This window comes from Podarcis pityusensis (assembly GCF_964106645.2).
Source record: "Podarcis pityusensis genome assembly, chromosome: 11".
Taxonomy (NCBI): domain Eukaryota; kingdom Metazoa; phylum Chordata; class Lepidosauria; order Squamata; family Lacertidae; genus Podarcis; species Podarcis pityusensis.
This window is the reverse complement of record NC_138036.1, coordinates 19036262-19177772: the sequence shown is the minus strand read 5'-3', so window position 1 is coordinate 19177772 and position 141511 is coordinate 19036262. Positions and strand designations below refer to the sequence as shown.

The following is a 141511-nucleotide window of genomic DNA, read 5'->3' as shown; positions in this document are numbered from 1 at the left end:
ACCCCCCTTGGAAGTAGGAGAAAAGGGGGGGGGGACTCTGTTTAACCCCAGCAGGAGAGGGAGTGAAGAAGGATAAGTTTCCACCGTCTCTAACCTGGGAACGGGGTGTCAGAGACAGAAACTGTTGGAGAGGTTCATTGACTGTGAACGTAATACTTTGACAGATAGCTAATGAAGAGAAACAAGTTGATTCTAATGTTTCCTTTTGCATTTTAAAGAAACAAAATACCTGAAAAACATCTGAAATATCTGAAAAATGAAAGTAACTTTCCTTTGTCTTAAAAAAAAAAAATGGATACAAGTAGATTGTCTCCTCTAGAGGGAGCTTGCTAAATTGTTGCTGCAGCATATTTGAGACCCAACAACTGTGAGATTAAGACTGTGGGAACAGTCTTTTCTGACCTTGAACAAAGATGAGCTGGGAGAAAGACTGGGTGCTTGCTTTATGCAAGACAAATGCTTTGCTGGAACAGATGCATGAGAAGATGGACTTGATGAATGAGAAAATGGATTTGACTGTTGTGGTTAATAACATTGATACAGAAATCATCCAAGAACCAACCTATCAATCTGTACTGACTGGGCAAGTGCAGATGACAATGGAGGAGGATGCGGCTGCACCTCAAATAGTACAAATGGAGAGACCCGAGGCCCTACAGAAGCATAAGTTACTGAAGATTGAAGTTGGAGTGGGCCAAGGGGAGTCTGGAGACGAGGAGGCTCCTAGCTTTGGAGAGACCTTGAAATTTGATTTTAAATACATTTTGGATTATATCAAGGACTGTGGGGAGTGGGACTGTGGGGAATGGGCGAGCTGGATGAAGGGTGATGGAGACAATTTTGGGTTGGAATCCCCCAGAGACCTACTCCTCAATGAGAAAGGAAAGAAACTAAGACAGAGACCAACAAAAGACAAGGAAAAGGGCAAGCACAAACAAGATGAAGAAGAATTGCAGAAGGGACATGGAAGAGATTTAAGGGCCTCGGACATAAGGCTTCCAGGTTGATGGACTAGATGGAACGGACAATAAGGACTGACATGACCCGAGACCAGGAAGAAGAGACGCTGGATGATGATTGGAAGAGAATTTATAATGGAATTTTTTTATTTTAGAATCAGCTAATGAATATTAGGGAAAATGTGGGAATGAAACTATACGACTCTAGCAGAAATGATATCAGGAGCTATGTATATTTGAAAACTAAGATTTAAGTTTTAAGGTACTTAGGGGTAAGATAAGGTTAAATAAATTAAGGTAATCTGAATAACAGAATATGGGGAAAGATGGTAAGGATTTGTTGAGTTAATTATTAGGTTAAATTGTTAAGATAAATTTTATAACAAAAATTGAGAAAGATGGAAAGAATTTGCTGAAATAATTACTAAACTAGAACACAAAAACGGAGGTGTGAGGAGGTCAATGAAACAAGCAAATGGAAATTATGGATATGCAATTTGGGATTTGTTTTTTTTTCTTCTTCTTTTTTACTTTCTTTTGCTGTATTGTCGTATTGGTTTTTATACTTTGTGCTTTTCTCTCTTTTTATTGTTTTCTTTTTTTGTATTGCAGTGTTGTTTTTTGTTTTTTGTTTTTTATTTTTCTTGTAATTCTGAAATTTTCAATAAATATTATTTTTTTAAAAAAGAAAAAAAAAAGAAAAAAGACATTCTAATCGCTATACCACAGTGGGGTGAACCTGGGTGTGCCCGTGCGAAGGGCATTTTAATAATTACAGGATATCCACATATGCCACCCAGAGTTTGTTGGGAGTCCAGGTAGGGTAAAATCTAATAAATAAATATGGCTCTCAGGTGGTCACTCATCCAGACACCTCACAAGTTCAGTTGGCTCAGGGATGGGGAATCTGTAGCCTCCCATCAGCCTCAGAAACCAAGGCAGTAAACAGGGAGGTAGGGCTTACAGTCCCGGAACAACTGGAGGGATGCAGATTCCCCAGTCCTGACATAGCCTCAGCATAAAATTCATGCCTTGCTTTTCCTTGAGTTTCCTGCCCTTTGATCCCTTCTGTCTTCAGCTGCAGTACGAGCAAACCTGCTTGGCATCGTCTGATACAGACAATTCTGCCACAATCTGAAAGGCTTGACTTAGACAACCTTGCCACCTCTGCAATTCTAGGTTTCTATGAAACAGTTGCTTTAGCTCTGATTCCCCCTCTTTTGATGTCTTATCCCTGGTCACAATGTTTTCTTGGTTTTGTCTGTGGAGACACATAGGTATGAATGGACTAATCTTATGTTTTGACTTTGACTCAGTTTCTCCTTCCCCCAACCTTGAGTTCAGTTGTTCACATTTCCACAGCAATTTGCTTTTCTTTCTTTTTTAAATCCTCATGAAAATTCACCACCATTTTGGTGCTAATGTCTTGTAATATTCACATGTATGCATGCGATTTTGCCTAATATACATGATTTCTCAAAGCAGTTTCCTGTATTACACAAGCCATTGTTGTTTTCACCTCTGCATTCAGGCTACATGGCCCTAACAAGACTTTCTTGAGTTCTATACAATAATTTAGACTCTTTCACCACTGTAACTAAGCCAAGTTTTACTGCCTGTGCAACATTTCCCAGACGTTGTATGGCAAAGCACATGAATCTGACCTTTGGAGAGTTTGTAAGTAAACCATTTTAACTTAACAAATGTGTGGTCTTTTTATATGCTAGTGGGAGAGGGAAACTTTGGAAGGAATTCACAAGGGCATATTTTAAAGGTCTAACAGCCTATATATTCACACTTTACTTTGCTGCATGTTTTGTGTTGTTAAATCTCTGCTGGGGTTCTCTCATCAAAGAGTACTGTCAGAGACATGGCCAGCAGAGAGGACTCTCCAGATGGGGAGGAAGAGGCTGAGGAAAACAAGAACTTGGTTCATTCACACCGTGAAAATGAGATAAGCCCTTCTCACGCTGGATGGCTGCCTATAGGTTTTTGCAGCTGCCCAGAGATGAAGAAGCAGGATGCAATTGGCAGTAAGGGGTTGGCTTCAACTCCAGAAGAGGAGGAATTGGCTGCACCTGAGTCTCCAAGAAGTAGGAGGCAGAGCAAGCGATTAGAACAAAGGAGGACCAGCAGGAAGCCGGGGCGGGCTTGACGTATATCTGGCCTTGGAAGGGGCTGGAAGCCATTTGAGTCAACTGACTCTGACGGTGAGGTATGAGTTGTGGGAAGCTCGGAATGCTGAAAGTCTGTTGTTGATAAATGAACTTCAACTAGTTGAACTGCCGGCGTGTCGTGTCTGGTGTGGAAGAAGTGCTAAACCTGACAAGTACTCACCCCCAACTTGATCTTGGCATCTAATAACTTTTATTTATATACCTTCCCCCCCCCCGCCCCCTTGCCCACCAACAAGTGCCACCACACTAAAGATCCAGTTTCTCCTCATAACATAGGGTTGTCATACGTCCGGAATTTCTTGGACATAGCTGGAATAGTGCAGTCGGAAGCAGCGTCCAGGTGGAAATTGCTGAAATGTCAAAGTGCAAGTAGATAAATAAGTACCACTCCAGCGGGAAGGTAAATGGTGTTTCCGTGCGCTTCTCTGGTTTTGGTGTTCCGTTAGTCATGCTGGCCACATGACCTGGAAAAACTGTCTGCAGACAAACACCAGCTCCCTTAAACTGTAAAACGAGATGAGTGCCGCAACCACAGAGTCATCTGCAATTGGACTTAACTGTCAGGGGTCCTTTACCTTTACCTTTTTAACCCTATGATAAGATGGTATCTGCAGGGGGACCTCATCTGCACAGGTCAGTGACTGACTAGTTATATAAAAAGTGAGCCAGCCAGTATTAAAAAGAGGGCCAGTCCATGCCAACCATTATCATACAGTTATGGCTGCTTCTGAAGGCAGAGGAAGAGAAGAAGCATACACATACTGCAAAATATAAGCAACTTTTATTGCAAGGCCAATGGCAAGATGGTTTCTGTAGGAGGCCCACATCTGCAGAGCACAGTGACTGGCTGTATATACAACGGTTGAGATGATCTTTCAGGTATCCTGCTCCCAACCTATATAGGGCTTTAGACACCAAATCCGGCACCTTGAGCTAACGGGCATTCTGTGCAATTCTTCCACATGGAAAGGGGACATACTGGCAGTGATAAGCCGAAGCAGGTTACTGCAATATGTGCATGTATCACAGGATTAAAAATCCTGATATTTTTCTGGAACACCAACAAGAACTTTTTCAAACCACGTGTTTTCCTTTGGCAGGGACACGGTCTTGATTACCAGTGACTTGGACAAGCATGGCCAAAGGTTCTGTTTGCTCTTTTTTTTTTTTAAGTGAGTGATTTATTAAACCAATTGGATCAGACAAAAACCAAAGAAAACTGTCTGGGAATAGAACAGTGATGACTCATCCAAAGGTAAATGTGACCAGACGTGAACCAGCTAGCTCTTTTTTCTCCCTAGCTAACGCGTCATAAGTTAAGCTGACATTTAAAGGATCGCAAAGGCTGATATGGAATAGGATGAAAAGAATTAAAAGTCTAGGCTGCTTCTGCCACGTCAAAGTGCCAAGGGTTTGTTTAAAGGAAGAGTTTGCTTAGTACACTAAAATGCAACATTCTGGTCAACGTGTATTTTCTTGTGCCTAATCATCATTTCTCTGGGGCCAGTCCAGAATCACAGGTCTGGCCCTGCCATTGGGTAGATTGGGGCAGCCTCATCTGGAAGATGCTGGGAAATTTAGAAGGGACATTACAAAAAACATGTAGTGCAAAGATTAGCATGCAAGAATATCTACAGCATTAGAGAGTTATTCATATGTATATGGTGGACCAGGTGTCACCCATTTTTTTCTGGGCTTTTTGGAATTTTGAGAAGGTGTAGCAAACACCAGTCTCAAAATGAAGTGGACTGCCTTGGAAGGTGGTAGATTCCTTCACTGGAGGTTTTTAAATATAGATTGGATGGTCCTCTATTTAAGATTTTGGAGGCTCTCAGACAAGGCATCCTCAACACAGAGACACAGCGAATGTGAATAAATGTAATCAGTCTCAATCACAGAGTTGATTAAAATGTTGACATTTGCTGTACCAAAAGATTATATTACTTGTAATGTCAATCACATTCTTGATTCCACTGAACTGAAGGCTCATTAGGGAAGTTTTTAATGACAGATGTTTTAATGTATTTTTAATACTTTGTTGGAAGCTGCCCAGAGTGGCTGGGGAAACCCAGCCAGATGGGCGGGGTATAAATAAATTATGATGATGATGATCAGTGGGATTAATCCTACATTTAAGTTAATGTTTTTTAAGAATGGAATCCTCCTTTTATACACACTCAAACACCCAGAGTGGAGCAAAGCATCTATTTCTGAAATAGGAAACATTTTCTAAAAGATCCCATGTCCCACAATATACCTACAAAGACAGACTTTTTATTCCAGATTTACTACATGCATGATGTTGGTCCACAGTGTAATCCAATTCTTTAAAAAGCACACAGAAGGTGCCTTAAGCTCAGGCTATTTGTCTATCCAGCCCAGTGTTGTCTGCTTAGCCTTTCCCAATCTAGGTTCCTCCAGATGTTATGCATACAGATGTGCTGTCTGAGGCTGATGGGAGTTGTAGTCCCAGACTGGCCTTCACCAGGTCTGTAAGAAGTTTCACTTTACAGCCCCCTTTCAAAAGGCACACTGTCTCTGTGTTGAGCTTTTTTTGATTAGCAGATGCTATTCAACTTGCTGCAAGATCTGCTACGTAAAACTCACTTCTGAAACATTTCATTATATCAAAATTGCACATGTGCCACAAGATAGCATTCATCTAGGTTTCTTACGATGATGAGATGAGCGCACAACCCTAGAGTCTGTCAAGACTGGCCCGTACGGGCAGGGGTACCTTTATCTTTACCTGGGACGCGGGTGGCGCCTAGGACTTGCCGATCGCATGGTCGGCGGTTCGAGTCCCCGCGGTGAGGTGAGCTCCCGTCGTTCGGTCCCAGCTCCTGCCCACCTAGCAGTTCGAAAGCACCCTTAAGTGCAAGTAGATAAATAGGGACCGCTTTATAGCGGGAAGGTAAACGGTGTTTCCGTGTGCTGCTCTGGTGCCGGTTCGCCGGAGCAGCTTCGTCACGCTGGCCACGTGACCCAGAAGTGTCTGCGGACAGCGCTGGCCCCCAGCCTCTTAAGTGAGATGGGCGCACAACCCTAGAGTCGGACACGACTGGCCCGCACGGGCAGGGGTACCTTTACCTTTACCTTTATACGACCATGAATATTGGTGCTGATTTGCTTCTGGGATGTTAATGTGTTTTCCATCCCACACATTTCTTTTCTAATATTTCCCCTGGCCTCTTGCTACCTAGGTGGCTGGGGCAAAAATATTATTATTATTATTAGGACACAGCTTGGCTGGGCACACACCATTTCCCCTGTATTGTTCACACAGTACATTTGTTGCTGTGGCTGATACTTCTTGCACTTGATTATATGTAACTCTCAGGCCCAGATGAGACTATTTGTTATTTCTTTTCAGTGACAGTGTGAATTGTGAGAGCTATCTATATACAGTGGGATGGGTGTTTCTCTCTCTGAAACATGAAGTACACTTGGCAAGTATTTTCTTTTCTTTCATGTTTGATGCTGTTAAATCAAATAAGGGGGGACTGGAGGTTTTATGGTCATATCTGCAGGCGGTTGAACTAGATTACCTTTGGGGATCCCTTCTAACTCTACAATTCTATGGTTCTATGATATTTGGGGGAGGGGAGGTAATCCTGGCATTTATTTTGCTCTTGGGAGCTCAGTTAGTTTCAGAATCGAGGATAAACTTCCAGAGTTAATGCAAAATGAGCACTCATGCTTTACATCATGGGTGCCCTTTGCGGGATGGCGCTACAGTTCCCAGGGAGCTTACTGGCAAACAGGGGCTGGCTTGCCTCTCAGTGTTAATTTTTGGAGGTTCACGCCCAGCTTCAGTAATCAAGTTTCTTGCTGTGACGTGGGGCCAGCCCCATTTATAAATAGGGGGTGGAGCAGGCAATAGCCAGGCAGTCGGCTCTGGAGATTCACACTCCCTATCCTTCCTTTGTTTAATGTTTCTTGTTTGCAGGTTACCTTTTTCTTCCTGTTTAGCTGGCGCTGCTGCAGTCTTTGACTGGTTGCTGTTGAAGGACTGGGAAGAAATTTTCCTGCATTGGCTGGTTTTGTCTTCCCCATAGCAATTCGTCACAACTTTGGCGGTTATGGCCTTGGGTGGAATCCTTTAGTCTTTTCTTCCCTATATCGGGGGGGGGAGGGCGTGAAGTGGTGATCAACCCCCTTCGCCAGCGATTCCAGGGTCCCCCTCTTAAAGGGGTTATATTTTGGGTGTCACTGGCCATACACCAAAAGGTCGTCAGTGAACTACCCTGCGTGCAGGGATATGGGCTGGGCTGCTTGCTATACTTACGTCTCGCAGAGTACCCCCATGTCCCATTTACCCTGATGAGCCCCAGTTCCCCCAGCTGAGAGGCTGGGAGGGATACACGCCCAAGGCCTAAGCCAAGGTCTTCCTACATTTGGAAGTTAATAAAGTTGTGGCCTAATTTTAATTCCATATACTGTATGTTGTCAGAGTCTTTATTCCTTACTTACGATCCCTGGGGGCTGCGGCTGTCGCCGTATCATCACACAATACTTTTGTTAAATGAGCCACCATAGCTGCTAGAGGGTTATGAAATTTTGAGTGCTGGCCTTTTTAGACTCATCTACACATGTACTGTCTGAAACCAAAATGGCACATTGGTTGCTAGATGTGAAATATTTCAGCATTATTTTCAGCTCTCCCGCCCCACTATAGTATGTTGGATAGACAGCAGGGCTTAAACTTCAGCCTCAAGCATTTGAAATGCATAGGAGCTAAAATCAACACCAAAACACCTGCCTGTTATATGTAGGAGGTTTATTACACATCAGTGAAGATGTTTAGTGCAGTCTACACTAGGGCAATGGATTGCAGGAAGCATGTAACCTGCTGGCATTCTAACTTACCAACACATTTTACAACATAAATAAGCTTGGGAAAACCCCTTGCGAGGCAACATTCATTTAGTTGTGCAGATTTTGTCTGGACAGAATTGCAACACTTTCCTCTGAACCAAATTCAACCCTTTAAGTTCTGCCTGGTCCTAGTCTGCTTTACAATATATGCATGTTTACTTGAAAGCTAATCACACCAGGCAACATAGAATGAAATCCAAGACATGTCTACTTAAAAGTCAGCCCCATTGTTTTCAGTGGATAGAAATGCATGGGATTGCAACCCCAGACCTTCCAAGTGTCCCTATTTTCCAGGGACAAACCTGGACTGACAGAAGCTGTCCTGGTTTCTGATTTGATCCTGGAATGTTCCACTTTTCCTTGTTGTTGTTTAGTTGTTTAGTCGTGTCCGACTCTTCGTGACCCCATGGACCAGAGCACGCCTGGCACTCCTGTCTTCTACTGCCTCCCGCAGGTTGGTCAAACTCATGCTGGTAGCTTCGAGAACACTGTCCAACCATCTCGTCCTCTGCCATCCCCTTCTCCTTGTACCCTCAATCTTTCCCAACATCAGGGTCTTTTCCAGGAAGTCTTCTCTTCTCATGAGGTGGCCATTCTTAGGACATCCCTATTTTCATCAGAGAAATGTTGGAGGGTGTGGAGTTATGCAACACCCCCCCCCCGAACCAAGGAGATAAGTAACTATACAACCATTAGAAAATATCTGAAGGCCCTTGAAAGGCCATCTAACTCCAAGTAACAGACATCACCACAGTTTTGGAGGGGGCAGGAATAGGTACATGTAATTCCATGCAACGATTAGTGGCATTTGGTAGGCAAACTAGTAAAACATTTATCTAGTCAGTTGTCACTATAGCAATACAAAAATATTACTTTTGGATAGTTGCGTTCAATTTGGATTAAGCACACTAATAACAAAAGGAATTGGATTCCCCCCCGCCATCAATACTCCCGAGCAATTACATCTCTGCTTTTATTGAACATCAATCTTCTCTTTCTCATGCTGAGCAAAGGTAAACAAACCACTTCATTTTATTTTGTTCTTCCCAGTTAAATGGAAATGTGTTTACTTCCAAAAGGCTGAATTTAAGTAATTTGTGACTCCGGAACATTTTATTCCGAGTGTGATGGTGTCAAGCAGTCTCGGCATTCTAGATATTCCCCCCCCCCAAAAAAAAAACACCCACACACCACTGAGTAAATAAATCATATATATAGACTAGTCCAATCCCAGCATTTCTCTCTCTCTCTCTCTCTCTCTCTCTCTCTCTCTCTCTCTCTCTCTCTTCCTCCTTCCTCCAAGAGGTGAACAAATACACTTTCTTACATATCAAAGACAAATGTTGCATAGTTAAAGTTCAGGATTATTTCACTGTGGAGGAGCAAAGGTCATAGCAAGCCTCGAAAGAATTAAACAAAAGGGAATTAACACAGCACTAGTTTACAAGAAAGTTTAAACAAGAGGAATACACAGAAGGTTATCGTGCCCCAAAGCCCACTCCACCACAATTGAAAAAGGATGAAAAACGCAGCAGCAGCAGCAAATCTAAATGAAAGCATCATTTAGCATGATTCTTTGTATGTGTGTGCCATGTCCTAGAGGTCATGTGAGCTTCAGCCCCCACAATAAAGTATTTGAGGGGGTTGCCCCCCCCCCGCAAAGTTGATGGGTGTTTCTATTCAAATGTTGTGCGTGCAGTGCATCATGTGATTGAATATGTGGGGCAGGACTTACCTAGGCCCTCCCCAACAATTTATTTAAGTTGGCACCCCGGTCTGCTTGCAAGGAAGATGCTCTACCGCTGAGCTATGTCCCTGCCAACCATTTTACGTAGGTCTCTCTGTGCTGAGGAAATACTTTGCCTTCTGAATTTGTGCTGTTGAAGGCACAGGAGCTGTGCCAAAGAAAAATCTCAAACTGCTGCTTACCTTCCCCTCAATTTAAGAAACAGGTGGCAGATGGTGTGTGTGGCCACTTAAGACTGGGGACAAAATAGACCCTGAATCTCCATGTTTTCAGAAGCTCCGAAAAGAAGCTAACCACAATTTATGTTAATGACAAGATTAGCAACTGCATGAGTCCTAAAAAACAAAATACCAGGTGTGCAGGGGGCGAGGGGGCACTGCAGTGCAGAGGGATGGTTTTAGTCTTCTCTCAGCAGCCAGAATCTTGGTAAGAAACAAAAAACACCCCTCCTTAACATGAGGGAAACAAACTCCCATTGTTGCTAAAGGGAGGGTTTTTACTTGATGGTAATTGCCACGTTGGGGTGGTGGTGGCAGGGGCGTACGAAGGGGGAGTGGAGGGGGTGGGTCACCTTGTGTACCACTCGGGGGGTGACAAGTTGGCCCACTGTCTCCCCCCAGCTGTAGAGTGGTTGAGGGCACGCACGCAGTCAGTACGGGCCCTGCTCACGCAATGTCCATACGGGCTGCCGTGCGTGCGCCACCAGGCCGTTCGCCCTGCCCCTTGGCGTCCCGCCCCGAGTGCCGGAGAGGGTTCCTCCACCACTGGGTGGTGGTAGTTAATGTTATGTATTGAAGGGCTCACCCTGGCCGCCAGGGGTATTGTGTATATAGTTTTCACTCAGGTCCACGTCAGTTAATTTAGGCGGGAAACCCTGGGGTGCTGTTGTCACAATGTTGGCAGTCAGCTGCCTATAAAAGCAGGCCGGCTTAGCTGTTCAGTTCAGTTCAGTTCCAGCTTACTATAAAGAACCACTTGGAGAAATCTCTGTGTCGTCTGCTTTGTCAACCCACTACTTAATAGTTACCACGTTTGCAGTTGGGAAAGGGAGGCTTAAACCAGTGTTCTTTCCTTGCTGTTATTGATTAGGGTGATGGCTCTGTTGCCCTTCCCTCCAGCCAGGGGGCTATCAATCAGCCCAGGAATATGGGGAAGAGGCAGAGGAAAGAAGCATATGTTCTATTATTGGGGAGGCTTATGGTCCGTGGCCATGCAGGTGTTGTTGAGCTCCAACTACCATCATCTCAAGCCAGCATGGCCAATGGTTGGGAATGTCCAACCACATTTGGAGGGCTCGCCTATATGCTGATCACACTTGCAGGTTAAACAGTATAGCACAGGAATAGGCAAACTGGGCCCTCCAGATGTTTTGGGACTACAACTCCCATCATCCCTAGCTAATGGGACCAGTGGTCAGGGATGATGGGAGTTGTAGTCCCAAAACATCTGGAAGGCCGAGTTTGCCTATGCCTGGTATAGCAGATCCCTCCATGGAAGCCAGCAATGGGTGGCTCAAATGCAAAGATCTGAAGGGATTACTGGTCCTGCAATTTCATTTTCAATTTCCGCTGTTGATGAGGCATGCCAAGGACTATGGGTATGAAATCTGAGACAATGGCTAGACAATGCCTTCCTGGTTTCTAGATTTTGTTGTGCAGAGAAGGTTTTTATACGGACACATTTTCAGCAGCGGGAGACCCTTGACTGCTGTCTGAAAAGAAACTGCTAAGGCACTTCAGGAACAAAGAAGTACTGGGGGGGAAATCCAAACGCTTTTGGTTGCCTGAGAATTGTACCTTGAGCTTATTCATTTAGACAAGGCTGTGGCTTAGATTTAATTTTGTATGAGAGGTTCGAGAACACTGTTTGTTGGTAGCAAATAAACTCTTCAAGGTCTTGACTATGTAATCAGTACAGTTACTGAAGCATTTTACACAACTGTTGATCCCCAAATGCCTTCATGTCGCCGATTTCCATTATAATTAAATAATAGTAAGGTTGCTTTTTATTTTAAGGTGTTCCTATCCATTTATATTTTATTTTTTATAATAATACTGGCTTCTATTCACTTGGGTGGTTGTGCTTTGTTTGAATGCCTCACGAATTCTTTATCTTTGTCTTTCCTTTCAAAAGTACATGTATTAACCTTGCTCTAGAGATAACTGCGCAGAACAGATTTTTACTGCTAGATCTCTACATCTTTCCCAGCTCCTCACACCAGATCCTGCTGTCGCATTGGGAGTTTGGGTTTCCCAGACTCTGAATAGATCATAACCCCATGTTAGTGTTTCAACCTCACCCACTTTTGACAATAGCCCCACCCACCATTGGGAAAGAGCCTGTCCCCACAATAAATTACCCTAAGGAAGGATTTCAATAGGTGCTGAAAAGACAAAGGAGACAGTGTCTATCCAGTATTTAAGGGTAGGGGATTCCAAAGGGTAGGTGCCACAAGACTAAATATTCAGTCCCTATTTTGTGTGGAAAAGTCCTCTTGGTAAGATGGTTTCTGCAGGAGGTCCTCACCTGCAGGACAGGTGTGTATAATAGGTAAGGTATCTTTCAGGTATCCCGTTCCAAAGATGTATAGGGCTTTATACACCCAAACTAGCACCTGGTACCTAAATGGCAGTCAGTGCAATTTTTTTTCAACAGCTGGATATCATGTTGGTACTATCCTACCCCAATGTGCCACCACATTTTGCACAAGTTGCAGCTTCCAGACCAATCTCTATGTGAAATATACTCGGAGTCGAGAGTGGATTTCATGCTCTTTATTCAGCTCATAGTGGTGAGGAGGAATGAAAGTTTCCCCAAAATATCTGCTTTATATACATTATTTACACAATGGGCTGCACGTGATTGGCTAATTCCGGGATTCTCCTGTAGGCCAATCAGGTTGTGGATTCACTTCCACCTGGAGCTGGATTGGGTGGCTCCTGCGGACCAATCATACTGCTGCATTGTTCTAGGACCAATCAGACTGCTGCACTCTGAATCCTATTTTTCTAGGACCAATCAGACTGCTGCATTTTGGATCCTATTCAACTCAGTACATAACACTATGGCAGACTGCATTGCAGCAATCCAGCCTGGAAGTTCCCAGCACAGCAGCAGTCAGGATATCCTGGTTCAGAAAGAGCTGTAGCTGTTGAACCAGCTGATGCTGGTAGAAGGCACTCCACTCCTAGTTCCTGAGGTTGCCTGGGCATTTATCAACAAAGATGGATCCCAGATCACCCCCTGCAACTACAAACCTTTGGATGGGTGCATGGGTGCAGACTTGGGAACCATCCACCCACAGTGCCCCATTTGCCGGGACTGAGTTTGTTGACCCTCATCCATCCCATCATGGAGTCCAGGCACTAGCCCAGGGCTTGCGCAACCTCTCCTGGTTCAGACATTACAGAGAAACAGTGCTGGATATATCATCAGTGCACTGATGACACCTCACTACATCTCCTAATGACTACTCCCAGAAACTTCAGATAGCTGTTAAACAGCACTGGGGACAAGATGGAACCCTGAGACACCTCACAGGTTAGCACAGCCAGAGGGCTGAAAGACAAGAGCCCAATGCTATTCTCTGAAACCAACCTTGGAGACAGGCTTAGAGGAACTGTAGAACAGTACCTCCAATACCCATCCCACTACAGTGGTACCCCGGGTTATGTACTTAATTCATTCCGGAGGTCCGTTCTTAACCTGAAACTGTTCTTAACCTGAAGCACCACTTTAGCTAATGGGGCCTCCCGCTGCCGCCGCGCCGCCGCAGCACAATTTCTGTTCTCATCCTGAAGCAAAGTTCTTAACCCGAGGAACTATTTCTGGGTTAGCGGAGTCTGTAACCTGAAGCGTATGTAATCCGAGGTACCACTGTAATTTGTGTATATAGATATAATTACATTTTCTGTTTTACAGTTTAAAGTACTCGTTTATACATTCTTAAGATATCAGTGACTTCCCTTCATTCCATGGTTCATTTTACATATCATAAATCCCTGCATACTTTACAGAAACTATACCATTCAGTATTCCATTATTACATCCATCATAACTTGTTTACACTGTTGAATATATCTTAATGCTGCCAGCATTTTCAGCTGTACACAGTTATTTCCCTTACATTCAATAACCGTTTTCCAATCTACTCTAAACGTACGTTCTTCTTGTTCTCTTATTCTGTATGTCAAACCATCCCACTAATTGGCTCAGAAGGATACCATGGTCATTAAGTGTCCACAGACAGATCAATAAGAATAACAGAATTGCACTTCTACTGACAAAAGCATTTCTCATGAACGTACAACCCATTCAGAGGAATGGTGTGTGTGTGTGTGTGTGTGTATACAGTGTGTGTGTACACACACACACACACACACACACACTAAAAAAGGACATCTAAAAGGGCCCTGTGTCTCACACTCATTCTCTAACACTCCAGTATTCAAACACACACACCCTCCACTCTTAGCTTCTCCCTCCCCTGCTCTCCAGTGACTCCATTTCCCTCCCCCAAGTCTCTGATATAACTCACATTTTCCAGAACTTTTGATTTTACTTCTGTGAAGCAGGAAGGAGCCATGCTGTAAGGGGACCCAGCGACACACAAGTAATGTGTTAAAAGCCCCAACAGCTTGTGCATAGCTGTGACTACGAGCGCCCACATACCTATAGCACTGTGTGTAAATCTGCTTATTTCCTGGTTCGCTGCAGGCTTCAGAGAAATATCAGCTTGTTTACTTCATACTAGTCCCTGCTATATATTAGGTTTCTATATATGTCTGTGCACGTGCACGCACACATACATTCCCTGGAAACTGTCACTTCCTGAAATGAGATGAGAGAATCACACCAACCATCAACCATAATTATGGAAACCAAATAATTTGTTTCCAGTGCAATTTACCATTTGCATTTGGTATGACTTTGTGTAGAGGCTGGTGCATGCCAGGTACGTTATGTGAGTGCTCTTACTGTCATTATGCGCCTGGGTAATGATTTCCATGAACACAATTACCCAGTAGCTCGCTCAGGAATAGATGTGTTTTTTAAATTTAATGTCATCTTTCCTCTGCTATCTCATATAGGCAATACGTTGTTTAACCAGAAGAATTCAAGGGCAAGGGCGGCACAAAATCTGGTGCCCTCCCAACAAATATTTCTTATTGTCACAATAATTCCTTTTGGTACAGTTGAGTTTTCAATGGCTCTTCCTAGTAAGTACCCAAATAAATATAAGTTTTAAAAATTATTATTATAATTTTGCGCCCCCTCAGCTTAGCGCCCTGTGTAGGGGAATTGCCTGCGGCACCCTAAATCCAGTGTTGCTGAAGGGCCTACTTACTCCTCAAAACATAAATCTGATTTACTGGTTCTGTAATAAATTATTTGGTCTAAATCTTGTAGCCTCACATGCCAATTACAGGAGGTGGTGTTAAAATTTAGTATTGTGTTTATGCTGATACAGGACCCTCTTCACATGCACGCCTAGTAAACTTCTGTGTGTGTGAATTGGGAAACTGAGAGGAAGCTTATTAGTCTGCCACATGTTTTTTTTATATACTTAGGCCACATTCGCACCATACATTTAAACAGTGCTTTTTCTGGGGGTACACAGGGGTATGCATACCCCTAAACATTTTGTGAATCTAAGTTTGGCCTCATTGAGGGGTAGTATTTCAGTATGAGTAGGAAAATGAGAGTACCCCTAAACACTGTTTTAGAAGAAAAAAGCACTGTGTTTAAAGCACTACGAAACCAATTTAAATTAGTCATGGCTTCCCCCAAAGAATTCTGGGAGCTGTAGTTTCTTAAGGGCACTGAGAGTTGTTAGGAATTCGCTGTTCCCCTGGCAGAGCTACAATTCCCAGAGTTCCCTGTGAAGGAGAATCAGCTGTTAAACCACTCTGTGAATTGTTAACTCTGTGGTTGTCTGTATAGGAGCATCGCTGTGTGATAATGTACTAAGGCAGTCTGAGAATTCAGGGTGCCCACTGCTAAGCTAACTTACTAATGGGCTTCCTGTTTCCGGTGCGCCAGGAATGGAGCCGCTTCCAACACCGAGAGAGAGAGAGAGAGACAGACAGAGATAATCAGATAATGATGGGGGATTTCATTTTCTGGATTCCTCTTCGGTTGGAAGAGGAACCAGGCTATCATCTGCGGTGTTATGTACTGAGTTGGATAGGATCCAAACTGCAGCAGTCTGATTGGTCCTAGAACAATAGGATCAAAAATGCAGCAGTCTGATTAGTCCTAGAACAATAGGATTCAGAATGCAGCTGTCTGATTGGTCCTAGAACAATGCAGCAGTATGATTGGTTGGGAAGAACCACCCAATCCTGCTCCAGATAGAAGTGAATCCACAACCTGATTGGCTTACAGTAGAATTCCGGAATTAGCCAATCATGTGCAGCCCATTGTGTAAATAATGTATATAAAGCAGATACTGTGAGGGGACTTTCATTCATTCCTCCTCACCACTATGAGCTGAATAAAGAGCATGAAATCACTTTGCGACTCTGAGTATATTTCACTGGCGACGAAGGTGGGATCCCGCTGAGCTGACTGCCACACACAGCACCGCAGCACCGCCACCTGCCGCACCGCTGCCTCGCACCGTGTATCCAGGCTTCAGCTCCGGGACACAAGGAACTCAGAATGGCAGCCAACAGCAGCTTCTCGCCATTCAACCCAGCATCTGGAGACTGGGAAGCGTACGCCTCCCGTTTCACCTTCCTCCTAGAAGCCAAAGGGGTCACCGACGAAGAAGACGCCAAGAAGAGGGCGATATTCTTCAGCGTCTGCGGAGAGGAGACGTTTGAAATCGCCCGGGCTCTCCTTGCGCCTGAAGACGTCGCTACTGTTCCATACAAAACAATAATGGAACAGCTGAAGGGGCACTTTTCGCCGCAGCCCTCAGTGGTGGCTCGTCGAAATGCCTTCCACGCAAAGTGGCAAGCCCCTGGGGAACCATAACTGGGTTTGTGACCCCTCTCCGTCAAGCCGCCCGGTTCTGCAACTTCTCAGAGCTGGAGAACATGCTTCGTGACCGCCTCGTCGGTGACCTGAAGGATGAGAAGCTGCAACGACGCCTCTACACTAAGAAGGACCTAACGTTCCAGGTCGCTCTGGAGGAGGCCCTGGCAACGGAAGCTGCCGAGAGGTCGACGCAAGAGGCACGGCCGAGCCTGCCATCCCAACCGAGGGTCCACCACGAAGACCTCACAGACGACTCAGGATCCGACAGGGAGGAGGTGCACCGAGTACAGCAGCGCACTCAAGCAGCGCACAGACCACAGCTGCCTCGACGAGAAGGAGGGAACTGCGCAAGCTGCGGGGAGAGTCACGAGAGGAGGACCTGCCGTTTCTGCAACGCAGAGTGCAGGCACTGCAGAAAATCAGGACACATCGCCCGGGTGTGTTGGGCTCGGCCCACCCGACACCAGGCATCAGATGACCAATCCAAGAGCCCCAGGTCCCGGGGCCCAACGCACCAAGGCAACTCGACGGAGCTCACGGACTGCCAGGTATACCAATTGCCCCACCCCAACGTAGAGAAAATTTATGGAGAGGTACAGATAGAGGGGGCCCCATGCCGCATGGAGCTTGACACGGGTTCAACTCTATCCATAATCTCGGCAAGGACCTTAAGGAAACTGTGTCCTACTGGGGGTCCCAAACTCAGGCCGGCCCCATTCACCCTACGGGACTTCCAGAAACGTAAGGTCCCCACAATGGGGGTGGGAACCTTCAGGGTGCAATACCGAGGGCGGACGCGGCAACTGGACTTGCTTGTGGTCAAGGGCCCCTACATTAGCTTACTGGGATTGGCATGGTTTGGACCACTGGGGCTAGCTGTCACCGGGGTGAACCACACTAGCTTACAAGTGGAAGTGGAGCCATATGCAAGGAATTTCCAGGGGTTTTCGATGGGAAATTGGGACAGTATACGGGCCCCCCCCATTGCGCTACAGCTTGACCCCGCAGTACGACCGGTCAGGCTCAAGGCCCGCCGGGTCCCTTTCGCCTTGAAACCCCGTATAGACGAGGAATTGGACCGACTCGTGGAGCAAGGAGTGCTGGAGCCGGTGCCTAATGCCCCCTGGGAAACCCCAATCGTCACACCCGTCAAGCCTAATGGTTCGGTCCGCATCTGCACAGACTACAAATGTACCATAAACAAGGCCCTCACGGCCCACGCATACCCAGTGCCAGTGGTCAGCCATGTCCTTGCCACCCTGGCTGGGTCGAAATTTTTTGGCAAGCTGGACTTGGCCCAAGCATATCAACAGCTGCCAGTAGATGAGGCCACAGCAGAGGCACAGACGATTGTGACGCACAGAGGAGCGTTCAGGGTAAAGCGGCTGCAATTCGGTGTCAGCGTGGCACCAGGCATATTCCAGAATCTAATGGACTCTCTCCTTAAAGGGATTCCTGGCGTCACCCCCTTCTTCGATGATGTGTTGATTGCCGGGCCCACACCAGAGGAGTTTGAGGACCGCCTCCGCACCGTTCTGCACCGTTTCCAGACGGCGGGTCTCAAGGTGAAGCGGGAAAAATGTCTACTAGGACTGCCTCAGGTGGACTTTCTGGGATTTATGGTGGACGCAGAAGGGGTCCACCCGACTGGGGACAAGGTACGGGCCATTTGTGATGCCCCAGCGCCCAAGAGCAAGACTGAACTTCAGGCCTTCTTGGGACTATTGAACTTTTACCATTCCTTCCTTCCCCACAAGGCGGCGGTAGTGGAGCCCCTACACAGACTCCTGGACAAGCGGGCCCCTTGGGTGTGGGGCCAGTGCCAGGAGGCCGCATTCCAGGCAGTCAAGGACTTGCTTGTCTCAAACTCGGTCTTGGCACACTTTGACGAGAGGCTGCCGGTGGTGCTAGCATGCGACGCCTCACCCTATGGCATTGGCGCTGTCCTGGGGCACCAACTCCCGGATGGAAGAGAGGTACCGGTGGCGTACTTTTCCCAGACACTCAACGCAACCGAGCGGAACTACTCGCAAATCGACAAGGAGGGTCTGGCAATCGTGAAGGGAGTAAAAAAATTCCATGATTTCTTGTACGGGCGGCCCTTCACCATGGTAACTGACCACAAGCCGTTGCTTGGCTTGTTTGCCCCCGAAAAGCAGACCCCCCAAGTGCTGTCTCCTCGCGTCCTCAGGTGGTCAATTTTCCTTGCCAGCTACCAGTATGAACTGATTCACCGACCTGGGAAGGCGATGGGCCATGCGGACGCCCTCAGCAGGCTACCACTACCGGAAACAGGCCCTGACCCAGCACCTGCACAAGAGGTTATGAGCCTGGAGCTGCTTCCTGACCGCCCCATTCAGGCACAAGAAGTTGCACACCATTCCAAGAAAGATAGGGTCATCTCCCGGGTCCTGGACTGGGTGTGGAGGGGATGGCCCAGCAGCAGCCCCGGGCCAGAATTCGCCGGCTACACAACCCGCAAACATGAACTGTCGGCCCACAAGGGGTGCCTGTTATGGGGAAGCAGAGTCGTTGTTCCCCAGCCCCTCCGCAAAAGGGTCCTCACAGCCCTACACGAGACACATCCAGGGGTAGTAAGAATGAAGGCCCTTGCCAGGAGTTATGTGTGGTGGCCGGGGATCGATGGTGAGATAGAGGTCAAACACTGCCAGCCCTGCCAAGAATCCCGCCCAGATCCCCCAAGGGCCCCAGTCCAGTCCTGGGAGTCTGCCCGAGCACCATGGTCACGCCTGCATGTGGATTTCGCTGGCCCCTTTCAGGGGAAAACATTCTTCATAGTGGTGGACTCCTACACCAAATGGCTGGAAGTCGCACTGGTACCGTCCACTTCCACGTCTGCAGCCATCCGGGTACTACGCAGGCTGTTTGCAACCCACGGGCTCCCTGACACTCTCGTCTCAGACAACGGGACTGCATTTACCGTATTTTTCGCTCTATAACACGCACCTGACCATAACACGCACATCGTTTTTAGAGGAGGAAAACAAGGGAAAAAATATTCTGAATGAAACAGTGGACGTATCATTTTTGTGCTTCATGCTGTGGCCACAGACATGTGATCTGATGGTGAATTTGGGGTGACCCAATGCAAAAATCCTGAGAATCCCTGTGGATCCATGCTTTGTAACCACGTTTTTGCACCATTGCAGCCCCAGGCAACAGTGGGTGCGTGATTTTGGGGGGGCAGGCTGTAGCCATGGACATGCTATGTGCTCTGATGGTGAATTTTGGCTGACCCAATGCAAAGATCCTGAGGATCCATGTGGATCCATGCTTTGTAACCACGTTTTTGCACCATTGCAGCCCCAGGCAACAGTGGGTGCGTGATTTTGGGGGGGCAGGCTGTAGCCATGGACATGCTGTGTGCTCTGATGGTGAATTTGGGGTGACCCAATGCAAAGATCCTGAGGATCCATGTGGATCCATGCTTTGTAACCACATTTTAAGTGGGGAGGGAAGGAAAAACACAGAAGGCTAAGAATGCAGGAGAGGGCTATAACGTGAGGAAAGGAAGGCAAAAGTTCCCCCCCACCCACCCACACAAGCCAGCCAGCGCGCTCTCTCTCGCTCTCTCTCTCTCTCTCTCTCTCTCTCTCTCCCATCTGCATGTTTTCCGGCTGCCTGATATTTATTTTTTTTAATTGCCTTGACAGAAGAAAGCATTTTAACTGCATTAAGAACTATTTAGCAGCGAAACCTAAGCTTTGCCATCCCTTAAGAGGTACAGACACTGTAATCTTCCAGATCGCATGAATTTACAGGCAAAACACTGTTTAAGGATTTCATCCTTTTAAATTGAAGAAAGCATATTTGAATGCTGTGTGTCCCCAAAAACAAAAAGCAGGAAGTCAAATCAGAATTTTAAGCTGAACCTGTAATCTCTCTTCCCTTCACAAACATTGTTCCCTCCGAAGCACAGAGAGGAAAGCAGACACTCTGCTTTCCCCTCTGCTTGCCTGGAGGGGAGGGGCTTTCCCTGCTCTTTGTTCCGTTTCAGCAAACACAGCAACGAAACAGAGCGGGTGGGCAGTAAGACCCTGAGGCAGAATGCAGGAAAGCAACCACTTCCTCTTTTCCCCTCTGCTTGCCTGGAGGGGAGGGGCTTTCCCTGCTCTTTGTTCCGTTTCAGCAAACACAGCAACGAAACAGAGCGGGTGGGCAGTAAGACCCTGAGGCAGAATGCAGGAAAGCAGCTGCTTCCTCTTTTCCCCTCTGCTTGCCTGGAGGGGAGGGGCTTTCCCTGCTCTTTGTTCCGTTTCAGCAATCGTGAAGCCCGATTTGATTTTTGTCTGATTTTTCGGCTCCAGGGACCACACATTCGCTCCATAACACGCACAGACATTTCCCCTTCCTTTTCAGGAGAAAAAATCTGCGTGTTATAGAGCGAAAAATACGGTACGTCAGGAGAATTCCAAACCTTCACAGCGCAGAACGCCATCCACCACATCCGTTCGGCGCCGTTCCACCCTGCCACCAATGGCCAAGCAGAACGCATGGTGCGGACCACCAAGGACACCCTTCGCCGCATGACGCAAGGGACTGGGAGTACCGCCTTGCCACATTCCTTCTAGCACAGCACAGCACCCCCAGCTCAACGACTGGCCGGAGCCCCGCTGAACTACTAATGGGTCAGCGCCTTGCAATCAGATTGGACCGCCTTCACCCTGATAGAGCTCAGGATGAGGTAGTGGTGGGGGAAGGCAGGAACCCCCGGACCTTCGAGGCCCAGGACCCAGTGTACGCAAAGAATTTTGGGGCAGGCCCAGCATGGGTACCTGCCACAGTCACCAGGGTCACTGGCCCCGTGTCGTACGAGGTGCTAACGGATGGGGGGCAATGCTGGCGCCGCCACTGCGACCAGATACGGCGACGATTCCCGGGAGAAAACCAGGAGGAGGACAGGTCAGAGGAGTCCCAAGGGAACAGCGGGGCAGTGAGGCCCATAGAGCAGGAGGGGCCAGCAAGAGAGGCAGAATCAGTAAATACAGAGAGGACCCGCGAGGCCGAAAGGACACCGGAACCAGAACCACGACTGAGCAAGCCGGTTGCACCAGACCAAACAGCCCCATCACAGCCAGCATCCTTGGAACACGAGCCAGAACCTGGAGCCCGGACCAGGGAACACCCCAGGCCGCAACGCACACGTAGGCCGCCGGCATACCTTGAGGACTATGAATGCGACCTCCTGGGCAGGACTGGAACTTAGAGGGGAGGGGTGTTATGTACTGAGTTGGATAGGATCCAAACTGCAGCAGTCTGATTGGTCCTAGAACAATAGGATCAAAAATGCAGCAGTCTGATTAGTCCTAGAACAATAGGATTCAGAATGCAGCTGTCTGATTGGTCCTAGAACAATGCAGCAGTATGATTGGTTGGCAGGAACCACCCAATCCTGCTCCAGATAGAAGTGAATCCACAACCTGATTGGCTTACAGTAGAATTCCGGAATTAGCCAATCATGTGCAGCCCATTGTGTAAATAATGTATATAAAGCAGATACTGTGAGGGGACTTTCATTCATTCCTCCTCACCACTATGAGCTGAATAAAGAGCATGAAATCACTTTGCGACTCTGAGTATATTTCATGCAGTTTGCCTGGCGATCTGGCACTCGCTTCCCATTGAATGTGAGGTTCAGGCAAAGGCACTGGGTGCATGGAGCAGTCCGGCTGCCACGACCCCTGCCCCAATCCCATTCCTGGAAGCACAGGTTATCCTGTTAATTGTATTTTAACTGGAGTAAACTACAGGTGCGTGCCAGGGATGACGAGGTCAGAAACTGCAAAAACAACCCAGCTACAAGGATGTGAATGGTTTGGACTGAGAGCGGATTTCATTCAGTGAAAGAGATGATGAGGGGAGGGGAGCCCACGGTTTGCTTACTTAAGGTTTTTCTCTATATTTATGATATGGCAACCCCCCCCCCCCCGAATGTAAGTTTTATTTTAAAATATCTGCACAAGTGAGGATAGAAGAAATTGGAACATAATATAGAATTTAACAAAATTGGAACTTCGTGTTTGAGAGAAAGGAACTGAGAGGGAAGGGGGGGAGAAATGCTTTGCTTTTAAAATATAGAGCAAAATCCTCCCTATCCCCAAAGGAATGTGTTTGAGATAAGGATAAATGGCCATAAATCAGCGGCAGGGAGGAAAGGAGTCGACTAGCTGGGAGAATAGAAGTTTTTGGATTAACTATCTGCAGTCTGGATTCAGACTGTTCTTCCTAGGCTGGAAAAATGGCAAAGACGGCTTGTTTACTGGAAGCTGAATCACGCGACAAAGTGATGCTGTGACTTTTGGAAACTGTGAGATAGCAGCTTCTCCTGAGACATGACAGGAACCATCAACAGTCTCAGGAATAAAGGATACACCATATATGGATGGGAAAACACCATGGGGAAAATTGCCACACACAGGAAAAAATAAGGATTACAGCTAAAGTTCATCACTTGAAACTTTATAAATTACCTATTATGCCAACACGAATTGAAATCACAAAATTGTAGCTGTTATATAAGGGACCATTATATCAGAATAGAATGTAATGGAAATTATTAAAATTTTGGAACGCAGAAAAAATGTAGAAGAATGAACTCATCAACTCTAGCATGCAAGGGGGCCAGTTTAATTAAACTGTATAATTTTGACATTTGAATAATTGGCATTAATAATTGTATTAATTGGATAGAATTGGTATTGTTACAATGAGGATGTTATTGGAATATTGGAAAATCAATAAAAAATATATGTATTGTTTAAAAAGTTAACTTACTAATGTATTGGGCCTGAGGGATGCATGAAACCACTTACAAAAATCTGAAAGCACCCTGAGGAGAGCCAGCAGACTTTTAAATATATATATATATTCTTAAAGATTTCCTGTTTTACAGAAGTATGTGCAATGTCTCTTTTTTCAGTTACATTTTCCACAGATCAGTTTCATTTGTTGAGACATTAGTGTTACATTAGGAAGAAAAGGGGGAAAGAGGTGGAGGGGGGAATGGTGAGGGGGTGGGGTCGGATAGCAATGCTTCTATTCTTCTGCTTAGTGTATGTGTGGGGTTTTGTGTCAGGGTCACTTGCACGGGTTCTCTTTAATATTCGCTTGCGTTCCTTTGGTGGTAAGAGAGGTTGGGGTTGGCCTAGGGCAGTGATGGCCAAACTTGGCCCTCTAGCTGTTTTGGGACTACAGTTCCCATTATCCCTGACCACTGGTCCTGTTAGCTAGGGATGATGGGAGTTGTAGGGCTGGAGGCCAAGTTTGACCATCACTGCCCTAAGGTGTGGTTGGTTGTCTTTGATTGGCTGTAGTGAAATTTGTTTTCATGTGTGAATGGTGTGTGTGTGTTTGGATCAGGTTAGCCAGATTGATTCAAATGCTGTTGGTGGGTCCTTGTTGTCTTGTTGGGCTACATATTGAATTGAAATACTTTATTGTCACTTGTACAACTTGTATACAGTGAGATTACACGAGCACCCCCCCCCTCAGCTCTCTTAGTCTTAATTCCCCTCATTTACTGACACACACTCCAAACCCAAAAGTCAGTTGCCCTGTTGTTATCTTTTCATTCAGCAGCCTAACAGCCCCTGGATAAAAGCTGTTCTTTACCCTGTTGGTGCGACTAATCATGCTTCTATATCTTCTGCCCGAGGGCAGGAGATCAAGAAAGTGCCGGCCAGGGTGTGAATCATCCCTGAGAATTTTCCTCACTCTCCTGAGGCAACGTTCTTCCCCGATGTCATCCAGCGGATTCACGGGATAGCCCATAATATCTTGTGCTGTATTCACCACCCTCTGTAGGCACTTCCTATCAGTTGATGTCAAACCAGCGTATCACACCGTGATGCAGTATGAAAGGACACTTTCTATTGTGGACCAGTAGAAGGAGATCATCAAATGTTGATTGACATCGTTCTTTCGCAATACTCTGAGGAGATGGAGTGTCTGTTGGGCTTTCTTAACCACCTGGGTTGTATTGATTTTCCAAGTGCGTGTGTTATAAAGGGGAACCATACTGGGTGAAGGGCATCTTCTTCTATTTGCCCCCATGTCAGTTTCAGTTTGTTGGTTAGTTTTTCTAATAAAGCTGTTTCCCATACTATTTGATACCATTGGTCTATGCTTACTCCTGACAGGTCTCTCTAGTATCTGGCTATGATGCTTCTGGCTGCTGAGAGTACATATTCCAAACCCTTCCAATCTGGATTCCCCCAGCCCAACTTTGCAAATGAGCCAGCAGACTTTTAAACAGGAACATTGCCAAGCTGCTATTCTCCCATAGGAAAATTCATCTTTGGGTTTGTTCCTCTAAATGGCTTCAATTTAGTTTGATGTTACCACTTGTCAAGTAATACGCAAGCCCTACCTTCCACAGTTTCCAAAGTTAAAAGCACTTGTTTTGGTTCAGTTACCTCATATGCTAATTCAACTTTCAGCAAAAAAGCCCACAGGAATAAACATTGGCAGTTTGAAGCTGCTTCACAGACTTGCTAATGGCGCTTATTTAGAATATCGCTGTTAAGTTTGTTTGGTATGCTGATCCTTTGGGAGACTAAATCGCAAGCAGAGGAAATCATCTGCTAGCAAAACAGCACATTGGAACGTCTACTATTATTACAGCCTCTCGGGTAGGTTTGGTCTATGAGAGGGATAGTCATTCCCAGTGATGCCAAATCTGGAAATAACAGATTCTGGTCCCTAGGCAGAGACTTGGATGGAATGCCTATGGGTTATGCGGCAAAGTCTACCCTGAACAGATCTTGCAATGCTTTCAGAGAAGGATTTATTGTGGGGTGGGTGCTCAGACAAGCATTTCATCATTTTTTGGGGAGCATCCACACAGGTTAATGCAGTTTTATCCTTCTGGGGTAGGGTGGTGGTGGGAGGAATCCTGTAAGCTTTTCGTAAAACAGTAGACTGTTGCCAATGCCCCATTTTGAGATTTGAACGACACCTTACAATATGAAGCTCCCTTAGACAGGAGGCAGAGTCAAGACCTGACATTTTTTGGTCGGTCCAGAGGATGAGTCTATTGTACAAAAAGTCAGTCAAAAGGGATCTAAAATCAGACTTTTGGTTTTTACAGAACAAGCCTGCTCAACTTTCTCTACTCTGCCCCTATTCCAAGTGCACTTTCTGTTTCTTCTTGGTTGCCGTTTCCTCAATCTTTCTTCTTTGTAGGGAACTCCACGTTACATTCAGTGAGGGAACAATCTGAATACCGGTACCTATGTACACAGCTGAGCAGTACGTACAGTCGTGCCTTGGTTTTCGAACAGCTATTCCAGTTTGCAAACTATTTTTGGAAGCCGAATGTCCAACGGGGCTTCCGCTTCCTGCCACCAACCAGAAGCCACACTTTGGTTTCCAAATGTTTTGGAAGTCGAACTCATAGTTATGCACAAGGTCAATGAGTCTACAGTATCCCTATACGCACACACAACAGCTGAGCTACACTAGGGCTGCCAAACGCCCCAGATGTATACAGGATTCGACCCTCGAATTCTCAGCAATTGGCAAAACATCTGGGAAAACCCGGACGAATGGCAACTCATTCCAAAATTGTTGTTTTTGCAGAAAAAGTGCTTTAAAACCCCCCTCCCAAAAAGCTCAACAACTCTTTCACACATTCACACCCGAATGCAAAATGCAGGTAGATAAAAAGGAGCTAGATTTTGTTCTAAATTCTGTTCTTCACTCCAGTGTAACATAGGTGACACCTGGTGGCTGGGAAGGAGGTGCAATAGTTTGAACACTTGCTTGCAGGTAAAGCCTGAACTGCATAGTAGACATACTTCTGAGTAAACATAGATTACTCTGTTGTATAGTGGAGTTTCGTTTGGAAGCCCCTAAAATATCAGGAGCCAACTCCGCAACAACTTAGGAGCAGGGCTTTCCGTGTGGCAGCGCTGGTTCCAGGGGACAGCATCCCTGCTGAGACACAGTAAAAAACGTAAAGGGACCCCTGACCATTAGGTCCAGTCGTGACCGACTCTGGGGTTGCGGCGCTCATCTCACTTTATTGGCCAAGGGAGCCGGCGTACAGCTTCCGGGTCATGTGGCCAGCATGACTAAGCCGCTTCTGGTGAACCAGAGCAGCACACGGAAACGCTGTTTACTTTCCCGCCGGAGCGGTAGCTATTTATCTACTTGCACTTTGATGTGCTTTTGAACTGCTAGGTTGGCAGGAGCAGGAACCGAGCAACGGGGTTGCGGGGATTCGAACTGCCAACCTTCTGATCGGCAAGTCCTAGGCTCTGTGGTTTAACCCACAGTGCCACCCACAGTTTGTACTTTTGAGACACAATTGAAGACATATTTGTTTCGACAGGTTTTTCCAGCTGGCCCGAAAGGTGTTCATTCTGTATAGTTTAAAAACCTAGCTTTATTTATCTTTTTGGTACATTGCTTTTTTTACATAAGTCATCTTAGCCTTGAGGGGAAGGCGATTCATACATTTTTATTTATTTAACAAAACATAATAATATAATTTGACTGTAGCAAAACCTTCAGGCAGTTTAAAAGAAATATTAGAATAATCAATTTAAAATCATTTAAAGACAATTAGCAGTAAATTAAAACACGTCTGTATCTACAACTGTTACAACTCCCCCCCCCCCTTCCCGTGTCCTGCTTTGTCTATTGCCCTCCACTAGTGAGGTCTACATTTATTTTTTTACGTTTATACCCCATCTTTCCGCTAAGATGCTCAAGGTGGTGTCCATGCCTCCGCCAATCTCACTACAGTCTTACACGGTTAAGGTGAGAGACAGCCACTGGCCCAAGTGAGCCTCATGTCCAAGGTGGGATTCGAACTCTCATCTCCCAGGTCCTAGTCCATCAGCCACTATTCCACACTGGCTCCAACTTCTGCAGGAAGACTTCCTACTTCAGGGGAATGGGCAATGCAAGGCGGTGGTGGAACTTAGCTATATATATGTATTAAGCTATAGATTATACTGTAAGCATGTGCTCAAAAGGAAGCGGCTGGTGAATTTGGGACCTTTTAGTTAGTAAGAAAGGCAAGTAAGAGTGGGCACACACGGCGTGGAGGAAGAAAATGGATGGAGAAAGGTTGTTCTTCCTCTTTCATAATACCAGAACTTCGGGATTGCCAATGCAGGCACATTTAGGGCAAAAGAAAGCCCTTATTGATGCAATGCATAGTTAAAACTATGGAATACTACAAGAGGTAGTAATGGCCAGCATGCCTTTGAAAAAAGGTTAAGACCAAGGTTTCCCAAACTCGAGTCTCCCACGGTTTGGGGACTACAATTCCCATCATCCCCAACCACTCGTCCTGCTGGCTAGGGATGATGGGTGTTGTAGTCTAAAAAAACAGCTGGAGACCTAAGTTTGGGAAACCCTGATTTATACAAATTCATGGAGGATAAGGTTATTGAACACTGCTAGCCACGATGGCGATGTTCTCCTGCCACTGCTGGAGGCAGTATTAACTACAGCTAACGTTTGGAGGTCCATTTTGAGTTCTTCTCCTTTGTTTTCCTGTATCCGGTGCCATGCCCCCCTTGTTCTGGTTTTCATTTAACAACTGACAACTTATCACAGTAAACACACATCACTGTGAGAAACAGTAGACGCACATGAAGAACTTTATCCACCCAAAGACATGGTGAAATTCTCCTTGCCCCAAGTGGGCATGCAGTAATGCATATGCGATTGAATGTGTTTGTAAAAAGAAAACCTTTTCTACAGTCGACCAAACTCAATGACCTTCAAAATACCCCCCCCCCTGTATAAGCGAACATTTAGTAGGGCATTCAACCTCATAGCTTCATATGGCCAAGGAAAAAACCTCCATAGTATTTTTTTCTTCCTGCAATGTTCCAACAAAAGGAGTAACTAGAAAGTGCTGTGATATCGTTTTATTTGTTCTCATTCACCAATGCCCCCCTTTTTTTCCTCCTGATAAAACAATATTTGTAGTTTCCAGTAGAACTGGGTTCAGAAAGACATTGCATTGTATTTCAAGTTATTGTGTTTGGTTCATTCCAGAAGAGGTAAGGTTTGATTGGTTGTTCCCAATGAATTTGACCAGAGCAAGTTTCTTTGTTAAGATGTTTTAAGTGGTTTCCTGAGACATACGGTAAGAGAGAGAGAGAGAGAGAGACAGAGAGACAGAGAGACACAAAGAAAGTTTTTGTATGGGTTTTAGATTGACCCCTGAAGGAAATCATTTTTGGAAACATGTTGGGCATTAACAACAAACTTGGGTGGGGGCACATGGCCAACTCCAGGGCTGAACTGATACTACCCTTGCTGGTACCTTTCCCGGGAAAACCAGAGGCTCACTATGTCAGGTTCCTACTGGAAGACCGGACAAATGCTAGAACGTTAGCAGTGGCAAAGTTTTTATCGGTGGTTGCAAGAATAAATGAGCCCTATATTCTAAACAAAATGCTTGTTTAACCTGGAGGTAGGCTGTATGAATTGTGTATTGATTTGTAATGATTTGTTGGGTCTCTGGACCGTAATAAAGATTGAATGATTGATTGACATGGCCAACGTTTCTCTTATGTGCACTTGATAAAATGGTCATTCATATTCTCCACTCCAAGAAATGTCCATCAGTTACCCGTCTATTATACCGTTGCAGAGATTCCACTAAATGTGTGCATTATGGTCCAGAATTACCTGATTAAAAGCTTGACATTCCAACCTGCATTGGATAGTGTCAGCACCATAAACAGCCTAACACAACTAGAATCCAGCAAGCCTGGCATCACCACATGGCATCTTTGGGCAGCTGCCAGTCCCGTCCCCCCAGTTACTTTTTAAATAAATAAATCTGGTGATCAGGATTGAGTGCCTACCATCGTAATTCACTGATGCTGACCCAGAGCAATGTTACATTGAAGTCATTGTGGGAAATTTAAATGGCAGTAGCCTGGCACCTCTCAGAGATTTACTACTGGATAAACTTGCCAATGGGGAGGGGCACTAGCATAAGAGGAGTGCCACCACTATGCCAATGCCTCCCCCAAGATACAATCCCTCCCTTTTCCGTTTTATCCAGTCTGCATTTTAAATAGCAACAGGTTTAGGACAATGTTGGTTCATGTTATGCACAAAAATCTCTTCTCAGCTCATGTCAAATTAAGGAGAAATTGTGCCCACCTCAAGTCTTGCTTGTAAATAAGGCATTTGTTTTCTTTTTCTTTTAAATCACACTGGCATTTGTAAGCATGCCTGATTTACTGGGCATTTTTACATTCGGTTTGTTCCAGTAGCCACTGAATTCCATCTACCAGTCCATCCAATGTGGAAACTTCAGTATCCTGAACCTGTAAAAGCCAAGAAAGAAGCAAATGTCAGTATCTTACACAAAGCTAAGGTGCTTGAGGTTTCAGCTTGATCGGCATGGAGCTGAAAGAAGAGTTTGGATTTGATATCCCGCTTTATCACTACCCGAAGGAGTTTCAAAGCGGCTAACATTCTCCTTTCCCTTCCTCCCCCACAACAAACACTCTGTGAGGTGAGTGGGGCTGAGAGACTTCAGAGAAGTGTGACTAGCCCAAGGTCACCCAGCAGCTGCATGTGGAGGAGCGGGGAAGCGAACCCGGTTCCCCAGATTACAAGTCCACCGCTCTTAACCACTACACCATTGCCTCTGTGAGCGAACTTCCTGTTGAATGAACTGTTTTACACTATTTATCTGGCAGGCATTGACTCCACCAGTCTCCAGCTAAAGCCTGCATTCCCTTCGCAATGCACAACTCGCGATGCACCTTAAGGCTGCCAATCGGCAGCTGCATCTCTGCCTGTCCCACACCTGGTATCACATATGACATGTGGGCAGGTGAGAACAGTGCAGGGAAAATACCCTTGTGGGCTAAATCTGGCCTACAGGCTGCTATAGACATACAGTCGTACCTTGGAAATCGAATCCGTTCCAGAAGACCGTTCAACTTTTAAAACGTTCAGAAAACAAAGCATGGCTTCTGATTGGCTGCAGGAAGCTCCTGCAGCCAAGTAGATGCTGCGGAAGCCCTGTTGGACATTTGGGTTCCAAAAGAACATTTGCAAACCAGAACACTCACTTCCGGGTTTGCGGCGTTCAGGAGCCAAAACGTCCGAGTTCCAGGGTGTTCAGAATCCAAGATACGACTGTACAGTGGTACCTCAGGTTAAGAACTTAATTCGTTCTGGAGGTCCATTCTTAACCTGAGGTACCTGAGGCAGAATCCGTCAGTGGGCGTTTCTTGAACCTTTTCCAGCATAAAAGTTGTTTGACGCCAAGTCTCCTCCTACTCTCCCTGCACGGAAGCCTTCTGCGCAGGGAGGGTGTGGGCAGAGGAGGACCCGTACTCTCTCCGCTGGTCTCCGGCGAGGAGTCTTGGAGCCTCCTCTCCGATCCCCCCACCTGCCCCCCTTCTCCACTGGTGTTACGCTGATTTCCTTCCCCAGCAGATGGGCTGCCTCTTTCCCCACTGGGACCCTCTCCTGCATCCCTCTGGAGCCTTCCCTCCGCCTCTATCTCCGATGGCAGTTCCCTGACACAGATCTACTCAGAAGTCAGTCACATTGGGTTTAACAGGGATTACTCCCATATAACTGAGAATAGATTGGTAGCCTCAATTTACACCAAGTGGAGTAATAGTGCTTCCAGAACCTATTGTCAATCTGTTTCATAATTCCAAAAGTGGAATGCAGGCTGGGGCAGACACTTAAACAAAACAAACAAGAGCAAAATAATAATAATAAATGCTACCATCCATGGCCGCGGGCCAAGCAGGTTCAGCTGCAGCTGATGCGCCATGTAAACACAAGGAATCCTTTCTATCTCAGCACAGGAAACGCAGGACAGGACAAGCAGAGGTCTATCTGTAGGGCCAAGGACTGGGTCAAGCATTGCTGCCAGCCAGTCAAATTCAAGTTGACGGTTGTTTCCTGCAAAAAGAGAGTGAGGAAGATAAAGGCTTTGCCACCCTCTGCCAGCTGTACCCTAAAAGCTATGTTGGCATCATTCAGAAGCCCTTACGTTTATTTAGTTTGTAAAGGTTTTCATTGGCATAAAGCATATACACACAACTAACTATACAGAATACAACAGATCCCCCAACAGATTGGGTGGTATAACATAATTATTCCTTTTTGACCCACACAGAGCAAAGCTCCTTACTTTTATCAACCTCGGCATCTGCAGCATAGATGAACCCATCGATTTGTCTGCACATGTTTTTAACGGGCTCGATCAGATTGTAATGCGTTTTCCCATCAATACTGGACTCCGTAGAGAACATCTTGTTGACAGGATCAGTGTCCTCTTCCTTCGCTCTGAGTCTTTCCTTGCTGGAAAGAGAGGAGAGAAAGCAGTTTCTTCAGATACTATGCACGAAGGAAGGAAGGAAGGGAGGAACTACGCAGAACTGAAGTTGCTAAGGACTAGTGCCTTAAGAAAGAACAGTGTAGTCTTTTGTACACATCTAGGCCAGGCAGTTCAAGCAGACAAACAATTCACAGGTCTACTCTGGCTCTTGGGAATCCAAGTTTCCACATTCCTGCTGAGTGAACAGAGCAAATGAGGCCATGTCCCAGATTGTGGCCAAAGGTTTCGTTGGAATAAACTTGCACAGAATAAGCACTTCTTGAAATGGGCTTGCTCTCCTCTTGAGACAATCCAGTTAGTGTTTGAAAATTCCTGTGTGAATCTACACTATGATAGAATCTAGAATTTTCTTCTTTTGGGACAATCCTATCCCTGTTGGAATACCGTTACTCGAGAAGAAAAAAGCAAGCAAGCGAAAAACAGCACCTTGGATAACAACTTACCTAGTTTTTGTATACAATGTCAGAATGGTGAATTTCTGGCCATTCAAACGAAATGTGACCCCTGATCCTATCCCTGTTTGAAACAAAGAAAGAAGAAATGAAAGGCAAAGAATTTGAGAGCTGGTAGGTTTTCAGAAGATCATATATCAATAATAATAATAATAATAATAATAATAATAATAATAATTTTATTATTTGAATCCTGTCCATCTGACTGGGTTGCACTCTGGTCAGGCAGCTTCCAATAAGTATAAAAGCATAATAAAACATCAAACATTAAAAATGGCCCCATACAGGGCTGCCTTCAGATGTATTCTAAAAGTTGTATGGTTATTTCCTTGACATCTGAAGGGAGGGCATTCCACTACCAAGAATGTCCTCTGCCCGGTTCCCTCAGAGACAGCATGAGCTTTAAATTCCCCCGATATAATAGATTGACACTGATATTAGGCAAACTGAAGCAGCTGCTGTTTTAAGTGTCACGGACAACAGTGTGGGTTTTTTTGTTTTGTTTTTAAATTGTGCAATAAATTATTTAGGCTCTGCTTCAGAGAGGGACAGAAGGGCTTATGTGAATTTTCCAATTCAGGTGCCGAAATAACTTGAGCAACCTTGGCTTTGGGCATGTGGACAAATAGGCCAACTTGATCCTCTACTGCTTGGTCCTGTCAAATCCAGTTAAGTCCAGTCGTGGCCGGCTCTGGGGTTGCGGCGCTCATCTTGCTTTACTGGCCGAGGGAGCCGGCGTACAGCTTCTGGGTCATGTGGCCAGCATGACTAAGCCGCTTCTGGCGAACCAGAGCAGCGCATGGAAACACCGTTTACCTTCCCACTGGAGCAGTACCTATTTATCTACTTGCACTTTGACGTGCTTTCGAACTGCTAGGTTGGCAGGAGCAGGGACCGAGCAACAGGAGCTCACCCCGTTGCGGGGATTCAAACTGCCAACCTTCTGATCGGCAAGTCCTAGACTCTGTGGTTTAACCCACAGTGCCACCCGCATCCCCTTGTCAAATCTTAGTCCTCCATTAATTCACAGAACCACCAACCTGGCCAGCATGCTTTAGGAGAGACAATGGGTCAGTGGCAAGGCACAATACTTGGCATCTTCTGTCAGACCCGCCCAAGACATGATGCTCCCTGAGACAGCAAGACAACCCACTGGGCCATCAGCTGAATCTTACTTCTTCAAAGGCTAGCTTGGGGCCTACAGGGGGCAGGCTGCATAACACACACACAAACATCCAATCACTACCTCCCCACCAGCATTTGCCACCTGAAGCCTCTGCCTCTCTCTGCCTAACGGGTAGGGCTGGTCTCACTCTGCCTCCAGCTGAACCACGTTCTGTAGCAGGGTCAGAAAACATCCCACACAGTATAAGAAGGCTTCAGATGTTCACCATGGCCATTTTCGTTTGCTTGTTTAAAAGAAAAGAAAATGGCATTACCGTGCATTTGTCTAGAAGGTCTACCGGCCAGCGGCAAAATATGTGGGCTCGCCATCATTCTGTGCACCAAAGATTCGTCCAGGTTTTCCAAGCCCGGCCCAAACATTGCAAAGCGAGGCTCTGCCTGCGTGATCAGCGACTGCAGAAAGGAAGTGACGGATCCGTAATAGGGCCGGCTGGCTTTCGGACATCTTTTACGCCTGGAGTAACACTTCTTGTACCTGTGTAAAAATTAAAAAGCAACAACCCACCCCATAATAATGAAAACTGAGTGCCAAATCTTAGGAGGAGTAAGGCAAGACTCAGCATGAGTTGAAGGGCCCCACACAAGAAAATGCTCAGTGCTGAGAACTCAGAGAGCCCAACAGATTTTAATGATATACAAATGGGCAAGTATATAATTGATGCCAAGAGTTAAAGAATGTTTACAAAAAGAGGAGTAATTTTAGAATCAGGCTTTAGAATGAAATTGTACCTTTAAATTACTTATTACTGAAGAGTGGTCCATTAATTTATGCTATCATAAATCCTTTTCCTTTTTTTGTTATATATATATATATATATATATATATACATATATATATATATATAAAATATGGAGGCATTCAGCACAATCCTTCATATGCCTATAAAGATGTACATTACCTATATGGAATTTTAGAGGATACTTACGCAGCCATGTAGTCACATGAGGCACTATTATGAAGTTCAAAAATGGATTTATTAAATATGTTTGCATCAGGGACTGACTCCCAATCAATAGAACGACAGGAAGGAAGATCGCGGATGAGAAAATAACGCCATAGCAAGGGATCCTGGATTGTTAGACTCCAGTAGTGGTTGGTGCTTCCCAAATTACTCAGATCTTTGGGTGTGAGGAAGGACATAATGTATAACTTCACATCTATCTGGAAAATAAAATTTAAATATGTCAGTGTTTGTAAAAAGCAAAAAAAAGAAGGAAAGGGTTCTGACCTCCCTTTGTCTCCTCAGCCTGGTCCTCAGACCCTTGTCGGCATAAAAGAGTCCAGAAGAATATCCTTGCAGAGTTTTATTCTTAAAAGTCCTTGTGCAAAACACGACTGAATAAAAATACACACCAGCACCAACCAACCCAAACACCAGCCTCAGCACAAACTAACATTTCTCACTTATATATACAACTTGGTGCAGACCGCTGAGTCATGCTGACCTAGCTTTATTCGCATTAAAGAAACAGCGGCCATTTTAGCCGGGACAAAATATTTATGCATAAATCATTTAGGAAACATAAAAACTTAACAGCAGCCCCTGACAAAATTTCCTCTTCACGTATATAAGAATGCATATATTTTTTAAAAAGATTTACTACAAAATATATGCTAACGGTATCGGAACCAGGCAGATCTACACCATGCATATAGAAGCCACGAATTCCCTGAAAGAATCTTGGGAATGGTAGTTTTCCCCTTTTGTTGCTGTTGTTTAGTCATTTAGTCGTGTCCGACTCTTCGTGACCCCATGGACCAGAGCACGCCAGGCATTCCTGTCTTCAACTGCCTCCCGCAGTTTGGTCTGACTCATGTTTGTAGCTTCGAGAACACTGTCCAACCATCTCGTCCTCTGTCGTCCCCTTCTCCTTGTGCCCTCCATCTTTCCCAACACCAGGGTCTTTTCCAGGGAGTCTTCTCTTCTCATGAGGTGGCCAAAGTACTGGAGCCTCAGCTTCAGGATCTGTCCTTCCAGTGACCACTCAGGGCTGATTTCTTTAAGAATGGATGCATTTGATCTTCTTGCAGTCCATGGGACTCTCAAGAGTCTCCTCCAGCACCATAATTCAAAAGCATCAATTCTTCGGCGATCAGCCTTCTTTATGGTCCAGCTCTCACTTCCATACATCACTACTGGGAAAACCATGGCTTTAACTATACGGACCTTTGTTGGCAAGGTGATGTCTCTGCTTTTTAAGATGCTGTCTAGCTTTGCCATCGCCTTTCTCCCAAGGAGCAGGCGTCTTTTAATTTCGTGACTGCTGTCACCATCTGCAGTGATCATGGAGCCCAAGAAAGTAAAATCTCTCACTGCCTCCATTTCTTCCCCTTCTATTTGCCAGGAGGTGATGGGCCCAGTGGCCATGATCTCTCCTCTTTCACCCTCATTAAAAGGTTCTTTAATTCCTCTTCACTTTCTGCCATTTTCCCCTTACAGAGCTATAACTCCCAGCACCCTGAACAAACCAGAGTTCCCAGGATTCTTTGGGGGAAGTCATATGCTTTAAATTTATGGTGTGAATATGCCCAGCAATGGACCTCCTAGTAAAAATAATAATGGCATAATAATATATACAAATAATCCCCTGATCTACCTAATACAGTGGTACCTCAGGTTACATACGCTTCAGGTTACAGACTCCGCTAACCCAGAAATAGTGCTTCAGGTTAAGAACTTTGCTTCAGGATGAGAACAGAAATCGTGCTCCGGCGGCGCGGCGACAGCAGGAGGCCCCATTAGCTAAAGTGATGCTTCAGGTTAAGAACAGTTTCAGGTTAAGAACGGACCTCCGGAACGAATTAAGTACTTAACCCGAGGTACCACTGTAATGTCTCATAACAGCCAGACATCTTTAATCACTGGATCCAGCAAGTATTAGAATTTAAGCAAGGCTAGGGGTGCTAAACAGGGTGCCAGACATTTAATCCTTGGGTCCAGCAAGCGTGAAAAACACATCAAGCCAAGTAATCGCGTGGGTGATGGACCATTAAGAGAGCAAAGGAAAGGGGTCTCTATGCAAGATGCCAAATGGGTGGGGCCCCTCCTCCAGCTCTCAGATAAGAACAAAATCCTGAGTTTGAGAGCTCCTTTCGCTGTGATTCGACCTAGAGGAAAAAGCTGCAGTCTGGAAAGGCAGAAGAAAACCCACAGAAGATTTTTGCTGCAATCCAAGACTGTGGTTATGGGGAAAACAATACCTTTTTGTTCTGCGAACCCCTCCATCGTAGACTCAGGTTGTATATATGTGTAAATAAACCAGATATCATAAGGACCCCGCAACCTCAGCTGTGCTTCATTCCCAAAAGGAAACACAGACCCTGGTTGAAAAGGCACTGGGACCCCCGGAGTCTCACAGCCCTCAAAGACTGGAATGGCACGCAGCAAAATATTGTTACAAAAGTTGGGTGCCATTCCCACTCTCTGCATGATTCCAGGGGGTTCCAGGCACTCACCCAGGGTCTGTGTTCCTTTGGAGAATTGAAGTCATAACCGAGACTGTCGTAGCTTTGAGAAATATGCTTTATTCACCTGTTTACACCTTCAAGTGCGCCTGGAGGGAGCCCAGATCTTACAGCATGGTCATTTCAAGAGGGGCTTGTTCCCCAAGCCATGGAGTCCAAAGCATTTATCCTAATTCTGCTGTTCCTAACAACTAAGCCTCCTTTATTCAGTTGCATTCTAATGGCCAGCTCTTTTGGTGCTTTGAAGTACTAACGGTTAATCTCTCTCCCTCCAGGTGTCACCTAACAAAGGGGTTCCCCTTACTTCATCAGCACCTGTAGATTGACTGGGATTAAAGACTGGTACACACTTAGGACATTTACCCAGGTTTACTCTGGGTACGCGGGTGGTGCTGTGGGTTAAACCACAGAGCCTAAGACTTGCCGATCAGAAGGTTGGCGGTTCGAATCCCTGCGATGGGGTGAGCTCTCGTTGCTCGGTCCCTGCTCCTGCCAACCTAGCAGTTCAAAAGCATGTCAAAGTGCAAGTAGATAAATAGGTACCACTCCAGTGGGAAGGTAAATGGCGTTTCCATGCGGTGCTCTGGTTTGCCAGAAGTGGCTTAGTCATGCTGGCCACATGACCCAGAAGCTGTATGCTGACTCCCTCGGCCAATAAAGAGAGATGAGGGTCGCAACCCCAGAGTCGGTCACGACTGGACCTAATGGTCAGGGGTCCCTTTACCTTTACCTCTTCACATGTTAATTGCTGATGCTCATAAGTCCACAGATTCCAATACTCTTGGATCTTGATGACATTCTCAAGATCCAGTCTTTACACATAAACACCTCAACCTCCTTGCATAACTCCCTTTCTAATACATAGAGATTGTCTTATAACATATCCCAGTTATAACACAGAAATTTTACTTAAATCCTAATATTCACTAAACCTAAACATTTTGCACCACAGATCTTTATAATATTAAAATAAAATAAAAATTGGAAAGTGCAAGTCCCTGACGTCAAAGGGGCGGGGCCGTGAAGGGACCAATGGGAAGCCGAGCGAACAGGAAGCTCCAACGGGGAACTTTTGGCAACACTGCTGGAAGCGGCGGCCGTTCGCCTCGCTGGGATGCGCCAGGCGGGCTCAGGGCGGCGGCGCGCTTACCGGCAGGGTCTCCAAGGCGCTGGGTATCGTCCTCTGCTTTTCCTCCTCATCTTCACCAGCGCGATCGTCGCTCTTCGGGAGCCTCTCCGGCTGCTGCTGCCCCCACTTGCCGCGCAGGACGCGCAGGCTGCTTCGCAGGAGCGTCTCCAAGCTTTGCCACTCCCCGCCGCCCTGCGCCATCGCTCCGGGGCGCACCGGCAACCCTCCCCGTCTCTTACTTAGCTGCTTCTTACTTAGCTGCGATTCAGCATCCCCGGCACTGCAGCAGCTGGAATCCTGCGCTCCTTGGCGTCGGAGCCCGGATCCCACCAGGTCTCAGGGGGAGGAAAGCGGCGTCCGCGCAAAGGCGAAGCGCGCGGTGGCTCCCTGCGGCCGCTGCTTGCGCGCAAGTAAAGTCTGGCGAAGAAGAAGCCGCGCCCCTCACCGGGATTCCGCCTCCGGTTTGTTCCGGAGGCGTGGGAGGCACTCGGGCCACCTCCCCTCCAGTCCTGCTGGCAACTGCGCGCTGCTGCTCCGGATTCGTGGCCAGCGCCACATAGTCCTGAGTTAGCGCGCGAGCATCGCAAGAAGCCAAACCCCCACGATTCGCAGCCGCGTGGAAGTTCCAGAAGTCGTGGTGCAATAAAAATACGCTCCAAAGTACGCATGAATAGTGGTCAAGGGTGATGGGAGTTGTAGTCAGTAACATCCACTGGTTGGCTACAGTGGACATGGAACAAGCTTGTTTTCTGCTGTTCTAAAGGGTAGGACACGAACCAATGGCTTAAAGTTGCAAGAAAGGAGTTAAGGTAGCTCAATCGGCAGAGCATGAGACTCAGGCTCAGGAATGTGGTTTCAAGCTCCACGTTGGGCAGAAAATTCATTGCAGGGGGTTGGACTGGTTCACCCTTGTCCTCCCTTCAAACTCTACAGTATTCTATGACATGGCAGGAGTCACCAACACTTCCACAAATCCATTCCATTCATTATCTCCCATCTGTTTCAAACACATTAACCCATCCCATCCTCCCAGCTTTTTCCCCTTCCATTTTTTGCCTCCCCCCATCAGCTCTGTTCCTCAGCCCCACCACCCTATGCAGCTCTCCATCTTAAAAAAGAACCAGCAGACTTGGCTTTGAACATTGTTTCAAAATGATACAGAAGTGGTATCTGACCTAATTATGACTACAAAAATTACAATTGCAAAAAAAAAACCTGGAAAAAGAGCTTGCCTCCTATTGTTTTTTAATGGCTCAAAAAGGTCTTGTCTGTTGTGACAATGGCTAAATTAACCTACTATAGGAGAATGCAAACTGACCCACTAAAATTATGGAGAAAAGAGTGTTCCTGATATACTGGAATAATACGGTAAGTGCAATGACAATGTACCTTACGTTGTTTTCAATTTATTGAAATGTTATTAGTTGGGTTTTCTTTTGCAATGATACATTTTTATTTATACAAACTTAAAAAATAAATAAAAAGAAGCTTCCATTGCACACCAACTTTTTAAAAAAGCCTAAATGTTGCAAGTGGAGGACAGTGATTTTCGAGGAGGAGCTGTCCGCCCTGCTGTCATCCCAAATAGTCCCTCCCGTGCCAATTAGGCCCTTTAAAAACCTGATGTAGGATGCAAGCATATATTTATCGTTAGCCCTGCCCTGCAGCATGCAACAGTTCCAAGGTGGGAATTAAACCATGCTAATGAATAAGCATTAAATGGGAAGGTTATTCTGTTCTCTTCCACCTAATCCACGTAGAAGAGGGAAGTATGAACAGGCAGCAAAATGCAAAAAGGGTTGTCAAAGCACAAAACATCGCCAGAGCAGCCCAGCAAGGACTGAGCGCATTCAGTGGCCACATGGTGCCGAGTGGCTGGGAGAATGAAATATTGTAGAAAAGGCAGACACCCAGAAACAGAGCACTTTACTGAGACATCGCTTCTCTGCTGGGGAGCAGAAATTCAGCAACATCAAAGTAACTCCAGACGTGGTAGCAACCCTAGAACTCCTGCAAACATGGAAATGACATCTAATTTTTATTTTGCATCCTTGCGTGCTGCTTATCTCTGTGCATGGGGCTGATGCCAAACTGGGTTTCCTCCAAAGTTTTAGGTATCTTCCATGGGTAAAATAATTATTATTTATAACAACAGCAATCATAATATATAATGTAACTGCAGCTACTTGGTAATCATTTTTAGTTATTTCTACGCAATTTCGCATGTGTTTTATGTACCAAGCAAAGCTAAATTATATGGATTTTAACCAGAACATCTTTCTTTGGTGCTGCTAACACAGCAGTTTGACTTCACTCCCCGCCCCAGCACACTCCATTGTCTCTAGATGGATGCCAACAACTTAGGTTTACCTGAAACTCTAACCTGGAGACCTATTCTGTGTCGGCAACTGGAGTAGCTTCTGAAGGATTACTGTAAAGTAACCTGTAAGGCAGTTTCGCAAACTGTACAGAAATTAAGTCAAGATATGCTCTGAAATGTTGTGTATTTGTTGAAAGGCACAAATTAGACCTTCAGGTTCGCAAGGAGCTATACAAGGTTGCCCCAGTTTTCTGGGAAGGCACACCATCCGCTTAAATCAGGGACAAGGAACTGCTAGCGTCTCTGCCAACCCCAGCCCACAGCACCTTTCTACCTGGCGTCGGGTGCCTCCACCTAGGCCCCAACACCCTCCTCTGCAACTCCCCCCATCTGCTCTGCTGCAAGCCAGCCCCCTGCTTCCCAGTCCCTCCCTCATTCCGCTCAGCAAAAGCGGTGGCTGCTGGGAGAAGGAGAGTTGGGAAGCTCTAGTTGCCATTCTTTGTGGTCAGTCCTCCAAGCTCCCTCGTGTTTTCTTGACTCAATTCTCTCCAGCAAAAGTGGAAGCTGCTGCAAGGAGAATGAGTCAGACAAGACAAGACACTGGGAATAGGTAGGGGAAGCATCCTTGGCACCTAACCCAATAAACATTCCTGTCGCTTCAGAACTTCCAAGGCCAACCGTGGTTAAGTGAAGATTTGGAGGAAGGGGGAAAAGTAATTTGTGGGGAGATAAAAAAAAGCAGTGCTCTAACCACCCGTGTCATGTGGTCCCCAATGGATTATTTGCAAGGGAATGTAGCCTCTAAAAGGAAAAATAATGTGTTCCCCCCATTTCTCAGTGGCCTTAAGTCAATTAGGCAGAAAACTGCTTAAAATAGTCCAGTATGAGCTTTGCATTTTTGGTATCCCAGTCATGCAGTCTCAATGGTCCTTCGCACACAGTTATGTATTTCAGGAGCACTTTCTCTCCCGTCTCTCGATGGTCCAGAACTTCGCTCTGTGAGCTTCCGGGTTGCTCCCTGCTCGCTCCTGCCTCTACGCTTCGACTTCGTTCCTTAACTTCTCTGCAGTACTTCAGTCCCCAGTAGCACATTTCTCCGCAGTACATCATAGCCAGCAGGTGGGTGTCGCTAAATATGCCTGCCAAAGGTAGGGGAGAGAAGCAGCTGAAGGCGAGCAGCGTTTCTGAATAGGCACAACTTCTATCTAATAGCTACATTTTGCAAATGACAAGGTTGCAATTTGTGAGCGACAAACATACAAGAGAAATCCCTAAAATTGCACCTGTTCCTCTTCACAAATTCTGTAAGGTAAAGGGACCCCTGACCATTAGGTCCAGTCACGGACAACTCTGGGGTTGCGTGCTCATCTCGCTTTATTGGCCGAGGGAGCCGGCGTACAGCTTCCGGGTCATGTGGCCAGCATGACTAAGCTGCTTCTGGCGAACCAGAGCAGCGCATGGAAATGCCATTTACCTTCCCGCTGGAGCTGTACCTATTTATCTACTTGCACTTTGACGTGCTTTTGAACTGCTAGGTTGGCAGGAGCTGGGACCGAGCAATGGGAGCTCACCCCATTGCGGGGATTCGAACAGCCAACCTTCTGATCGGCAAGCCCTAGGCTCTGTGGTTTAACCCACAGCGCCACCCGCGTCCCTACAAGTTCTGTAGTGTGCAGCATAAAGTTCCCAAGATACTGGTCACAGGTGGTTTATTCCAATTGGGATACCAATGTAGTTCTTGTGGAAAGGGGAGTGTGCAAGCCAGTGGCCCATGCATGGAACAGTAAACCATAGTTTAGCATTGTGCCTGACCTGGGCTCAAGTGTGGGTGTAAGAGGTCCATTGACAAAAATCTCACAATTTACTCAAGGGTGATACTTTTTTAGACTGTGAAAATAAAAACAAAAATAAGCTTATTGTCGCATCAACTGTGTTCTTTTACTTTGCTGTTAGGATCATTTAATGTAGAAGATAAGGCAGTTAGTAATGTATGTCCTTTACTTGTTCCTGTTTGGTTTCTCAATCAGTTGAGAATGCTTTCTTCCTACTTAACCAACCACCTCCTAAGGTAGGCAAAAAATAATCAAAATTATAGATGGGGCCTCTGGAGGGAAAGATAGTGGGTGGCTTAAAATAGCTTATATCCAAGATTCTCTTTGATTGGTGGTTCTTTTAAACAACTCCTCTAAAAGAAAAGTATACCAAAAAAGCACCATACGGAATATTTACCTTCATGTATTAATCTAGCCGTGTCTGTGTCTTGAAACACGAAGTCTTCAATGGGATGATCAGAACATCTGAACTCAAGCATCTTCACCAAGTACTGGATTCCTTCATTAAGAAACTGAAGGAGAATATATAAGCACTGCATTTTATGTATTAATCTTAAACTTCATTTCCTCCTTCTGAAAGAATGTTCCCCCTCTTCTAGTCACAAAGCTGAAAAAACAGTACTACCGTATTTTTCGCTCTATAACACGCACCTGACCATAACACGCACATCGTTTTTAGAGGAGGAAAACAAGGGGAAAAAATTCTGAATGAAACAGTGGATGTATCATTTTTGTGCCTCATGCTGTGGCCACAGACATGTGATCTGATGGTGAGTTTGGGGTAGCCCAATGCAAAAATTCTGAGAATCCCTGTGCATCTGTGCTTTGTAACCACGTTTTTGCACCATTGTGGCCCCAGGCAACAGTGGGTGCGTGATTTTTTTGGTGCAGGCTGTAGCCATGGACATGTAATGTGATCTGATGGTGAATTTGGGGTGACCCAATGCAAAGATCCTGAGGATCCATGTGGATCCGTGCTTTGTAACCATATTTTAAGTGGGGAGGGAAGGAAAAACACAGAAGGGACAAGGAGCACAAGAGGGGTGTGCAGAGAAGCAGCTGGCTAAGAATGCAGGAGATGGGTTTAACGGGAGGGAGGAAAGGAAGGCAAAAGTTTTCCCCCCCACACCCACCCAAGCCAGCCCTCTCTCTCTCTCTCCCCCCCCCACCTGCATGTTTTCCGGCTGCCTGCGAGTCCCTAAAATGCTTCCCTGGACGCAGCAGCACCGGAGCACGGAGAGGAATTAGAAGGAAGGACGCGATTCTTTCCTTTCCCCTCTGCTTGCCTGGAGGGGAGGGGATTTGCCTGCTCTTTGTTCCGTTTGAGCAAACAGGAACCGAAACAGAAAAGGGTGGGCAGTAAGACCCTGAGGCAGAATGCAGGAAAGCAACAGCTTCCTCTCTCACGGAGCTCCCTCCTCCCTGACGCGCACGATTGGATTTTTGCTGGATTTTTGCCCCTGCGCTCCGGCCAGTCGGCTCCAGGGACCACACATTCGCTCAATAACACGCAGAGACATTTCCCCTTACTTTTTAGGAGAAAAAATATGCGTGTTATAGAGAGAAAAGTATGGTAAATATGACAAACAGGACTCAGTCATGGCATGAGAGCAGTCGGGTGCAAAAGAACCGCTTAATTTACACAACTCCTAAAGAAGGCAAACACAAGCTGTTGCTTTAATACTGAGCCAGGCGATTGGACTTTACAGCTCAGTATTATCTACACTGATTGGCAGTAGCTGTCTGGTGTCTCAGGGCTGGGCAAGACTCCTGTCAATGGCAAAGATTGAACCTGGACCTTCTGAATGCAAAATACGGGGTCTACCACTGTGGTACAGTCCTTTACCTACAGTCAGGTAACCTTTCAAACCTCTCTCGTATACTAAGGAAAAGAGACAAACATTAAATTGTAAATTAAATCTGGACGAAGATTGGCAGGATCTATGCAATCCTAAACATGCTGGGCTTTATTTACCAAGTTTGCATGACGTCAGCTAACAGAGCAATCCTAACCCTGGCTGGGCAGCAACAAAGCATGATGGAGTGTTGTAGCCACGGCTGTATCTGCAGTCCTGCTGCTCTGCTGGGCAGGACTGAAGGCAAAACCTTGCTCTCTCCGCCGTTGTCTCAAAACAGATGGGTGCCAACAACAACTTTTTAAGCAGAAAGGGATTTACCTTTTTGAACAAATCGGTCTTATTCATCAACCTCTCCTTCCTTCCTTTCACCGTGTGGCAAAACATGTAGAGTAAGGCTCCTCTCCTCCAGTAAAGACATTCCAGCAGTTCTACACCAAGCACTGCGAGTGGCTGGAAATGAATAAATAAATCAGATATCCACACTGATTAAGATGCCTAAACCTTGAATAAAAAGGGCAAACATAGCATATTTGGAAATGAGTTGGTGGAATGAGTTTTGAGGTTTTTTTAAAAATAGTGTTTCATATCTTTTAATGTGAATGTCTCCCAACGGCATGAAACAAATCAGATTTGTACGCTGTAGCCACACTCTGAGGGATTCAGATTCACAAGACACAGGAAACCCAACTGTTTGTAGAACTACATATATTGAACAGAGCTGACTGGGTGCACAACTAAAACTTCCACACGCAAAGCCTGTCTCAATTTATTTCCCCTCTGGGCTTCCCTCATTGTATTATCTCCATTATATTCAATTACAGTGTTAACTTGGGTTACGAACACCTCGGGTTACAAACACTTTGGGTTACAGACTCCGCTAACCCGGAAGTAGTACCTTGGGTTAAGAACTTTACCTCAAGATAAGAACAGAAATTGCACGGCGGCAGTGGGAGACTCCATTAGCTAAAGTGCCTAAGGTTAAGAACGGTTTCAGGTTACAAACAGACCTCCGGAACAAATTAAGTTCGTAACCAGAGGTACCACTGTACTGCCTTAAAAGGAGCTGTGCACATTTCACTCATGCTATTGGAAACAGGTAACACACCAAACTATTTTTTTAAAAAAATTGTTCTTTTTGCAAAGTATAACAGTCATTCCCTGACTTAACCACAAATAATAGTTTCATAAATAACATTTAAAGAGAAGCAGTTGCTTGAGGTTACACGCTTTCCACTAATATTCAGGTATTACTTTTGCATCGGCCTTCCTGCATCAGTTTCCCTAGGTCAAGGATGAGAAATCTGTGCCTGTCCAGATGCAGCAGAACTACAGCTCCCATTATCTCTACCCATTGGCCACACCAGCTAGGGCTGAAGGGAATTATAATCAAACCACATCTGGAGGAATACCAGTTCCCCATCCCTTCAACTCCTGCTGCCACCCTATTCAGCAGATGGGAGGTTATGCCAGAACTCAAGGGCATATCAGTGTGAAGTGACATCTGTCTCCACGGATATTTGATACCCAGCTCCTGAATTTAGTTTTCATTTAAAGAGAGAAAAGGTCATTCGCCTTTTATTGTGGTGAAATAAAACAAAACAGGCAGGCAGGGTCCTATCAGAATGGGTGCAATCCAATGTATCCTTGAGCAAATCTTACTAACTACAATGAAACTTACTTTTGCATGAAATATGCATAAGATTTGTGTCACACTGCATTCCAGTAATCTAGCTAATGAGTAGAAATGCACTGAGGTAAAATTATAAGCAACAGGTGATTATTTTAAATAATTAATTTCATTTTCTTTTATTAAAATTCAATCTTAAGGCAACTCAATGGGTGGTATTTAACTATGTTTTACTCAGAGTAGAGCCACTGAAATTCATGAACATAACCAGGTGAGTCTCATTAATTTCAGCAGGAAATTACTCAGAATAAAACTTAGCTAAATAGCACCTAAAAACTTTAAATTAGGTTATGTTGCCTTTATTTAGATGCAAGCCACTGTATTGCATTATCCTCTCAAATCTTAGGGAACCCACCACCAACACAAAAATTATGGCTTGAGGCCTGACAACAGTGAATTTCCCTAAATAAAAGTTCAATATAACCATTGGATGGCAAGTCAGTACTTATCGCTGATAATACCACTGAATGCTATGGGCTGAAAAATTCAAAACAAAGAAAATGAGAATACAATCTGAGCAGAGACACTGAAGGCAACAGGGCTTAGAGGTTGTTTTTGTGTGTTACATGAAATTTAAAGAAATACAGGCGAATGAGACTTAACACTTAGTACTCACTTCTTGAGATGTACCGCTTTCATTGATCAAGATCTCTGGCTCTGAAAGTGTGTTGATTAGTTCCTCAACTTTCTGCAAAGAGGACTCCTCTGGAAAGTCTTCATCGACAAGCTGGTTCTCCTCAAAATATGTGATATCCAGGACGGCCTTTAAAAAGGTGGAAAAATATCAGCACCACAATCTGCAACCTGTTTCGTCCTCCCTAGTTGACAGTCCACCTTGTCCAAGTAAGCTCTGAGTAGTGCTATATTACTAGTAGGTCACGAAGAGTCGGACATGACTAAATGACTAAACAAAGTACTATGTTAAGGCAACTTTCTAAGAAGGGGATTGAAAGCAAGTTCCTTCTACATTTCCCGCTCTCCCCTGACCAGGCTGTAAGGATTTCTAAACCATAAGTTTACAAACCACAGTGGAAAGGATGGATTTGCTAATACCAGCGTTGGGCTGGATTTAACCTGTACAAGTATTTTCACTGCTGTATCCTGGAATCCCTTTCCGAAGATCAGGATAGCATGTTAGAATATACAAATGGGGGGGGGGGGGAGACACGCATCACTGATCATTGCAAGACCACATTTACCTTCAACACTTCCAGGTCACCAATACCTTCTCTGTAACCTCAGAATTTGAAAATTAAGCATCCTGTGGTGGATATTAGCATAATAGGTCTGCTAGTCTCTGCCTTGACAAATATACTGATGCAATGAATCAGCTCAGCACCTCAGTTTTAAGGCTGTTCTGGAAGGGGTCGACTTCAGTGGTATAAGACATGTTTTACAAACAGAAGGTTCCAGCTTCAGTCTTTGACATTTCCAGTTAAAAAGGGATTAGGTTCCAGGTGGTAAGAAAGACCTTGTAATCTTGCTGCCAATCGGAGTGGGCAAAGCTTGACTTTTATCAATAAAAGCCTGATAAGGCAGTTTCCTATGTGCCTGCTCTACACTGGCAAGAATTTGTGCTAGCAAGTATTGCTGTGTTTATCAACCACTGTCTTAAGTCATCTCACTTATATCTGGGGCAAGCAGTCTGAGCAAATCTAAGAACAGTGAAGGTCAGAAGTTATCATGTTATGGCTATATAGCCGTATCCAGTGCTTTTTTTTTTCCTTTAAAATTTTTTTTAGGGGTACTAAAACTCTCTTTTAACTCAAGAAAATCACCGTTTTATAGTTCAAATCGGGAAAAATAAATACAGTAAATGGACAAAAATACAAAGATTCACAAAATGTTTAGGGGTATGCGTCCCCCCCCCCCCCCCCGGAAAAAAGCAGTGACCGTATCAAGCCCTCCTAATTTCTTTAAAATAAAATTAAAAAACGAAACAGAAACTAGAATACATAACTACTCTACATTTTAAGCCACAGAAAGATCAAGGCAGAAAACTGCATTTAAGCCAATTTAATAAGTCAATGGAATCACAAACGTAAGCTTATCTTAATCACCATTAAGCTAGTTTTTTATTTGTGTCACTGAAATTTGACAACAGCACCTCAGTTTATACATACAAAATAGGGTAAATAAATCAATAAAAATAATATTTATACCACACCCATAAACTAGTTCATGGACTGCCCTGTCTGTTCCTTTAAACATACAACTCTAAGATGTATTCACAGTGCTATTAATCTTAACCCCATTCCAGTTTAACCACAAACAAAGCATTTATTTCATATTGACTTTCACTGGGAAATTCTCTTATTCGCCAGTACGAACCATATTACAGTTCACATATTATGAATCCTATTGTCCAAGCGTGCTTAAAATTGCAGCCTAAAAAGCTGAAAATTCATCACTGCACAGTACCTGTGTATAAAGTTGCAGGAGTTTGGAAAGTGTGCCATTTTCTCCAGGCTGGTTACAAAGGTCCGTCAAGTTTTCCAGTGTAGCAGAAGCTTGCATTAAGAAGGGATCTGTTGATGAAAAGAGACAAAGACCTCATCAAAAACACAATCCATATAAGACAGTATTTCCCCCACAAACATCATTGAGATATTACAGTATTCAGAACCTGTAAAACATTAGCGCCTCATGCAAAAGCTTCTGCACGACCCAATCCTGCACCACAGGGGTGCAAAAGTTTCCATGCAACCCAGAGTCCCCAATGTGGGGTTCGAAGCAACAGTCTCATACTGAGCTACAAAGGTGCCACAAAAAACTTGCCTGACTAGAACAACAATCCATTAGATTTTTCAACCCTTTCTGGATCCATGACCCCCAAGAAATTAGAAGGGGCTCAAGTGTGATACAGAACCCCACCCCCACCCCCCAAAACCCTTACAACATAGATAATGAATGAGAAACCCTTTACAAATCCAGGAGAAGGCAGCTGCTCTCAGCGGCAGAGCACCTCCTTTGCATGCCAAGGCCTCAGGTTCATCCAGGTAGGGCTGGCAAGGTGCCTTTGACTGAATCCATCAGAGAGTTGCTACCAGCCAGTGTTTGCAACAACAAACCATATGCACCCATGGTGTGGATCAGGCAGTTTCCTACGTCCTTAGGTTTGCAATCCTATGCAGACCTAGACATCTAAGCTGGGGAGAAGGCCTTGCTTCTGGTTGCACATCCATGGACATATACAGGGCTGGATTTAGGTTTGATAAGGCCGTAAGCTACCGAAGGTAGCGGGGCCCTTTATATGTCCAGCTGTCCTTTGTCAAAAACAGATTGGCGCCGTTTTTTGTGTTGAATATATACTATATGGTAATTTATGGATCTAATAGGTATCTAAAGCCATTTGCACGTCGCCATGCAACGAGTCCAACAAAGGTCCGAATAGTAAAACCTATGGTTTTCCCAGTAGTGATGTATGGAAGTGAGAGCTGGACCATAAAAAAGGCTGATCGCCAAAGAATGGATGCTTTTGAATTATGGTGCTGGAGGAGACTCTTGAGAGTCCCACGGACCGCAAGAAGATCAAACCTATCCATTCTGAAGGAAATCAGCCCTGAGTGCTCACTGGAAGGCCAGATCCTGAAGCTGAGGCTCCAATACTTTGGCCACCTCATGAGAAGAGAAGACTCCCTGGAAAAGACCCTGATGTTGGGAAAGATGGAGGGCACAAGGAGAAGGGGACGACAGAGGACGAGGTGGTTGGATAGTGTTCTCGAAGCTACCAGCATGAGTTTGACCGAACTGTGGGAGGCAGTGGAAGACAGAAGGGCCTGGCGTGCTCTGGTCCATGGGGTCAAGAAGAGTCAGACACAACTAAACGACTAAACAACAACAATGGAACCAGTCCATGCAGAATGTAAGGCACCCTATATATAGAAATGAGCAAACCAGTGATATTTTAGGGAGCAGGCTAGCAGGTGGCACCCATTACTTACATCACAGGAGCCTACACAACACAAAACATTGTTGCTGTATGTAGGTTTTATTCTATTTGTGTGTTTTTTCTTATATTTTGGAAATGTACATCCATTTCCCCCCCTTTATTTGCAGGCCCCCAAGAGAGTGGGGCCCTAAGCTATAGCTTGTTTAGCTTATACGTAAATCCGGCACTGGGCACATACCCCACAAATGCTGCCGGTGGCGAAAAAACCCAAGAAATGGGAGGTTTTTAATTAAGAAAAAACATACCCTAAAACCAAGGACCGCCCAATTAAGCTTAAAGGGGAGAATGGGAGGTTCAATGCAAACAGGAAGCGCTTCTCCCCGCAGCGGGTTTCGCAGTTTTAACCACCCCGCTCTTACCATCGGAGGCTTCTTCGCTTTGGCTCGAGCGCTGCAGCCTTCCTTTGAGCGCCGCAAGCCGCAGCCGCAGCTCGGCAGCGAAACCTGCCCCGGCCATCCGGAACGCGCGGAGCTCGCCTCCCGGGTCCAGACTGGCAGCTGCTACGCAGACCACGCCTCTTTCTTTCTTTTCCTCGTCACGTGATATGCTCCAGCCCAGAGGAGGGGAGGATCGCGCCGCGGAGGCTTTGTAGCCACGAGAGATAGGAAAAGTATAGAGGGGGGCAACTTGCCTGGATTCCTAGGTTTTAAAACCGCTGAGGCCACTTCCGGGTTTTGGGACACGCACATCCCCAGCCATCGATACTGCAGATCTTGGTTCAGATTTAATTCACAGTGGAGCATTTGTCTCTTTTTCTTTACAAAATCGGTTTGAAAGGTGACCTGACTGTAGGTCTAAAGGACTATAACCGCCTTTTTTGGGGGTGGGTGGGGGGAATTGTTGTAAAGTCAGCAGCTCATTTGCACCCATCCTGTTTGTTTTTTGAGCTTTGAGTTTGGAAGTAAAAACAAACAAACTTGAACGCTCTTTCAAAATGGGGAAATGACGTTCACAGCCTAAATATATAAAATGAGCAGCACTTTATTCCCGCCCACCCCCTTCGGTTTCTTGAAGATGCTTGAGTTCAGTCAGATGTACTCACCACCCCATTGAGGACTTCTTGTTACAGACACAGACAAGGCTAGATTAATGATGATGATAAATATTTCATTTTCTTTCAGAGGAGTTGTTTAGAAGAACCATAAACCAAAGCTATCTTGGATATAAACTAGCTTAAACCACCCATTATCTATGCCTCCAAAGGCCCCATCTATAATTTCGATTTATTATTTTTTGCCTACCTTATGCGGTGGTGGTTAAGTAGGAAGGAAGCATTCTCGACGGATTAAGAAACCGAATAGGAACAAGTAAAGGACGGGTATTTCTACCTGTGTCTTACCATCTTCCAGATTAAATGACCATCACAGGAACGCAAGAGTTGATAGGGCAATAATCATCAAAAGTAAAAACACAACCGTTAAAATTTCTAGGGGATTTTATTTGTATTTTGCAATTGGGGGGTGGGAACCGTATTTTTATTACACCACGACTTCTCGAACTTCCACGCGGCCGCAATTGCATCGCCCATCGTGTGGATTCTGCAATGCGCGCGCTAACCCAACACTACGCGGCGCTTGGCCACGAATCTAGAGGCGGAGTCACGGGGGAGGCGGGGCGCGCCCCGCCATTGCGCAGTATGTCCCAAGGGAGCCACCGTAGGGCAAGGGAAGAGCAGCCCCGCCCCTCCCGCCGCTTTGAATTGACTTTGAATTCAAAGCCGCGCACGGAACGCTGCCCCTCCCTTCGCTCAGCAACCGTCACTTTCCTGTCGTTAGCGGGCGGGATTTACCCTCGTCGCCCTTTCGGCCGCCCTCTGCCCCGTCCTGTCAGGGCGAGGGAATGGAGGCCCGGCGGGGCCTGTCCCAGGCCAGCCCCGACGCTGAGGGAGACAAAGCTAGGGCGAGCGGGCAAGAGATGTCGCCGCCGCCGCCACAGCAGCAGCCACCCCGCCGGCTCCCGCTGCCTCTGCTCTCCTCCTGCTCCGGGTGTCTGATCTGATCTGTGCCGGCGGCAGAACATTATATTTGCCGGAGGGGACATTCGCGCCGGCTGCAAGGAGACTGGCGTCCCCATAAACTGCAAGGCTGCCGACGGAGGAGATGGGAGGCCCACGGCATTGCCAGCTTTGTCGTCGCCCTGGGTTACAATACCCTAAAGAAACCCACTGCCTTCACCCGCGTTTCGGGTTTCGAGGCCTATATCCTGGAAACCAGATGGCTAACTCTCCACGATGACCTGACCTGCCTTTTGCGGGACCCTCCTCCTTCTTTTCCCTGTTCAGGGAAGTTTTTAATGTGTGACATTTTAATGTATTTTTAATCTTTGTTAGAAGCCGCCCAGAGTGACTGGGGAAACCCAGCCAGATGGGCGGGGTACAAATAATAAATTATTATTATTATTTGCTAGGATCCCTCTTAGTCCCAGAATAAAGCAGCTGAGAAAGAAGAAGAAATGGCGCCACCCCAAGCTGCAGCAGCGATGCCCTGCGTGCCCAAGGCTTGTGAGAGTTCGTTGCCAACAGCAGCCATACAAAACCAAACCAAACAACTGGATGCTTTGCCGAATTCTAAAAATCCGCCTGGACACCATTTTTAACACTGAAAAAGAGGATGTGACCTTGGGGGCCAGTCACTGTCTCTCAGCCTTACCTACCTCACAGGGTTGTTGTGGGGATACGATGGGGGAGAGGAGAAGTAGATTTGCTGTCTTAACTCTTTGGAGGAAGTGATGAAGATAAATGGGGTGGATGGGTAGGTAGGTGGGTAGGAAGACAGGTAGATTCCCCTTTCAAATAACTCAGTGACACTCTCAGGATACAGTCATGGCGGCTCATGGGACCCTCAGAATCAGCCAGCTCAGCAGCGTATTGTACTAAGTCCCAAAGTGCACTTGGAGCAGCCATGAACTCAGCTAGGTGGCAGTTGACTCCAAAGCCAACTGAAGGCATTCTGGAATTTCCCTGTCCATGCATGGCCCCCATTGTGAGTTCACCAGCCCAAGGTTCTCCAGAACTCCCATTGGCTGATCTTCTGGAGTAGACGAAGATTTTCTGGGCCCCTAAGGCAGTGGCATAGAGAGCCCTAGTGGCTGGCATCTGCCTGCCACCTCCCCCTCAGCTGGCCTCCAGCAGAAGGGTGCCTGGGAGGGATGCAGCAGCTCAGGTGCCCTGCAGGCCCTGCGCTGGCTGCAAAAGCAGCGTGGGGGGCAGCGCCCGAGCCACTGTGTCCCTCCCAGGCGCCCTCCAACTCACAATGGGGCAGGGTGCCTTGATGTACCACCACCCCACCCCCCAAGAAAAAAATGCCCAGGGAAATGCCCCCCCCCCATTCTAGGCCCCTAGGTAGGTAGGAAGACAAGTAGGTTCTTTTTACCTTCTAAAGAATTTCATGTTTCCGCCTTCCAGCCCCTGGCTGCACCAGTCCTTCATTTCATTCAGGTAATGGAGGGCAAAAAAACCCCAAAAGGCAGGTGGCACAGATGCTACTTAGCACAGCAATTATGATGGAGAAAGGTGCCACCCTGATGCCTTCCTCAGAGATACTGCGTGGTTCACAGACCTCAGGATTGTGTGCTGCTGGAGCTGTGTCCCTCCCATGTTGCCTGCAAAGAAGCGTGGGGCTTGCGCCCAAGCTGCTGCATCCCTCCCAGGCACCCTCCACCCAGAGGGCAGCTGAGGGGGAGGCGGCAGGCGGATGCCAGCCTCACACTGCTTTTTCAGGCAGCGCAGGACCTGCAAGGCACCCAAGCCACCTGCAGGGCACAGCTAGCCTCAGTGACACTCTGGATGGGGCATGCTGGCGAGTCTGGGAATATCCCCCCCCCCAGTTTAGGATATTCCACCATTCTTTAGAAGAGTTTCTTTTAGCAATGTTTCTTTTCTTTTAGGAATTTGTTCAATACAAGTACTGTATATGTCAAACAAAGCTTTAATAATAAAGAAAATTGTAACATAACATACTGTCTGAGAGAAACTAAAACAGCATCATGAGGCAAGAATGACAGTTGGCCTGTCCATTTGAACTTAACCGAACACCCGAAAGGAGGGGCCGATTCCAGAGCACAACACATAAGCCCTGCCCACCTGATGCCAGACATCCTAATAAATGTCACAAATGTTACAATCTCTTCACTGTGCCTAATTTGAATTAATAAAATTTAGCACATAACTTCTCATAACTTTCAACAAAGGCTTTGCTAAAATATCAGCTGTCATTTCCATTGTTGGACGATACTGCATTTCAATAAACCCATTCTGGCTCAAATCTCTTATTGTATAACATTTTAGGTCTATGTGCTTAGTACGTGTATTTACCTTCTCTGACCGCACCAATTTCAGACAACCCTGATTGTCTTCCATAACCTTAATGAGCTTTGAATCTGGCATTCTGAGATCCCCTAAATTAAAAAATGGGTAGGCAAACTAAGGCCTGGGAATCGGATCCGGCCCACGGACGGTCCGGGAATCAGCATGTTTTTACATGAGTAGAATATGTCCTTTTATTTAAAATTCATCTCTGGGTTATTTGTGGGGCAAAAGAATTCATTCATTTTCCTCCCAAAAATATAGTCCGGCCCCCCACAGGCTCTGAAGGACAGTGGATCGGTCCCTGCTCTAAGCCATTGTGCTTCTTCACACGTTTCTGAAGCAGAAAAATACTCTGCTGTCATATGACTTCCACACAAACAAATGGGAACAAATGCACAGTAAAACAGTCTAACCTTTGCATAACCTTGGGCCAGCAAATTTGGATGAATGCTCAATAAACAGCTCATCTAGAGGCGACCTTTGTTGCTTTTTCATTCTGCACTGGATTACTTATGCATGAATGTAGCACATGAAATGCAGACTATGTGAGGTGGCTTGAAAGTAACTGCCAAATAAGGTGTTCTGTATACCTGAACGGATACTCAAAGTTATAAGAAACTTAGATGAATGCTATCTTGTGGCACATGTGCAATTTTGATATAATGAAGTGTTTCAGAAGTGAGTTTTAAGTAGATCTTGCAGCAGGTTGAATAGCATCTTCTAATCAGAAAAAGCTCAACACAGAGATGCAGCAATGTGAATAAATGTAACCAGTCTCAATCACAGAGTTGACTAAAATGTTGACATTTGCTGTACCAAAAGATTATATTACATTTTTTAAAGGATTCCACGTCCCACAATGTGCCTACAAAGCCATACTTTTTACTCCAGATTTACTACATGCATGATGTTAGTCCACAGTGTAATCCAATTCTTTAAAAAGCACACAGGAAGTTGCCTTATAAGCAGCTCAGGCTATTTGTCTACTTAGCCTACCACAATCTGCCCAGTGTTACCGGTATCTGCTTAGCCTTCCCCAGTCTAGGTTCCTCCAGATGCTACGCACACAGATGTGCTGTCTGAGGCTGATGGGAGTTGTAGTCCCAGGCTGGCCTTCACTTGGGTCCACTTTATAGCCCCTCTTTCAAAAGTCTGTTGGTTTGCTTTTGGGATTAGAGGTAGACATGCTATTAATTTGAGCTGACCCCCTGACCCCATTTTACAACCAGTGCTAGTAACATTCACATTGCAGAACGGGACATCCTGGTATATCTGCTCTTGCAAATTAAATGAATGAGAATGAATTTCAGCCAGTAAACACAAATCTGACAAACTGAAAGCTGATGCCACAATTTATTGACTAATAGTATTTAAGGTGTTTGGTTTTTTTTTATTGAGGCTGAAGTTTTAAACGTATTACTAGAGAGTAAGGCCATTTGAACATACAAGGGACTTGCATCAAAGTAAACCTTAAGAGGCGCATACCTTATGAGATGGTTGTTAAGTAGGAAGGAAGCATTCTCAACTGATTAAGAAACCACAGAGGAACAAGTAAAAAGACGCGTATGTCTAGCTGGGTCTTATCATCTTAAACGTTATATGATCCTAACAGAAAAGCAAAGGAATATAGTTGATATGACAATAATCATTAAAAATTAGAAATATAATAACTAAAATTTCTAGAAGGTTTTATGTGTACTGTATTTTGGAGCGTATGTGGGGACCATATTTTTATTGCATCACGACTTCTGGAACTTCCACGCGGCCGCGAATGCTTAATCAATCGCGGGGGTTTGGCTATTGCGATGCTCGCGCTCTAACCCAGGACTAGAATCCGGAGCAGCAGCGCGCAGTTGCCAGCGGGACTGCGGGGGAGGCGTCCCGAATGCCTCCCACGCCTCCGGAACAAACCGGAGGCGGAATCCCGGTGGGGCGCGCGGCTTCTTCTTGGCTAGACTGCCCCTTCTTACTTGCGCGCAAGCAGCTTCGCCGTTGCGCGGACGCCGCTTTCCTCCTACTGAGTGAGACCCACCTCCTGGTGGGATCCAGGCTCCGACGCCAAGGAGCGCAGGATTCCAGCTGCTGCAGTGCCGGGGGTGTTGAATCGCAGCTAAGTAAGAAGCAGCTAAGTAAGAGACGGGGAAGGTTGCCGGTGCGCCCCGGAGTGATGGCGCATGGTGGTGGGGAGTGGCAGCGCTTGGAAACGCTCCTGCGAAGCAGCCTGCGCGTCATGTGTGAGCAGCAGCAGCAGCAGCCGGGGAAGCTCCCGGAGGGCGACGATCGCGCTGGGGAAGAGGAGGAGACGACGATGCCCAGCGCCTTGGAGACCCTGCCGGTAAGCGCGCCGCCGCCCTGAGCCCGCCTGGCGGCATCCCAGCGAGGCGAACGGCCGCCGCTTCCAGCAGTGTTGCCAAAAGTTCCCCGTTGGAGCTTCCTGTTCGCTCGGCTTCCCATTGGTCCCTTCACGGCCCCGCCCCTTTGACGCCAGGCAGTTGCACTCTTTATTTTATTTTATTTTAATATATTGCTGTGCGTCACCCCCATTCCAGGGGTTCCAGGCACTTACCCAGGGTCCGTGTTTCCTTTTGGCAATGAGGCACAGTTGAAACTCTGGTGTCTTTATGACATATAATTTATTAACTCATATATACAACCTGAGCATATGATGGAAGGGTTCACAGCATTAACACCCCAAAAGGGTCTTGTTTCTCCCATAGCTGCGGCCTTGGATTCCAGCAGAAATCAGGCATACCGTATTTTTCACTCTATAAGACGCACCAGACCACAAGACGCACCTAGTTTTTGGAGGAGGAAAACAAGGAAAAAAATATGCTGAATCTCAGAAGCCAGAACAGCAAGAGGGATCACTGCGCAGTGAAAGCAGCAATCCCTCTTGCTGTTCTGGCTTCTGTGATAGTTGTGCAGCCTGCATTCGCTCCATAAGACGCACACACATTTCCCCTTACTTTTTAGGAGGGAAAAAGTGAGTCTTATAGAGCAAAAAATACGGTACTTTTTTCTGCCTTTTCATTTGACAGCTGTTCCCTCTGGGTCACATCACAGCAGAAGGTGCTCTAAGACTCAGACTTTTGTCCTTCTAACTATCTGAGAGCTGAAGGAGGGGCACAGAGCCCTCTCTCCTTTCTCCTTTCTCCTTCTTAATGTCCCATCACCCAGGCGATTTCCTGGCTTGATGAGCTTTTAACCCTTGCTGGATTCAGGGATTAGAAGTCTGGCATATAGTTTTAACACCGCAAGCCTTGATTAAATTCTAGCACTTGCTGGATCCAGAGATTGAAGAGGTCTAGCACCCACAAACTCATAACACTAAGTTTATTAATTTTTAAAAATACCAACTGAAAAAAGTCAAGAAGATGCACAAATTGATTGCATGAAAACAAATATATATATGTGACTCCTTCAGGCTGTTTGGGACAAGGCTCCAGGCCATTGCTGGAGCATTTCATAGAAGCATAGAATGGTAAATTTGGAAGGGACTCCCTGAGGTCATTCTCATATATATATATATATATATATATATATATATGAATGAATGATAGGGGCTGTTGTTATGTTTTTATGCTTCCTAAATGATTCATTTATAAATATTTAAACTTTTCCCCCCCAGATAGATTTGAAGTTATACATTATGTCCTTCCTCACACCCAAAGATCTGAGTAATTTGGGAAGCACCAATCGCTACTGGAGTCTAACAATCCAGGATCCCTTACTATGGCGTTATTTTCTCATCCGCGATCTTCCTTCCTGTCGTTCTATTGATTGGGAGTCAGTCCCTGATGCAAACATATTTAATAAATCCTTTTCTGAGCTTCATAATAGTGCCTCATGTGACTACATGGCTGCGTAAGTATCCTCTAAAATTCCATATAGGCAACGTACATCTTTATAGACATATAAAGTTTTGTGCTGTATGTCTCCTAATCTCCTTTTTAAACAAAAACATAACAGGATTTGAAATAGCATAAATTGATGAACAGCTATAAACATTCAGTAATACTGAAACCTGATTCTACAATTACTCTTTTTGTAAACATTATATAACATTTGGCATCAATAATACACTTGCCACTAATATATCATTAAATTTTATGCCATCCCAGATTTACTTTGTGTGTTAGCAGATTGCCTTCGACAGTTAGTGTATGCTATCCTAGAATCATATTACAGTGGTACGTCGGGTTACAGATGCTTCAGGTTACAGACTCTGCTATCCCAGAAATAGTACCTCGGGTTAAGAACTTAACTTCAGGATGAGAACAGAAATCGGGTGGCAGCAGCGCGGCGGGAGGTCCCATTAGCTAAAGTGGTACTTCAGGTTAAGAACAGTTTCAGGTTAAGAACAGACCTCCAGAACAAATTAAGTTCTTAACCCGAGGTACCACTGTACCTCCGTTGTTTACAATACAGCTTTTGCTTAAGGGTTCTTTGTTGGTTCCCTCTTGACCATAGATGGCGATGTTTTCATGGAATAAGGATCCACACTCAGAGAACTGAGTTTGCTATTAGCATATATTCAAAGTGTTGTTTTTAGGCAGTGCTTTTTTTTCTAGGAAAAATAGGTGCTGGTACTCACCATGAAGTTGTTAACAGTAAGTGTCACAGTAAGTTTGAGTACTTTCAAAGCTCACAAATGTGCACCTCACTCTTCCTTGGAAAGCTCTGAGCAGCTTCCTTTGGGCTTAACAGCGCTGAGCATTTTTTTTGTTATTTGTGGGACCTTTCAGCTCATGCTGAAAAACTTGTCTTACTTCTTTTAAGGTAATCAGTTTTCATTATTATGGTGTGTGTGTTTTCTCTCTCTGTGTGTATACACACACACACACACATTCTATATACACACAGGTACAAAAAGTGTTGCTCCTGGCGTAAAAGATGTCCAAAACCCAGCCAACCCACTTCCGGATCTGTCACTTCCATGTTACAGTCGCTGATCACACAGACAGAGCCTCGCTTTGCAATGTTTGGGCCTCTGTTGGAAGAGCTGAATGACTCTTTGCTGTACAGAATGGCGGTGTGTCCGGAGATTTGGCCGCTGGCTGGTTTTCCTTCTGGACAATTGAATGGTAACATGATTTCTTTATCTTAAGCAAGAAAACAGAAAGGGCAATGGTGAACATTTGAAGCCTCCTTATTCTGAGTGGGATATTTTCTAACCCAGCTACAGAACGTAGTTTAACTGGAGGCAGAGTGGGGCCAGCCCTACCATTAGACAGAAAGAGAAGAAACAACTTTTCAAAAATATATAGTACTTATCTAGTAGTACTATATTGTTTGTGAGGGACAATGAGTCAGTGGCAGAACAGAGGCTCTGTGTATTCCAATAATAATAATAATAATAATAATAATAATAATAATAATTGTTTATTTCTACCCTGCCCATCTGGCTAGGTTTCCCCAGCCACTCTGGGCGGCTTTCAACGGAACATTAAAAACAGAATAAAATTTCAAACATTAAAAACTTCCCTAAACTTCCCTTCAGATGTCTTCTAAAAGTCAGATAGTTGTTTATTTCCTTGACATCTGGTGGGAGGGCATTCCACAGGGCGGGTGCCACTACCAAGAAGGCCCTGTAATCTCACTTCTCACAGTGAGGGAACTGCCAGAAGGCCCCGGCACTGGACCTCAGTGTCTGGGCTGAACAATGGGGGTGGAGACGTTCCTTCAGGTATACTGGGCTGACGTCGTTTAGGGCTTTAAAGGTCAGCACCAACACTTTGAATTGTGCTTGGAAATGTACTGGGAGCCAATGTAGGTCTTTCAGGACTGGTGTTATATGGTCTCGGTGGCCACTCCCAGTCTAGCAGCCGCATTCTGGATTAGTTGCAGTTTCCGGGTCACCTTCAAAGGTGGCCCCACGTAGAGCGCGTTGCAGTAGTCCACGCGGGAGATAACCAGAGCATGCACCACTCTGGCAAGACAGTCCGCAGGCAGGTAGGGTCTCAGCCTGCATACCAGATGGAGCTGGTAGACAGCTGCCCTGGACACAGAATTGACCTGCACCTCCATGGACAGCTGTGAGTCCAAAATGACTCCCAGGCTGTGCACCTGCTCCTTCAGGGGCACAGTTGCCCCATTCAGGACCAGGGAGTCCCCCCCCCACCTGCCCGCCCCCTGTCCCCCCAAAACAGTATTTCTTTCTTGTCAGGATTCAACCTCAATCTGTTAGCTGCCATTTATAATCTTCTAGGAACTTAGAAGGATGTGGGACGCAGGTGGCACTGTGGTCTAAACCACTGAGCCTAGGGCTTGCCGATCGGAAGGTCAGTGGTTCGAATCCCCGTGACGGGGTGAGCTCCTGTTGCTCGGTCCCAGCTCCTGCCAACCTAGCAGTTCGAAAGCATGTCAAAGTGCAAGTAGATAAATAGGTACCGCTCCGGCCGGAAGGTAAACAGTGTTTCTGTGCACTGCTCTGGTTTCGCCAGAAGTGGCTTAGTCATGCTGGCCACATGACCCGGAAAAACTGTCTGCAGACAAAACATCGGCTCCCTTGGCCAGTAAAGCGAGATGAGCGCCGCAACTCCAGAGTCGTTCGCAACTGGACTTAACTGTCAGGGGTCCTTTACCTTTTTAAGTACTTGTCAGTTTTAAACATTCTTCACCTTTCTTTTCTTCTTCCTGTGTCTCAAACAGGGATAGAATTAGGAGTCACATATCATTTGAATGGCCAGAAATTCAATATTACACTGTGTACAGAAAGCATGTAAGTGTTATCTAAGGTGTTGTTTTTTGCTTGCTTGCTTCCCCACCCCTTCAAGTAACAGTATTCCAACAGTGATAAGATTGTCCCAAAATAAGAAAATTCTAGATCTCCATCATCATGCCGATGCATATGGGAATTTTCTAATAGTACAGTGGTGCCTCGCAAGACGAAATTAATCCGTTCCACGAGTGTCTTCGTCTAGCGGTTTTTTCGTCTTGCGAAGCAACCCTATTAGCGGCTTAGCGGCTTAGCGCTATTAGCGGTTTAGCGGCTATTAAAGGCTTATCGGCTTAGCGGATTAGCTGCTAAAAGGCTATTAGCGGCTTAGCGGCTTAGAAAAGGGGGGGGGGGAAGCGAAAAAAAATCTCAAGACTCGCAAGACATTTTCGTCTTGCGAACCAAGCCCATAGGGAAATTCGTCCTGCGAAGCAACTCAAAAACGGAAAACCCTTGCGTCTAGCGGGTTTTCCGTCTTGCGAGGCATTCGTCTTGCGGGGCACCACTGTAATAGGATTGTCTGAAGAGGAGAGCAAGCCCGTTTCAAGAAGTGCTCATTCTGTGCACGTTTCTTTCAAGGAAACGTTTGGCCACAGTCTGGGACATGGCCTCATTTGCTCAGTTCACTCAGGAATTGGGGGACCTAGATTACTAGGAGCCAGAGTAGACTTGTGAATTGTTTATTTGCTTGAACTGCGTGGCCTAGATGTGTACAAAAGACCACACTGTTCTTTCTTAAGGCACTAGTCCTCAACACCTTCAGTTCTGCATAGTTTCTCCCTTCCTTACTGCACAGTATCTGGAAAAAAAACAAACTGGTTTCTCTCCTCTCTTTCCAGTGAGGAAAGTCTCAGAGCAAAGGAAGAGAACACCAGTCCCGTCAACAAGGTGTTCTCTGCGGAGTCCGGTGTTGATGGGAAAATGCATTACAGTCTGAACAAACATTTAAAAAACGTGTGCAGACTAATGGATGGGTTCATCTATCTTGCATATGCTGACACTCATGAAAGTAAGGACCTTTGCGCCATATGGGTCAAAAAGGAATAATTATGTGGCTACACAACCCAGTAGGGTCTAAGAATGGGGGATCTGTTGTATTTTCTATTGTTTGCTGTGTGCATGTGCTTTATACCAACAAAAACCGTTTAAAACTTAAGATAAATAAATGTAAGGGCTTCCGAATGATGCCAACATAGCTTTTAGGGTACAGCTGGCAGAGGGTGGCAGAGCCTTTATCTCCCTCACTCTCTTTTTGCAGGACACAACCGTCAACTTGAATTTGACTGGCTGGCAGCATTGCTTGACCCAGTCCTTGGCCCTACAGATAGACCTCTTCTTGTCCTGTCCTGTGTTTCCTGTGCTGAGATCAAAAGAATTCCTTGTGTTTATATGGCACATCAGCTGCAGCTGAACCTGCTTGGCACGCGGCCATGGATGGTAGCATTTCACCCCCTTTCATTTATTTAAGTATCTGGGATCATGAAACTGATTGACAACAGGCTCTAGAAGCACCATTCCACATTGTGTAATTGAGGCTGCCATCCTATTCTCAGTTATATGGGAGTAATGCCTGTTAAACCAATGGGACTGCCTTCTGAGTATACGTGCATAGAATTTCACTGTAGGTTACAGAACTGGCCTATACCTTTGATGCCTTATTCTTTTTTTAAAGGTTGGTCAAATTCATTCTGAATTATGTCTATAGCAGCTCACAGGCCAGATTTGGCCCACAAGGCCATTTTCCCTACACCGGACTCACCTGCCCACACCTGACTCCATCAGGAACAGGTAGAGATGCAGCTACCAGCACACAATTGGGAGCCGTAAGGTGCACCACCATTGCCAAGAGAAAGCAGGCTTCGAACACTTGCTGAATCAGCAGTGTGAACCCGTTCACCCCACAGGAAATTCACTCATAGAGGCAATGCCTGCAGAAAACAGGCCTTCATCTCTTTGCCAATCAAGCCGAAACCTCAAGCGCTTTTGTTTTGTGAAAGATACTAACATTTGCTTATTCCTGCATTTCACAGGTTCAGGACACCGAAACTTCCACCTTGGATGGACTGGTAGATGGAATTCAGTGGCTACTGGAACAAACCAAATGTAAAAATGCCCAGTAACCAGGCTTGTTTACATTCATTCACATATACATTACTGCATGCCCACTTGTGGTGAGGAGAATGTCACTATGTCCTTGGGTATGAATGGGTGGATAAATTTCTCCCTGGCACACGTGTGTACGCAGTTTCTCCCACTGATGTTTGTCTACTCTGATAAGTTACCACTTGGTAAATGAATACTCAGACCTAATACTCAGGCATAAGAGTCCCCCACTACAAAAACTCTATCGAATTGGGATTCAACTTCACCCCATACAGTCCACCATAGCTTCCAGGTCCAATACCTTCACAGGCGGAAAAGCACACCCAGTTCAGATGGAATGGGAAAACAGAGCCGTGTGTCATCAACATACTGATAATATACTAATAATATTTTTTATAACAGGCGGCCCTGTTTAGGGAAGTTTTTAATGTCTGACGCTGTATTGTTTTTAATATTTGGTTGGAAGCCGCCCAGAGTGGCTGGGGAAACCCAACCAGATGGGCGGGGTATAAATAATAAATTATTATTATTATTATTACATTATGCTGTTTCAAAATTCATAAACAGAAGACATATAATATGTGCATGGAGTCACAAACGAATAAGAATCAAATAAATGTTCCATGAACACGAATGGTAGGAGTGGTAAGTCACTGTCAAAGATTACTGAAATGGAGGCACAATGCCTTTCCACAGTCAATATCCTACAAACATGAGATGATGGGTGCTCCAAACGTCACAATAGGGTGCTCCAAGCACAGCAGCAGACAGTACAGTTCTTCCAGGATAATGAACCATTTCAGTGATACAGGGGTACCTCTGGTTGCGAACGGAATCCATTCTGGAGGCCTGTTTGCAACATGAAAAGAGCACAACCCGCAGCGGCGCACACGCGGGTTGCGATTCGCCACTTCTGCGCATGTGCGAGCTGCGAAACCCGGAAGTAACCCTTTCAGGTACTTCTGGGTTGCCGCGGGATGCAACCTGAAAGAACGTAAAATGAAACGGACATAACATGAGGTATGACTGGAACAGCTAACAATAATATGAAATGAAAAGCATTACATTCAAATACAGTCCAGTGAAAGAAATGACAGGCCTGCATGTTAACCAACCAATAATAAATACATACCAAATTAATAGTCCCCAAAGGTACATCAGATGGCCATGGAGCAGCTATCACTAAAAAAGTGTAGTAAGCTGATAATGCAACAGACTGAAGAGAGTCTTGATCACCTGCTTTCTCCAGGGGCACCTACAAGTCAGCTCTGAACTCTCCTGCCTGTATCTAGTTGAGGTCTGTGTTTAGCCCTAGTCTTTATGACAAGCCCTCTAGATATACCTCGATTCAACCAGCTTAATCATTCACATATAGCAGCTCCTTTGCCAGTCGAGCTCTTGATTGATGTCACGTGAACAAGGCTGGGAACATATCTTTTGAAGGCTTTAGAACTGGCGAAAGGTTTTGTGACTGCAGTTATAGTACAGCAATGTGTTCAGCAAATCTAGAGTTTGTTGCAGAGATTGCTGTATTGAGCAGGGCAGGACTGGATCAAGGCGTTTTTCCACCTGAAGCACTTTCCTGCCTTTTCCTGAGAATCCTTAAGGACAATATCACCATGCAGCTTATATATAGAATGTAACACGTACAGTGTGTTACATGAACAGAGTAGAAATAATCCTTTGAATATTGTATTACAGTCCAGAAAATCCTGTTCTTGAAGGTTTTATCAGACATGAATTGGCATGTTGGTTGTCAGCTGCTAAGAGGATTCTGGTTCTAACAGTGCTACTGTCTTAGCTTCAATCTCATCATCTTGTTATGCACTCTTCATGTAGCAATTTCCCCTGTTAATAGTAAAGAAACCGGGGATGATTGGATATGGCTGTTGTCACAGATCATCTGTGACTACCACTGCAAGAAGCAGAGTGCAGCGGTACCTTGGTTTAAGAACAGCTTAGTTTATGAACAACTTGGATTGAGAACGCTGCAAACTCGGAAGTAGGTGTTTTGGTTTGCGAACTTTGCCTTGGAAGAAGAACATGTTTCGCTTCCTGTTGAGTGTGTTCCATTTGTAAATTGAGTCCCCTGCTGCTATGCGAAAGCACGCCTTGGTTTAAGAACGCTTTGGTTTAAGAACGGACTTCCGGAACGGATTAAGTTTGTAAACCAAGGTACCACTGTAGTTATATTTATATCCTGGCTGTCGTCCAAGGAGCATAAGGCTGTACACATGGTTATCTCCCCTTTCCTTTATCTTCACAACAACCTTGTGAGGTAGGTTGTGCTGAGAGATGGTGTCTGACCCATGATCACCCAATTAAGATCACAGCTAAATGGAGCTGTGAATGTGAATCTCCCGTAACCCAGCACTAACCAGATGAAAGGCTGTCCTGGACAATGCAATACAAAATATATGCAACATGAGAGAGACACATTCATGCAACTGGACACAAAAACATCTTCCGTTGTTTTCAGAAAGTGCAGCTAGTAGGGTAGCATATATAATGAATTTAATTTGTTATTTTCCCCATTCTATTGACTTTTGTGCGTATTCTTTGGTTGGAAGGCTGCGTCACAAAACTGGGATCAATAAGAGTTTCAAAGGATAGCTGTGTTTCGGTTCAAGAAGTGCAGATCAGGTAGCTTCTTATTAAAAAAAACAAACAAAATCAATTTACTCCTCCTACTCTACTTGGAATCCCTTTTGAGCCATGATTCTCCATGGGTGACCTTGTGTAACTAATGATTTCTTTGCCTAAGCAACTGAATTGGGTGGTGGTAGTTCAAATAAAATGAATTGAACATACATTGCAATTCATCCTTGCAACATGGCAGGAAAAGAAAAGTAGGAATAAAAATAAAATGTGTGCTCCATCCGAGGAGATGAATTCGGGAAAGTTCTCATGACTATTCATTCCTTTAATACCGTGTTTTTCTTGGATCATTTCCAATACTGCTATGACCAAGTTAGTGTTCTAGTGGTTTTGATTAAGGTTTAAGAAAATTAAGACTAGTGTCTGTAATGATTAACTTCTAACAGGTTTAACTTAGTTCCTTCCATCACATTAACTCTGGCAAATTATCCCTGTTCAGCATAAGACGTTCCAAACTCCAGCTACTGTTCCCTGCAAAATGTATGATTTTTGGTTTGTTTTTGCTGGCCAGTGTTACAATAAAACTCAAAATGGTAGTGGAAAATCCATGTCAAACATACTGTACATTCTGGAATGGCAAGGATGGGAGTATGCGTGTTCAGTACAGTTTGTACTTAATTTTTAAAAGGCAAGTATGATATCTACATCTAATTTAATTTGCAGCTATATGTAGAAAAAGATAACTAGAAAAATTGATTAATTTGATTTTTTAAAGTAAAAAAATCAGTTCATCATATATATCCCAATTCTTTTTATAACCTTATATATTCATTCTCCATCTCTTTAATTCCTGTTTTTCTTCCAATGTATTGCATCACTGAATCTCTACTGCCAGCAAACATTAAGAACATAGATGGGTAGATAGGGTTAAAAACAATATCAGTCTACAAAAGCTGGTCAGACTGCTGAGCAGCACAGAATCAGACATGTGAGTGGATAACTATGTAGTCAACTATAAGGAAGATTTTAAATTCATAACCAGGTCCACTGTGTAACAGGCTCAAGGTTCTTATCCTACATTAGCTGGTTGTAATCACAGACTCATAGGACTGGAAGGGACCCTGAGGATCATGCAGTCCAACCTGCTGCAATGCAGGAATATGCAGCTATCCCTTATGGGCATCAAACCTGCAACCTTGGTGTTACCAGCACCACGCTCTAACCAAGTGAGCTATCCCCAGCTTAGGTAAGTCAATATTCATTTTCCCCGTGTTTCAGAGTTACAGTATCCATAGTGCCCACCTCCAATCAGCGGTGGAGCAAACTTATCGGGCGACTGGGGTTGCGCGTATGCCCTGCGCCCAGGGGCGGGGCCAGCCAGGGCAGGATGCCCCGTGGGGCCTCCAAGGAGTCTAGCTGTCTCCTCCCACTCAGCCACCCTGCAGCTGGGGGAGGAAGCGGGCGAATTTTTGGGCAGCAGGGAGCCTGTGCGTGCCCAAGCCACCGCGTCACTCCCAGGAGAGACGCATGGGTCGGGCGTGCTGCCCCGTGGTGATTGTAACTTAGAAATCAGCCCTGAGTGCTCACTGGAAGGACAGATCCTGAAGTTGAGGCTCCAATACTTTGGCCACCTCGTGAGAAGAGAAGACTCCCTGGAAAAGACCCCGATGTTGGGAAAGATGGAGGGCACGAGAAGGGGACGACAGAGGACGAGATGGTTGGACGGTGTTCTTGAGGCTACCAGCATGAGTTTGACCAAACTGCAGGAGGCGGTGGAGGACAGGGGTGCTTGGCGTGCTCTGGTCCATGGGGTCACGAAGAGTGAGACACGACTAAACAACAACAACAACAATATGCATTGGCAGCTAAGAAGATCCGGAGAAAAGAACTAGATAAAATAGCAGTCAATTGCAAAGGTGATTCGGACATTTAACCTGGCACATTCTACCTGAGAACCCCTTGCTGTTCTATCGTATGCAACAAATAATTCTTAGGAGACGTGATCGTGGTTTATTGCTTCTGCAGTGCCCGATGTCTTTATGGTTATTGTTGCTTTTCTTTTTGTTCCCTTTGTGAATGATGCCATGGCCTTTGGCTAGTGCAATAAAGTTGATGATGATGATGAGTGCCGCCTGGCATTTTGTCACCCCCCTCGGTAGTGACACCCGGGGCGACCCGCCCCCACCGCACTCCCCTTCCTCTGCCCAAGCCTCCCAATAGCCATACTGAAGCTGCAAAAGAGGGGCTTGCTAAGGAAATTCATGCCAGAGGCTGAATTCAAACCAGGGGCTTCCTGATTCATAACTCTTAGCTGCTAAACACTGATCTGACTTAAAAACTGAAAGGTGCCACAACTACGGCATGCCTGATATTTGGGAAACAGTTTTATCAGCCAATGTAGATGCTTGCTCTCATGTTTCATTTGTGAGTATTGTTGTTTAGCCATAAAAAGTACCATTAGAAGGAGCCATGCAATGACTATGCATAACGTGCATTAATTCAATTGCTTCATTGCACTGGCATATTTAAACCATGAAACCCAAACCCTAATATTCATTTGACTCCTGCTTTTCCTGAAAAATGATACCATGACATATGACTGCAGAGTTCAAATGCTAACTTCAGGCTGTCAGATGTCTGTTGCTGACTTGGAAGCTGACTGCTCTAAGCCGGGGACGGACACATCTTTTATTTTTGGGCCCTGCTCTGTTCTGCAGACAGTAGCCTGAGTGACAGAAAGGTATTGTGCTGCAAAGCTGATCGGACTCCGTGATAAAATATGTGCTCCACAGCTCTAGGGGTGCTTCATAGTGATTGAACACATTTATTTGGATGTAGCAGGGACATTAAACACAGAGAAATCCAATGTAAAACTGCACAAAAGAGGTCTTTTGCACATACAACTTCCGGCAGCTCCTTGTGCAAAAGCGGCAGATAAGTCAAATCCACTAAGCAACCAAAACATTCGGCTTGGTCGGGGGCATCATTAGTACAATTGTATATTTATTAAATTTGTATACCATCCTTCGTCCGAAGATCTCAGAATAAAACCACAAAGTACATAACGAAAACAAGAGGAAAACCAAACCAAACACGCCCCCTCCATCCTAGAAACACGTTTAAAAGGACACAGTCTGCTAATCTGTAAGGGCGCCGTTCCTGGGAGCAAGCGCCACGGAACACAGAGCGCGCCCTGTTGCATCTCCAACTCCCAGGCCAAGAGGCGCCTCTGCGCCTCCTCCAAGGAGTCGGTGCATTTCTCCAGCCTCCCGCCTGGTCTCACAAGGGGTTAAAGACGACGTCAGACGCCGAGCCCCCTAACCCTCCCCCGGCTTCGCATCCCATTTGACAGGCGCGCCCTGCTCTCTCTTTTTTTTCCGGCAGCCTCGCGCCGAGGGGGTTGGGCATCAGCCACCGCCACCGCCTCCTCTTCTTCTCCTTCTCCAAGGCCGCTGCTCGCCCCGGCTCCTTCCTGCTCGCCTTGCACGCCGCGAAGCGCACGAAGATGGCGGCTCAGAGCCTCCTGGTCCGCTTTGCTCGCTGCCTCCCCGGCTCCGGCACGGCGCAGCTCCTCCGTCGAGCCTCGGCCAAGGTAAGCAAGCGCGCGGCGATGGTTGCAGAGGACCCTTCTGCGGCGGCTTGGTGCGCGCTTACTCGCAAGGAAGCCTTGCAGCCTGGATCTTTGCAGCCTCCGCAACTTGGACCGGCTCGCCGGCGCAGCTTGAGCCTTAGCAGGAGATCAGGTTTCGCTCCATGTGATGCAAAAATCCTCCCCTACGAAGGCGCAAGAGCAGGCCAGGCTGCTTCTCTCCGCCACCTGCCCCACTTTTCTTTTCTTTTTTCTCCTGGCCATTGGGCAACCTTTCGCCCCTTCACCCCCCCCCCCCCAACAGCAACGCGTCCCACTGACATTTCCATGCCCTCTTGCTCTCTAATCCGCTCGCCGGCCTGCTGGCTACCTTCCCTTTGGCCCCTGGCCGGCTCTGAACCGTGGATGAACCGCCTGCTCGCCTTTCCCTTCAAGGCTCGTTGCGCGCAAAGGTTTCCTTGCAAAGGCGGAAAGATTCTCCCGCGACGCGCGGCAGAAGGAGCGGCGCGCCTCTCTCCTTGCGCCACTGGGCTAACCAGGCCGGAGGGGATCCCTACCTGCTGAGCGCGCGTCCTTCAGCGGAACAGAGGCGCCTGTTTGTTTAGCTGACCTTGAGGAAGAAGGAAGGGAGCGAGCTTTGCTTGCAGGCCCGCTCTCTGTCCCTTTCTGTCCCCATCCCCAGGGGCCTGGCTGGCTAAGTGACTTAGGATAGGAGCAGGCTGGCTGGCGGTAAGACAGGCCTAGCCAGAGGTCTTCTTGCACCTTACATTAAGGCGTTCCCTTACGCCTCTTGGAAGATGTGGAAACACAGAAACAGGTACATTCCAAATAGAACTGGTATAGTCAGGTGGGGCCAGGGGCGCAGCCAGGATTTATGGTGGGGGGCGGCAGGACACCCACCTGTCATTAGCCTTTGTCTAACTGCCTAGCCGATTGGGAATAAAATGTTTTAAAATACTTTCTTTTGACCCCAAGTGCTCAGGGGGAAAAACACCTGTCAAAATCTTTCTACAATTTCTGCTTTTAGTTAAGTATTTTTGTTTATTTATTTTATTTCCCTGGCTATGCCCATGAGTGCGGTTGCACAGTGTGATTGTTTCTCCCCTCCCTTCTACGCCCTTCAAGGAAAGTCCCCCTAAATAAACTGGGAAAAAACTGAATTAAAAAAGTTTTAAGGAGCCAAATAGCATTCAGAAAGCAGTGAAATTCTAAAGTTTTGGTTGTTGTTTTTTGAATTGCTCCCCAGGGCTGATGGGAATTGAAGTCCTAAACATTTGTTTATTTGTTGCATTTATATCCTGCCTTTTCTGCAAGGAGCTCAAGGTGGTGTATATGGTACTCTCTCCTCATTTAACACCCCAAAGGGAATCTGGAGAGGGGGCCTGGTTGGCAAAGGCTGGTCTAGGCTGACTGGCCATGTTTCTGGTCTGGAGTGTGCCAGCCCTACCAAGAGACTAAATCTGGTACTTTTTGCATGCAAAACATGCAAATAAGAACATAAATGAATAAGAACATAAGACAAGCCTGCTGAACCAGGCGCATTCAGTCCAGCATCCTCTTCTCACTGACCAGATGCCAGTGGGACATGAGCGGAACAAGTGGTATTCAGAGGCCCGATTCCTCTCGCAGCAGAAGCAGAACAAAAGATAGCCTTGACTTGTCTAACCAGTGCCAGAATTAGTGGGATGCAGGTAGTTCCCCTGCCCAGGGTGCCAAGCCGAGGGGGCGCAAAACAACAACAACAACCCTATATTTATACGGGTACCTACTGGGAAGATCCATAAGAAAGCAACTGTACTAAAGACATTACAGTGGTACCTCGGGTTACATACACTTCAGGTTACAGACTCCGCTAACCCAGAAATATTACCTCGGGTTAAGAACTTTGCTTCAGGATGAGAACAGAAATCGTGTGGCGGCAGCAGGAGGCCCCATTAGCTAAAGTGGTGCTTCAGGTTAAGAACAGTTTCAGGTTAAGAACAGACCTCCAGAACGAATTAAGTTCTTAACCCAAGGTACCTCTGTATTGTGCAACTAAGCAATGCTTTTTTGGGGTGGCGGCGGCAAATTTTGTCCTTGCTCAGGGCACTATATTTATTACCAAAGTCCGCCCCTGGTCTAATCCTCTTCTAAAGCCATCCAAGTTGGTGGCTGCCATTGCCTCTTATGGGAGCAAGTTCCATGGCTCTGCTTCTAGTCTCCTGCTTTGGGAAGGAAGACAGGGTGTGTCACTGGGGAGGGAAGCAATAGCATAGGCTTAGCTCTGTTGTGCCATAGATTCAGGCCCTCTGGGCTCTTCTGCTCTTGTCTAGAAGTGCCACAACTTTCAGCTGTCTGCGCTGGAGGTTGGGCATTCTTGTTCTGCAAGTGAGCATGTAATCCTGTGCTGGTACCTAGCAATCTCTTGTTTATTGGGACGCTGCTTCAGGTGTTGTGCCCTGTTCTAGATTTCCTGACAAGGCAATGGAAACCTTGTATGCCAGATTTAATGTCACACCAGTAGATGCCACAGAATTCCCCTCCCTCCCTCCTCATTCTGCTCTTGGAGGATTCCCCAGAGGACGGTTAAGTAGAAGTCCTTCATTGGATGCCACAATTCAGTGTCGCCCAGTGTTTTTAACATGCCAGACAGAACTTTTCTCATTGTGCATAATAATATTGGCTCACAAAGTTTCCATATGCAGAAATTTGAACTGCTGCACTGCAGTATAAATTGGAGGCTGGCTGTAGCTCTGTGTCAAAGGAGAAATGACTTTGACCTAGTCGGCACACTTTGACTGGCTGAGAGATGTGTCCTTGTTGGAGAAAGGGTTGCTTGGGGTTTCTGTTGTTGTGCCAGTGTTGATGAAGCATAGCATGTGACTTTCCATGCCGGGGAGAATTGTTGGCTGGTTCTTCTTAAAGTATCTTGTGCAGAAGGCTGTCAGAAGCGTCTGGTTAAGAAATCCTGAGTGCTCCATTGCTCATTATTTCTGGGCTTTAATAGAAAGGAAAATGAGTTCCTCCCCCCTCCTATTTCATGTTGTATATCTGCTTAATAATCTGATTACAAATAGGACATAATTTTACATATTTGGTCAGGCCAGGAGACATCTCAGATTTTTGTAAATAGGTAAAGAGTAGTGCAGATGTCATAGGATTACATGGAGGATGTGTTGTTGTTGTTAACCAAATTTACTCCTAGGTAAGTGTACGCTACAAAACAGGATTGAAGCCTCTGGGCCAACCATTTCTTGCAGGGAAGTAAAACGTACAAGCTGGATTGAAGTCCTGCCAATCAGTTGATATCACATGCCCATTGGGTGATGTCACTTGATTGACAAGTGACCATGGTTTTAGAAAAATGGCCTCAGAACCCAAAATGGAATCCCTGATGGGCCAAACTGGTCCATGGATTGGAAGTTCCCCACCTTGCTGTATCAGAATGCAGCCTAAGACTACATTTCTAAGATCATTTATTAGGGAGTAATGTATGTTTCAAGGGACGTGGGTGGCACTGTGGGTTAAACCACAGACCCTAGGACTTGCTGATCAGAAGGTCGGCGGTTCGAATCCCCGCGATGGGGTGAGCTCCCGTTGCTCGGTCCCTGCTCCTGCCAACCTAGCAGTTCGAAAGCACATCAAAGTGCAAGTAGATAAATAGGTACTGCTCCGGTGGGAAGGTAAACGGCGTTTCCGTGCGCTTCTCCGGTTCGCCAGATGACCCGGAAGCTGTACGCCGGCTCCCTCGGCCAGTAAACCGAGATGAGTACCGCAACCCCAGAGTCGGTCACGACTGGACCTAATGGTCAGGGGTCCCTTTACCTTTACCTTACTGTATGTTTCATAGAATTCAGTAGAACTTGCTGCTGACTAAATATACTTGCACTGCCAGGAATCTGGTGTATTAAGAGGTTTACCTGGCGTTGCCGTATAGAAACACCCACAAGGTGACTGATACGTAGTTTAAATTCTAATAGAAAGGGTTGTAACTGCAATAGAATCAACATTTTACTGTGTTGTCCTAGCTATGTCTACTCAGAAGTACTGTAAGTCCTGTTGAATTGAATGGAGCTTACTTCTGGGTAAGTAGGGTTATGATTGCAGCCTTAGAACCTTTGATAACTTAAGACTTTGTGTTGTTTACTAAGATGGCAAAACATTTTCAAAAATAATAAAGAATTGTAAATAATTTTTAAATAGGAATATAACTCAATTGTATGTCATTTTACAATACAGTATATGTTAGTATGACTAGACAGATCCTTGTTTATTTTAAAAATATTTATATATTGTTCTTTTTAAGATATACAACATTAGTTTTACTATTTAAAATAAAACACTCAGCCTTGAAGTTTACTGGGTCACCTTGGGCCAGTCACTAACCTACCCCCCCCCCCCAGGGTTGTTATTCTATGAGGATAAAATGGGGAGGGGAGAACAAAGTATGACACCTTGAGCTCCTTGGAAGAAAGATAGGATATGAATCGAATTTATAAAATAAAATAATAAAATAAAATAAAATAAAATCCATAAGTATCCATGTCTGCAGAATCAGAATGAAATTTAATGGCTTCAGTGGAATTTAAGAAGTGCGAGGTAACAAAGAAAGTGCTAAGTCTGACCACCCAGCGTTGAGGCTCCAGCGGGCCAGTCAAAGAACGCCTGAAGGAGTCCCCAATGCATTGTGGGAGACCAGTCTGCGCCCACCAAACTGTGTGCAAGCCAAGATAAAGGGTCATCCATCACCTCCAGCTCTGGCCTCTCCCTACCCAAGAGACAAAGGAGGATGGGTGGGAGGGATCTGCATAAAAGGGAAGGAGGGAGAGGGGGGTAGCCCCAGCCAGCTCAACAAAAGCTGTTAAGGACCTGGCAAAACCAGAGCAAAAAACACATCACCACATTATCATTGCTTTCTTTCTCTTTATGCACGGGACTGAGGTGCTCCCTTTCCTGGGGGCGACACAGTGGAACCTAGCTGTGAGTAAACATCAATTAACAACGCCACACTGCACATTTCCCCCAAAATATATTCATGCAGCCCTTTTATTTCCAGAGAAAGGGAAGGTGGAGGGGGAAAGGCTTCTCTTAGTCTTAAGAATCAGTAGGACACCTTCAGTAGAAAACTTCTCTATAGGGGGCAGTTGAAATTACAATGTTCCCATCTAGGGACTCCCTTACCCACCCACTCTACCAAAACACCCTTAAGATGTCTAATAGTCTCATCATTGGTGCTTGAAACTTGGGACCAGACCCCTGACTTAGGAAATCATTTTCTAGTCAACACAGAAGTATTTTTTTCCTGCTGAATCTCAGTTTGAACGATCTCATCTACAAAAGCAGTACTGAGAGCCCTCTACCCACTGTTGCTTCAGTGGAATTTACTTCCTACAGGATTTTAGCCTGTGATCTGTGGCAATTGCTTCTAAGTTAGTCTTTTTAGGATTGGAGCATAAAGTTTCTTAACTCTGATTCTGCAAGCTTGTGAAGCTCAGGCATTTTGTTGAAATCTGAAATATACTCCCCCTTGCCCTAGTTGCGTGTCTAGAGAAAAGATATTTCCTAGGAGTTGCTTAAGATAGTAGTACAGTCTGTTCAGACACTGTTTTCTTTAATTAAAAATGTGGCCAGACATATAGAGGACAGACCCCAAAATGTGGTTTTGGAAATTCAAGTTTACAATATGTTTATTGCTTAAGAGTATTGCTTAAGAGTAATAATATGCTTACTTCCAAGCTGCAAAGAATAATTAAAGGATTTAAATTTTCCCCCTACTGTCCTTCACCTAAATACAGTATTTGCTAAAGTGATTCAGAGCTCATATTAAGCAGAGCATGGCTGGAACTGCAGTTCCTTCTGATGTTTCAGGGTGCATTGCCTGAAAACTTTCAAGCACAGTGGCTAGAAATTTGCTCTTTTAAAAAGGAAGGAAAGCAAGCAAGCAGAGATTATTGGGAAATTCAGCACCACATTTATTTTATTATTTCTGGTTGTATAAAATGGCAGCATACAGTGGTACCTCAGGTTAAATACTTAATTCGTTCCAGAGGTCCGTTCTTAACCTGAAACTGTTCTTAACCTGAAGCACCATTTTAGCTAGTGGGGCCTCCTACTGCTGCCGTGCCGTCAGAGCATGATTTCTGTTCTCATCCTGAAGCAAAGTTCTTAACCTGAAGCACTATTTCTGGGTTAGCGGAGTCTGTAACCTGAAGTGTATGTAACCTGAAGCGTATGTAACCTGAGGTACCACTATACATGTCGTTTTGACCATAGTGATGTATACCCTTCAAATCTAGTGTTACCCACGAGCCTCTAGCATGCATTCTTTGCACTTTCTGATCAGCACAAATTCCTTGTCATGTCTTTCTAAAAACTGCTGGTGGGATAACCTTTGTTACTGCGAATGAACACCTAAGGTTGTACCTTGACGCTGTCTCCCCTTTGTTTCTTCTACTCTTTCTAGAGCTGTGGCTGCTATTTTTCAACAAGCAGCCGCCACAACACCCAGTTTTATAATGATCCGGTGGAAGCAGTAAAAGACATACCCAATGGGGCCACTCTCCTCGTTGGTGGTAAGTACTTGGGAATCTTCTTGCTCGTCACCAAATGAATTACTTGCTCAGTTTTATAAATTGGAAACATTTCTGCCATCCATGAACATAAACGATAGGCTTTAAGTTTTCAGTACTTCAGACGAAACATAATATAGTGGTACCTTGGTTCCCAAACTCAATCCATTCTGGAAGTCCGTTTGACTGCCAAAACGTTTGCAAACCAAGGCGTGGCTTCTGATTGGCACCGGAAACAATGCCGACACCCAAAACGGACATTTGGCTTCCAAAAAACGTTCGCAAACTGGAACACTTACTTTTGGGTTTGCGATGGTCTGGAGCCGATTTGTTTGGGAACCAAGCCGTTTGGGACCCAAGGTACCATTGTAAAGGATTTCTAGGCAGTTGGTAAAATGGGGGAAAGGCTGTAGGTCAGTGGTAGAACAGCTGGTTTGCATGCAGAAATCCAAGGTTCAAACCCTGGAGAGCCTCTGCCAGTCAGTGCTGGTAATCCCATACAGCTTCCTATGTTCCTGTGTAATCGGATTTAGCCTGACTCCTTTTCCCTTGCATTCTTCTATAGAAGCCTTCTCCAAACTTGGGTCCCCACAAATTGTTGGACTGCAACCCTCATCATCCCTAGCCAGATTGGCCAAGGATGATTGGAGGCCAACAACCATCTGGGCACTCAAGGTTGGACAAGGCTGTTCTACAGGTTTGTTCATACTTCTCTGCATGCAGGGAGCGAGGAGTAGAGCTGGGCTTCCCAGCCCCATTCCCAACCTTTGGGTACCTGGGGTTCTGCCCCATATGTATTTGGTCAAAGGTCTGGAAGGAACCTCTGCGTACATGGGTTCTCTGCACAACTTGGAATCCAGATTAAACCGGGTTCTGACCTCGTGGAGCGGCTACATGCCTACACCTGTATGTCAACAGAGGCCCTTTTCAGACCTTCTGCCAATTGTGTGAAGATCATGGGGTAGAGACAGTGGGTGTGGAACTGCTTCCCCTCAATATGCATGTGATTTAGAAGATGAGAAAAAGGGCTTCCACTTGGATTGGACCAGGAAGTTGGGCTTCTGCCTCTGAACAGGAGCTGCTACCATCATTGGCTTCAAGAAACCAACCTAGGAGACACACCAAGTGCTTTAGAGCTGCAAAAACAGCTGCGCCTACTCAGACTTATTGTCTTCAGTGGGTTTGTGTATCTATGGGCTTTTCAGGGATGGTGTTAAAATGATGGGGAAGCAAGCATAAAACACTTTTTACGAGTAACGTTTCTAGGGCAGGGTGAGGGCTTCAGAATGCAGAGTTCTCACGTCAGGGCATTAAAAATACTTAAAGCTGAGAGCTCTAAAGACTATAAAGGGCTGTGGTTTGGTCTCTGCTGACTTCAGAACTGTACCTTTATCACAAAGAGAATTGCTCTAGAAGTTGAACAGCCCAGGGCAATAGAAAGATAAGTAAAGGAAGCATTGTGTACGTTGTTTTATTGTTGTGGAGGGAGAGTCGTTTTATAGGCCAGTAATTTCACAAAGGGGAGACCAGTGCACAGTTCAGTTAAGAAGGAAGCTGTGTTGGTCCTGTCCACCTGTCAAAGTTAGCCCTCTGAGGTGAGGGAGAATTGAACTGCTGCTTTCTGCAGGTTTGAGTGTTTCCACTGCTAGTTGGTTTTTTTTGCCACGTGGCAAACCACATCATTTGATCACAACACTTGGATTTAATAGGATCCGTGTGTTTTGGGTCGGCTTACTAGTGGGCTGAAATTTGTGGTCTCCATTGGCCCTTCCCATTCCCCATATCTTCGGGGTATGCAAACGAAAATGGGGGTTGTGTTGGCTTTGAAGACCAGCATAATATGGGAGAGACCCCTTCTTCTGGGTTGGAAGGCAGGGTCCATCATGCGCTGCTGAAGAAGGTCCCTGCTTGAGGTGAACGAATGGTTGATGGTGGGTCATTTTTGCAATGGAGATGTTCACTGCTGAATAATTTGTGTTGCATAGGTTTTGGGCTCTGTGGCATCCCTGAGAACCTCATAGGAGCACTGTTGAAGACTGGTGTAAAAGGGATAACCGCTGTCAGTAACAATGCAGGGTACGTGTGCCATCTGTTCTTGGAATAGATTTTGTACAAAATCTAATTGGGATTCTCTTTTTGCAACTGGTGATGGACCCCAGCCTGTGTATATGTGAGGAAGCACCCTGGTTTCCCTCTGGAGGAACCCACATTTCAAAATAGAAGACTGTTTTTGGCATAAAGCGATATATACATTTATACAGTGGTGCCTTGGTTCTCAAACTTAATCCGTTCTGGAAGTCCGTTCCAAAACCAAAGCGTTCCAAAACCAAGGCACGCTTGGATTAATCCGTTCCCAGACTTTTAAAAACAACCCCTAAAACATGAATTTAACATGGATTTTACTATCTAATGAGACCATTGATCCATAAAATAAAAGCAATAAACAATGTACTGCAGTCACACAATCAATCAGTAAGTAGCTGAACTGGGTTCCACACAGTCACAAAAACAAAACAAAAAGGGCCACAAAATAAATAGCAAAAACAGACGGACCTCAGCGTAACACTCAAAACGGAAGTGTGGCACTCAAAATGGAAGCGTAACACTTGAAACAGAGCACGTTCATCTTCCGAAAAAAGTTCGCAAACCGGAACACTTACTTCCAGGTTTGCAGTGTTTGGGTTCCAAGTTGTTTGAGTACCAAAGCATTTGACAACCAAGGTATCGCTGTAATTGATAATAACTTGAAATGATGAGGCTGGTACTACGCTAAATGCATTATATACAAGTGCAATGAGGGCTGAGCTGCCAGCGGCTGCCGTGCCTGGTTACATTCACATAAGCAGAGCACCGAGACCCGCATTTTCATTTAAATTAACTTTGTCCCATGTTATCAGTGTTAGCGAGTGTTTACAAAACACCAGAGGGATTTGGATGCTTGGTGTAAAAGACCTGAATCTGGTTAAACATTAATTAATAAATAAGGTTTTCCCTGATACTGCTATTTACAGTATAGCTAAATGATAAGATCATGCTGATATCCTCTATAATCGAAACACTTTTAGTCTTTCTTCATTACCCAATTTGAATGTCATTGCTGGAAACTTGACACAGTACTTGGAATACATGAAATGCACAAGCTTTTCATGTGATGCTGAAGAATATATACACAAGATATACATATATCTATAGCTATGCATACTGTCCAGATAACTTTTTGTTATGGGACGTCATGCAAATTGTGGAAACAAAGAAAATAATGTTTGTTGCATCCAGTGTTAATCTTCTGCAGTCCTTTACATATTCCCCCAGTTGTGTGTCAGATCTTTTACTTTTCTTTTGACTTCAGTCATATATTTTCTTAATGCATGTCAAAAAGGGACAAAGGGTATATGGGGTCACGACGAGTAATATTGGCTAAGTTCCTGGGCAACCTATTTTAAATTCTGCATCCCTTGATGCTGGCACCAGTTTCAGCATTCCTGAGTGCCTGGCTCAACCAGTTGCTCTGCTGCCCTACACTATACCTGTGAAGCAGCTCACTGAGGCATTTTCCCAGGGCTTGGGTTCCTGCTTTTTGTATGGGGGTTCTTCTTGTTGTTAATTAAATTTGTATATTGGTTGGCAACTTCTTTGGGCTTGTGGGCACATTTGCAAATGAGCGAAATCAGAAAGCACAGATGCTACAACCACACACACAATCTCTTCTCTCTCTCTCTCTCTCTCTCTCTCTCTCTCTCTCTCTCCCTCTTTCTTCTTCTTCTTCTTCTTCTTCTTCTTCTTCTTCTTCTTCTTCTTCCCCCCACCTCCAAAAAATAAGGCTGCATGTTGGTTTGCAGCCTCTTTCTATGCAACACTGGATTGCCTATGGATTTGTTTGCTTTCATTTCACCTCACAACGGCACCCAATTCTCACCTTGAAATAAATGGAAATACATATTGGGACCAGCCCAACTGGTCCTAAATTATTTTAGCATATTTCACCAGATGTTAACTGTGTTTATTTTTGAACTGACAGTGTCAACCCTACACACTTCAGAACAGCACTTTCTTTTTATAGGGGGAAGGTTACTTCAGCATTTTGGCAGGTCAGACACTCCCGGTAATAATTCCTAACATACGGAGGCTCTGAATATTCACACACACTCAACAGGGTTGTTTGCTATTCAGGTGACAAACGAGGAATGGAAACACGGGAGGCTTTCCAACCCTGAAGTCAGCCACTGCATTAGAACAGTCTGTCATGCAGGAGAGACACAAAGATTAACCTTGGCTTGCAGCCCCTATTAGATGTCTTTATTTATTTATTTAGTTCTTCGAATTACAGTTTTACAATCACATATCCAACATGCAACATAAAAACAAGATTCCAAAGAATCTCCTGGACTTCCCTCCTCCCCTTTGTGAGTCCTATTGTTAGCCATTCCTTCCTGAATCCTTTATAGTAATCCATCTCCATTAAATCAAAAATTCACCATTAAACTACAAGTGTTATTCGAATCCTACTAACAATTTTAACTGTTTACAATGGTTTTTAACATAAATTATAACCCCCCCCCCATTCTTTATTAAAATGTTGGTCTTCCTCATTTCTGATTTTTCCAGTCATTTTTGCCATTTTGGCATAATCCATCAACGTATTCTGCCATTCTTCTCTGGTCAGGACTTTATCTTCTTTCCAGGCAATATTAGATGTCATTTGCTAGGCTTGTGTTGTGAGTATTGTGACTGACTGCATGATATCCATAATGTATAACATGAAGGAGGGGACACCTAAAAACTTGAGGTTTCCTTGTCTGTTGTGCTTCTATTTCCTTCACCCTCAGAGTGACCAAGAAACAGAAGTTGCTCTAGGAAAAAGAGAGCACACAAATGAACTGAACCAAGCTGGGGTGGAGAACCTTTGGCGATTCAGTTGTGGTTGGCCTTCAACTCCCAAGAGAGCCCCAGCCAGCATGGTGGTAGCGAGGGATGATGGGAGCTGTAGTCCAGCAACATTTGGAAAGCCACAGGGTCCCCATCCTTGGCCCAGAGCAGGGCTTTCCAAACTTGGGTAGTGACAATTGGTTGGACCACAACTCCCATCATCCCTAGCTAGCAGCCAGTGGTCTGGGATGATGGGAACTGTAGTCCAAAAAAACAGCTGGAGACCCAAGTTTGGGAAACCCTGGCCTAGAGCACTGGTCTTCAACTGGTGGCTTGGGACCCATTTGGGTCTCAAGAGGAGCACTGCCAGCATGCAAGTACAGTGGTACCTCTGGTTATGAACTAAATTCGTTCTGGAGGTCCATTCTTAACCTGAAACTGTTCTTAACCTGAGGTACCACTTTAGCTAATGGGGCCTCCCACTGCCGCCATGCTGCCGGTGTGCGATTTCTGTTCTCATCCTGAGGTAAAGTTCTTAACCCGAGGTACTACTTCCGGGTTAGTGAGTCTGTAACCCAGAGTGTTCGTAACCCAAGGTGTTTGTAACCCAAGGTACCACTGTATTATAAGGCTAGGGCCAGGCAACCTGGAGGCTAAATGCGCCCTCTGCCAGACTTTTCCACCTGGCCCTTGGGATTCTCTCCAGGCTGCACCTCTCACCAGCCTGCTCTGCATCCGCTTCTGAGCGCCCTTTGCCTGTCAGGAATGTGTCCTTGAACTGTGGCGATGCTTCTTGCTTCCCTGTATGGAGATATAGGTCTTAAAATACCAACAACACCCACCGGCTTCCTCTGCGTGGCTGGAGAGCATGAAAGGTTAGAGCCGCATTTGTTGCTCCGCCCATTTTTGCCTTGGGCCCCACCTACTCTTGGCACGCCCCCCAGAAGGTTGTGTGCAAGGGAACATGGCCCTCGGCTAATACTGAAGAAAACATGTATTTGTGACCCTACGGCAGCATTGCAGGGAGTTTTACCACCCCTGTAATGTGCAGATGCCGAAGTTACAGCTGCATTGTGTGCTGCAGTAGAATCCACTATAATCAGTGGCGTAGCGTGGGGGGTGCGGGGGGGACCGGCCGCACCGGGCGCAATATCCGGGGGGGGGGGGGCGCTCGCACTCGCAGCTCTCTGCCCCTACCTGGCTCACTCACTCTCTCTCACTGCAGTGCTGGCTGTGCGAATCCGATCCGAGCCGCTGGGTCGCCGCCCACTGTGGAGGGGGTGGGTGCCAGGCGTGCGGTGCGGAGAGAGAGCGAGGGACTATCTGGGGGAGGGACAGTGCAGCGGCCGCCCAGCGCAGCGCTGAGCGCGGGAGAGAACCACACCAGACCAGACCAGGCAGCAGCAAGAAGAAGCTGGCAGCGGCGGCAGGTTAGGGGTTAGGGGGCGCAAATTACTTGCCTTGCCCCGGGTGCTGACAACCCACGCTACGCCGCTGATTATAATTATCCTTACTGCTGTTTGCTGCTATTTCCATATGTATACAGTGGTACCTCAGGTTACATACGCTTCAGGTTACACACTCCGCTAACCCAGAAATAGTGCTTCAGGTTAAGAACTTTGCTTCAGGGTGAGAACAGAAATCGTGCTCCGGCGGTGCGGCGGCAGCAGGAGGCCTCATTAGCTAAAGTAGTGCTTCAGGTTAAGAATAGTTTCAAGTTAAGAACGGACCTCCTGAACGAATTACCGTATTTTTCGCTCTATAAGACTCACTTTTTCCCTCCTAAAAAGTAAGGGGAAATGTGTGTGCGTCTTATGGAGTGAATGCAGGCTGCGCAGCTATCCCAGAAGCCAGAACAGCAAGAGGGATTGCTGCTTTCACTGCACAGCGATCCCTCTTGCTGTTCTGGCTTCTGAGATTCAGAATATTTTTTTTCTTGTTTTCCTCCTCCAAAAACTAGGTGCGTCTTGTGGTCTGGTGCGTCTTATAGAGCGAAAAATACGGTAAGTACTTAACCCGAGGTACCACTGTATTTCCATATGTATACCGTGGTACTTCGGGTTACATACGCTTCAGGTTACAGACTCCGCTAACCCAGAAATAATGTTTCAGGTTAAGAACTTTGCTTTAGGATGAGAACCCAAGGTACCACTGTATCTGAATTAGTGATGCTGAGATCAAAGTAGGTAATGCAGGTTGTTCGCTCTTGCTCCCTGCCTGTGAGTTAAAGTGGTTCATCTCTCTCTGTGTGTGTTTCTGTGGATGGAGGCATGGCTTTGCTTAGGGGCACCGACAACTCTTTAGGAACATGATTCTGTGATCTTATCGCCTTCCATAAGCTCAGCTTTGCAGCGTTGTCTAATGACCCCATCCAGCCCCGTTTCCTATCTGATAATTACTGGATGATAATTTCTGTGTAGTTCACATCCGGCAGTTTAAAAGCCTTGGGGCAGCATTAAATCTTGCCTATCCTACCCACTCCTGTTCCTGACTTCATTCGCCAAGTCCTTTTCACGATGGATAGAGGACAGCTGTCCCAGTTGGCCATAAAGCAAGTGGCTTATGGGGACTTTTATGACTTTATGGCTTGTAAGCAGCAGGAGTTAGGCAAGGAGCCAGCCTTGCAGGATATTTTGCCAGATGGGCCAGTCCTATAACCTAGGAAGAGCAAGCGAGCAAACTGAAAAATTCCATATAATTATTGAATTCTGAATTACAGTGTGTCCTCTATCCAAACTGTTGTCCTAACACTGAAGAAGATAATACACTCAAATTTTCTATTCCTGGCACCCCCAGATTTAGGTGGGGGAAATAATGTCAGTTGGTGTAGACCAATGTTTCCCAAACTTGGGTCTCCAGCTATTTTTTTTTAAACTACAATTCCCATCATCCTTGACCACTGGTTCTGCTAGCTAGGGATGATGGGAGTTGTAGTCCAAAAATGGTTGGAGACCCAAGTTTGGGAAGCACTGGTACAGTGGTACCTCGGGTTACATACGCTTCAGGTTACAGACGCTTCAGGTTACAGACTCCGCTAACCCAGAAATATTACCTTAAGAACGTTGCTTCAGGATGAGAACAGAAATCATGCTCCGGCGGTGCGGCGGCAGCTGAAGGCCCCATTAGCTAAAGTGGTGCTTCAGGTTAAGAACAGTTTCAGGTTAAGAACAGACCTCCGGAACAAATTAAGTACTTAACCCGAGGTACCACTGTATAGACCAAAAGTAAGGAGCCTCAGGATTAGGGTGGGACGGTGGAGAATGTGACCTTCCAGCCCTCCTTACCTGGACCTCAGGACTCTCACCAGGGCACACCTTCTCTTGCAACTTGACACCAATTATTGTCTTTGCTTCATCCGCTCCTTGATTTTCTTTGCCTTGAACTCTGATAATTAACTCTTGGTCTCCTGGGTGGAGGATAGAGAGGGGAGAAACTAGCTTAATGAAAGTGATATTTACATTCATTCTCCACCTGCTGTTGACCCTGGTGCTGCCCATCTCTGGCATGTGGCCCTTGGAAGGTTGTCAGAAGGGGAGGAGGCAAAAAATGGTCCCCCACTCCTAGTATAGTCATACGTTGGTTTTCGAACAGCTTTAGTTCTCAAACGTTTTGGCTCCCGAATGCTGCAAACCTGGAAGTGAGTGTTCCGGTTTGCGAACTATTTTTGGAAGCCGAACATCTGACGGGGCTTCTGCAGCTTCCGATTGGCTGTAGGAGCTTCCTGCAGCCAATCAGAAGCCACACTTTGGTTTCCGAACGTTTTGGAAGTTGAACTGACTTCTGGAAGGGATTCTGTTCGACTTCTGAGGTACGACTGTATAGACAAATGAATTAGGTGCATGGATGTTCTGTCAGCTTCCTTTTGTTACTAGCAAGATGTAAGCACAAACTGATTGCCTCATGGCCGGTCCAGCTGTGTGATACAGTTAGTGCCACTTAGTGATGGGCCTTTGCAATTCTGGCACAGAGGCACTTGTGCAGGTTATTACATGCAAAACTCAAAGGGTGATGCCAAGTATGGCATATCTATCTTATTCTCCCTTTTGGAAGGCGGGTGCCCCACGGTGGAATTTTCATGATATTCTGTGGCATTCGTTTTGTTGTAACCGTTGCCCAACAACTTTTTCTGTGCAGGGTAGACAATTTTGGGCTGGGACTCTTACTCCAAACGAAGCAAATCAAGCGCATGGTGTCGTCCTACGTTGGGGAGAACGCAGAGTTTGAGCGGCAGTATTTATCTGGAGAACTGGAGGTTGAGCTTACGCCACAGGTACAACACCTTTCTTAAGGGGCTAAATATTTTTTTAAGAAAATGTGTTTCATTATTTAGCTAATGAATTTATAGATACGCATGCAACACACACACACACACACACACACACACACACACAAACAAAAATGGAATACTAAAACAAGATACTGAGCAGTGCCATCTAACAATTAGCAAAAGGAAATGAACAAATAAATACATTTTTAACAGGCCTGTAGATCACATCACAGCTGACTCCTCTTGGATTTGGCAGGAGAAGGTGTTCCAGAGAATCGCTGCTTTGGAAAGAGACTGCTTCTGCTTTGTCACCAGACGTCAGCCTGCTAGCTGTGGGGTTTTAAAACAGTTATACCTAGTAGAGTGAACCTTGGCTTCTTGGCCTGTTCTGGGTGGGGTTAGACTCCCCTGGAAGTCTGTAGCAAGGTTTATCCTGGATCCAACATTTTCACCAGAGGCTCAGAACGTCTGTTTTCAGATCCTGTTGGTTCACCAGCTAAGGCCCCTTTTGGACAGAGATGAGTTGGCCACTACTCCAGACTAGATGATTCAATGTGTTTCATGTGGGGCTGCCCTTGAAGACAACTTGGAACTTCCACCTGGTCCAACACGTGGCTTCCAAGGAACTTAAGGGAGCTCCTCTTGGAACTTGCATAGCCCCTGTTCCAAAATAGCTGTGTAGGTTTCCAGTTCATTTCCAGGCCCAACATCAGTGTTTGAAGCCCTGAATGACTTAGGCTTGTGAAACATGGACCACTTATAAAGACCATCTCCAACTCATTGAAAGATTCCATCAAAGGTGTCTCTGAAAAATTTTACACATCACTTGGGAAGACAGGCGAACTAATGCCAGTGTACTGGAAGAAGCAAAGATCACCAGTGGTGAAGCAATGATTCTTAAACATCAGCTTCATTGGACTGGTCATGTTGTGCCAATGTCTGATTATCGTCTTCCAAAGCAACTATTCTATTCCAAACTTAAAAATGGAAAGTGTAATGCCGGTGGTCAACAAAAGAGGTTTAAAGACTCTCTCAAGGCAAATCTAAAAAAATGTAGTATAAACACCTACAACTGGGAAACACTGGCCTGCAAGCGCTCCAGTTGGAGAACAGCCTTTACCAAAGGTGTCATGGGCTTTGAAGACACTTGAACTCAGGACGCAAGGGAGAAACGTGCTAGGAGGAAGGCACGCTTGGCAAACCCTCACCAAGATCAATTCCACTGGGAAACCAATGTCCCCACTGTGGAAGGACGTGTAGATCCAGAATTGGCCTCCATAGTCACTTACGGACTCACTGTTAAAACCGTGTTTATGTAAGACAATCTTACTCGGCTACAAGTTATCGCCAAAGAAGGCGGCTTAGGCCATCATATCTGAAAGACCACCTCCTTCCCCACAGACCCTCGTAGGAGTTGAGGTTGACAGAAGGGGCCCCTCTTGGTGTTCCACCACCCCTGGAGGCTCAGAGGACATTCTCCACAGCAGTCCCTTAGCTGTGAAATTCCCTCCCCATAGAGGTGTATTTGGCACTTCCATTATATACCTAAGAATCGCAGCATCACAGAAGTGTAGGGATGTCTTTACCCTGGTCTTTGACACCTGAGACACCCCATTCTCTTAACTAATTTGGTTTAAACCGTTCTTCATATTTTATTTTGAAACCTTCTGGCGAAGGGCGGCTAAGAAATCATAAGCTGGGGTAGCTCAGTTAGCAGAGCACGAGACTCTTCATCTCAGGGTTGTGGGCTTGAGCCCCACATTGGGCAAAAGATTCCCGCATTGCAGGGGGTTGGACTGGATGACCCTCGTGGTCCCTTCCAATTCTAAGCCCAAACCTGGTGCCTTTTCCCCAGCTCAGTCTTATTTGTGGGAGTTCTTAGGGCTGACAGTTCTAACTGGCTGGACAGAAACGTTACTGCCACTTGCGGGTGTTTTTGGAAGAGTCAAATGTTCAAAACTAATCATGAGGAAAGTTACAGTAAATAGAGAGCAGATAGTTCATAAGGCACACTTTTACCAATAGGTATTGGTATCTTAAAAAGCAGAGACATCACCTTGCCAACAAAGGTCCGTATAGTTAAAGCTATGGTTTTCCCAGTAGTGATGTGTGGAAGTGAGAGCTGGACCATAAAGAAGGCTGATCGCCGAAGAATGGATGCTTTTGAATTATGGTGCTGGAGGAGACTCTTGAGAGTCCCATGGACTGCAAGAAGATCAAACCTATCCATTCTGAAGGAAATCAGCCCTGAGTGCTTACTAGAAGGACAGATCGTGAAGCAGAGGCTCCAATACTTTGGCCACCTCATGAGAAGAGAAGACTCCCTGGAAAAGACCCTGATGTTGGGAAAGATGGAGGGCACAAGGAGAAGGGGACGACAGAGGACGAGATGGTTGGACAGTGTTCTCAAAGCTACCAGCATGAGTTTGACCAAACTGCGGGAGGCAGTGGAAGACAGGAGTGCCTGGCGTGCTCTGGTCCATGGGGTCACGAAGAGTCGGACACAACTAAACAGCAACAACAAATTGGGTGGGTAGATAAGAATTGTCAGAGACAGGTTTTTAAAGTACAGATGCTGCCATCTTGTAGATCAAACTTAAGTATGGAATGAATTTATTCAGGCCTTTCTGAGATCAAGCAATTTTTTTTGGTAAGGTTTGCAGGTTTGCTGGCATGTTGAATTTCCTAGCAACAAAAAGTACTGTATCCTATCCATAAAACAGGCCACCGTTGCAAAGGTGGAATAAAGCAGGTTCTAGCCAGATTAGCAGTTGTCTGTTGCTCTGGCAGGATGTTCTCCCATAAAATATTTTCATGGACCTTTCAGCCTCTGTTGTCTTTGGGTGATCAGCTTTCATGTCACCATGGGATAGGCAGGAGTGGTTCTTTTTTTTTTTTTAAATGATATTTATTGAGAATTTTAAGATTACAAAGAAACAAAGAAAAAAGAAGGAAAAAACAAGTAACAATTAAAGAATACAAATCAATAAAAAGCAAAGTCAAAAAGCAAAAGCAAAACACATAATACATCAAAATCAAAAAGCAAAAATAAACAGAAAATTTAAAAACAGATCCAATATTCCCAAATCCTTAACTGTTATTACCTTATTTCATCGACCTCCTCGCACCTCCCTTTTTTGTATTCTAGTTGTTAATTATCTCAGCAAATCCTTTCCATCTTTCATAATATTCTGTCATTTAATTACCTTAATCTATTTTAACCTTATCTTACCATAAAGAACCCTAAAACTTAAAACTTAAATCTTATTTATACCAATTCCTCATAACCATAACATATTCTTACATAATTCTTTTTAACATTTCTGCTAAAGCCAAATAATTTCGTTCCAACATTTTTCTAATACTCATTAATTTTACAAAACTTTCCTAAATAAATTTTTTAAAACTTTCTTCCAATCTTCATCCAACGTCTCTTCCTCCTGGTCTCGGGTTTTGTCAGTCCTTTCTATCCCATCCATCTAGTTCATCAACCTGGTAACCTTATGTCCAAGGCTCTTAAATCTCTTCCATGTCCCTTCCGCAGGTCTTCTTCATATTTATACCTGTACTTTACTTTGTCTTCTGCTCCTTTCACTCGTGGAGACTCCAGCTTGACAATATTTTTGTCCCTTCACGACAGATCAGCCCCTCAGCCCCTTTTCCATAGTCAACACTGAACTCCATGTGGTATTTAAAAGCATGTTTCAAGGTCCCTCCAAAGTTAAGGGCCCCCACAACTCCAAACTCCTCCCGGCCCAAAGCCAGACTTAAAAGGTCAAAACATCCCTGCGTAGGGGGGTCTATCCAGCCCCCCATCTCCAAGCCAAACAAGACTCTATCTCTCCAAATCTGGCTTTTTCCAGGTTCATTCGTCAAATCCAACAACTCATGTTCCTGCTGGGCCACAGTTCCTTCCGTCTCTGCCTCTCGAGGTCCAGCAACAACCTTCTCCCTCATCTGATCTGTCAGAGCACACTCCTGGATTAATTCCTGAGTGGGTTCTATATAGGTACCCACTGCCTGTCCAAAATTTCCGATCGCAAGAGTCATCAAATCCGTCTTCTCATGTAACTGTTCCAATAAAGCACTTGTCTTGCAGAAGGCAAGCACCAGAGCCTCCGAGTACATTCTTGTACAAGGTCAGAGTCTGGTCCCACGATCTTAATCTATTGCAGCTGCAAAGCTCCCCAGTTCAGATTTAATAACAGTTTCACAAGCTCCCTCTAGGGGAGAAAGCTTCTATTTGTATCCATCTCTCTCTCTCTTTTTTTAAAGCAGATCTAACAACAAAGTTTCCTTTTTCAGATATTTTGTCAATATTTTGTTCCTTTTAGATGCGAAGGGGAACAATGGAATCAATATGTTTCTCTTCTTTTAACTATCTGTCAAAAACGTTTGTCTATAGTCAATGAACTTCCCGAGGACATCTGTCCTGACACCCCGCTCCCAGGTTCAAGACGGTGGAAAATTGCTTTTCTTTACTCTCTCTTCTGCAGGTTTAAACAGTCCAGAAAAAGTTCCCCCCTTTTCTCCTGCTTCCAAGGGGGGTTCAGTAATTTTAAATGATGAAAATTGATCCTTTACAGACAACTTTCTAAACTCTAGCTTGCCGTGTCTTTGCTTTAATCTATCTACAAAAGCGGAAGGCGGACTTCCTGTTTAGACCTTCCCGCTTCAGTGCCAAATTAAAAGAAATTTCTTAATCCAATTTTCCGTTCTACTCACGGGCAGTTATTTAAAATCCAATTGTCCACAGGAAAAAGTCAGCGCTCTCCGGCAACAGCAATGTGGCTTCACTCCGTGAAAGAAGCAGTCGATTCAAAGCACCGCGCCACTCACCCCACGTCGCTCCGGATCCCCGAAACCGGGGTTCCCCGTGAGTAGGGGGGGCGCAAAGGTGCCAGCCGAATCCCACGTCCACAGGCTTCTCCCGCCTGTGGTTTTTGATGGGTCTCCGCCTTGCCGTGGCGGTTCAGACCCTTTTTTCCACGGAGCGGATTCCTCCCGATCGGAGGAAATCCGCCATTGCCAGAGGCGCCAACCTGGAAGTCTAGGCAGGAGTGGTTCTCCAGGCCAGGCAGCAGAGTGCTAAGAGAGCCTGTGACATCAGAGCAGGCCAGCCAATGAAATTCGAAACCCTAAGACCCATGTGTACCTTCTGTGAAACCAAATCCCTTAATAAGTGCTGTTCTGCATACTTTTGCATTCAGATGGCAGTACATGCCGTTTGAGGGAAAATGGAGCTGTTTGGTGGAAAGAAGGCAGAAGACGTCAAAGGGGAGAAAGCAGGAGAAGTAGGGAATTTGGGAACAGGATGCTGGACTAGAAGGGCCATTGGCCTGATCCTGCTGGCTCTACTTATGTCCTGAACAACCCGGGAATCTCTCTTGTTATCGGTCTCTTCGGTTTCCTTCTAGGGCACCCTGGCTGAACGCATTCGAGCAGGAGGAGCAGGTATCCCAGCTTTCTTCACCAGCACGGGGTATGGGACTTTAGTGCAAGAAGGAGGGGCTCCAATCAAATACAACACAGATGGTACTGTTGCCCTTGCCAGCGAGCCCAGAGAGGTAAAAGATCATGCTTGTGTGTTTTAATGGTGGAACTAGGGCAGCGGTAGGGGACCATCACTCTTGGGAAGAGAGAGTCCATAACAGACAGACAGAGGGCCTTCTTGGTGGTGGCGCCTGGCCAGTGGAACGCCCTCCCATCAGATGTCAAGGAAATAAGCAGCTATCTTATTTTTAAAAGACATCTGAAGGCGGCCCTGTTTAGGGACGTTTTTAATATTTAATGCTGTATTGTTTTTAACACTCGATTGGGAGCCGCCCAGAGTGGCTGGGGAAACTCAGCCAGATGGGCGGGGTATAAATAATAAAATATTATTATTATTATTATTAGTAGTAGTAGTATTTTATTAGTATTAAAGCCATGTGAGGCTTTTGACCAGTTAGCATCAGCCATGCCCCCATCCCTATTGCTTGGCATTCTGCAAAGGAATAATTTAAAATGCCAACATGGGAAGGAACAGTTTTCAAGATGAATAACTTTTCAAATATTTCCTCCCGCTCCTGACTTCTCACAGGTGAGAGAGTTTGATGGGCGACACTATATTATGGAAAAATCGATAACGGGGGATTTTGCGCTAGTGAAGGCGTGGAAATCTGATCGCGCCGGGAACATTATCTTCAGGTACAGTATTGCACACAGAGCAAATGTGCTTTTCTCCAAAGCAGCAGTTTTCAAAGGGTTCGCCAGGAAATCTTGGACTTCCTTTGGAAGCTCACCAGAGTATCCTGAACGAGAAGATCAGTCATGTTGGACAAAGCTGACCCGTCAGTGTGCAAATGTTCTTCCCCTGTAATACGCAGCTCCAAGGGGCTCCCCCCCCCTTGTGTTGGGATACACCTGCAGCTCACATGGGGCACATTATGCTCACTTGACTTGTATAATAATTTAAATTTAATTTAAAAGTTGTTTAGCCCACTCTTCAGGGTTCGGTTTTTTTGGTTATGTTTAGGTTTTGAGTGTGTTAATGCAGACAGTTTTCACCCAGAGGGACCAATGGTCTGACTCTGTTTCTTATAACCTGTGAAAAGTGGAGATTTAGGAAATATAAGCATTGAATAGATGGAGAATGAATTTATAATGCTATGAAAAAAATAGGGTCGATCTGAATTTTTAAAAAAAGAAATCTGCATTTCTTGTATCTATTCTTGCTTGGTGCAACTCGGTCTGACCCTTATGTTTCCCTCCCCTTATGGTCTTGATTTATTGGCTACTTTAAAATGAGGCTGCATTTTAAATTGCACTTTAACCTGTATTTTAAATTGCCCCCCCTCTATTTCCCCCCATTATGTTTTTACTGTGATTTTATTGATGTTAGCCACCCTGAGCCCGGCTCTGGCCGGGGTATAAATTCTTCTTCTTCTTCTTCTTCTTCTTCTTCTTCTTCTCCCAAATTTGGTGAGCGCAGGGACTCGTTTAGCATTTAATAAAGCAAAGGTGTCCAGGAGGGGGCAGTAGAAGCCCAAACATTTTTTTATGTTGTATGATAAGCTCAGGATAGAGAGAAATATCTAGAAAATAGGATCCTTTGATTCAGTTTTGAGGCTGCTCTACCAAGGCTTAGAGTCTGTGCCTTAGACCATCATTTGAGACACATTATCAGAAAAACTTGACACCTCCTGTATAACGGTGGGATTGACCCCCTGTTTGCTCTGGTCACCAACCCCCCCCTCCCCAATTCCCTTCCCCCTCTTCCCCCATGTACAACACATGCAAACAAAAACAGCTCATTTCCAGGAATGGAGAGTTGCTCTTGCACTCAGATCCTCCTTTCTGGTTTCCCATAGCATCTGGTCGGCCACTGTGAGAACAGAATGCTGGACTAGATAGGCCATTGGCCTGATCCTGCAGGCTCTTCTTACGTTTTTATATTCTTAAGCATATGTCAAATTTTTATATAACACCCCCCCCCCCCAAAAAACCCCAACCAGTATTGTGTTTGCCATGGACCTTGGTTTGCTAGTGGGAATCTTCTGGGTAGAAGGCAATGAAGTATTTCTGCAGTCAAGTCTTGCTCTTCCCCCATTCAATGGTCAAATAGGTGTCACAAATGATGTGCAACTTGGATTATCTCCTTTCTCCCCTCCACGTTTCAAAATGTGCCCTGATGTGCATCCTGTTGCCCAGTTTATTTAGCTGGGAGTAAACACTGCTGAACTCGGTGGAACCTACTTCCCAGTTGACACTTAGAAGGAGCGCATTGCAAAGTCCCCCACCCCTCCTTTTAAACAGTAGCACACATGCAGACAAACACACACTGCATGGTAAACAAGCCTGCAATTTTAAATGTGTTCTTAAACATATCCTAGATATGCAAAGGTCTATATGTTACCACCTTACTGCTATCTTCTCCTTCCTTCCTAATTCCTTTAAATTTAGGTTGACCCAGTGCTTCCCCTGATATTAAAGTAATATAGCAGCCTGAATGTGAGCAGAAAATACTCTCCTATCTTTTGCTTTCAGTTAACTTTAGCTTCCCCTTTTCTCTGCCTCAAATAGGAAAACGGCAAGAAACTTTAACCAGCCCATGTGTAAAGCTGCCAGAACAACTGTAGTAGAGGTAAGGTCAAACAATTTTTACTTGTACTTCAAAGCTTGCAAGGACTCCTTACAGATCTTTGCGAATTGCTCAGATGAAGTTGACAGATGCTGTATACATGCATAACTGAAACCAGGCGTGATGTTCTGCTCCAGTTGAAGATGATATGCCTTTACCTGCAGCAGGGATAGAAGAGGGAAGGATTTTAGAGAAGCCCAAATGATGACAAGCTGTGGTATCATTTGCGTGAACGTAAAACCTGAACACCTGTTTCTGGTAAACAACTACGAAAGGCCTAGTGCTCACCTGAGGCCTGCAGGCTGAAGGTGGAGACCCCCAAGATTTAATGTTCCTCAACCAACTAACCTAAACCTAAACCTAAACCTAAACCTAAACCTAAACTTAAACCTAAACCTAAACCTAAACCTAAACCTAAACCTAAACTAAACTTCCATTGCATAGAAAGTGATATCAGCAGGGACGATCGCAGTCCTCAGAGTGGTTTAACAGTCTGTCCCTCTTCCCAGGGAACTATGGGAACTGTAGCTCTGTGAGGGGGAATAGGGGTCTCCTCACAACTCTCAGTACCCTCAGCACACCACATTTCCCAGGATTATTTGGGGGAAGCTGTGGCTGTTTTAAAACAGCATCATGCCACTTTCAGGTATAGTGCAGATGAGATCTTCAGCAGCTGTATGCTGGCATACCAGTCTTCCCGTGCTTGTGCTTATGTAGCCAAAACCTCACTGACGCTCAAGGGAAGAAGTACCCAGCAGACATGAAGTAATAATTATACGCAGGCAGAAAAGCAAATCTGTAGCTAAAATGTATCCTAGAGGGTGGGGAAGCAGCCACACAAAAATTAAATGTTGTAGAATACTGACAGACTGAAAAATGGGGAAAATGAGAACTAGGTAGCATAAGGGAATAGAATAGACTGGGCAGAACAGGCTTATGCGAATATATAGATTATATAGAGAGCTATATAACCATCTTGTTTTCTGGATGTCAGTTCCTGGTTCACACTGAGAAGCTATTTTTGGACTCCCCCAGACAGCCTGTTTATTGAGCTTTCACTCCGATCTGCTTGTCCAAAACTTACTCAGAGGTTATTTTATAAGTAAAATTTGTTTCTCACCATTTCTCCCAAATGAGCCCAGGGTGGTATATGTCCAATTTTTCACTTGAGCTTTCAATCAGATTTGTTTGCAGGGAAGATTTATGACTGTCAGCATTCATCCCGATCTTCTGGTTACTCTCCTAGCCCCAAAAGATTCTGTGGTAGTGGTGTTTTTTTAAAACAGATTTGTTGTGCCAGGGCAAACAGAGAAACTTTGAGGCACTTTTAATTTCACAAACCTGAGTTTCCAGTGTGCGCTTGTTAACCCTTCTGCAAAACAACGGGTGTTCTGAAGGCCGTAATTATTTGATTGTCCCCAGGGATGGAAGAGAAAGGTGCCCTTATGCATGTAGAGAGAAGTTGAAGAATTTTGTGTAGCTAGGATTGGGCACAAGTATACCCACCCTTGCCTCAAATGAAGAGACAAACCCCAATGTAGGATGTAAACAGCAAGTGGGGATAAAAATTCCAGTGCAGTCAGCGAAGATTGAGCATGCTGTTTTCACATGCTATTATTTTCTTTTTGTATCCCATTTGTAGAATACTTTGTAAGGGGAATGGTTCCTTACCAAAGGGAAAAACAAAAGCTAGGATAACAGAAGCCTAGTTTTCCTCCTGATTTTTGAGATCCTCATTCATTATGGAATAGTTGGGAGACTGGAAGATGAGGTTTGATTTAGCAAGGAAGAGGAACAAAGGGGTGGGGGTGGGGCTCAGATCTGAGTGCAGAAATGCTCTTTCACCCACAACTAATTAAGGAAATGTAATTAAAAACCCTGCAATGTATCTTTGGTTACTTAGCAACGCCATTAGAATGCTGCTATTGCAGGTACAATGGACTTTCATTACATTGTGGGACAGGAATGAATAGCTTCATTAGTCACCAAAAATTGTGGTGTTGCTTTCATTGTTAACGATGAGACGCTGAGAAATGGCCGTGCTTATAAATGCACACTCTTATATTGCCGATAACAGTCTTCGCTCTTGCGTCCCAGAAACTCTGCTTAATTCTAATTCTACCTCACAAATTTGAATTCCGAGATGCGCCACACTGACTACGCATCAGCCAGGAAGCTGCAATAGGGGCTTTGGCCTACCAGTGAGTTTCTTCAAACACAATTCAAAGTGTTGGTGCTGACATTTAAAGCCCTAAACGGCCTCGGCCCAGTATACCTGAAGGAGTGTCTCCACCCCCATCGTTCTGCCCGGACACTGAGGTCCAGCTCCGAGGAACTTCTGGTGGTTCCCTCACTGTGAGAAGTGAGATTACAGGGAACCAGGCAGAGGGCCTTCTCAGTATTGGCACCCGCCCTATGGAGTGCCCTCCCATCTGATGGCAAGGAAATAAACAACTATCTGACTTTTAGAAGACATTTGAAGGCAGCCCTGTTTAGGGAAGTTTTTAATGACTGATGTTTTATTGTGTTTTTAATATTCTCTTGGAAGCTGCCCAGAGTGGCTGGGGAAACCCAGCCAGATGGGCGGGGTATAAATAATAAATTATTATAATATTATTATTATCTTGTCCCTTTTTTCTAATTCAGGGGTAGCTAACCTGAGACCCTCCAGATGGTGTTGAAATCCATCTCCTATTAGCCGTAGGCAGCATGGCCAAAGGTCGGGAACGATGGGAGTTGAAGTCTAATAACATCTGGAGGGTCAAGGGTTGCTTCCTGGATCGTGTCCAAGCTTCCACACAATCACTTTTCCGCATTAAACATTACAGCGTTGGCCACTCAAAAATGCTTTTATATACTGGTGTAAGATATGAATTTGCACCTGCTGAATGGATGAACTTGGGCATCCGTCTTTAGTGGCTTCCCAGCTGCAAGGACACAAGAATTAGCCTTTTGTGTCCAGGAAATTCCTGTGGCAATTGTCACTAGTAGTGAATCTTTGCACACTTTCCTGCCAAGAGCAAAGGTTTGTACCCAGGATTCCCAGATGCACAAGGTTGCAGTGCTTCATGCAACTTGGGAGAAAAGTAGGATATCAATACATAAATACGAGAATGACAACAATGTATTTGGCCATGATGCCATCTTGGTCTTCCACATTTCAGCCTTAGAAATCCATCTAGAGCTCTGGTTCTGTTTTTCCTCTTTTATAGTTTAAGGTGGGGGGTAGAATTAATGGTTTGGAAGGTTTATTAGAAGGCTAGAATAGAAAGACATTTTTCCTTTGGTGTTCTGCTGGGTACCTATTGCTGTTTTGCAAAGTAAGGCAGGATGGAGAGAGGCTTGGCTGTTTGCTTGCTTCTGTCAAATTGGAAAATGGTGCGTTTTGTTGCTTCCCCCACCCCCACGGTGCTCCTCAATCCTATTTGGAGTTTCTGTGGGGAAGAGTCTTGCTGTGCTTCAGCTATTATGTTGCAACGCGCATCTTGAGTTATGATGAGTTTCTCCGACTGGCATTTCAAAACGCTTATTCTTTTATAAGCCCATGGGGACAACCCACCTGCTTAAATGAATGTCTTTGGTGTTCTTAGCACATGGGGTGGCAACATGTGCATTCTGCACATGTTATGAATTGAAGTGTCCCAAACTATACGCTCAGAATAAATGCGTGCTCATATATATATATATATATTTGCTTTGTAAAATGCTCCTTGCTTCCAAGAAGTAAAGTGAAAGATCATGGGTATATGAAGAGAGAGGGAAAATAGTGTCTGCTCAAATATTTTGCTCTTGGAAAGGCGTCGTATGGAGAGAAGCCTCCTAGTGACTGTAGTAGCTGCTGGTTCTCAAAGCAGCTACAGACACAGTTGCACCTTCAGATTGCACTTCTACGCCGTCGCCTTGGATGACTCTTTGGTTAAAGAGAGGACCATTGCACAGTACCTCACTGTTTTGCTGGAGAGAACAAGAAAGTTAAATACTGGCTGGGGACTTCCTGTTCCCATCTGGCAATTAATAGCAAGACCTTGCAGTGCTGAGAGTGTGAATAGGCAGCCGAGGCGGCTTTCTCTTCTAGCGTAAACATGCAAACATTACCTGCTTGGCTTCAGGCTCTTTTATTCTAGAATATTGGGAAATGGGTGGCATAAAGTATTTTGCCATGGTTGTTCTTGGAAGCCACATGGCGCTCAGTGTGTTTAGACACAATCTGTGCAACGCTTACTTGCAGAACCAGGAAGTGGGTAGTAGAGAAAGTGAGACTTCCAGTTAAAGGATCTAAGAAGAAGAAGAGTTTGGATTTGATATCCCACTCTATCACTACCCGAAGGAGTCTCAAAGTGGCTAACAATCTCCTTTCCCTTCCTCCCCCACAACAAACACTCTGTGAGGTGAGTGAGGCTGAGAGACTTCAGAGAAGTGTGACTGGCCCAAGGTCACCCAACAGCTGCATGTGGAGGAGTGGGGAAGCGAACCCGGTTCACCAGATTACGAGTCCACCGCTCTTAATCACTACACCATGCTGGCTCTCCCAAGCCCTCACCTCACTTCATAAACTGAGAGCTCTTGGAGCTATGTAACTCATTGTTGCTTCAAAAAATAACCCGGGGACTTACCTCTTCAAAAGGAACTGAAGGGCCCTGCATGTTGCCATCTGCTAATCTTTGTGTACTGTGTGCACTCTCTGATTTTTACCCTTTTTGTTTTTCACATCTGCTCAGGTAGAAGAAATTGTGGACGTTGGTTCCTTTGCCCCAGAAGATATTCATGTCCCCAAGATCTACGTCCATCGTCTCATCAAAGGGGGAAAGTATGAAAAAAGAATCGAGGTAAGTTTTAACGAGTTTGGGGCCATCCTGTGTGTTTGCCCATGCAGCCTGGGCACATTTGTGTTGCTGCTCTTATTTTGCATAATTATGGGTTTCGCTAGTTACAAGGAGTGATGCCTTCCTAGCACGGGTGAAACTTACCTCTCTGACTTCTAAAAAAATTCAGCACACCCACACCCACCCAAGCATATCTTCATCCTGAGGGGTTGGAAACTTGTTTTTTCCCTCTCTTTTTTGAAAAAAACAAAAGCTGATAATCTCATCGGAGCTTGAATGTATAAGCAGTAAAACATTTTTGTGCCTCTGTGGACCTCAGCAGACACCATGCTGTTTCCATATCCAATTATAAATGAAGGTTGAATCCCAATGCGACCCACTTAACAGAACGCATCCTCAGCACTTCATTAATTACATCTGAATTTCACTAAATAGCCCCCAAAACTGCAGCTGTGTCCAACATCCTTTGGTGAGAAATAGTGGATGAATTCTGAGCTCACATTTAGGATTCGGTTATTACCATATTTTTGCATTGGCAAGAAACCTGACCTGCCATCCTAGGATCTGGGGGTGCGAAGATGCTTGGCTGGTATGTTGTGTGTGGGCATGTGTGCCCAAGCATCCCTCAGTCTTTTAGCTTGGCTTACTGAAGTCAGCTGGGACGCGGGTAGCGCTGTGGGTTAAACCACAGAGCCTAGGGCTTGCCGATCAGAAGGTCGGCAGTTCGAATCCCCGCGATGGAGTGAACTCCTGTTTCTCAGTCCCTGCTCCTGCCAACCTAGCAGTTCCAAAGCACGTCAAAGTGCAAGTAGATAAATAGGTACCGCTCCGGCAGGAAGGTAAACGGCGTTTCCGTGCGCTGCTCTGGTTCTCCAGAAACGGCTTAGTCATGCTGGCCACATGACCTGGAAGCTGTCTGCGGACAAACGCTGGCTCCCTTGGCCTATAGAGCGAGATGAGCGCCGCAACCCCAGAGTCGGTCACGACTGGACCTAATGGTCAGGGGTCCATTTACCTTTACCTTTACTTAAGCCAGCTAGAGCTCTTGTCTCTGCAAGTGCACGCCTCTTCTCTGGAGAATGGGTGTCGTTTGAGTGACCTTTGGGGGGGGGTAGCCAACTTCAGTTGCTCCCAGCCAGCATGACAAATGGTCAGGAATGACAGGATATTTTGGAAGCTACCATCCTGACTACCCAAGAGGGGATCCTTTGGAAGCCTGTTGAGCAGATAATTGTGTTTCATGTTGCTGGTGGTAGGGCCAGGTGGCTTTCATTTCTTACGATTCTGTTGACCTATTATTAGAAGTGGTTTCCATACTGTTTTGCCAGGAACGCTGAGATTAGGGAAGAGCTGCGATTCAGAACTGGCGCTCATGAGTTACATGCAAAAAGGTTCAGTCCATGGCAATCTCCAGCAACTGTAGAGAGAGAGACCCCTGGCTGAAACTCTGGAAAGCCCCTGCCAGTCAGTATTAACTGTGTTTTGGAGGTTTAAGTTATGTTTAAAATTTTGCACAGTGTCTATTTTTATTGTTGGCAGCCGCTTTGAGACCTACCTGGTGGAAATAAATAATGTAAAATAATTAAAAAATAAACGGACCCATGTTGTGACTCCCTGTATAAGGCAGCTCCATGGATAGTTTGAGGCAAAAAAAAGCTTGAATTGGGAAGGAACACCAGGGCAGTGTCTCACATCAATTTGTACACCCTCTATATAACCTGCCTCAGAACTTTTTGCAGAGCACAAGGGGTCTGTGGCAGATACGGAACCGTTCCTCAGCAGGCATATCCATAGGGAAAGCTTTGCCTGAACATTTGTTGTTGTTGTTGTTTAGTCGTTTAGTCGTGTCCGACTCTTTGTGACCCCATGGACCAGAGCTCGCCAGGCACTCCTGTCTTCCGCCGCCTTCTGCAGTTTGGTCAAACTCATGCTGGTAGCTTCGAGAACACTGGCCAACCATCTCGTCCTCTGTCGTCCCCTTATCCTTGTGCCCTCAATCATTCTCAACATCAGGGTCTTTCCCAGGGAGTCTTCTCTTCTCATGAGGTGGCCAGAGTCTTGGAGCCTCAGCTTCAGGATCTGTCCTTCCAGTGAGCACTCAGGGCTGATTTCCTTAAGAATGGATACCTGAACATAGAAAACTTGAAAAACCGACCCTTGTGATAAAACTCTTGTTTTAGTGCTTTGGTTCCAAGGCAAGGTCCTAAGGGCATATGATGCAGCCACCTTGCTGAAGATAAGCAGATCAGGGTCTGACCGGTACCTGGACAGGAGACCATTTTGGAACCTCCATATATGTCACTTTGAGCTCCAGGAAGGAAGGAAGGGAGAGAGAGAGATTATAAATAATTAAATGCATCTTACGTGTGCTGAACGATAGCACTGCTTACCTTTTCCTTTTGAGGCTAAGCATCAAATGTTATTCCTGATTCTTCTTCAGCCCGATAGGAGGCTGGGTATAGATCTTCGTTACTGCATAGCCAAGCCATGATTGTTTTCAGTTTTTCTCCTGTTCTCCAGACCGGCTTCTCCCCTCCCTCCCTATGACGCCACTCCCCCCCCCCCCAACCTCGTTTTTAAGTGTTTTATATCGTCTAGACCAAAGTTACAGCAGGGATTAATTTTGGTCTGCTGAGTTTTGTAATCCTTCTAGGGATCTGCCTTGTCAAAACAGGCGATGAAACGGCAAGCTCCTCTGTTTACTGTCTTAAGAGTGAGAGTGCCTATAAAAATTGCATCTACCTTGGAGGCTCTGGGCTCGCTTCTTCAAACGTAAATTGGTCTTGGACGGAATGTGGTTATCCACCCGAGTGCTGAGTGAGGGTTCCAGTATAAAGCAGATTTAGCTTAGAGTGCCTGGAAAAGGAAGATAGTTTATCATATTAGGAGAGGAATAATTATGGCTGTAATATCTAGCCTGGCTCTGGCTGGGAGAGCAAAACATCCCAAGGGAAGCCTAATTCCGATTTAAGCTGCTATTAAACATATCTTCGCGTTTTCTTTATGCCTCAGTTTCAAAAGTGAGAAGAAGCAGAGACTTGAGCCAAGATGCAAGTCAGAGTTTTAGATTCAGAAGCCTTGGTGCTTCGAATGCATGGATACAGTATACAGTCGTACCTTGGTTCTCGAACACCTTGTGACTCAAATGTTTTGTCTCCCGGACACCGCAAATCTGGAAGTAGGTGTTCCGGTTTTCTTTTCTTTCTTTCTTTCTTTTTTTTTTTTGTATATAATTTTTATTAAAATTTTCCATTATATCAATTCCAATATCAAACAATTTTCACAAATTTCAATTTTTAGACTTCCATCAGCTTCTCTGTCAATCATCCATGTTTACCCATTTTTACCCATTTTCTAAATTTAATATTGCATTTTAATATTACTTTTACAATCCTCTTTCTGTTTAACAATACTCCTCTGCCTTTCACAAAGCCTCTTTAAATCCCACTAGCGTTGTTTGTTCATCACATATACTTTTCAGATATTCTGTAAATTTTCCCCAGTCCTCGATGAACTTGTGGTCCCGTTGATATCTGATCTTCCCAGTTAGTTTGTCCAATTCAGCATAGTCTATAAGTTTCATTCTCCATTCTTCAAGAGTTGGTATTTCTTCCTGTTTCCATTTTGGGGCCATTAATATTCTTGCTGCTGTTACTGCGTATTGAAAGAGTTTATTGTCCTTTCTATTTATTTCACTTCCTATTATTCCTAACAGAAAGGCTTCTGGTTTCTTTACAAATGTATATTTCAACATCTTCTTCAATTCATTATATATCATTTCCCAGAAACCTCTCACTTTCTTACACTCCCACCACATATGAAAAAAAGTTCCTTCTTGGTGCTTCGAATGCATGGATACAGTATACAGTCGTATCTTGGTTCTCGAACACCTTGTGACTCAAATGTTTTGTCTCCCGGACATCGCAAATCCGGAAGTAGGTCTTCCGGTTTTCAAACTATTTTGGGATGCAGCTTCCATGGCTTCCAATTGAGTGCAGGAAGCTCCTGCAGCCAATTGGAAGCTGTGCCTTCGTTTTCGAACATTTTCGGAAGTCAAACGGTCTTATGCAACGGATTCTGTTCGAGAACCAAGGTACAACTGTATAAGCATCCTGGTAGCAGTCTTGGTAGCATCCTGGTAGGGACGTGGGTAGTGCTGTGGGTTAAACCACAGAGCCTAGGACTTGCCGATCAGAAGGTCGATGGTTCGAATCCCCGCGATGGGGTGAGCGCCCGTTGCTCAGTCCCTGCTCCTGCCAACCTAGCAGTTCGAAAGCACGTCAAGCGCAAGTAGATAAATAGGTACCGCTCCAGCGGGAAGGTAAACAGCATTTCCGTGCGCTGCTCTGGTTCGCCAGAAGCGGCTTAGTCATGCTGGCCACATGACCCGGAAGCTGTACACCGGCTCCCTTGGCCAATAAAGCGAGATGAGCGCCACATCTCCAGAGTCGGCCATGACTGGACCTAATGGTCAGGGGTCCCTTTACCTTTACCTAGCAGTCTTGCTGCTTCCAGGCTTCCACTTCCAGTTCTGAGATGCATGCAGGAGTGCCCCTGGCTTCTGTCTGCAGGATTCTTGTCTTCCTGGAGGGAGAATGTAAAGATGTGTAATTTCTCCCTCTCTCTATTTATCTACTTGCACTTTGACATGCTTTCAAACTGCTAGGTTGGCAGGAGCAGGGACCGAGCAACGGGAGCTCACCCCGTCGTGGGGATTCGAACCACCGACCTTCTGATCGGCAAGTCCTAGGCTCTGTGGTTTAACCCACAGCGCCACCCACATTCCAAATCTTGGCATATCTGCTGCTAAAAGAATCAAATGGTCCCCCCTACTGAACGCAGCCCTGACTCACCTTCTTCAAACAGCTGAGCTAAAGGACATCCATATTGCGATTATATCAGCTAACTCTGCTGCTGAGGCCATGAAACTATTCAAGACACTCACAGAAAGGCTGAAACTACACTTAACAACTGTGATCCAAAATACTGCCACAAAAAGGTTAACGGAATTTGCCACCTGGTTTGACTCTGAGTGCAAACAGGCAAAGGGACACCAGCAGAGAGCTTACTGTAAATATAGGACCTCCAGGTCACCTCTCTTATTTACTGCATATGTTTCTCTTCGTTTACGTTATGTGCAGATCAGGCCAGTGTTTAGCATAAACCAAGCCAGGCCATCTTAAAAATGTTTCTTACTGCTTCAGGGTGCCTGAGGCCTGCCTTTACCAACTGTGATATAATATATGCTGGTCCTTAATGTTCCACAAAAGAGTGCAGCTGTCACCACCCTTTTCACTCTGCTTGCTTTTCTAGAGGTTGTCGCTACGCAAAGCTGAAGATAGCAAAGGCAAGCAGAAGAAAGATGGCGATAACGTAAGAGAGAGGATCATCAGGCGAGCCGCCCTTGAATTCGAGGATGGCATGTACGGTATCCTTTGGCTGTGTGGAATGCAGTCACTTTTTAAAAAATTATTTTCAAGGCGCATTTGAATTCAATAAATTTGTGTACAGAATAAAGAACTCGGATCCGTTTAACCTTGACCGAACCGTTTAAGCTAACCTGGGTATTGGAATCCCACTGCTTGCCAGCAACTTCATCAGTCCAGAAATAACTGTTCATCTACAGAGTGAAAATGGAGTCCTTGGCTTGGTAAGAATGGGACACAGGCAATGGGAATCAATAGACAACACAACCATTTGACTGGAAAGTTAATGCAAGTGTTTGTTTTGTGTTTTAACTAGGGACCTTACCCATCTGAAAGCGAAGTTGACCCTGACCTCATCAATGCAGGTTAAACCGGATTTTTGTCTTCCTTTCACATATTTATACTGCCCTTCCTTCAAGAAGTTAATGGGGAGGTGGGAGTGGAAAGCAGAGAAACAGAGCCAGGCGAAATTCAAGTTTGATACAGGCATTCAAGAGCAATAGTCTCCTTTCTCAACCTTGGGTTCCCCAGATGTTGTTGGACCACCACTCCCGTCATTCCTGACCGCTGCCCCTATTGACTATGGATGATGGGACTTGTAGTCCAACAATATCTGGGAACTCGAAGTTGAGAAAGGCTGGCCTGGGATATTGCTCCAGCAAAGGTCTGGAGCCAACTGAGGGTTTAAGCAAGTCTGCAGGTAGGTTAGAGTTCCTTGCTCAAGCCTTTCTGGGAAAGCTATCAGTCTCTCAAAGGGGCTGCACTCAGTTCTTCAGGTATGAACTAGCATGGCAGAACAACGGGTGGTGGTGATCTCCTTTAGAAGCAGAGCCATCAGAGGAGGAGGCCAGATGTTCTCAGATAGGAGAACTGGGGGCAGTGGTGTTTTCTGGAATTCCCCTACACCAAGGTCTCTGATTGAGTGGAGTCTCTGACGGCAATCCCCATGCCCATCTTTCTTGGATTCTCTAAATCCTGGGTCATGTCATGTACAGTGTTCTCCTTTATCTTCTCAACAACCCCCAGAGGTAGGTAGAATGAGTGCCCCATGGTCATTCAGCAAGCTTGATTTCCTGATACAATTCAAATATAGTTGTAACTTGGAAGTCAAATGGAATCTTTTCTGGAAGTCCGTTCGACTCCCAAAATGTTTGGAAACCAAAGCGCAGCTTCTGATTGGCTGCAGGAAGTTCCTGCAGCCAAACGGAAGCCGTGCTGGTCGTTCGGCTTCCGAAAATCATTTGAAAACCGGAACACTCGCTTCCGGGTTTCAATCGTTTGGGAGCTGATTTGTTTGGGAGCCAAGGCATTTGAGATCCAAGGTACGACTGTGCAGCATTTGAATGTCTCTGGCATGCTGGCTCTTAAGTAAGCTTTAATTACTCTGCAACCTTTATATAAATATATTTAAAAGGTTGCAGAGAAATTAAAGCTTACTTAAGAGCCAGCATGCCAGAGGCATTCATATATACATTTTTAAAAATCTGTGTCTAAAGGAATGTCACAAAATTTTATCAGAGTCACTGGCAAGGATCTTTGTTCGCAAGCATTCTCCCTTGGAAGAGTCTACTTGAAGTTTGGAGGGACTCTTGTCATTTGTGTTTTATTGCTTTTGTCTTTCTGTTTTCCTCACCCCCCCCCCGAAAAAAGAGTACAGTCATACCTCATGTTACGTTTGCGTCGGGTTGTGCGTTTTCAGGTTGCGTCCTGCGGCGACCCGGAAGTACCGGAAAGGGTTGCTTCGGGGTTTTGCTGCTCGTGCATGCGCAGGCGTGCAAAATGAGTCATGCGCATGTGCAGAAGCGGCGAATCGCAGCACGCGCAGACACGGGTTGCATTGTGCTCATGTTGCGAATGGGCCTCCGGAACAGATCCCGTTCGCAACCAGAGGTACCACTGTAGAAGCTTTGTGAAGCCCTGTTGTGTGACACAGACAGCATTGATTCCCAGCACCACCCTGGGATTTTGCCTGTTGGCCATAGCAAACTTAACACCAAGTTTCTTCTACAGGCAAAGAGACGGTCACCGTGCTTCCAGGGGCTTCCTACTTCTCTAGCGATGAATCTTTTGCAATGATTCGAGGGTATGTAATGAAAAAACCTAATTTTCTAAATGTCAAGAGCACAGGCCCAGCTGGTGCCTGAACTTATTAGTAACCCACACCAAAGTGACTATCCGTCAGTCTTCTGCGAAACAGCAAAATAATTAGTAGCTGGGTGTTGGAACTCAATAGATTTAGCAGCTGGGTATCGAACTCAAAATAGTCAACTCGGCTGGTGCTGTCAGTTGTCAGGCCAACACTTTTTTTGTACTAATCTTTTGTGTTGTATGAACAGAGTATTAAGGGTGATTTTGTGGTACAGGCTGTGCAGTGATGTTTTGTTTTTACCGTTACCACCTTGGTGTGTTGTTTAGCAAATGACGAATGGTACCAAGTTTGACATGTAGATAATTATCCCAGGCCACTGAGTTCAGTGGGACATAATCCCAGGTAATGACACTACCCTTATATCTGCCTTAGAATTCAATGGATCTTACTCCTCGGTAAGTGGGTATAAGATGGCAGCCTCAACGTGCATGAGATTTTAGTCTCGCAGCTATCCAGCGGCGCTTGATTTTTAAGCTATTTTTCTGCCCTTGCTTTTATAGAGAGGCACTGTTGGGATGCGGGTGGTGCTGTGGGTTAAACCACAGAGCCTAGGACTTGCTGATCAGAAGGTCGGCGGTTCGAATCCCTGCGACGGGGTGAGCTCCCGTTGCTCGGTTCCTGCTCCTGCCAACCTAGCAGTTCGAAAGCACGTCCCAGTACAAGTAGATAAATAGGTACCGCTCCGGCGGGAAGGTAACCGGCATTTCCGTGCGCTGCTCTGGTTCGCCAGAAGCGGCTTAGTCATGCCGGACACATGACCCGGAAGCTGTACGCCGGCTCCCTTGGCCAGTAAAGCAAGATGAGTGCCGCAACCCCAGAGTCGGCCACGACTGGACCTAATGGTCAGGGGTCCCTTTACCTTTTTACTGTTCAGGAATGGTTAGAGGGCTTGTAGATGGAACGAACAAAAACTGTGCCAGAATTTCTGATGCCAAAAGCATGCTCGTTTCTTTCTTTGTTCCTTTTATCAGGGGACATGTTAATCTGACAATGCTTGGAGCGATGCAGGTGTCTAAATATGGTGATCTAGCCAACTGGATGATTCCTGTAAGTAGATGGAGAAGCGTCCTTATTATATATTTGCATCATGCATTTTATTCGAAGTGATTAGAAGCGTCTTTTCATTTCACTTAAATGATGTGTTCTCAACAATAGTAAAAATGACTCCTTTTGGATGCATGCAATGATCCCAATGCTTTGTTTTTGTTCTGTAATTGAAGAACAACTTCTTCCTTTTTTTACATATAAAAAAATCCAGCATCAGTTCATAAGTTCTCGGAAGAGCAGGGTGGGTGCTCACGACTCCTTCTAACAAAACATGTTATTGTGTAATCAAAGTAGAGAACGGGCTAGTAACCTTCACCTACCAATTGAGCATTGGAAGCTGTCTTATAACTGGCCCATTTAGCTCAGTATTGTCTAAAATGACTGGTAGTTCTTCCTGATTTCAGATGGCCTTACCTGGAGGAGCTGGGGATCAAACTTGAGACCCTTTGCATGCAAGGCAGATGCGTCACCATTGAGCCACAGCCCTTCCCTAAACATCTTTGGTTCTCCACTTTGTAATCTAGTCATTCCTAGGCATGTTGGCTTTTTCAACAAGGAATCCAGCTGTCCATAGAGAAATTGGCAAAAGCCTAAAATGTAGGTGACAGAATGAATTAAATCGATTTCCAGAAGTAAACACACATGTAATGTAGTCACCATCATCGTCATCACCATAATATGGGCTGTTTAAAAAACTGGTTTTTTTTCTTATTGCAAGGATTTCCTTTTCTTAGTGTGTATGACTGTAGTTCAGAGTCTATTCACCTCCCACTGAGAACTTGCATCTTGAGATATTTCACTCTCAGCAGTTCAGCCTTTTCATGCAGCCTCGCCTGACACCAATTTAGGGATCCTGGAAAAAATAATCTGGTTCACTCTTGAGGCTTGACCAACGAAAGATGAATCTAACATAATATTTAGGCCCTCTTTGCTTTGCTTGGAATCTGAAAGATCAATGGCTTCTTAAAAGTTAACCTGTCCTTTGAATGTACTCAGATATTTGTTGGGAGTCAAGCTCCTATCAGCCACAGCAAGCATGGCCAGTGGTCAGAGATGATTAGATTTGGAGTCCAGCACGATCTGAATGGCCACAATTTCCTCCTGCTATAAACCTGCTGTTAGTGTTTTGAGATCCTCACTATAGTCTAGTTTCTTAAAAGAAAGTCTGCCTTGGGCTGGAGTCCTATACACAATTGCACAACGTCTGGGAGTATGTCCCATTGAACTTAATGATGCTTACTTCTGGCTAAGCATGTAGGTATGAATGAAATTATTCTTTTCATACTCTACTAAGTTCCATGTGAACAGTGGGGCTATTATTTTTGAAAGAATGGGGGGGGGGGGACCCCAGCCTACCCCTATACCCTCACCCCCCAGATTTGAAAGACCAAACCATTTTGCAACACAGCAGCACCAGGGGCTTCCATTTGAAAGAGAATAGTCAAAACTCTGCTTCCCTATAATTGAGCCCATTCGTGCATCTGAAAGAGCTCTCTTTTCAGACGGGATACACCTTCATTTGAAATAGAAGGAAAATAATACGTTCTGACATAAAACATGCAGAAGTCATCATTTTTACGATTTGCAGGAGGTGTTGCCAACCCTGTAGTATGTCCATTTTGAAAAGACTTGACGTTCACTAGCAATTTTTCCTTAATAGTATTTGAAGCACTAATTACTGTGGATTATTATTTTTTTCGTTTTAGCCGGTTCTATCTTGTAAAAAAACAAACACAAAGCACAATTTTAAACTGGTTCTTTTGTGATGAGTTATCTGGAACGGCTGCATCAAGAAGTACATTTTGCGATGAATTATGTTGCTCTTCTGGGTGGAACACCCCCCTCCCCCCCGACAGAAACGTTGAATTTGAGGCTGTAGTTTCTTTGACTAATGATGCTTTTATATTGGTAAAATAGCCTTGAGCCATTGAAGATCACACTTTAAGAGCAATGGGGTAGGAGTTGGAGGAGAGATTAAAAGTGATGGATGAGGTCTCCTAGGGATTTATTAATATTAATACCATAAATACTGGTGGTGCTGCTCTGATGCAACAGCAAATAAACCACTGAACCAGTGACAGATGCCCTGAGGCTAACTGTTGATGAATCCTGAAGAATAAATTTGGGGAAAGTTCTGCAGTCGGCATGCAAACGCTTCGAAACTTTCTGCCAACTTTTACCAGCTCTCCTTGTATTCAGAAAGGGGTTCTTGAGAAATGCCTGCTCCTGGCAGCTGCTTCTCCTGGGCAAAACCATATTACTGAAGATGCCTTATGACGAGGCTACCTACCATGGTGGCAGGCACCCCAAGGAACCAGGCAGAGCCCTTTCTAGCCTCCTTGAATGCTTCTTTGTAGTGCTTATTGGCAAAGGGCCTTAAAGTTGCTTTCCTGCTTATCTCCACAGCAACCCCATGGGGCAGTAAATATTGCAGGGTGGGGGGAAAGTCACCTCATCGTGACCCTTCCGCTTCAGAAATGGTAGACTAACTTAAAATGACAAAGCTAGACAGCATCTTAAAAAGCAGAGGCATCACCTTGCCAACAAAGGTCCGTATAGTTAAAGCTATGGTTTTTCCAGTAGTGATGTATGGAAGTGAGAGCTGGACCATAAAGAAGGCTGATCGCCGAAGAATTGATGCTTTTGAATTATGGTGCTGGAGGAGACTCTTGAGAGTCCCATGGACTGCAAGAAGATCAAACCTCTCCATTCTTAAGGAAATCAGCCCTGAGTGCTCATTGGAAGGACAGATCCTGAAGCAGAGGCTCCAGTACTTTGGCCTCCTCATGAGAAGAGAAGACTCCCTGGAAAAGACCCTGGTGTTGGGAAAGATGGAGGGCACAAGGAGAAGGGGACGACAGAGGACGAGATGGTTGGACAGTGTTCTCGAAGCTACCAGCATGAGTTTGACCAAACTGCGGGAGGCAGTGGAAGAAAGGAGTGCCTGGTGTGCTCTGGTCCATGGGGTCACGAAGAGTCGGACACAACTAAATGACTAAACAACAACAAAACTTACATCCCATGTAACTAGAAATAGGGTTACATTATACATGGTATTTTTCAGGCGTTGAGAGCCTCCCATTTGTGTGGGGTGGGTACAATGATGGAAGTCGTATTCCAATACCACCTAGAATCATAGAATAGAATCATAGAATCATAGAGTTGGAAGAGACCACAAGGGCCATCGAGTCCAACCCCCTGCCAAGCAGGAAACACCATCAGAGCACTCCTGACATATGGTTGTCAAGCCTCTGCTTAAAGGCCTCCAAAGAAGGAGACTCCACCACACTCCTTGGCAGCAAATTCCACTGTCGAACAGCTCTTACTGTCAGGAAGTTCTTCCTAATGTTTAGGTGGAATCTTCTTTCTTGTAGTTTGGATCCATTGCTCCGTGTCCGCTTCTCTGGAGCAGCAGAAAACAACCCTTCTCCCTTCTCTATGTGACATCCTTTTATATATTTGAACATGGCTATCATATCACCCCTTAACCTCTTCTTCTCCAGGCTAAACATGCCCAGCTCCATTAGCCGTTCCTCATAAGGCATCGTTTCCAGGCCTTTGACCATTTTGGTTGCCCTCCTCTGGACACGTTCCAGTTTGTCAGTGTCCTTCTTGAACTGTGGTGCCCAGAACTGGACACAGTACTCCAGGTGAGGTCTGACCAGAGCAGAATACAGTGGCACTATTACTTCCCTTGATCTAGATGCTATACTCCTATTGATGCAGCAATAGGACCTGAAAGACACCACATTGGCTACCGTAAACGGAGAGGAAGAGGGTATCAGGAACTCTTTTAAAGATTACTTATCTTAAGAGTTATCAGAGTCAGAAGAAAGAATGCATGGTGCTGCTTACCAGAAGACACAGATGTGGTCTAAAATGTCGCTCCTTTACAGGGTGTGTATTTGCATTTGGTTTTCCATAGATGCCACAAGACAAGCGAAGTCAGATACATTAATGAATGCATCAATTTATTACAGTGGTACCTCAGGTTAAGAACTTAATTCGTTCGGGAGGTCCGTTCTTAACCCGAAGTACCACTTTAGCTAATGGGGCCTCCCGCCGCCGCCTCATGATTTCTGTTCTCATCCTGAAGCAAAGTTCTTAACCCGAGGTACTATTTCTGGGTTAGCGGAGTCTGTAACCTGAAGCGTCTGTAACCTGAAGCATGTGTAACCCGAGGTACCACTGTATCTTTAGAGGTCAGTGTAAGCCAAGACCCTAAATAGGGGGTAGGAGAGCTGAAAAGAATTTCACATTTGCCAACCAATGTGCCCCTTTGGTTTCAGATAGTGCATAGGAAGAAGAGTCTAAAAAGCCCAGGACACAAATTTCCACAGCCCTCTAGCAGCTATGGTGGCTCATTTACCGGAAGTGATGTATTTAGATTTAACTCTGGAAGTGTATACCCAATTCTGACCAAACCAGGCCTCCTATGTCTATTTTGCTCTAGGAGGCTTAGTTTGGTCAGAATCTAGTATACACTTCCAGATCTAACGCTAAATACATTGCTTTTGGTAAATGGGCCAGCAGAGGGCCGCGAAAATTTGTGTCCCAGGCTTGTTAGACTTGTCTCCCCATGTACTATCTGAAGCCCAAGGGGCGCATGGTTTGCCAGACGTGAAATATATTGGCATTATTTTCAGCTCTCCTACTGGACTATGAAGCTTTAAGGAGGAATTAATTTCCCAAATTGGCATGAAAGAAAGAGCAATTCCGCAGTGGAACCAATTACCTCAAAGGGATGCGCCCTCTCGCTCTCTCTGTGTGTGTTTTGGAGGGGGGGGGAGGCATTACTGTTTTGTTTGCTATTATGTTATGCATTTGTGTAGTTCTATGCTGCAAACTGCCCTGTGATCCTTGGATGAAGAGCGGCGTATACATTTAATAACTAGAAAATAAATAAATGTTCTACACTCCGTAATGGGGAGGTCTTCAAGCAGAGCCTGGCTCTGTTGGGGATGTCCTAGGTCTCACGCTCCACCAACTGAGCTATCACGGAAGGATAAGCTGCATGCATCCAAAGGTGACCCCCCCTATGGATCATTTGAGGTTTTCCCACTAATCCAGCAGATAATTTCTTCTAAAGGAAGCCTTTTTAAGACCGGACTGTGGCTTGCCTCTTTGCCCATGGGAACGTGGGTGGCAGAAAGGTCCAAGCGAGCCTGCCATTTTCATAGGCACAATTTCGAGTCAGTTCTGGGGTCTGTGGTGTATGTCAAGAGTGGCAAATGGCATGAACCTTATATGTTTGTCTCTGTAAATAACTGTTGGTTCAAAAGCAGGATTGCTCAGACAGCACAGCGACAAAGGGAGGGAAGTGTCACATTGTGGATATAGGATACCGTATTTTTCGCTCCGTAAGACACACTTTTTCCCTCCTAAAAAGTAAGGGGAAATGTGTGTGCGTCTTATGGAGCGAATGCAGGCGGGAGGCTCTGCTCAGCGCTCCCTTTAAAGATTTTTTTTTCCTTGCATTCCCCCTCTAAAAACTAGGTGCGTCTTATGGTCAGGTGCGTCTTATGGAGCGAAAAATATGGTATATGCCCATCTTTTGGAAGCTTTGAGCATGCAGGTGTTCAGATTGGCGTTTGTATATCTTTCTGCATTGCACTTGAAGGATTTTTGAACCAGCTTTATGCTTTTATTCCTTGTACTGCTGGGGGGGGGGGGCGGCTGGGGGGATGTCAGCATAGTAATTTCCTTGCATTTCTTGCTAAAGTTCATTGGGCTCTTCTTTCCTCCTCTGCATTCCTCCAGATCTAATCTATCTGTCGGAGATAGCAATATGATGACAATAGTTCTGTAATTGTACCATTCTGAGGCTGGTAGTCACTTGGGGGAAAAATGACACAGCAAATATATATCAGGGCAATTCATCTTTGGTTCTTTCCAGTCATGTACTTTTTTTATTGAGGAAATGGGAAAACAAAGTACTCAAGCACAAGGGGATAGCTTTTGTTTTTGTTTTTTTTAAATAACTCCAGCTGCGGTAGCAGGAAGTGGATATTAATATTGTTTACATTTTACACAAAGTACTTTACATACAATACAAAAAAAATTTATATTTGAAACATACTGACTTGGGGAAGAAGGAAATTTTGTTCAAGGCGTCCTTATGGTTTGTTTTTCATGACTTTGAACGATTTCTAAAACTGCAAAAATAACATATTGCCGAACCCTTGTTTGTGTGCTGCTATTTTTAAATCTTTGCAATTTCTTCCACAGAAGGAGAGTATGAGTAGAAACTAGCTTTAACACCTTACCCCAGTGGTTTTCAACCAGTGTGGCGTGGCACCCTGGGGTGCCTTGAATGATGGTCAGGGGTGCCGCGGGCAACACTGGCCTCTGTCCCTCTTTCCTTCCTTCTCTCCTTCCTCTGATGCTCTCTTGCGTCTCTGCCTCCCAAAGGCTTGCACAGCTGTTTATTGCAGCAGCTCTGGCTACAAGCTCCTCAGGCGAATGGTGCCTCTGGGGCTGGCCAGGGGGGGCTTCCCAGGTCCCTGTGGGGCAGTGGGGCAGCTCAGAGACCAGGGGCTGCAGCTGCGGCTGCCCAGAGGACTTCCAAGGAGAGGGGAAAGGAGGCTGAAGGAACTCTCCACAAGGGAGGGTGTTTGAAGAAGGGTAAGAGGCTGGTAAGAGGGATGACAGAGGATGAGATGGTTGGACAGTGTTCTCGAAGCTACCAGCATGAGTCTGACCAAACTGCGGGAGGCAGTGGAAGACAGGAGTGCCTGGTGTGCTCTGGTCCATGGGGTCACGAAGAGTCGGACACAACTAAACGACTAAACAACAGCAACAAACAAGAGGCTGCCAGCTCTGCAGGCAAGGGGTGACATAACTGGGCTCCCAAGTGCTGCAGAAAGAATGTAGTTGGTCAAGGGAGCCGTGGACTCAAAAAGGTTGAAAACCTCTGGCTTATACAGTGCAGAGCCAGCTCTGGTTAGCTGCTGCCTCAGTTTTAAACAGGTTTATTTGGGTGTGGACCTGTTGGTTGGGGAAGGGTCTTGGCTCAATGGTAGCGCATCTACTTGCATGAACAAGGTTCAATCCCTGGTATGTCCAGGTAGGGCTGGGAGAGATCCCTGCCGCAAACCTTGGAGAGCTGCTGCCAGGCAGGTTAGACAGTACTGAGCTTGATGGACCAATGCTGATCCTGTCTCTGCAGAACTTTCACACATTTTGGCCAATCCAAAGGATCAGCTGTTTAGATACGTCAAGGCAGTCACACGAGGCTTTCGGCAGCAGCGCTTGCTTGGCGGTCTTCTGCTTCACATAAAACAAATGGGAATTACCCTTCAAGTGAATGTGTGGGATTGTCACCTGCATGTTGGGAAAGCACCCAGTTCTTCCTCCTGAAGGAACCTGGGAAATAAAGTGGATTAAATTAAAGTCGAGTTTGCCATTTTGAAATGACTGCATTTCCCAAACAACAATGCACGCTAAGTGGTTGCTATCAGGTTTGGAACTAAATTGAGCTTTCAGTGGCCTAGCAATATAATCCAAAACGTTTTGTCACACAACCCATGTGTGCTGAAGAATTATAGATATTTAGAGACAAGATGCAGTTCCTTGTTTTGCCCATCAACCTTCTTTCCCCATAAATAATATGGGAACGCTCTCAAAATGTAATGCTTGTGATATGTAGACTTGGAGAGGTTATGAAGAATCATTCAAAGAGAAACTAAAGGGACCATTGGCTTAATTTTGCATTTTGTCTGATGCTTGTTTTCCAGATTCTGTAGATTAAATGCATCAAAGCAAAGAGTGTTGGTATATTGAGCTGTGCTGTTGACACCTGTTCTTCTTTTTCTTTTTTGTGTGAAATCTTGTGTTTTTAGGGTAAGATGGTGAAAGGCATGGGAGGTGCCATGGACTTGGTGTCCAGCTCAAGAACTAAAGTGGTCGTCACTATGGAGCACTCTGCAAAGGTAATCTTTTTATAAATATTCTCTTCTTGTGGATTTCTCCTTAGACTGAAAACATACCCTGGGTTCTGTCCAATTCTGTGTGCACAGAGTTCCAGTCACACAATGGGTCTTCTTCTTCTCCTCTTGTGTTTTCCTCCAACTTTCTGGAGCAGGTTTTCAGGGTGCACGGGTTGTGGGGAGGAGGAGAAAGTTTTGCTGCAAGAGTGGAAGAGCAGATTTAAAAGCACGTGGCTACTAGCCATGATGGCTGTGCTCTGCCTCTGCAGTCAAAAGGGACACGGGTGGTGCTGTGGTCTAAACCACTGAGCCTCTTGGGCTTGCTGATTGGAAGATCGGCGGTTCGAATCCCCATGACGGGTTGAACTCCTGTTGCTCTGTCCCAACTCTGGCCAACCAAACAGTTAGAAAGCACACCAGTGCAAGTAGATAGATAGGTACCGCTGTGGCGGGAAGGTAAATGGCATTTCCGTGCACTCTGGCACTCGTCACGGTCCTCTGTGTGCCAGTAGCGGTTTATTCATGCTGGCCACATGACCTGGAAAACTGTCTGTGGACAAACGCCGGCTGCCTTGGCCTGAAAGTAAGATGAGTGCCGCAACCCCATAGCCTTTGACTGGACTTAACCATCCAGGGGTCCTTTACCTTTACCTTTTACAGTCAAGAGGCAGCAATTGCTTCTGAATACCAATTGCTGGAAGCCACAGGAGGGGAGAGTGGCCTTGTGCTCTGGTCCTGCTTGCAGGCTCCCCATAGGCATCTGGCTGGCCATTATGAGAACAGGATGCTGGTCTAGATGGGCCACTGGCCTGATCCAACAGGCTCTTCTCGTGTTCTTCTGGCTCCCCGCAAAGAATCATGGGAACTGTAGTTTGTTAAGGGTGCTAGAAACCATAGCTCTTTAAGTGGGAAACTACAGGTCCCAGGATTCTCTTGGAGAGATCACGTGCTTTAAACATTTGTTGAACAAACTAAGACCACACTGAGAGCCAGTGTGGTGTAGTGGTTAAGAGTGGTGGACTCGTAATCTGGTGAACCAGGTTCGCTTCCCCGCTCCTCCACATGCAGCTGCTGGGTGACTTTGGGCCAGTCACACTTCTCTGAAGTCTCTCAGTCTCACTCACCTCACAGAGTGTTTGTTGAGGGGGAGGAAGGGAAAGGAGATTGTTAGCCGCTTTGAGACTCCTTAGGGTAGTGATAAAGCGGGATATCAAATCCAAACACCAGTGTGTGGTGTGGATCTGCCAGATTTCTGCCGTCCTAGTGAACAGCGGCATTAAATGTGGTCCATTGTTTCTGCATGAGGTTGTCCATTACCTGCTTTCTCGCAGATTCCTGTCTCTGTGTTTAACACTTTGCCAGGTGTGGGGGCCCTATGACCCTCCAGATGTTGCTGAACTATAACTGACACCACCCATGGCCATTGACCATGCTTGCTGGGATTAATGGGAGTTGTAGTTCAGCCACATCTGGACAGGTAAAGTTCCCCACACCTTTGCTGTGCTGTTTCTATCCTGGAATAGATGTCCTCTTTCTTCATCTCACTAATTCCCTTGTATCTTAAAACAACAACAACACCACACAAGCTTGCCTTCCTGACCACATTTCTGAAACCTTCTAAAGTCATAATAATAATAATAATAATAATAATAATAATAATAATAATATAATTATTTATACCCCGCCCATCTGGCTAGGTTTCCCAATTTTGCTGCTTTTTCACTTGCCACCATAAGCAATCCATATGCTTCTTTCCAGTCTCTGACCTCCTTAGCTACTGTTTGCAGCAGCCATTCCTCCCTTCCCCATCAGTGAGTTCCCTTGCAATGGTGTTTACATGGTGGTGTAATGTCAATCCATGGGGGAAAAATGTCAGAAATAAAATGGGCACTGGTAGGCTATACGCTCTCTCGTCTACCCCACCCCCAAACCAATCCCTGGAAAATTACTAAATATTGTCCTGAAGGTGGGTGAGGAGAGAAGGGAGCCATGTTGGGATGGGCTTGAGTTAAAACCACCCCACCCCCCAAAATAGATAGACGTGATTTAGAGTATAGTATGCTTCACAGTTGAGGGGTGTGTTGGTGTTTGTGCAAATGGACCAATGGGAATACGCTGCAGAATGGGACTGTGTAATACACATTTTTAGAAATAATAATGCTTTGACCCTTGACCTTCAACCTTTGGGCTAAGCATGAGTCTTCCCTTATTAATTGCTTGTGGGGAGATTTGATAGGACGATGTTACAAAGGCTAGGCGTTGGCCAATATCTTTGTTCTTCTATTCCCATTCTAGCAGGTTTTTTTCTGTAGATGTGGCTTCAGAAAGGTTTTAACCAGTGACAGTAAGATCATATTTAACTGCAGTTAAGCAAGATCATATTTAACTGCAGCATTCTGCAATGCTTGGGGTCACAGCGGCTGCCTGGAAAGCAGTCTTCTTTCCTCAAGCCTGAGCATTTCAATCTCCCCGGGATGCTTAGAAGGAGATATTGCATGACCTTAAAGGTATACCTGATGGGTTGATGAACACTTTTCTATAAAAATAGCACAGATGAATTGTTCCTTTCCCGGGAACAGAACTTGGAAGGTCCTTGAATTAAGCATTGTCATTTCCCCTTAAATACCTGTCAGTTTCACTCAGGGGGGGCTAGCTGCCTTGAATGCAGAAACAGATGTTAACTGGTAGGAATTGGAGTGAAGCAATTGTTCCCTGACATAAAGTGGGGAGGGGGGAGAATAAATTAAAAACCCATTTTGGTAGGCAGAGTCGACACCACTGTAAAATCCATAAAATCATCACAGTTTAAAGGGACAATGCTAGACTACCCAAAAGAGCAGTTTTATTTTATTTTTTTGCAATTGGGGCAACCTGCAAGGAGTTGGAGAGAGGGCTTGATTTTGCAAAAAAACATTATAGGCAACAGTTTTTTTGTTTTTTTATGTGCCAATCATAAGAGAACAACAAGGCAAGAGTAGGAAAGATTTTAAGATAATCCCAGATGCCCCTGTCCTTTACAGCGTTGCCTGTCCCTTCATATAAAGGAGGACATACCATTGCAACAGTATATTGGGATAATTTTTAAGATTGTTGTCACAAAATATGAGCAGAGAATAGTTATGTCGTTCTAGGCAATGCTACAAAGAAACTTCAATATTCCTGGGGCACAATTTCCGGGCACAATTCAAAGTGTTGGTGCTGACCTTTAAAGCCCTAAATGGCCTCGGTCCAGTATATCTGAAGGAGCGTCTCCACCCCCATCATTCTACCCGGACACTGAGGTCCAGCACCGAGGGCCTTCTGGCGGTTTCCTCACTGCGAGAAGCCAAGTTACAGGGAACCAGGCAGAGGGCTTTCTCGGTAGTGGTGCCCTCCCTGTGGCACGCCCTCCCACCAGATGTCAACGAGAACAACAACTACCAGACTTTTAGAAGACACCTGAAGGCAGCCCTGTTTAGGGAAGCTTTTAATGTTTGATGTTTACAGTATTTTAATATATTTTTTTTGGAAGCCCAGCCAGGGCGGGGTATAAATAAATTATTATTATTATTATTATTATTATTATTATTATTATTACTATTACTATTACTATTATTACTGGGGGAAATGCAATTTATACTCCTAAAGTGAAGCGGCATTAACAGAGTTATTTTAGAAATATACTGATAGTATTAGAACCTGCTTCTGTGTGGTAAATCCCAGAATGCATCAAGAATTTCTGGCCAGGCAGCCAACATGATTCCTTTTAACACCAATGTTGCGGTCTGCTCGCTCCCCTGAGAAGGGACATCACAAGCATGGAAAGGAACTACCGTATTTTTCGCCCTATAGGACGCACTTTTTCCCCTCCAAAAATGAAGGGGAAATCTGGGTGCGTCCTATGGGGCGAATGCAGGCTTTCGCTGAAGCTTGGAGAGCGAGAGGGGTTGGTGCGCACCGACCCCTCACGCTCTCCAGGCTTCAGGAAGACACCCGCAGCCTAGGCAGCCCTGCGGGAGATCCGGCAGGGCTGTCTGGGCTGCGGATAGCAGCCTGCTTCCCGGAGCGCCGGGAGTGCTGAAAGCAGAGCGCCCGGCGCTTCGGGAACACATCCGCAGCCTAGGCAGCCCTGCGGGGAGTTCCCGCAGGGCTGTCTAGGCTGCGGATAGCAGCCTGCTTCCCGGAGCGCCGGGCGCGCTGAAAGCAGAGCGCCCGGCGCTTCGGGAACACACCCGCAGCCTAGGCAGCCCTGCGGGAGCTCCCCACGCTGCGGATAGCAGCCTGCCACCCGGCACGAGGGGCACCCTGAAGCAGAGTGCCCCTCTCACTGGGCAGACATCCGCAGCGTGGGGAGCCCTGCAGGAGTTCCCCGCAGGGCTCCCCACGCTGCAGATAGCAGCCTGCTGCCCGGCGGGCGGGGCGCGCTGAAGCAGAGCGCCCCGTGCGCCGGGCAGACATCAGCCAGCCCCACAAGCTCGGGGGACAGCAGGGAGGCACAGCGCCGCCATCCTGCTGTTCCTCGACCTGGTTCGGTTTCCCCGACCTGGTTTTGGGGGGGAAATAAAGGAAAAAAACTTCTTCCTTTATTTCCCCCCCAAATACTCGGTGCGTCCTATGGGACGAAAAATACGGTATGTGGTCTAGCTGTGATTTTTGCATTGCTGTGGGTTGGACTAGATGACCCTCTGGGTCTCTTCCAACTCTGTAATTCTTTGATTCAGTGATCTGCCGAACCCATGTGGTTCCTATGTCTGTGTTTCATGGTGTCCTGGAAGTGAGCAGGAACAGGGAGTGCAGAAGTCATTATCGTATGGCTATTTTTATCTATAAAATTTGCATCCCGCCCTTCATCCCTAGATCTCAGGGCAGTTCACAGCATAAAAATACAAGACTAAAACACAAAATGCATACGGAAAATAAGAACAAAAGCAAAACAAACCAATAACTCCCACCTGCCACCCCCTTCCACAAACACATTTGAAAGGATATAGGATGTTAGTTTGCCAAAGGTCTGGTTGAAGAGGAACATTTTCACCTGGCACTTAAAAGATGTATAATGAAGGCTCCAGGTGAACTTTTAGGCACATGATTCACTTGAGTGTATGCCAGTCCTGTTGTGTATGCCTTGTTGAGTAAGTCATCATTACCCATGTCACTAAGGACCCCGGAATATTTCAGCAATGAATTCGTGAGTCTTCCACAACAGGTACAAACACAGTGGAAGCTTCTGAACTGGAGGTAGCATATATTTGTCTCAGTCTGAAATTACTGACTGCAAGTCCTTTTGAATTTCAAGCAACTGGTTTTCTCCGACAAGCTGATCATTCATTTGTATGTGTGTGTGTGTGTTCACTGTAGGGCAATGCCCACAAGATTTTGGAGAATTGCACTTTGCCAATTACGGGAAAACAGTGTGTGAACCGCATCATAACAGAAAAGGTAGGTTATCTTACGTTCGTTGCATTTCTGATCCATCTTTTTTGCTGAGCGGCTTGGGAGGGGCATTTTTATCTTCTCGATAATCTTGTAATGAGGGTTTGAGTTGCCCATGACTAACTCTTGAATTTTAATATCCCGGCTCCCTTGATGAGAAGGGATGTTGCAAACCTGTCCCAGGAAGAAGATGCAGATGTCTCTCACACACTATCAGCTCTTGTAACCGTGCAGCAGTCAAGCCATATTTTCCAAATACTGCAGTTTGCATAGCAATCTTAAGTCCTTACTTCATTTTATTTAAGGCATTTATAACCCCATCCAGCCAAAAGTGCTCCTGAAAATCAGTGCTAAAGTGGAGGGAATTGGTATTTATCAACTCGAAGCACTGGCTTCATTCAGCTAGTAAGGCTCCCTTCCTTTCCTTTTCTTAGACCGAAACAATTTGCATTTCTTTCCGAACCTGCAGGCTGTGTTTGATGTCGACAAGAAAAAGGGACTGACACTGATTGAAATCTGGGAAGGGCTGTCTGTGGATGACATCAAGAAAAGCACTGGTGCTGAGTTCACAGTAAGTCATTGTCTGGCTAACATTGCAGTTGTGTTTCTTGGCTCCGAGGGAGCTTGGTAAGGAAGCAAAGATCAGCCCAAATGAAAGTTTATTTACATGGCTTGTCCATGCTGCAGGTGCAAAAGACTGCTGAAGGCGTTTGTTCTGGAGAGGTTTCTGGTGCTTTTGGAGAGGGAAGTATGAAAAAAGGTTCAAACACACACACCAGGTTCCATTTGTTTGGTAGGATTTTGTTTCTTAGATAACAACAACAACAACAACAACAACAACAACAACAACAACAACAATATTTTTTATTCATACCCCGCCCTCCCCAGCCAAGGCTGGGCTCAGGGCGGCTAACAAGCAGTAATAAAAACAAGTTGAATGAATACAACTTAAAAACAAGATTAAAATATAACAGTTAAAATATTGAAACATTAAAATATTAAAATGCAGCCTCATCACAGGAGGAGAAAGGAAAAAGAAAAAAGAAAGAGGGGGAGGGAATCAAATTGGCTCCAAGCCAAAGGCCAGGAGGAACAACTCTGTCTTACAGGCCCTGCGGAAAGAAATCAGATCCTGCGGGGCCCTGGTCTCATGAGGCAGAGCGTTCCTCCAGGCCGGAGCCAGTGTTGAAAAGGCCCTGGCTCTGGTTGAAGCTAATCTAACTTCCTTAGGGCCCGGGACTACTGGGGTGTTGCTATTTATGAACCTTGAGGCTCTCCGTGGGGCATAACGGGAGAGGCGGTCCCATAGGTCCCGTAGATCTGAACAGAGAATTGAAAGTGGGTGGAGCAGTGAGTGTAATTTTTACCTTTCTTAGTTTTTTCACACACATATCCCAACTGATTCATGCATGAGTGGATGGAATTTGAGGACACGTTCCATCCAGCCAAAAACACCCAGGATGCAAAATCAGTTCCAGTGAGGACTGTGGCCTGGGGAAAGTTCAGAGTGGGTACCACATTTAGCTCCTGAGCTACATTTACTTTCCTACTCCTGCTGTACATTGAATGGAGGAGACGCCATCTTCTGTTTTGCTTCAGGCCTGCTCTGTGTGTATCTGTATTCACGCATAGATTGAAAGTGGAATGAAGTGAATATCTTGCTTTAAGCTGGGAGCGTTCGGTTCCCAACCAGCAATTTGCTCACTTCAGGGACTGCTTCAAAGAGAGAAGCCTCAGGGAAGTCCTGGAAACTTAGCTTACTGCTAGAACCCTGTGAAACTTAATTTATATGTCTTGTTTGAAGCAGGGCCTGTACATTTTGCACCAAAATGGCTCCCCTCAAAGAAGAGAAACCACGCAGCAGCATTGTGGCTTCTTTGGAAGGCTGTGACTGAACTTTCTGATTTTCACAGCTTTATTAGAAAGAGCATTCTCTAGGCAGCATGCACAGCAGCCTCATAACAAGGGAGGAGTGATTTACAGCCTCCTGTCTTTTTTATGAAGCTGATATTATAAGCAGTCCGCTCGGGATTTTGTTGGGCCCCAAAGACAAAACTTTGACTTTCCCTGTGCCCTTAAATCAGATCTGCTACAGCTTGGCTTCAAGACAGATTGTCCCACCAGGATGATTTTCATTTGTACGTGTCAAATTTATCATCTGAATTACAACGCCACCATGGGGGAAAAAATCAACCAGAATGGAAAGCTGTACCTGGATAAATCGGATATATTTTGTTTGTTTTTAAAGCAAGCAAGTCCACAGACAGCAAGATTCAACTGCTTTATCTTCCTGTGAAAGCTTGGTTCTCTGTCAGGGGACACAAGAAACCATTAAGGCTGCAGGCCTATACTCACTTCGTGGGAGCAGTCCCCATTAACCTCAGTGGGGCTTACTCCCGAGTAGGTGTATAGGACTGCACTGCAAGGCCAAATACACTGGCCTCCAGAACATAGATGGAGAAGTTTGGTGTGTACAGTAGAATCCTTAGTTCCTCCAGCTGTTCTCTTTCTCATGTAATCATCACATTCTTCTTTGCAATTGCTAGCATCGATCATCTGTCATTAGCGCACCTGTGGCTCATAGATCAGCCATAGTAGGAGACAGAAAAGATGATTATTTCAGAGAGTTGGAAATGGCATTTGACATGGCCACATTGATGGGGCAAAATGGCAAATGGAAACTGAATCTGTAAAAAAAAGAAAAGTCTTTCTCACCCCTGGTACAAATCAAAACGGGCAGGATGGAACCTAGGAAGATTCCTTATACCGAGTCAGAAAAGTGGTCCAACTAGCACATGGGTGGCACTGTGGTCTAGACCACTGAGCCTCTTGGACTTGCCGATCAGAAGGTCGGTGGTTCAAATCTTCGCGACGGAGTGAGTTCCTATTTCTCTGTCCCAGCTCCTGCCAACCTAGCAGTTTGAAAGCACGCCAGTGCAAGTAGATAAATAGGTACCGCTGCAGCGGGAAGATAAACGGCGTTTCCATGCGCTCTGGCTTTCCTCACGGTGTTCCTTTGTGCCAGAAGTGGTTTAGTCATGCTGGCCACGTGACTCGGAAAGCTGTCTGTGGACAAATACTGGCTCCCTCGGCCTGAAAGCGAGATGAGTGCTGCACCTCATAGTCACCTTTGACTGGACTTAACCATCCAAGGGTCCTTTACCTTTTTTTACACTGGCTGGCAACAGCTTTCCTGGATTTCAGGTGCAGAGGTCTCCCTCAGCTTGGAGACACTGGGGCTTGAACCTGTGATCTTCTATGTGTATGTTTTCTGTTGACATAGGATGTCATGTTGTCCAATTCTGAGCTCACTGTGAGACCACAAAGTGCGCATGGATTTCTCCTGTAAATCATTACATGAGTATTCTGGTAGACATAAGTGATGTATGGTATTAATCAGGAGACAGGGAACCATCTCAGTCCAGATCTTGATAGCCTTCAGCTTCCATCAGCTTCACCCAGCATGGTCTCTCCTTGGTTTCTGCATAGTCATTGCTGAAGGACTTGGGAAGTTGTCCAGCAACATCTGGAAATAACATATTCACCATTCCTTCCCTTAATACTCTGAGATCTCATTGGGAACAGGGATCATGGCGCTGTCAAATTCAGCATCTATATAAATGGATAATTGCCAAGAAAATCCAGCATGGTCACATTTTTATTTCGAAAGAAGAAACTTCCAAAAAGGAGGGGAATGATTAAAAAGGAAGCTGAAAAGCAAAATGGAGAGGGTCATGTCTCTCCAAAATACATTCTAGATGCTCAGCTAGAAGGTATACTGGATATGGTACCAAGGCTGCATTATTTGTCTCTTGATTTTTCTTTTCTTTCATCACTAGGTTTCGCCAAAGCTCTCGCCAATGAAGCAGATTTCGACTTGAAAAGTAGACTGGGCTTAACATCCACGCTTCCAGCGAAGGGGAATCAAATGTCTGTTTTGCAATTATGCATTTTAAAGAGGTCTTTGTAAAGTAGTTTCTTTGGTAGTTAGCGTTCAGGCTGACTATGTAACTAGAACTATGTAAATGTTTATTCGCAAGCAACAGTGCAGTTTCCAAAAATAAATCCTAGCTGGTACCTGGATATTTATAATTACCACACTGCAGGTTTGACTGCAAATAAACGCTGGCAAGAGACAATAGCCTGTTTTGGATGATCCTATCTTGGTTTATGAAGCGGAGAAACACATGAGCCTTTTCTTGGAGCGTGCGCAAGCCACAAATCACCCAGAAAGTCTTTAGTTAGCCAAAGTTTCCTTTGTGTGGGTGTGAGCAAGCCAGGATCTTCAGCCACAACATGGCTTGAGACCTTGAGTTGTTCCAAAGCTGGTAGCCATAGTTTCCTGGTTTGGATGAAACAGGTGACTGTGGTTCAATAGAAGCTCCATTCTTTGCTGCGCAAATGGGCTGCAGGTGTGGGCAACAGGCTCATGCGTATCTCTGCTTAAGCTGAGATAGGATCAAACACATCCAATCCCTTGTAGATGTGAACGTTAATACTGTAACTCTGTATGGAGGCAGAGGTCACTTCCACGCACAGAACATGCTAATTTGCAAGTGCCTGTACGGTAGGCTGCAACTCCGCACACACAAAGAAAGAGGTACAGGACAAGTTGTTGGTTTTCAAACATGTAAATAATCAGATGTTTGGATATTCAGGAGTTCTACTTACAGAAGTTTGCATAGCTAAAAACCTGGGCAGGGGGAGCTGTTTATATTCTGTAATTGAAAGTCCGTGTTTTGTTAAACCACCATGTTTCTGGTCTTCAGGGCTGCAAAGACAGGCTTGAAAGTCTGTGGGCTCTTCCTGCTGAAACCTCAGAAACCAAGGAGAGACATTTGCTTTTGAGATTTCCAGCAGTAAGGGAATTGGGCTTTGTGCTCTGTGTTAACTAACTCCTTCCCCTTCTTCATAAATAGCACTTAGGACACTTTTGTGTTGAATTTTCAGAGTAGCAGTAAATGAAATGCTAGCAGAATGAGGTATGCAAAATAAACAGAGGGATGCAAATTTAATTTGCATAAATTATGCAGGCCACAGAATGCAGCTGTAGTTTATACAAAATTTGGGTTACCTCGGCATAGGATTTTCATTATTTAAGTTCTATAGACAGCCCTAGGTTGCATAGGAAACATACAGTGAGTTGATAAGCTTTCAGATAATGGAAGTTTGTTGAAATGGAAGCCATTGTCCTGCTCTCATGGTTAATTTTTTTAAAAAACTGACTTCTTAATAAATGCATACAGAGTTGCATGTTTACAGTTAGGGTCTGGATTCTGCCTTCCCCTTGATATCAACAAATCATTCGCACAAATATCTAGCGACACAGTGGGAGCAAGGTAGGGCCTTTTTACGGCAGTTGCTGTGCCATTTATCTGTTTGTATAGTAACTATGCCACCCGAAAGTGGACCTTTCCCTCCATACTTTAAAATGGTAGCAGGTCACATTTCTCTCTTTTTGCCCTTAGCAGTTCCAAAGATGGTGGAAATGTACGAATTGGATTGTAAAGATTTTATCTAATACTTGATTAATAAAGATTCCTAAAAGAAAAAGAAATTACTGGATGAAAGCTACATATTAGAACTGGGGCAACTGAGAACCAATGTCGTATAGCAGGCATAGGCAAACTGGGCCATCCAGATGTTTGGGACTACAACTCCCATGATCCCTAGCTAACAGGACCAGTGGCCAGGGATGATGGGAGTTGGAGTCCCAAAACGTCTGGAGGGCCGAGTTTGCCTATGCCTGTGGTTTTCAACGTGGAAGACTTAGTTTCAAGTCCCTGTTTAGCGATTAAGCTCTGGGTGGCCTTGGACAAGACATTCTCAGCTTAACCTACCTCAAGGGTGGCTGTGGGCTAAGGTGCCATTCCTGGAGAAACATTGATGGGGCTCTGATGTGCTGGTGTTTGGCTCCTTCTCTGAAGACGTTGGTTGTGTTATCTCTCTCTCTCTCTCTCTCTCTCTCTCTCTCTCTCTCACACACACACACACACACACACACACATGTTTACTCAGTAAGGCTCAATCACCACCCCATCTCATCTTGCTCAAACTTTGGCAGTGGTGGGGAATCACAAAAGTGCCATGGGTGGTGTCCTTTATTAATGGTCCCCTCCTTTTTTCTCATAAAGGTTACATCAAGCACAATGGTGTCCTAACTCCCTAAGTTTCCTGCGTGAGTTCAGACTTCCATGCCTTGATCCATGTCGACCTCCTTCCTTCCCAAATATCCTGTGCTTTTTTTTTTTCTTTAAAAAAAATATGTTTGGGGGTACTCTCATTTTGATTCAAGAAAATCACCAGGAAAGGAAATGAAGCTGCCATTGGAGGTGGTAACAACGAAAATGACAAATCACTGTGCTAGATTCCGACTCCTACTTCACACATTAAACACTTGCTTCCGTCTGAGACTTGGGAAACACAGCGACAGGAAGTGAGGCCGCCATCGGGGGTAGCAAAGGAACAGATGATTCACCCTGCTAGAGAAGAAACGGAAATTTTAAATTTTTTTTAGTTTCTTCTCCCGTTAGATTAACAAAATGTTTAGGGGTATGCATACCCCCAGAAAAAATCTGTAATCCGGCAATCTCTAATCACCATTGCCAGAAGCCACCACTTCTTCCAGAATCAACATCCTAGGGCCCTGCAATCCTACAGAGGTTAGGTATTTGCCCCCAAAGAATAATATTGAAAGACTAACTACAGTCATATCTTGGGTTACAGACGCTTCAGGTTGTGCGTTTTCGGGTTGCGCACCGTGCCAAACCCGCAAGTACCGGAACGTGTTACTTCTGGGTTTTGGTGCTCACACATGCGCAGAAGCACTAAATCACGCTTTGCACATGTGCAGAAGTGCTGAATCGCAACCCGCGCATGCGCAGACGCGGCGCTGCGGGTTGTGAACGCGCCTCCCACACGGATCACGTTCGCAACCCGAGCGTCCACTGTACTGTACTATTCCTCAGGAGCCTAAGGATGGATATTGTTTTATTCATTCATTCATTCATTCAATTTTTATACTGCCCTTTATAATAATAATAAAAAAATCCCAGGGTGATGTACAATGTTAAAAACACATAACAGAGCACCAATAATAATACTGTCATGCTTTCACCAATGCTGGATGACCCAAGATCATATTAGCACATGCCCCTGCAGTGCCATCAGGACGACTATCAGGGAAAATGAATCAACTTTACTTCTTGACAGCTGATACCTCCTTTTATGGATGATGGTATGCGTGTATGGCAGTGCTTCCCCCGTGCCCCCAAAAGCACTTGCAAATTTCTTCTTAAAGTATACAGTGATGGTAGTGGTCATGACAGGCTTTGGGAGGGTTGTAGCTCAGTGATAGGGCATCTCTTTTTCACGCAAGAGGCCCTGGGTTCATTCCCCAGCATCTCCAGTTGGAGCTGGGAAATCTGAAATCCTGGAGTGCTGTGGGCAGGACTGGACTAAGTGGACTTTTGAGGCAACTGCCTATGTTCCTGTGGAACCCCCCCCCCCCCAAGAACTAGAATTTTTCATTTGTCCTTCACAGCATGGGAATTGCTAAATACTTAAAGGAGATGAAGGCCCATCATGACACACATTAGCAGGTCCTAGTACAGTGGTACCTCAGGTTAAGTACTTAATTGGTTCTGGAGGTCCGTACTTAACCTGAAACTGTTCTTCACCTGAAGCACCACTTTAGCTAATGGGGCCTCCGGCTGCCACCGCACCGCCGGAGCACTATTTCTGTTCTCATCCTGAAGCAAAGTTCTTAACCTGAAGCACTATTTCTGGGTTAGCGGAGTCTGTAACCTGAAGCGTATGTAACCTGAGGTACCACTGTATACAGATGTCCCTGGGCAGCTTAAGTTGGTAGGTGCCAGTTTGGGGACTCTGCTTCCTCCCTCACTTTGGCTGTAGATAAGCAGGACAAAGTGAACAGAGTTCCTTACAATTTAAAGGGTTTTTAATTATCACAACAAAAGAACAAAACATCCATACTTGGAATGAAGGAAATTAAGGATTCCACCCACTTCCCCCGGTCACTTCCATCTTGCAACCTGATCTTGCAACCACCCTGCTTTATGTGTCGCCACCTTATCTGCTCTATGTGACCTTGGACTGATAGGCTGAATACTTTCCAGCGAGAGAGAGAGAGTCTGTTATATATCATTTATACCCTGCCCATCCAGCTGGGTTTCCCCAGCCACTCTGGGCGGCTTCTAACAAAAGATTAAAAATACATTAATACATCAGTCATTAAAAACTTCCTTAAAAAGGGCTGTCTTCAGATGTCTTTTAAGCGTCGGATAGTTGTTTATTTCTTTGACATCTGATGGGAGGGCTCTCTTCCTGTTCTTCACTTTGCTGGTCACCCCTCAGTTCTTCCTAACTTCGATCTTCTGAACTATGTCCCTCTGCAAACCGCTGTTCCAAATCTATACTGCTCTACTGCTCCTGGGCAGCTTCAGGATCAGGGGGAGGCTCCCACCATTTTCAATCACCTCAGACAGTAGGTGACTGAACTCCCACCAACCCTGCGCTTTCCAATGTACCCAACTGCCCTAGAAGCTAATAGTTTATTTAGAATCACATTTAAATGGAAGGAAAGAGGCAGGAGAACCAGGGGCCAGTGGGCGCATCTGGGATGTTGAAAAAGTATTGTGGGTGCCAGTCACAAAATGGCTGCTGTGGGAGTGTGGCGTGGCACAAAATGGCTGCTGGTTGTGTGTGCAGGAGAAGCAAACAGGAACCGAGTCTTTCCTGCATTGTGGATCATTGAGAAAATATTTACTGAGACCTTTCTCTGTGGCCAAAGGTATCGTCAGGCTACAGGCACATACTGTGGGTGCCATGTTGGTGACCCTAAAGTCAATTACTTTCTGAAAGAAAAAGCTTACATTCAAAGAACTGAAGGCATCCTGCTTGGTCCATGGTGCTTTCCTGCCACTGTCCCACTGCAGAACCTCACACAAGACACTCGACCAATTCTTGAGGATTTGTGGATACTCTCCTGGAATAGAATATGATGCAGGATGAGGTGGTTATGTGTGCAGAAATGCCTTCTGATTGCCTTGCACAAAGGGCTCACTTGGACCCAAGTTGCTGAGTGTAAAAAGAACTGGTGACACACCACAAAGATCTTTGGGAACAAGAAATTTCACGAGGCATAAAAATTTAGCATTTTCAGTTCCACAGCTCCCTGGTAGAGGTTTTTTGTGCAGGGTTACCAACACTACAAAGCCATTCCAGCTACAAGCCGACGCCTAATAGAAAATCGCTGAGAGAAATTTGGCTGTTCTCTAAATACATAGAGAAAAGCTATACACCAGATACACCTCTTTCCAGAGGAAAGAGGTACCAAGTAGACTCTTGGCAACAATAAAGACAAATGCCTTGTTACTATCAGTATTAATAGATCTGTACTGGGTGTGTGTGGATAGGGAGAACTATCCTATCCAGTTGAAATGACAGAGAGCAATTTTATGCCTGGGTATCTGTGTGAAGATAAGTCTGCTGCCCCGTTATTCAATTTGTTGGTTAAGAACAGTGAGAACTGTGAAGAACTCATTTTATGGGCACCATTTCTCCTGTTCTAGCAAACAATTGATGACTGCCATTATCACCTAAAAAAGCACATTTTGCATTATTCTCCTGTGATTATGCGACTTGGACTGAGTGATTTAGAAAGCCTTTTAAAAAAACAAAAGGGCACAAAATGCTCGAGGTGAGATGGGCAGAAAGTGCATTTCATTGCTTTGAACTTAATGTCACTTATCTAAGAGCAGTCCAAGGTTGATGCTATTGTCTCCAAAGATACTATTTAACCTCTTCATAAGCCCAGGATACCCAGCATCAGTGCTTCTTTAATTTTAACTGTCTTGTATTCCGCTGTTGTATGTATGCTCCTTCTTACTCCAGCCCGACAATTTGGCAACTGTCAAAATTCTTCCTGATCAACGCAGTTATCAAAGGACAGCAGCCTGTGAGGATCCAGTGAGTTGCAATGCAATCCTATGCAATGCAATCCTATGCATTTCCATGCAGTAAGTTCAATGGCACTCACTTTCAGTTGAGGGTGCATTATCAGTCCCTGGACATCTGTGCTTGGCAATGTTACATCAGTTGAATTTCTACTGCTGGAAATGCAAGTACAAGGTGGCTGTTTCCATCTCTAAACAGCCCTAACCTATCCGTCAGCTCATATTTTCCATGTTTTGGTTAAGGATTGTAGGGTCACAGCCACACTATGCATTTAAAGTAATACTACAACACTTTAAACAGTAATGACTTTCCCCCAAATAATCCTGGGAACTACGGTAGTTCGTGAAGAGTGCTGAGAGTTGTAAGGAGACTCCTATCCCCTTCAAAGAGCTACAGTTCCCATAGTGGTTTAATAACACCTCTTCCCAGGAAAGTGGGAATTGTAGCTTCAAGTGGCACAGGGGGTCTCCTAACAACTCTAAGCACCCTTCACAAACTACAGTCCCCAGGATTCTTTGGGGGGAAACCATGACTTTTAAAATGGTATCATAATGCCAACTCATTATTCAACCAACTCATCACAATAGCACATTGATTACCACTAGGGCAGTGTTTCCCAGACTCGGGTCTCCAGCTGTTGTTGGACTACAACTCCCATCATCCCTGGCCACTGGTCCTGCTGGCTTGGGACGATGGGATTTGTAGTCCCAACAACAGCTGGAGTCCCAAGTTTGGAAAGCACAGCACTAGGGCAACAGGGCCTCCCCAAATCTGGTATGGAAGGTTGGGGGAACCCGTAGAACATATTTAGGGGGAGAAGTCCAATTGCAGAATGGAACCCTTAGTGCTACTTTGAATACAACCCACAGTGTGAATGTGGTCTAGGAAAAATGCAGGATTGCCTCCAGGGATTCGCAGCCATGGTTCCTCCCTGTACTCTTCCAGGCGCCCCATGATGTTGCTGAAGAACCCCTCCCTTTTCCTGTGTTATATATTATTCTAGTAGGTTCTGCGGCTAGTCCTCTTCTCCCTTTGCCCTCTGTTTACTCAAGCAGGTGAAATTTGTGGTAGAATGCGTTCAAGGCTTGTAATCTGGGGAGATGAATTCAGACTGCAATAAAAATGAAAGGGCTACCATGAGGGAGAATCTTTGTCAAGCAATAATGCTAAAGGAACCTTTGTTTTGCTGCGCTATTGATCATCATGTCAACGTGTAATCCATGCTTTGTGAGAACCGGGGCAATCATGAAACACTTTGTATTTTGTTATCGTCCTGCTTCACATTTCACAACGCAGCTTCATTTTTCTCTAAATCTCCATAAGGATGTGGAGTGACATTTGTTGTTGGGTGTTTTTTTTTTGGGGGGGGGGGGGTTTATAGAGAAAAACAAGTGAGATGAGTTCTTTCTTTAAAAAAAACAAACAAAAACGCAGTTCTACTGCCAGCAGAGTTTGACATTTCAAATAAGGGGGGAAATGAAGATTTCTAACACCTTCTGCTTGGAAAACAGAGCAGTAAAAAATATAGAAACAGAACTGCAGTGAGGTGAGGGTTAATATTAGGAGGCGGAGCCACCTGCTTCCTAGTGGAATGTAGGCGGAATCAGTGGCGTAGCGTGGGGGGTGCCAGGGGTGCCAGCCGCACCGGGCGCAACACCTGGGGGGGCGCGAGTCCAGAGGGAAGGGACAAGCAATCGAGGCTTGGTTGGGGTGGGGGGTCGTCGTCTCCGCCACTGCTTCTGTTTTCCACTGCGCTGAGGCGAGCTGGGCGCGGCCAGGCATGCAAGCGCAGCGCCTGGCCAAGCGCTGCAGCCTGGGGAGCCGGCGCCTTAGCGCCTCGCTGTCGGCCATGCAGCCGTTGCCCAAGCTCGACAACTCGTGGAGGGCGCCTCTCTCTCTCTCTCTCTCTCTGCCTGGAGGGGAGGGGCTTTCCCTGCTCTTTGTTCCGTTTGAGCAAACACAGCAACGAAACAGAGCAGGGTGGGCAGTAAGACCCTGAGGCAGAATGCAGGAAAGCAGCCGCTTCCTCTTTTCAGGTTTCCCTTCTCCGGTACCTACCCACCCACGTTTATTGCGAGGGAAATCTAGCTGACTGCAGGGAAGGGGTTGGGTGCATGTAATGTGTGACAAAGGCATCAGGTGTACGTCTTGGGTGGAAAGGGTATAAGGGTGGGGAGGTAGAGTGCATTTAAAAAAACCAAAACATTGTGGATTTAAACAAGGAAAATGTAGCATAATCTACTGTTTGTAAGGGCCCTTTGGGATTGGTTTTACCCATCTCAGACAGTTAGCTCATAGTGTAAATAAAGATGGCTGTTGTTTACATTTTTTTAATAAAAGCATCAACAACGATCCTTTTGCACGGTCTGTTGTGCTGTGTTGCAGAACTTTTTGCAGTTGCAGGATTAGGGATGGTGTTCTGTGCTACAGTGGCGTAGCGTGGGGGGTGCAGGCTGGGCCGGCCACACCGGGCGCAACATCTGGGGGTCCGCGCTCCACGGGTTAGGGGGCGCAAAATCCACGGGTTAGGGGGCGCAAATTACTTGCCTTGCCCCGGGTGCTGACAACCCACGCTACGCCACTGGGCGGAATCCCCTTTGTGCTTGAAAGTGGCTATTTGAGTTAGTAGGAGGTATCTAATGGACTTGTTCCATTAGTGCAAGGATTTACACTTGAGCAATGGTACTTTCCCTGTGCGCCTCCATGTGCTCCCCAAATTGGCTCTGGAGAGTTGTGTGAACCCCCCTAACAAATGTCAGGGGAAGGTGTACATGCTTGCACTAATGGAACAAGTTACTAAGCACTGTATTGTCTACCACCCCCTGAAAATGAAAGGCTTGGTAGTGTTAATATCAAAAATAAGCAGTCGGCTTTCTTCATAGTTAAGCTGGTGTCTTTGGTGGAAGCTATGTAGAGAACGGCTCTAAAATGTTACAAGGAGAAATTGTGGTGGTTGTTATAGAAATTGCAGCCTCTTCCTCTGGAGCAGGGCTGTGAAACCTGTGCTTCTTGCTAGACTCACAACAGCCTCTACCCAACAGTGATCAGAGGTGACGCACCACCTTCCCACCCCAGTGTAGAAATAGGGAGCCAGGAGAACCCACATTTAATCCGACTTGTGCAATGAAGCAGGATCTCAGGAAAAAAACTTAATCAGACCATTGTCCACCTAGGCCAGTGTTGTCCACACCAGGAAAAGGCCAACATGGTGCCCTCTGCCTGTTAGATCACAGCTCTCGTCTTCCCTGAGCGTTGGCTGTATTTGGTAGGCACTGATGGGGATCCCGTACCTTGTGCATACATACATATTCTAATTGCAGCTGAAGAGAGTCTGAGCAAACTGTAAGTTAGTCCTAATCCAAGTCAGTGGGTGGAGGTTGCTTGCCTGCCATTGCAAGCATAGGGCGAGGGAGGTAGTGCTGAGCATCTTCGGCTGGTAGGCTGCAGTTGCCTTGATGGCAAGCGAATTAAGAGCATATTCTTTTGGCCGATCTAGCTCAGTACTGTATACAAGGAGAGGCAGTGGCTGTCTGTGGTTTCAGATTAAGATCTCTTCCAGTCCTACCTGGAGATGATGGGGACTGAACCTGGGCAAGGCAGATACTCTACCACTGAGCTAAGGGGCAGCCTGGCAACCGCTGCAGGTACAGCAAGGAAAAAGGCAATTCTGCCCTCAAAATTCTGCTTTCTTGCCAGTGTTTCCGATGCCTGCAGGTAACAGCCGCGCCTCTCTAGCAAGTAAAACAGAAAACAGTTTCCTTTTACCGCCTGCCTTGTTTTAGCATTCAGCACCATTTGTAGCTTGCTTTGGCTGCGCCCAGTTTGAGTAGCTCTCAAGCAGTTCAAAACGCAGCCTCATCTGCATAATTACCAGGAGCCTGATGATGCAAGTTCGGATTCTCAAACGCACGCTGCTCAGCAAGCTGTGAACACACAGACATGAATGCTGGTTGATTTTCATTGGGAAAAGTGAGCCAGCAAGGTGAGGAATGATAAAACACAAAGAGGCATGTTTCCTGTAGCTTACCTCAACTGCTGTTCACGTTGTTAGGTATTATTCTGTCGCAAAAGCATCCAGAGGATTCCATTGGACTCAGCACTGTGTCCAAACTCTTTATAGTTTAATATTTGTGAGCAGGAACATCTACTGCAACACTATTTGTGTGTGTGTGTTTCTGAGTTTGGTGTGGGGGCGGAAGTAGGCTGTGTGCAAGATTCTTCTAGCTTTCTATGTTGAGGCGATAGCCTGGGCGACGGGCCATTAAGGGAAACAAAGGAAAGGGGCTCTGTGGGAGATGGCAAATGGGTGGTTAGTTAGAAGGACGAAGCCAGAGTTCGGAGCTGAGTTTCAGTGATGTGACCTAGATGGAAAGAGCCTGGAATTGAACCTGGAACCTTCTCCCGGCAAAATAGATTGCCTACCAGCTGTGACCCTTCCCTAAATAAGAACGCTGCATTCCCAGAGTATGCATGCATGTACTATTAGCAAGTTGTAGGATTGCCCGTGTCTCTCCTGAACAAATCTGCAATTTAATTTCTAACCCAGTAATGCAAACGAGTAATTTTGAATCATTCAATTCACTTGCCATTATCTTGCAGCGGTCAATAGTGACCTTAACAAACTTCAACAAAAAGGCAGCAAGCTGAAATACTATCCATCATCCAGCAGTTTCTCAGCAGAGCTAAGCTTTGATTACCACAAGCATTTGATATCAAATGCAAATTTTGTTACCTTACTTGGCAGCTCTCCACCAATACTAGGCAGGGTTTCTAGCAGACTTTGAAATACAGCACCATTCTGCTGTGTGTGATTGGGGTTTTTTTTTTTTTTTGGTAGTTGTAGGCTAAGAGCCAAAGACCCTTTTAAGGTATGCCCATGCCCTTGCTGTGCTTGGTGGAACTTGACATTTTCTTGTAGTCTGGCATGCCCCAGGGCTACGTTGTAATTGGCTCTGAAACACCTCTCAGTTTCCAAAGAGATTTGTCGTATAGCAACGTGTACATACTAGTGCCCTCCAGATGTTGTTGACCATGCTGGCTGGAGCTTCTGGAAGTTGCATTTCTAAAATACCTGGACGACGCCATTGGTGGGGGAGATTGCTATATTGCATATCACAGGGGTGGGGAAAATCTGCCACTCTCAATATGTTGTTGCACCACAACTCTCTGCAGCTCCAGCCAGCATGGCTAATGATAAGGGATGAAGGGACTTGTAGTCCCAACAACATCTGAAGGGCCACTAGAAGCTGTTCTTTGAGAAGCAAGTCTGATGTTCTTCAGGACTTTGGATCTAAATCCTAAGACTTCATTCCTGTTTGGGGTAACTAGTGTCTGTTTTGGTTCATTAACACGCCCTCTGTGGGGAATTGTTTCCTTAATAATATCATTCAGAGTAATTTTCCAAAAGGCTCTTGAGTACAAATAAAATGTCACCCTGTGCTCCTTTGTCTATTATGTTGCTATTACTATTTTTTAATGGATTAATCATAATGGGTTTTTTCTTTCTTTCCAGAAGTGATTATTAGATTGCAATCTTGAATTCATTTGCATCATACAAAGAGCCCAGACCGTTGAACTCTATTACCCGAATGAGAAAATGCCAGGAAAAGGGCTTGTAGTATTATTTAAACACCCTCACAGCTGATGGGAGTTGTTATGTTGAATAAATTTAAAAGGGGGTTCATAGACTGGAGGTAACCCTCCCTGAAACACAAAAGAAAAGAATGCAGGCTTCAAGTGAAAATATAGGCCTTTGCTGAAACATAAATGCACATAGTGACGGCCTCAAAAATAAAGAGGAGGCTGCAAAGAACCACATCCAAAGCAATGTTTTTTATACACTTCCAGATTACACACATGATTTCTACCCACCCATAAAAGGATCACAGCAACCTTAATAGCTGCAACCCAATGGCATCATCCTGAACCAATCAAAATCATTGATCAGCCCTCGTCATAATATCATGTGATTACACATAACCATTTTTCAGTGCCTTTCCTCATGAAGCCTTTGACTAATTTTCCTATTCATTAAATGTCTCCCAATATCCTCTTTCATCTGTGTACAAAACAATTCAACATTAATCACGATTGTGTCCTGGAACGTACATTCACTATGTACAGTACCTAAAAGCAGCTGGTTTGTACTACAAAAAAGGCAGGCAGAGGGGCCTGTTTAGTTTAGCTAGGCCATAGGCTTAAAAGAAAAAGAATCATCAAAATGATACAGTTTAAAAAATTATTATTTTCCCCCAACAGTTATTTTCACCACTCAGTTAGTACTTGAATATACCTCAAAGCGCTACTCCCTGTTAGGTTATAGTGCTGTGGATCAAAATGGCACCCCACATGAAATTCCATTCTTTTCCCTAAAATGTTAGGATTACTTACCCCATCTTGTGACATGATGTTGTTTTGCAATGTCGGCTAACAATATTATTTGCTTGTTTGCTTATTTATATATTTCTGCATTCACATTATATTCAGTACATATTATATTCTCAGGATGGCTAACAGAATATCAGTAGAAATACAATAAACACAATAAGATCAACAGAGAAATACCAACGAGCATGTTTGGGGGACAGGCCATAGCTCAACAGCAGGACACATGCTTTGCATGCAGAAGGTCCCATCAGAAACTGAGACTACCCAACTGACTAATAGTCTTTTCTTAGAAGGTGGGATTCCAGCAGTTTTATAAGCCTCCAGGTCCCCAGGGTTCATGAAAGCCATACTCTATCTCAAGTAGGCTAGCTCTATAAATAAATGAAGATTGCATAGACCAGTGTTTTTCAACCACTGTTCCGCAGCACACTAGTGTGCCGCGAGATGTTGCCTGGAGTGCCATGGGAAAAATTGAAAAATTCGAAAGATTTTTTTTTTTTAAAAAAAAAAGGTCAAATTTTTGCCCACTAGGCGGGCGCCGGACTGTGTCCACCCTATTTTCCATCCGTCCTGGGTGGGGATCAGATCAGATGAGAGCGGATGAGAGCGGACAGGCGATCCGCTCTCATCCGATTCCCCATAGAGAGCAGCGGGGCTCTGACATCTCCCTCTCTGCACACAGTGGTGGTGTGCCACGTGATTTTTTTCATGAAACAAGTGTGCCTTTGCCCAAAAAAGGTTGAAAAACACTGGCACAGACAATGAAATACACTTTGTTAGCCTTTTTATTAGGGATCTATATATATTCCTCATCTATTAATGAAACAGGATGGAGCAAGAGGAAGGCTGGATTAACCAAGTCCATCATCAAACCAAATATAATTAATGAATTAGATGCCCCTCTTCTGTCAAAGTCCCAGCATCTTAATCTTAAAGCAGGCAGGCAGATCTGCCGAGCAGTGATATGCACATGTGTCAGATTCATCTGTCACTCACGTATTTTAAAAACCTTCCCTTCCCTTCCCACCCCCACCCCACCCTGACTGCATGGAGAACTCAGTGTTACTTGGTTACTTCTCTCAGCCAGGAACTCAAGCCTGTCAGGAAAGGCTGGTGGTTTTCTAATGGGTAAGAGGACATATACGAATTATATTTAATCCTCTACAGACCCACATGTGTGGGTTAACTAACAAAGGGGGGGGGGAATGGCTGGTGCCTGTTTTAAAACTATGGGACTAGCACATAAAGATCCCCAGTAGCAGAGTTTAAATCCCATCGTTAGGGAGATTAATGAAGCATAGGAATAGATTATCAAACCTCCATGATGTTCCATCTGCTTGAGGCAACTGGCCCCCTCTCTACCCTTATGCGATGAAACAGACTACACTTCGAAGTAAGTTTAAAATTGTTTTACTTACTTAATCCAAGGTCACAGTCATGCATTTTCCTTTGTGCAGCAATATGAATATGTAGGTAAATATGTAGGTAAATGCTGCTGTTTAGGGAAGCTTTTAATGTTTGATGTATTACAGTATTTTAATATTTTTTTGGAAGCCACCCAGAGTGGCTGGGGAAGCCCAGCCAGATGGGCGGGGTATAAATAATAAATTATTATTATTATTATTATTATTATTATTATTATTATTGGGTATAAAAATACAAAGGCAGCCTCAGATACATGTTTGAGGCAGGGAGCTAAATTGAGGCATGTCTGCCTCCATTATATCCAGAGAGAAAGGGGGGGGGGGAGATAGAAAAGGAAACGAGCCTTACTTCCTCTCAGGAGAAAAGGGGGCATAGCATCGCTGAGCCTACTCTAGAAATTTAGAACTCTGTGGTCCTTAACCCCTTCCCTTACTAACTAGCATTGTTAGGTTTGAATGCAGATCTCCCACCATTTCTACAACAGATGCTAAAATAACACTCAGACTTGGCATTCCTCAGGTATCCCCATGAGATCTGCTCTGGTCATTAGCTCATCCAAATGGCGCCCCTCTGGCTGTCCTTAGAAACTGCAGTTCTCAGGCAGGATCTGTTGTGGTCCTGTCTCTGAAACCCTGGACAACCACTGGAAGTCAATACAGCAGACTGATATTGAGCTGAATGGTACAATGGCTCAAAAATGCTTTTCCTATACGTGAACCATCCATCTTACCCATTAGAGCTGGTTGGCAGGCCACCATTCAGATGACAACAATGCAGAAGAAAACGACCTTTGCTGCTGGAAGGTGTCTATTGGTGTGCTCCTGTTTAAGATTAGGAATAGCACACTCAACCCCCCACATCTCCTGGTAAGGCTGGGGAAAGACTGAAGAGCCACTGCCAGTGAGTGTAGACAGTCCTGAGTTACATGAACCAATGGTCTGATGTGGTGGGAGGCAGCTTTGTTGTTTAGTCGTTTAGTCGTGTCCAACTCTTCGTGACCCCATGGACCAGAGCACGCCAGGCACTCCTTTCTTCCACTGCCTCCCGCAGTTTGGTCAAACTCATGTCTGTAGCTTCGAGAACACTGTCCAACCATCTCGTCCTCTGTCGTCCCCTTCTCCTTGTGACCTCCATCTTTCCCAATATCAGGGTTTTTTCCAGGGAGTCTTCTCTTCTCATGAGGTGGCCAAAGTATTGGAGCCTCAGCTTCAGGATCTGTCCTTCCAGTGAGCACTCAGGGCTGATTTCCTTAAGAATGGATTGGTTTGATCTTCTTGCAGTCCATGGGACTCTCAAGAGTCTCCTCCAGCACCATAATTCAAAAGCATCAATTCTTCGGCGATCAGCTGAAGGCAGCTATGACTGCTCAATTCCCCTTTCCCCTTTCGCACATATATAGAAGAAACACATGTTTGAATGGATTCGCCTTGTTGCTTGTTTCATATCTGCTCTTTTGTACTCTCTCTACTTGAGCGCTATATTCCCCACCCCACCAAAAAGGGGTCTTTTGATTATGAGCATGTGTTAGGTTCAAATTAATGTTTCTTGTGTTCTCCGATAGATGTGCATTGCAAGAAACATGGCATTCCATATCTGGAGCGCAGATTGTCAGATTGTCTCCTCGTATCAACTTTCTGGAATACAAGAATCCAATTCGAGCTGCTATAATTGCAAGAGCATAAGGTTGCCAGGAATAGCAGCTGCCGGACTTATCCGTTGACAGGCATCTTACTTATGAATTATTGCATCTTTTGCAATACCCACTTTGGTGCATTTTAACCAAGCAGGCTGTTCTCCCTATTGGCCGGATTCTCACAGCTCAGACAGAGCGTTGGCAGTTGTCTCATAACTTGCACCCCTTTTACTTGCAGTTTTACCCGCAATTATGCATGGTGTGTTCCTTCATTGTTTTATTAGGATAATTTGTGTCCCTCCCATATATCATAAAGACACTACAGTCTACGCTGTGCCTTATTTTCCAAAAGGAAACACAGACCCTGGATAAGTGTGCTTGGAATCCCTGGAATCTTGCGCCGCTGTGGAGATTGGGGTGACATATCTACATATTTATGGAGGTAGATTCAATAAATAAAGGAGATTGCAATGGGAAAGTCAGGCCAATGACAGCATGATTCACAAAATTTAATGGAATCAATATAAACAAAACTGCATTCATCTGGTAGCACACAAGTGACTCTGATATGAGCAGTCCATCACAAGTGACTCCGATAATAAAGTCCAGGATGTTTATTGATAAATCATTTAGCCCACTCAAATGTTCTTATTTTGTTATGCACTCCCTACATCGAAGAAGTGAGTCGTTCCAGGGGAGGATTAGGGAAACTGTGGCTAAGGATGGCCAAATCAGTCAGTGCCAGTTTCTCTCAGTTTTTCATTTATCCAAGCTTAAACTCAGTTCTGTACATTTCCAAGCCAGTCTGCAAAGGTTTTCTTAAAGTCCTCCCAAAAATTCACTGGCATTTTTGTTGCATTTATCCTAATATACATATTTGTATGCAATTTTGCCTGATAGAAGTCTTTTGCTAAGCAAAATGCATATTTTGTATGTTATTGTCATCACAACAGTGGGGTGTAGTGGTTAGAGTGTTAGACCAAGACCTGGAAGACCAGAGTTCATAATCCCCACTCAGCCACATAGCTCACTGGGTGACCTTCGACCAGTCACTGCCTCTCAACCTAACCTACCTCATAGACTTGTTGTGGGGATGAAGTCAGGAGGGTAGAATCATGCATGCCACCTTCAGCTCCTTGGAGAAAAAAGGTGGGATATAAATGCAATAAATTATATAAATATATAGTATATGGACCTTTGCCTACATCGTTTTGATGGGGAACCTTGCTGTGAAATTGGGGAAGGATTGCATTTTGGTTCCCATTTTGTAAAGTGTGAATTAGAAAGATTTTCCTTTAAGTGCAAACTGAATCAAATTTCTTGCACAACCCCACCTTGTTGTTCCTCATTGTTGGACTTCCAACTTCCATACACTTAGTCCATCAGCCAATACTGATCTCAGAGTAATAATTTCCAAAGAAAGCTTCCAATAACACCCAGCAGCAGCATTATGCACTAGCTATAATCGTCAAATGCTCTTCAAAGACAGCCCCATGTGGAGCATGTCTCAATACTTTATCCTGGACGTGACCAAGCCATGTGTCCAGGTTGGCCTCCTCTAGGGAGGGCCACACCTGGAACAATAGCCAGAGCAGTATGCCTTAGCATTCCTGGGCACAGCCACAATCTGGCTACCATAACATCCACACTGGACCTGCCATTTTGCTGCTCACGCATCGCATAGATATGTTGCAGAGGTGCAACACTCTGGTGCGGGGCACTGGTGCAACATCACAACCAGAGATGACGTATTGTGTAAATAATAAAGCATATATCATAAAGACACCACAGTCTCTGCTGTGCCTCATTTCAAAAGGAAACACACCTGGAACCCCTGGATTCTCACGCAGCTCGAGATTAGGGTGGCATGCAACATGAGCATGGCACATCTCATCTATAAAAGTAAATGCTTGCAAGACAAACTCACCACATTGTGCTCTGCTGGAAATATTTTGTTGGAGGACTGAATGTCATAAATGTCTGGAAGGAAGAGTTGGCTATCACCTTTCAGAGATTGTTGATGTTTTTCCAAGTCAAATGATGATTTCAGATATAGAATCACTTATCTGCTATTTAAAATAACATGTTCTCCACATTTAATCCATGTGACGCACATCACTTCCCCCAGATAATATGATCTTCCATAATATGAATATTTGATATAGCATAGTTTAAGCAAGATGGAT

At 45.3% G+C, this 141511-nt stretch overlaps 4 protein-coding genes and 1 long non-coding RNA gene across 7 annotated transcripts; 2 read left to right on the top strand and 3 right to left on the bottom strand.

Moving 5' to 3' along the window:
- Window positions 1-28639: 28639 nt before the first annotated feature.
- LOC308458218 (F-box only protein 4-like) lies at window positions 28640-39469 on the bottom strand. Of its 2 annotated transcripts, none has more exons than XM_080973082.1 (7): window positions 38372-39469; window positions 34682-34917; window positions 34010-34230; window positions 32562-32634; window positions 31912-32081; window positions 31501-31679; window positions 28640-30073 (listed from the first exon to the last, which is right to left on the bottom strand). In XM_080973082.1, the coding sequence occupies exons 1-7, from the start codon at window positions 38549-38551 to the stop codon at window positions 29984-29986; spliced, it is 1149 nt and encodes a 382-aa protein (XP_080829208.1). In that variant the 5' UTR covers window positions 38552-39469; the 3' UTR covers window positions 28640-29983. The 2 variants fall into 2 exon arrangements, with proteins under 2 accessions (XP_080829208.1, XP_080829207.1); XM_080973081.1 differs by having other exon boundaries at window positions 38605-39464.
- Window positions 39470-39740: 271 nt separating this feature from the next.
- On the bottom strand, window positions 39741-50758 carry RIMOC1 (RAB7A interacting MON1-CCZ1 complex subunit 1). Its single transcript, XM_080972990.1, is given in 7 exon segments — window positions 39741-41809; window positions 42900-43014; window positions 44680-44811; window positions 46665-46811; window positions 48470-48576; window positions 50360-50566; window positions 50569-50758. Coding segments are annotated over 7 exon segments (1170 nt in total). The 5' UTR covers window positions 50744-50758; the 3' UTR covers window positions 39741-41522.
- A 5247-nt stretch (window positions 50759-56005) lies between these two features.
- LOC308458129 (F-box only protein 4-like) lies at window positions 56006-63254 on the top strand. The gene is made up of 7 exons (XM_080972862.1): window positions 56006-56641; window positions 57935-58170; window positions 59170-59390; window positions 60958-61027; window positions 61864-62033; window positions 62283-62461; window positions 63055-63254. The coding sequence occupies exons 1-7, from the start codon at window positions 56192-56194 to the stop codon at window positions 63142-63144; spliced, it is 1416 nt and encodes a 471-aa protein (XP_080828988.1). The 5' UTR covers window positions 56006-56191; the 3' UTR covers window positions 63145-63254.
- A 5827-nt stretch (window positions 63255-69081) lies between these two features.
- Window positions 69082-125163, top strand: OXCT1 (3-oxoacid CoA-transferase 1). Its single transcript, XM_080972824.1, has 17 exons — window positions 69082-69317; window positions 75757-75865; window positions 77848-77938; window positions 84863-84998; window positions 90413-90562; window positions 91078-91184; window positions 93060-93120; window positions 97836-97943; window positions 103254-103368; window positions 103496-103590; window positions 103683-103731; window positions 105377-105449; window positions 106487-106562; window positions 114404-114493; window positions 119828-119908; window positions 120372-120473; window positions 123742-125163. Exons 1-17 carry the CDS (start codon window positions 69231-69233, stop codon window positions 123781-123783), a joined length of 1572 nt encoding a protein of 523 aa, XP_080828950.1. The 5' UTR covers window positions 69082-69230; the 3' UTR covers window positions 123784-125163.
- On the bottom strand, window positions 83842-94606 carry LOC308458468. 2 transcript variants are annotated; one of them, XR_013977447.1, is made up of 4 exons: window positions 93538-94606; window positions 93406-93495; window positions 93142-93275; window positions 83842-84134 (listed from the first exon to the last, which is right to left on the bottom strand). It is a non-coding gene; the product is annotated as an uncharacterized lncRNA (long non-coding RNA). The 2 variants fall into 2 exon arrangements; XR_013977448.1 differs by having other exon boundaries at window positions 93173-93275.
- Window positions 125164-141511: the final 16348 nt, after the last annotated feature.

Excerpts from the sequence above, each read along its gene's own strand:
- OXCT1 (XM_080972824.1), top strand. The coding sequence starts at position 69,231 with ATGGCGGCTCAGAGCCTCCTGGTCCGCTTTGCTCGCTGCCTCCCCGGC. Across the intron at positions 84,999-90,412 it reads AGGTTGAGCTTACGCCACAG|GGCACCCTGGCTGAACGCAT; the intron begins GTACAACACCTT and ends GTTTCCTTCTAG. Across the intron at positions 103,732-105,376 it reads CCCTGACCTCATCAATGCAG|GCAAAGAGACGGTCACCGTG; the intron begins GTTAAACCGGAT and ends TTTCTTCTACAG.
- LOC308458129 (XM_080972862.1), top strand. The coding sequence starts at position 56,192 with ATGCCTCCCACGCCTCCGGAACAAACCGGAGGCGGAATCCCGGTGGGG. Across the intron at positions 61,028-61,863 it reads ACACTGTGTACAGAAAGCAT|TGAGGAAAGTCTCAGAGCAA; the intron begins GTAAGTGTTATC and ends CTCTCTTTCCAG. Across the intron at positions 62,462-63,054 it reads TTGGCACGCGGCCATGGATG|GTTCAGGACACCGAAACTTC; the intron begins GTAGCATTTCAC and ends TGCATTTCACAG.
- LOC308458218 (XM_080973082.1), bottom strand. The coding sequence starts at position 38,551 with ATGGCGCAGGGCGGCGGGGAGTGGCAAAGCTTGGAGACGCTCCTGCGA. Across the intron at positions 32,082-32,561 it reads ACATTGTATACAAAAACTAG|CAAGGAAAGACTCAGAGCGA; the intron begins GTAAGTTGTTAT and ends CTCTCTTTCCAG. Across the intron at positions 31,680-31,911 it reads AGATGCCGAGGTTGATAAAA|GAAACAACCGTCAACTTGAA; the intron begins GTAAGGAGCTTT and ends CTCTTTTTGCAG.